Source organism: Miniopterus schreibersii (genome assembly GCF_964146895.1).
Source record: "Miniopterus schreibersii genome assembly, chromosome: 14".
In the NCBI taxonomy this organism is placed as follows: domain Eukaryota; kingdom Metazoa; phylum Chordata; class Mammalia; order Chiroptera; family Miniopteridae; genus Miniopterus; species Miniopterus schreibersii.
In genome coordinates, this window is record NC_138114.1 from 19,493,417 (window position 1) to 19,635,058 (window position 141,642).

General features: G+C 52.0%; 1 protein-coding gene and 1 pseudogene across 2 annotated transcripts; one reads left to right on the forward strand and one right to left on the reverse strand.

Moving 5' to 3' along the window:
• Window positions 1-14,571: 14,571 nt before the first annotated feature.
• On the reverse strand, window positions 14,572-94,107 carry COL13A1 (collagen type XIII alpha 1 chain). The gene is made up of 38 exons (XM_081158381.1): window positions 94,103-94,107; window positions 91,000-91,026; window positions 88,143-88,178; window positions 85,166-85,192; window positions 83,932-83,982; window positions 78,174-78,209; window positions 77,356-77,382; window positions 76,450-76,476; window positions 71,924-71,950; window positions 71,801-71,827; window positions 70,886-70,912; window positions 67,857-67,922; window positions 64,360-64,467; window positions 61,982-62,008; window positions 61,204-61,239; window positions 51,857-51,901; window positions 50,996-51,028; window positions 50,107-50,133; window positions 47,535-47,588; window positions 46,618-46,704; window positions 45,287-45,340; window positions 44,080-44,124; window positions 43,652-43,720; window positions 40,838-40,900; window positions 39,784-39,828; window positions 39,290-39,442; window positions 38,605-38,703; window positions 37,192-37,236; window positions 34,696-34,737; window positions 33,846-33,872; window positions 32,513-32,593; window positions 30,000-30,035; window positions 27,192-27,245; window positions 26,608-26,661; window positions 25,146-25,181; window positions 20,136-20,222; window positions 16,284-16,322; window positions 14,572-14,702 (listed from the first exon to the last, which is right to left on the reverse strand). Exons 3-38 carry the CDS (start codon window positions 88,155-88,157, stop codon window positions 14,700-14,702), a joined length of 1,779 nt encoding a protein of 592 aa, XP_081014507.1. The 5' UTR covers window positions 88,158-88,178; window positions 91,000-91,026; window positions 94,103-94,107; the 3' UTR covers window positions 14,572-14,699.
• A 29,961-nt stretch (window positions 94,108-124,068) lies between these two features.
• Window positions 124,069-127,211, forward strand: LOC308567309 (large ribosomal subunit protein eL15 pseudogene; annotated as a pseudogene). The gene is made up of 3 exons: window positions 124,069-124,129; window positions 125,328-125,874; window positions 127,129-127,211. The product of its transcript is annotated as a large ribosomal subunit protein eL15 pseudogene (transcript).
• Window positions 127,212-141,642: the final 14,431 nt, after the last annotated feature.

Genomic DNA, 141,642 nt, shown 5'->3' on the forward strand with positions numbered 1-141,642 from the left:
TGTTGAACCAGATTTGCATCCAAGAGCTCATAGAAGTTGGTGGTGGTAGGAGAGGACAGTGGGACAGAAAATGTCAGGAAACAGAAAACAGAAGAGGTTCTTTATATGCTTCACTCCAATGCCAGCATTTCAGAGCAGGAAGGGCTGGTGGTCACAGTTCATGGCAGACCCAGACCTGGAACCCATATTTTCTGGTTTGCAAGTCTGCCTTTTTCTTCAGAAAAAGAGGAGAGGTAGAAGAAGCCTTAAGTTTTTAGAAGGCCCCTGTCTTGAGCAAGGGAGCATCCCCGAAAGCAGTCCCTGAAACACTTTTGTGCCTTTGCACAGTGCCACAGGGGAGACCTCCCCAACAAGCCAACAGAGTCACAAGCAGGTTGCACACAGAGAAGGGCAGCTTACAGGATAGAATTGAACAGAGTGAGTGTGGGACGCGAAGTCCCAGTCACCGGCAGCATCCACAGGTGGAGAGGTAGGTGTCCGTCTCAGGCCAGGTGCTACAGTGGTGGCACCCATCGGTGGAGTGGAAGTCCAGCAGGAATTTGAGAGTGACCCGTGGTACAGTCAAGCTCAAGAACTGGGTGATCGGAGCTCTGAGTTCTTATAGCCCGGAAAGGGTGGAGGTCCCACTCATATCGGCCTCTGGATGGAGTCTTTATCCAAGTGTCCAGACTTGTGGTTTGGGCCATTCCTGGCCCCTCCTAAGGGCGTTCCCATTGCACCCCATTACCTCACTCTCGACAAAGCACTTGACATAACTGTCATGGGTGACAGTGACTCCAGATTGGATTGTCAAAGGTGTCCAAGGAGTTCACTCTTCTCTAGCTCTAGCTCTATATGCCCCCACTCAGACCCCTAAACTGTACGCTGCAATGAGTGTATTTGCGATGCCTTAAACTGAAGACAGAAGGCCATAGGTGACTGAAGATGAATGCGGCAAGTTCCCTTTTGCCTGCCCCCCACGTGCACCGTCCTGAACAGCAGGAAGAGTGGGAGGCACGAGAGCTCCAGAGGAGGGCCTGTGGGTGAAGGGCCCTCCCTTACTCCCTGTTTTTCTCATGAGCTGGAGGAAACATGATATTGAGTGACCTTGGGTGAGTCACAGAAGTTCTCAGTCTCTTCTACACAGGATGACGGGGGTCACAGATGATCTTAAGGCTTGTTTCTATTCAGACATGGTAGGAAGGAAGTCGAGCCTTTTGGCCTATTGAAGTGGGAAGCGATCTGCTATTCATAGTGGCTTTCTTCTGAATTATATAACCCCAGTTTGGTCATCCACAAGGGTACTGTGGCACTGTGTAGTGTGATGGAGTTAAGTGCAGAATTCTCCTGGCTTCACAGTAGAGTATGCGTGGGACATTCTTCGGGGTTTCTGCCCACTTTAGCTGGATTTTCAATTCCACGTCTTTTGATTATATTTCTGGCCTGGTAAAAATCTTCTTCATGGGATGTTAGACACAAATGAAGACTTTTAGTGTCTAACCAAGATCGTATTCAAAGTTTGAATATTTTGTTAAAAATTCTTGAAACTTATTTCTTTTCTAAATGCTCTTAAAACTAATAAAGTAATTATGGTTATTAATCATAGATCTTATAAGTACTAACAGGAAAAGTTAACTTCATACTCAATTTCTTTTCATTTTGTCTCAAAATAGAACTCAAACAAAATACAATCTCCCTTATATAAAAAGGTCCATCTTCCAATGAAATGACATAATGAAAATTAAGATTAAGTAATTCCATGCCTTTGAGTACAGTTTTTTTTTTTTCTTTTACTTTCAAAGTATTTTGCAGCTGTTACCTTTTGGATTTTAAAACAACTGTGACAGCTGTTTTCATTTTTAGATGAAGCTCCAAGAGGTTAAGTGACTTAGTCAGTCCCACATCTGTTAATGAAAGAGTCAGAACTAAAGCCCACTCCCCTGACCCCTAATCTTTTCCTCTTTATACGGCACCATCTTACTTCCATTAGTTAGGAATGAGGGTTCCCTTTAATCATGAAACTCTCCTTCCCTTCTGAAAGATATTAAAGTAAAGGTATATAATTTCTAAAAAAACAAACCCAAGAAACTCCAAAAACCAAGATGTAGATGATTTGTAATTTATTACTTAGATCAACTTCCATTTTAGAAAAGACAGAAACAAAATATATAATTCATATTTACATTATTTACATAGGAAAGTATTTACACCATAGATAATAAGTACAAAATAGCATATAAAACTCTAGGACAACACAGACAGTAAGGACCACAATTTCAGCAGAGAATGTTCTGGTTACATTTCCCCTTACACGTCAAAGTGCATTAGGCCAACCGTTACGTAACCATTTTGCTAATTGAGCCAGTTGCTCTTTCATCTTTTTTAGCTTGATGGTCTCTCCTAAAGAGCCCTTGTTTAGCGTAATTAGTAATTAATCTTTCCACGCCACTCTCTTGGGTTCACCTCTGATCCTTAGGATACCTATTCCATCACTGTGGTTCAGGCCCACGGCCCTCGTGGGTTTCCAGACCTCAGGGCCTTAGATCTACTTAAAGGAGCAGTTGTACTTGTTTGCTAAAATCCTCCCCATTTGGGAGTAGCGAAGCTACACTTGAAGGAATAGGCTGATTTGTTCAGCTACACTGATACAGAATATTCAAGTTGTAAAGAATACCTAGCGCTGCCTTTTCCAGTGCCAAGGCCCAGAAAGGGTTGACATTTAGTGCACCGGTAGCAGAACTGAGGCTGGGACCTGGGTCTTCTGAACCCCACACAGGGCCCTTACCCTGGTGTCACGCTGGCTGGGATGGAGTTGCTCAGAATTGCAGGTTGCAGGCTACCTGGATGCATCGAGGAGGGAGGCAAGAAGTTTCAAAGAGATGTGGGAACGGGTTAGCCGGGGGCTCTGCTCTCTGCTTCAAAAACACTTGCCACTTGTGAAGCCATCTGGTCACAGGTCCTTAGGCAAATCCCAACCACCTGGGATGTTTTCCCTGTGGTTCACTTTTAGCCCGGAAGTCAATGAAATGAAACAAGGCCCTGCCATTAAGGGAAAAAAAGCTATCTTTGGCCTGGTATGTTCAGGCACTGGCAAACTGAGTCATGGGTAATTAAAAGTCAAAGTCAGAAATGGGAAGGACAGAATAATCCAACAGAAAAACAAGTTTTGTTGAAGTAGCACCTGATAATGGGGAGAAAGCATATAGGTAGCATTGAAAAGGACCCATCTTTTAACGTCAGTCTCTACCAAAGACCTTGCTCACTGCTTAAGCAAAGCACTTTCTTGTAATTACTTAAGTAACTAACATCCTTCCAAAATATCAAAGGTGATTAGGAAAATAAATCGAATGCACCAAAAAAATATCCAAAATTAAGAATGATAGAATAATAGTGACAATGGTCACAATAAAAAAGAGACAGTACTTAAAACACCCACATAAAAGGTATTTACACATATGAAGTTAGCAACTATAAAATGGGTGTGTAAGGTTTAAACATTTCTGAAATTACCTGAAGGCTACGAGAAGCAAGAGAAACTGTTCCATCATCAAATTCATCACGGAAATAAAATACTGTGCATTTAAACATTGTACACCAAATGCACCAAATACCAAGAAAAAAAGCTTAAATGAAAGTGTAAAGGTAACAAATGCATGAAATCCAATCACTTCAATAAACTGGCTGGAAAACTCAACTGGAATTGCCATGGAAGTTTGTAAAGTACAGCTGGGCAGAAGGCAAGTGTTGGGAATCAGGGAATCAGGTACCTTGCCCCTAGTGTTGTTTTTCTGATACTATGGCATTTTACTGAATCACTGAAATATGATATGGGATTCTATAATCTTTCTTATAAAGGTTGCTCTCAGACTTAGAGAGTCATTCAAATCCTTAGGAGCCCTTCTTTAGATCATTCATGGGAGGCCACAGTGCTCAATGGAGTCTGAGGTAACAGGGTTTTCAGACAAGAACCATGGTCTAAGGCACAGGGATTCTGTCCAGAAGGGGTCTCTTTGGTCAGAAGTGAGAGACGGAGGTTGAGGGTGGGACCCCGGGAAGCCTACAACAGCCATCACGCTCTTGAGTCACATCAGAAGTGGAATGCCTTTCTGAGGCTGGTGGTAGAAGCTCAAGAGGCCCCAGGTCTCCAGCTGCCCCAGAAAGGCTTTTCCCTGCCATGGCCAGTAGTCTGGAGTGGACAGGCTGAGAGCTGTGAGCTCTGATGGTCAGAGCCACACGCATTTTGAAGAAGCCGATGTGAGTGCTTCAGGACTTGGGGAAGGACACTCACAGGAGTGGCTATTTCAGAAAAGAAAACTTAAACAAACTTCAACTGGAGACACCAGACTTCCTTCAGGGCCCCCTTCCAAAGTGGGACATCTCGGTTTACGATCAGGTTCATGTTTAGACTGGGGGTCAGAAGGCTGCACCCCAACATGGAACCTGCCAGTTCCTCTGAGTCTGTGTGCCAGGTGAAAGCATGTTTCTTGGCCAGTTGGTACAGTGCAATGTTGCTCTGTTCTCCTCTATGCATGACACATGTTTTTATATAGTTCATGAGCAGTCATAGTCCCAGAGACAACACCGCCTCCTGGTGAACCTGTGGTAACGCCTTCCAGTAGCACATACACTGCAGGTGTTGATTTTCTCTTCAACACAGTTATTATAAACCCTTTTGGCCACATGTCAGCAACAGAACCACTTAGATCCTTTACAAGTGATCATTCCTAGAGCGCACACACTGAGCTCTAAAGGCCATAGTGGCAGGAACCCCGCAGACCTCTGCTCATTCATGGGAAACACTGGGCGTCTTCCATGGGGGTCTTGGATGGCCAGGGAACTGGCTTGCTTGATTTTTGGCTATGCCATTAAGCAAAGAGTTGGTTTTTAAGAAAAAGATTAGTTCCTCTACTTTATGCCACAAATACCTGGCACTGGGTTTCTCTGAAGGTCTCATCTCATGTTAGAGACCTCATCCCAGATACCAAGGATCCATGAACAGAGCGAAACTGAGCAGATTTCCAAAGGAAAAGGAAAGAACCAGCACAGGAAATTTAGCTCTTCCTTGCTCACTGCAACTTTTCATCAGGTTTGGTGGGGAGGGGCCTTTATCAGCTCAGGCCTGAGCCAGCACACATCTTTAAATTAGAACAAAATAGTTACCTGTGCGGTTAAAAACAAAACAAACAAATCCCTGGTAGGCATAAGGAAAAGTGCACTTGACCTATGAAAATCAACAAAGAAGTTATCAAATGATAGAATCACAAAATATCACACTTAGTCTCACTCTTTCATTTTAAAGATACTCTTTGCTCTACAGCCCCCGCCTTCCTCCGAGATGGAGCATTTCACGGGCTCTGCACTGAGAAGTTCGCTGAGGCAGATTGAACTTAAAACCAGTAGGAAGCCCTGGAGACTTTGCTTATGACCCTGAAACCAAAACACGAAGAAAACAAAGCATTTCTTCACCAATAGGTCTTCATAACAATGTTTTATCAGGCTGAGAATAGAAACAAAAAGAAAAGTGGCTATTTCTCTTCTTACGGGGAACATAATAAGATAAGTGATACATCCTAAGACTCTATTTAAACGCAAGTCACCAGGAGTGTTTGGTAGGGAAACAAAACTATCACACAAGTTGACAAGACTGCAGACCTTTCTCCCCAGGGGACTCGTTTTGGGGAGGTGAGCTGTAACCATGCTCAGTGGGAGAAATGGGGAGGGACAAAGACAGAGGAGGGAGCCAAGTGGTCTGAGGGTGAGAAGTGAATGGAGAGAGAGCACTGAAAAATAAATAAATAAAAAACACAACAAGGGCAGATGCAAGAGAAGGAGGTGCGAAATCCTCAGGGGGAGCCAAAGGAAGAGGGGAGGGAGCTGGGAAAAGGGGTGGCCAGGGAGGCCATCTGAGCTCCTGGGCTGGGGGCTCATCCCTCTGGAGTTAGAGATGGCTCAGTGGCTTTGGGAACCATTTGGTAAAGCGCCAAACGGCAAGAAGGTAGACACCTTCCAGACTCTCCATCTGCTTGATACGGCGGGAGATGGAAGGATGAGGCCCCCTGGAGACCAGTGACTATAGCCCAGGAGAGGTCCTGGGTTGAAAAATGACCTCTTTTTGGTACCAGGGTGAAAGAGGTTCTGGAGGGGGTCAGGATGGGACAGCCATGCACGTTGCTGGGGACACCTGGGGTGAAGAGGCGGGGCTTAGCACCAGGTTGCCTTCACGGGAGGCACTTTTCATCCAAAGGAGAGCTCAAGGGAAATAACTTTTTAAAAGTCATAGGAAAAATATAACAGTAAAAAGAAGACGTCTTGTATAACATGAAAACAGAAATGATAGAAAAACTTAAACCAATAGCAAACTCTATGCAGGTAAATGTTTTCTTCCCCATAAAAGACCCACTGCCTGCAGTATGGACAGGTCCTAACCAGAAATAATTACCACAAGGGGAAAAAGTAATTAATTAGTGCTTTTATCATCTAGGGATTACTCTGGGAAACTCTTTTCCTACTACCTAGTCTATACAATCAGATCAGATGAGCTGTTGACCTTCCTTAGGCAATTCTGAAAATTAGGTTCTGACTTACTTTTAAAAAATACCTTTAAACCTCAATGAACTGCACTGAAGTTTCCTGCAAGACACAGTGAAACAGGACTTTTTTTATTGAGGTCATGATGGTTAAACTTAAGATGAAATGGTGACCGCAAGGGGAGTCTTGCCCAAATGTCTGAGAGGGCACAGGTGGGGAGTATAAGGAAGGCAGGAGGCTGCTGGGGGGATGGAAGCAGGCCCAGGGTACCCCCCATCTCGTGCTGGAGCCAAAACGGGAAAATCCTCATTCAGCCAGAAATGTGGGTAACTGGAATTTTAAAGCAAGATTTTAAAAATTATTGATTTTTCTCTTTTAGGGAAAAGAAAAAAAAAAAGCTCCTACAAATGTTTTTGGAATTTAGTTTTAAAAAGCAATTTCCCAAGGCCGTCCTCATGTATCCGCATGTCCCACCCCAGGCCGGCCACCACTGCCACTTCTTTATTCAGGGTCCACAATGTTTGTCAACAAGACCCTCTGTGTGGACACAAGAGAGCCTCCTTTGAACCTAATTTTGCCAGAAATTTTAATGAACTGTTTTTCAAGTTACTCCAGCTAATTGAGGTTTCACTGTGAAAAGCAAGTTTGTTTTTCAGACCAGTGCACACTAACCCTCACATTGTCCAGCCTCTGTGCAGTTCTCTCCCGAGTGCCAAGTCATGTCACTGAGATGGTGTCCCATCACCTGTGGACAGGCAGAACCTGCCCCAGGCTGCAGAGGGGGGAATGGAGGCTTCGAGCTCCGGAGGCCTTGCCCCGGGTTGCTCAGCAGGGAGGGGCACCAGGGTCCGTGTGCAGGCCTCCTTCCTCCAGGCCAGAGCGCTTTCCCACTGGCCGAGGGCATTGCAGGAACATTTATTTTGGCCAACATTTGCAATAAAACACTTTGTCTTTGGAATGAGTGGAGTGCAAGAAAAATGTCTTTGTAGCAGGCGGTGTCACTGTATTTCTTACAGGGAAGTGAGCCCAGGGACCGGCAGTATGCTCTCTCAGAAGGGGGCTGTGATGGGTCTGTCTTCCTCTATGGCTGTTGGTCCAGAGCGGGTGGCTTGCTGGCAGGTGATGAAAACCGTTTGACTGTATACATATGTCCAGGATTCTGTGAGTCATTGAAAGTCCTCAAATCCATTCATTTGTGTGTCATGTCATATAAGGATGTTTTTTAATTTCTCCCCTGCCCCGGGGATGGTAAGGAGAGTTGGGCAGCTGGTTAATTTGGCTGTAAAAAGCCCAGTGGTACCCACTGAGCCCCACCTCATGTCTGGATCGCCATCTGGGTCCATTAGCTATGACTTTTGCTATATCCAGTTATGCACATGTGCCCTTGGCCCCAAAGGGGGCTGAGATGGACCCATGCCATTCATCCGCAACCCTGGATGAGCCACTCCTACTCAGGTAAAGAGGCTGCTGTTCCTACTTACAATACACATCCAAGGAGGGAAAGAGGCGGAGTTGCCAGGGAAGGTGGGGCTGTGATGGACAAGCTTTGTCAATGGGAGAAATAATAAACTTGTTCTAGCGCATTTTCTGTAACCTACAGGGCTGAGGAAAGATGTTACGGATTTAAAGTGAGAAGGTGGGCCCTGGTGATCCAGCCTCTCCAGCTTGGAATCCTCTTGGAGAGGAATTCCTCTGAGATGTCAGTTCATTCAACACCCTGCTTTGCTCTGAACACCCGCTTCCCTGCGTTTCTGCCTCCTCTGGCCTACCTTCCCTTTTGATGCAGGTGTCAATGGAGTTCTGATCTTAACTCCCCATCAATGTGATTGGAGGTGAGAACAGGGGGTTTTACCTTTGTTGCCCAACAGTGTCTACCTGGCCCTGACTTCTCAGGCCCTTGGTAAATGGTTGTAGCTCTAAGGAGGTGTTGAGTCATTGCCGGAGCTTGACCTGGGGGCTGGGGGTGACTGATGTGTTGGGTCATGGTTAGTGTGACCCCACCTCCTGGTTTGCCAGGTTGACTTCTGTTGTCAGAACATAATTATTAATAGTGCCTTCTTCACTTGCAAAGTGTCCTGGGCTGAACAAGAGAATATGGCCACCCTATGGAAGAAGCAGGCAGTAGGGTGGGTGATCTGCCTATGGTGACCACGGAGAAGGCAGGCAGTGGGCAGCTAATTCCCAGGCACTGTCCCTTTAACAGTCTTGCTAAAGGAAGACGGCTTATTCCAGATCCTCTTGAGAGTATGTAGCTTGCTGCCCCTCTCCATCACTGGGTGCTCGGTACTGGCTGGGGCATCTCCGGGTGCCTTGGATGCATGAGGCCCTTGGCTCTGAGGACCAGCCCAGGGTCCAGCCTCATCACCCAGGCATGGGCTTCTTTCCTCTACAACGTTGTTGTCTCTTCCTCTCAAAGACAGATGTCTGCGTTGCCAGCTCGGTACACACGTCAGTTTATGACATTTGAAAAACCCCAGGAAGTCAAGGGTTAATGGTGGCGGCACCAAAGGGAGTGAAAGGAAAGCTGTTGAGAAGGAGCTGGGAAAGGTGGCAAGTTTCTAGCCACAGTCCCCTGGGAGACTTTCCAAGGTCAGGATGTGACATGCTGGCAGCCCTTTCTGCAGAGAGGTTGCTCAAAGAAATGCAATTTTCCAGGAGAAAGGGGCATCCCAGAGCCCTGGAAACTGCAGCAGCAGCAGCGGAAGACCCCAGCGGTGGGTGGGGCAGAATCCCCAGCGGAGAGCTGGGGGAGACAGGTGCGCAGCTTTGCTCTTCTAGCTGGGCTCTGGCTCTTGGTGAGAGCAGACAGCCGTGCTCTCTGGTGGTCACCCTCTGATCACCTCCTAGAGCCAGGCCCCCGGGAAAGGTTCAGCCTGTGACCCTCTGTCCAAGGGCAGCTCCGTCTTCTCACTCCTCCAGGGAAAGGCACTTTCCCCAAGGCTCTGGGCTGGCTGGCTTCACTTCTTGGCGACTAACCATGGACTCTGGCCCTTGAGGAGGTATAAAGAAGGGGATGTTTAAGACAGAACCCCGTGGGCGATTGGCACAACGGGGTGCCTCCTGGACCGGGTGATCCCACAGAATCAGCTGACCTTGGCAGAAGTCCAAAGCCCTCCCAGTTTGGACCTGCCCTCTCTGCCCCCTTCCTTCCAACACAATTCCATTTGCCATCCCCTGATTCAAGAAGCGAGTGTGGCCCAGGATTATGCTCCCTGGAAGATTCTGTCAGGGAAAGGAGAATGCGGCAAAGGGGGGGACTGCCTGTGTGATTCAGCCAGCTCCTCCCTCTGGGCCGACTGGGTTCTCTCTTCATTCCTGCCATGCTGGCCACCACAGTGTCCTCATTAAGCACATAGTCCTCGCACTGCTCGGCATCCCTGTTAGCTCCTGTGCCTTACAGTCCTTAGTAGCCCACCCCTCCCTTCCCACTGCCTGTGCATAGTAGTTGCTCAATAAAGTGGGTTGATAATTCATCAGGTCATAGATGTTTACGAGCCCGGACCTTTGGCCGGGGTGGGGGGGAGACCTGAGCTAGGCCCATAGGGAGCCTAATGAATAAAAAAGTCCCTCCCCTCTAGGAGTTCACTGTCTCATATGGAAGACCGACTTTCCCACTCTACTGGACGGTGGAGGGAGCAAAGAACACAGAGTTCCTGCTTGTTCCAAGAAGGGCACTCATCTAACTGAGGAGCCCAGAAAAGTCTCCCCAGGGCCATAGTGTCTAAGCGGGGCCTTGAAAGAAGGGTAGACTTTTGACAGGTGAGAAAAAAGGGCATTCCAGGCTAAGGCCAGGCATGGGCATGGGTGTGGGGATGGGAAAGCAGAGGAAGCATGTAGGGGCCAGTGAGTGGACCCTGGGACGCCCCTGGGAAAGGCCCAGCCTGTGCTAAAGCCTGTTCCCAGCTCAGTTCTGCCTCTGTCTATGCTATGTCAACAGATCTTGGCTATTCTTCAGGGGCTGGGCTTTTCTAAGAACCAGAGGATCCCTTCGTGTGGAGAATTCTGACTTAGTGTGGAAAACCCAGCTCCCTTCTCTGCCCCCCTCTGCCTACTGCCACCGGAACGAGGAGCCTGCTGCTTCAAAGGAGCTCCATGCTTGACAATTCTCCTTGGAGAAATGAGCAGCAGGTCCCCACCCCTGCCTGCCTTCCTGCTCTCCATCTCCATGAGTGTCTCCTCCTTTCTGATCCACACACCAGCAGCCTGTTCTCCTCTCCTTTTCTAGGATGTGGAGTCTTATGTGCTCGATGTCTCAAGTTGCCTGAAAATGTGCCCAGGTGCAGGGCAGGGGGAAGCCAACCTGTGGAGTGTGGGGTGGCGATGGGGAGGGGTGCAGAGAGCCTGAGATGAGGGAGGCTGGGAGAACGGACCAAGCAGCAGTGTCCCTGACACTGGTAGGGCTTTGGGGACCCCTTGCAAGCCAGGTGGTTAGACCTATAGTAGAGCTCAGTCTGATGAATTCAGCAGCCAGACACCAATGTGAGAAGCACCCTCTGCCACCATGCCTGCCCTGGGGGAGCTGACCCTGTCACTTCCTCCTGTGTGGCCAGGTCCCTTTGGGATGCTGCTGTTCAGAGTTACGAAGCACACGCATGCCACACAGTTTTGCAATGCCAGCTCCATGCATAATACCAACACAGCCAGGTGCTCTAGGTGGAGGGGTGGGGCATGCTCCAGCACCCCGATGCTCCCAGGAGCTGACCGTCAGTGGAATCAAAAGGTTTCGGTGAGTCAGAGGTCATTAGAGATAACTTCCTTATTGGACACTCAGGAGTGTGACACCTGGAGGAAGTTGCCCTGCTCCAGGTAGTGGAGAAAGGACTAGAAGCTGAGCCTCTTAACTACTGTCCCACCTTTTTCATGGTCTAGCCTGACCCTCCCAATGTCCGTGGCACGATATTCTGCCACGTGAAGTCAGAACCCCGGGAACGGAGGCCAGTGTGGGCCTGGCAGAGAGGAAGCACAGAGGGGCTGAGATAGTGTGCGAGTGTGTGAGTGTGTGTGTGTGCAGGGGCCATCTCTTCCTTTGGCTCACATGACTGCAGAGGTACAAGTTGCCAACCTTGGTAAGAGTCATTATTCGGGCCCAGATCACGCTGTTACACTGTCACCTACGGGGCACTGGCTCAGTCTTTGTCAAGCCAGGTGTTTGCAAGTCTCCAGGTAGAGAGTGCCGGGCAACAACATGTCCCCTGTGCCAGAGCACCGAGCCCAGGACCAGGGAAAGAACCAGAGAAGGCAGTGCTCTCAAGACCAGGGCCTTCCAGTTCACAGAGAACGGTCACCAACAGGGCCGTAAGTTGGTAATTTGTCCCACCAGGCAGGGCTGGGCGCATTGCTCACTCCTGGGCTGGCAGTTCTCAACGGGGGGTGCTGCAAGTCCCCAGGAGGGCCTGAGGGTCTTTCCCCTCTGTGAGCCCTCTCTGGCCACCAGCCCCTCGAGGTGCCCGTCCCTGCTGCCTGCCCCCTGCCCCCCACCTGCGCCTCCCCTCCCAGCGCTGGATGATCCCTTATCCAGGGGGCTGCCGGCTGGGTTCTGAGCCCCAGCCTCTCCGCCAACTTCCTGACGTTTGTTTCCCTATTTCTAATCTCCTCGCACCGCACTGGATGCAGAGTTGAGTTGAGGTTCCAGTGGAGAGGCCCAGGGGTCCCCGGGGGCAGGAGGGTGGGGATGGGGGCTGCTGCTTGCGCCTGTGACAGGAGGTCCCGGATGAGGGTGCAGGAGGCCCCGGGCTACTCGGGGAGACAATGTGCTTGCACACGCGGGGCCAAACCTCTGGGAACTGCCACCTTCCTCAGGAGGGCAGCGTGGGCGCTGAGACCAGATCAATGGTTTCATTTTTTCTCTGAGCACCGGGCAGATAAATGGTTTCATTTTTTCTCTGAGCACCGGGCAGCTTGCAGTGAACTGTGCCGAGGCCCTTTCGCTGATTATCTGGGGCTCTCCTGCCACCTCCTCTGTACTTATTTTCCTTGACTGAATTTTCAACTTTTCTTTGCACATATTTCTATTTTATTATCTATATTATTGTGAGGGACTTCAGGCCCTCGTAGGATTAGCTGAGGTGTAATAAGCAAATGGATTACAGTGGGACTGAAACACAATAAGAGGTTTCTGTTGGCCGCAGTTACCCAGGGCATGCAGCTAACACACAATCTCAGCTTCCGGAGCCTTCCAGTGGATGCTGGGCTCTATTTCCAGATCATCAGTGGGTTCTGATCCCTCCAACGAGAGCCTCAAAGGAAATGAGGCGGTGGGCCTAAAAGAGCCAGGTTACGCTCTGCCTCCGCAGGATCTCAGATGGGGTGGGGAAGCAAGGGAAGTGGCGAGGGGGGTGCTGTTGGAGGTGGAGTTAGTTGGCAGAGCCCGGTGGGGGCCAGGGGAAAGCACATCTCAGGCAGCAGAGGACGTGGGCAGGGCCTCTGTAGGCTCCTGCCATAAAATAGAGAAGAAATTATATTTTATGACTGCTGCTCTGCTAGAAAGGTGAATCTAACCCTGCCTGAATTCATGATGATATATTTTTTCTTCTGAATTTAAAAGAAATGAAAATAAAATATTTTCTTAGCTCCCGAAAATACTTGGGCCTGGGCTGTGCTACTGGAGAGGCTGGCCCTGGACGGGGTGGCGGGAGCTGGCTCGGGATCGCTGGGAAAGCGCAGCCTCCTGGAACTGTCCCTCGGTAGGAAAGCAGCTTATGCCAGCTGGCGGCTTGGGCCTGGGTCCCTGACTTGGGGAGGGGGTGGATGAGCTCCATTCGGTGACCGTGGAGGTCAGCTCTAGTTCAAGTGCTCCACTTTTCAAAGGAGGAAGCCAAGACTCAGAGGGGGACGATGTCTATTTCCAAAATATCTGAGTGGACATTTAGAGTAAGGACGCTGGCATGGCCCCCGGGGCTTTGGGCAGCACTGGCACAAGAGTTCATGAGTGAGACCTCGCCCTGCAGCGTGGCAGGGGGCTCAGGAGGTGAAGCCCATGAATTCAGCGTTCCTGGGACTGTTTGTGGACAGAGTCTGAGTGAAGTTTGCCTGTACTGCCTGCCAAGGAGGGTACAGAAAGAAAAATGAAATGTAGGCAAAGGGAGGAGGGCGTTTGAACTCAAGTAGTTGTTATTGTCAAGACCTTTAGAAGCACCGATTTATGTTGTAAAGTATCTAACAATGAACTTGTGTGCTACACCATAGTTAATTCTTTCGTCTTTAAAACAGGTTTCCTGAGACCTCTACTAAGCAGGGTACTGTGAAGAGACAGCAGCAAAACTCTATTTCTTAAAAAACAAAAGTAGCTTCAGGTTGACCCAGTCTGGCCCAGATTCCTGACTGTTTTCTGACTGTTCTTTGTTGGAGTGAAATGGCAGGTGAGGCAAACTTTTCAACTGCTAGTTGTGAGTGGACCTTGCAAATCTATATCAAATGACAGCCACCAACAGCAATAGCTGACACTAGTGGCTGTGGCTCAAAGGAAGAAAAACAAAAAAGTACCAAAAAAACCAAAGCAGTAGCAAAGAGCCCTTTGTAAGTCTAGGGGCTGCAGCGGGCGGGCGTTCAGCACAACTTAACCCTAAGTGCTCAAAGGACGCCGTAATGAACTTGGAATATGTCACCGCAGACTTTGCTTAACGTAGCCCCTCCCTCCTTCTGTTGGACTTAACATTTCAAAACATTACACTTCAGAGAACTCTGTCCGGGACTTCCTGCTTTCACAAGAAATAATGTGTTTAATTTAATGATTAATCAGGATCATGAACTGCTATGTTTCACTTTTTTTAATAATGAGATCCATCAGAGTTTAAAATATTCTTAGACACACCTGGTTTGGCAAACACCACAGATCTTCATGTTTTTGTGGATTCACACACAGCCTAGCCAGCACCTTCGTGCTGGTTGGCTCCCTTTGGCACCACAACACAATAATTTATTAAGCTTCAATACTTAATAAGTGTGCACAAATATCATGCAAACATATGACCGTATCAGAAACAAAAAGTGTATTAGAGTCACAGACTTATACAAAACATCTTGTAAACAAAAGAGGAGAGGTTGGTATTTTCTGTACAAAATATGCAGGTTTTTACTTTTTTAATAATCTGTAAGATGCATCATACTTCGGGCATTTTCAAAAAGTAAAAACTGTATAAAAATAAATATTCTATGTACAAACACACACACAGGCCAATCCCAGGTTAGAGGCATCACTGCAAAACAAAAACAAACACAAAACAACATGGAGTTAATGTCAGTGGGTCTCTGGATGTTCATTGCCCTTGTGTGAAAGGAGGCAGATCTTGTCCTGGGTTGGATGGGAGTTCTGGATGGGATGACGGTCTGCACCCTGAGCGTGGGAAACCATTTTCTCCTTCCAGTCACTCCCTTTCCTGGCCACTAGAGGGCACTTTCTGTCTATGGTGCCTCTGGAGGCATGGCCGTTGAATTACTGAGCATCCTAGACTGGATTTATGGTAGGAACCAACAGGCGTGAGGCTCTCTAGTGCTTCTCCAAGACACCGTAGCTCTAGATAGTGGCTGTTCTTCCCCTGCAAAGCACAATCATGTCTATTCCCTGACCATCAGCAACCTTGAAGAAGAAAATCTTGTTCTTAGAGGGCAAGGGGTCTCATTCGACACTCCTCTTACCTGCCTCTGTAGAGCTTTAACTTGCCAGATGGCGAGGCACAGCTGGAGGGATAGATTCTTGGGGAGGCATCTGCCTTGGGTGCTGAGCTCTCCTTTCTCTGGCGAGGGGTGCCTTAGGTACCTGGGCAAGTAGGTGCTCCAAGAGCCTGGGGTCTTGGTGGTTTCACTACTTTTACACAACCCCAGGAACTAATAAGATTCTGGGCATTTAGCCTATTATCTATAGGAGTATATTCATCTCATTGGCGGTATGACCCTGCTGTCACTGGGGCAGGACCGGCTTAGCTAAGCACAAACTCTGGGACAGGTTGGGGTCTCCAGCCCTGTTATGAGGAAAAGTCTTTGATCGGGGGGGCAGGGTGGAGGCAGGCTGTGGTGGGACAGCATGGCAGTTGTTACCTTGGCCGGGGACCTCGCTGGGCTTCTGGATTAGCAAACCGATGGCCCAGGTCAGGCTGGGGAGCCCTGTGTGTTGGGGGCTGTGGCTGAGTGGGGTGGTTGTGTGCAGGGGCACAGCCCTGTGGGGTCAGATGTCTTGGATGATGGCAAATACCAAGGCAAGTGTGAATAAATGAAAGCTTATTGTTAGGAATTCTGGGCTGCAGGTAGCATGTGTGGAAGCATGAAGCTCTGACAGCTTACATTCAAGGGAAGGGTGGAGCAGTGAGCTGGCCAGTCTCTATGTGGAGGGATAGGAGCCATGTGGATTTATAGTTTAAGAAATTTAGATTTCTTGCATCTGGATAAATGTCATCATACGGATTAAATGACCTCAGATGAACACTATGAGAATAGCTAATGACTATTAATTTTAAAACAAGGTCTAGAGCTCCTTGGAAGAAAGGTACTGTATAGAATCACACAAAGCACACAGATGTCATCTGTGTGGCTACATGGAAATTCCATACACTGGGTTTGCTGATGCCTTAAAAAGCATTTTTAAACATTCTCCAAGTGTGTACAGTGCGTGGGATGTTTAATGGGCGCCTTGCCTTTGGGATCTTTCCTTTTTCGACCCACGTCTTACTGCTTCATCTGCAGAAAGGCCCAGGATGGAAACTGCATGCTTATCACACTGTTGAGAACAGAGCCCTAAGGACACCTGCGCCCCTGAGGCACAGCAAGCCACTGGGAAGCCTTACCTTGTTCCAGCAGCCCTGGACTGGTAAGCCATCTTCCCCCTGCAGCGAGGAAGGAAAGCACATGGTAGCTGGTCAGGACGTGCCCACCTGCTATTGGCTATTTCTTTTCTATTTCTATTCCTTTCAGGTCAGGGCCTTGGAAGGATGCAGGAAGCAAGTCCATCTGTCTTCCCATTGGCTTAGGTCACATCAAGTTACAGTGCGAGGCCAAGAGGAGCTGTCCCAGTCTGCTGGGTTGGCGAGCAGAGGCGACCTGAGTGCCATGGAAGAATGGCCTGGTCCCTGCTCTAACTATACTGGGAGCTGTGTGCTCAGGGGCAAGTCACTCAGCACCTGGCAGCCTCAGTTTCCTCCTCTGCAAAACCTGGGGAAGGCGTGGCTGTATGAAATGACTGCTCAGGTGCCCCCCAATTCTCCCATTCTCTTATAGTTTTCTCTTCCTTAGCAGTGGAAGGAGGAGATCTAGGCAGTTCCCACCTGGTGATCAATAGGAAGGAGCAGGTGTGCAAAAGGACATGGCCCTGAGGCGCCTTTAGCTTGGTGACAAGGGCGTGCTGGGAATTTGGGAAGATGCAGTGGCAGGATGGGAATGAACTGTGTGCTATTGTCCCCTTTACTGGTGGCATCCACAGAGCACCTGCAGCCTTGGGATGTCCCACCTTTTGGGGCCCTGATGGCCTGCCTCGCTGGCACACCCTGGGGGAACCTGGGGACCTCTGAGAGACACGGTGGGAGGGGGAGGCTGAGCTAGGGCAAAGATCGGGCTCTCAGTCCACATCTGCTAGAACTGAAACCCAGATTCTAGAATTCCAGGCTCCAGGGCAGAGGGAGAGATGGACACGAGGTTCCAGGGAACCAGAGCAAGTAGTCAGCCCCAAGGAGATTGAATGGGAGCCCTCTGTGCCCAGGCCAATTTCATCCACCCACGAAAGTGCCTAAACCTCTCACCTGGCATTCAGCAGGCAGCCAACCCGCATGGAGGGCCGAAGAAGCCTAGTTATCTTGTATTAAGAACCATGATCAATAGCACCCGCTGCCCCCACGCCCACGGTAACACAATGCAGGACCCGGGGTAAACGGCAACGAGAGATAAGGGGAAGTTAGGTGCACTTCACAGCAAAATTAATAGGCAACCGACATGTCAATATGGAATGTTACTGGGTAATATGCTGGTTTGCATTAAGGGGCAAATAAACATGACCTTCATTGTCCCCTCTGGGTGAGGGAGGGTCTGCAGGGGGAAGTGGTACATTCCAGGGCTTCATGAAGATCTTGTGCCCCCTTCCCCAGCCCGCCACAGAGCGCATTTCACACGGACTCTGGAAGGGAGAGGAGCCTCCGCTAGCCACAGTGGCATTTCCATTGGCACATGGAGGGTGGCAGGGGGGACAGAGCAGGATGGGGCAGGTGAGGAGGATGGCAGTGTGTGAGCGGAGCAGGGATGCCAGGGCTGCAGCTGACAGAACTCAAGGTGTCAGGCTGTGGATGGGATGTGGCGGAGGGGACACCTGGCTGTTTGGAGGGATGGAAATTCCGCAGCTGAGAGAGGTGCCGTGGGTGCTGCAGGCCAGGTCGGGGAAGGGGGCAAGCAAGGGTGTGAGAAGTGAGGGCCAGGCGGCAGGCCGCAGTGCGTGCCTGTTTTGTTCTGCTTCATCGCTGGTCTTAAAAAGCCCCGAGAAAGCCCCTCGAAGGGGCTCTATGGTCATCTCTCTGGGTCACACACCTTAATTTTAAAATAACTTTTTCTCTTCTGTTTAAAGATAATTCCTGTGTGACCCCAGGGTGGGGGTGTGGGGCCAGGAGCTCTCATCTGTCACAAGTATGAAAATAGCTCCATGAACTCCAACCCTCTTGGGGAATTTAGGAGAGCAGGAAGCCAGTTGCCCTGGCGTGAAGAGCCATCTTCTGCCCTTGGCAGGAAGCGGAAAGGGCTGCCGCGGAGGTCTAGCATGTCCCCGCCTGGGGCCTGGGCCTGGCGGGAACAGAGCTGCGGCCCTAGTCTGGGACACGCTTGGGAGGCGGGTCCTGAGTGTCTCCGCTCCTCCCTGCCTGCCCGGCTCTCCTCTTCTCTTTCTAAACTACGTTCTCAATCTTTCTGCGCTCTTTCAGACTTTTCAGCTGTGAACCAGCTAGACGAAAGGAAGGGAAATCAGGGAGGGTCTTGTAGTGTCTTTTGGGACTTAAGCCAAAAGGACGAACCCTTTAGCGCCTAAAATCCTGACGCTGGACCATCCCCCAGACCAGGCAGAGTCACCCCCGCAGCCTAACAGAATGGCCAGGGTGGCCTCCTTGTCTACCTTGGTTCTAGGACTTCTCAGTGTACCCCGTGTTTATAAGTGTGCCATCTGTTCCCGGCCAAATCGTGGGATACTGGAGTGGGGGGCTGTGGGGCTGACGGTCATCTGATTCAAATGCTGTGCCAGTGCCCAGCCAGTGCTTGCCGAACTGACTGCAGTGTGTGAGGGAAGAGAAGTCCCAGTTCCTAAGAACCTTCCAGAGAATCCACTCTCCTAGTTTTCTCTCTGGTGGCACATTTGTCTAAAAGCAGTTGTGGAAAGAGGACCAGGTGCAGCCAGTGCTGGCTTCGGGTGGGCAGGTGGTGTGCTTTCGAGGCAGCTGCAGGATGAAGCCAAGAAAACATCCCGGCAAACTTTGCATGCAAGAGGTGGGTGCCGTGGGAGCCCCTGAGGACCAGACAGGCAGGGAGACCCTTGGTGTCTACGGAGAAGAGGCAGGAAGTGGAGACTAGATGGGTGGAGCAGGCGGAGGTAGAGGGTGGTTGGAGAGGCACTCAGGCACAAACCACACATGTGGGGGAGCCCAAACTGGCCATGCAGGCAAGGAAGGGTGATGCCATACCAATGGGCACGGGGCATCCAGTCCGTCCAGCCCTGGTAACCCCGGCTCCCCTTTTTCTCCTTTAAAACCTCGGTGTCCCTGTTCATGAAACCAACCACGACGATTATTTAGGTCAAGGCTGGCCAGCTCCGACTGTGGAGTGGAGAGGCCCAGTCCTACCCTGGCCAGGATGCAGGACCCGTGAGGCATCCGTAAGTAGGGCCGCAATCACAGTCGATGCTCATGTCCTAAATTCAACCTTTACACTGTCTTTGGCTTCCAGAAGAGTTTAGTTTTGAAACGTGTACAGCAGCCCCCTCTCCCTTTGCAGACTCATTTAGAGTGAACACAGATGAATTTCAGCGTCAGTGCGTCATAGTTTTCAGAACCTTCGAATGGACGGGGAAGGCACTTAAGAAGCCCGGCCGACGTCCATGAGTCATTCCTTACTGGCTCGTTTGGGAAGTCTTCCTGGGGGTGTTTGCTTACTGATTTTGGTCTGCAGGTTTTAAGTTGGGAGACTGTATATTAAAAGCCCCTTTCTGGCCTTGTTTTGCCCGGCTAGGGCACAGGTGGCCCTCTGCAGACGCTAACCTGGGGGTCCTGCATCCTGATCGAGGGAGGATTCCAACAGCTTGGACTGCTGGCTACAGAGGTGGCCATGAAACAAAGAAGGCAAACGCATGGCTCACAAAGGCTGCACTGGCTTCCAAAGCCATCCTGGAGCTAAGAGCTGAGGCTGTCTCCAAAATCCCTTTCCTCGGGTCTTTCCACGTCCACCCATCAATTGCTCTGCATCTTCAAAGGAAAGGGATTTCCTTTGAACGGTTTGCAGCTGTGGTTTTAAGGCAAAACCAACAGCAGGCGAGCATCTCACAGGCCAAAGCACAGGTAGATTTGGTAGCATCAGTGTCGTCATTCGGATCTCCTCTTAGTTCATTTGCCTTCTTTGTTTCCGGCTTGCAAACTTCAAGGAGAAAACCAGTACAAGGCAAGTGATAAATGAAAACATACCAACGGACAGGGGGCATCTAATCCAGGCGCTCCTTGGTCTCCCTTATCCCCTTTAGGCCCTCTAGAGCCTTTCTTTCCCCTCTCCCCCTGTAAATAATAGTTTAGTCCGAGAAAAAAAACACATCATCAAAACTTTAGGATCATTCATGTGTTAAGGTTAGAGATAGAAAAAGAAAAAATTAAAGAGGAGAAAAGTAGCTTCTCTCAATTAGGATAGTCTCTCCATTAGGATTTGGGGCAGGACTCATGGCCTGAGGATTTGGCTGAGGCAGGGGAGGAGAGCAAGGCTTGGGAGCAGCAGGCAGCAGGGCTCAGAGGTGGAGGTGGAGGGAAATGCACATGGAAGACACCGGTGGACAGTTCTGCTGATGCTGAGCCCAGAAGGGGTCTGTGGTAAACAGGGATTCACTTCCTTCTATTTGAGAATCCAGTTTTGAAAGACTTTGGCTTGACAACTTTTGTCCTAATTGGTTTTTATCCCTTTGATATTCTATTAAGAGGCAAGGTGATTTTTGTTTAGAGCCGTGGTGTGTGTGTGTGTGTGTGAATACAGCATGTATGAATGTGTGCATGTATATAGTTGTGCACATGCATGCATGAATGTGTGGGTGTGTGCTTGTGCATGTGTGTGTATGCATGTGCACACACAATTGTGTGTGAATATGTGCTTGGTGATGTGTATACAAGTGTGTGCATGTATGAGTGTGTGCTTGTGTGTACAAGTACACATGCATACATGTGTGTTCAGGGCTCATGGGTGGCCCCTGGTTCTCAGCTGGGTCCTTCCATTCTGTGTGTCTTGTCCATCTTGGTCTGAAGCCATAGGCAGCTATTTGCATATGGACAAGTTGGTTCAAGGAATTCATTTGTTTCTGAAAAGCTTCAGTAAACACTGCCTTTCTAAATTGATCCCTATTTTGCATGTGTCAGTCACTCTCCATTTAAAGAAAGGCTGTGGGAATTCTTTGTAATGAATTTGAATTTGATTTTCACAGGTTGGGTTTCCTTATAAAGGGGCAAGAGTGCCTCTGGGAAGTCCTCCTGAAAACTCCTGTCCTCTACAGAAGGCCGATTGTCTACTGCTCCACAGCGTTACTCCAGGGCCACAGACCTCAAAGGAGGGCAGCCTACTGATCAGAGCAGAGGCTTAGAGCCAAAGCAGGTTCTGCCTGTTATCAGCAGTGTGACTTTTGGGAAGTTACTTAACCTCTCTGAGCTTCAGTTTCTTCACCTGTAAAATGTGGATAATAACGCCTGCCTCAAAACTTTGTTTGAGGTCTTTGTGTACATTAGGTGCTTAATACTGGCACATAGTATGTGCTCAGTAAATGACAGCTGCTTCATAATGCTAACAACAATAATTATTGTTTCTTGTTAGCTAGTATAAGGGCCAAGGCTGCCATCAGTTATGGCCTCATCGTGTCTACTGTGTTCCCGAATCGGAAGGCTAAGGGTTTGTTAGAGGGAGGCAAAGGATAAGAGTGTTTTTGATGTTTCCGAGGATCTTTGGAAATTACTCGAATCTCCTGATTCCCGAGGTTCCCTGTAATTGCCAATGCATTGTCCTTAGCGAGTTTTCTAAAGAGCAAATGCTTAGAAAGTGATACGTGTTTAAGGGGGAACATGTGTGGGCATAATCCCATTGGCTCTGAGATACTCCAACCAATGAAAACATCGTGGTGTGGACAATCCCTGAACAGTGGACAAGCAAAACCACTCGCTGTTGGATGGGAAGCCCCACGGTAAACTTTCTCAGGAGTGTGGCCCCTCATTCCCCTTGGGCCGGGCGGGTATAAAAGCCAGCACAGTTTCCAGAGTTCAGAGGGTGGGCAAAGCTCAAGGACTGAGGGTTTCAGGTCCTGGATGATTGGCCTATGGTAACGGAGGGTCAGCCTGCTTTTCAGGATGGGTGACTTGCATTATGTGGCTTCACGTTCTAAGGGCACAGGAAATGGCTTTACATTGGGTGCCCTTTGGAGACATTAGGGTAGTAGCTTTGCCTAATCCTTCCTGCTCCCAAAGAGGCCCCGACAAAGAGAGAAACCCAGCCAGTACAGGGAAAGGGGCAGATAAAGCCGAGCTGCAGAAGCTTCCTTAAACAAAGTAAATACATGTATAAAAATTGATTTTAGAGGAAATAAATTGAAGCTGGGGGAGTGAAAGGGATAGGATGAGGGATAGGGGATTGTTATAATGTACTGAACAACATAGGGGGAGAAATACTGGAGTAAAGGAAGGAAGAGGCAGGCCCAGGCCATTGCAGGTAGCAGAGGAAGGACTGGAAAGGGGGCAAGGGCGCCTGGGGAAGCAGGACACTTGTGCACGCACACATGCATGTTTGCATACACACATACACATGTGCACATACACAGGCACAACCCCCCCCCCCCGCCCCGATGCTGCTTCTGGGAGAGTGACAGTAGCCGCAGTGCATGTGCGCAGACCTTCCAGTTGGCTCCAGCTTGCAGGCAGCTGCGCCTTCACACCCAATTTTCCTGACCCCCGAATTGCCAAATTCACACCCCCCTTTATCCTTTGAAGGACATTTTTATCCTAAAACTGACTCTTGGGCCAAATTCACAGGGCTGTGAAGGGACAAGAAGAGCATCCATAGTGACAAGGACAGAATGTTCTTTGCACGGCCATGTGCATGTCCTCAGAAAACTGCCCATTTGGGGCTCTGAGCCTTTCCCACTGCTACGAGGACCTTCCTCCTTCCACGAGCAGGAAAGAGGCTACAAGACCATCCTCGGGTGGCACACGGAGGAGCAACGTTTTAAGACTGTGTCTCAGGTCACTGCAGGATAGAACAACAGGCTCGCGGTGCGCCCGCCGGGCCCTCTGATGGGGTCCCGGCATGAGGCGTGGTAGAGTTTGGGAGCGGCCCTACAGCCACCCTCCGCACCTGGAGGGGCGGGAGTTTAGAGCATCTCCAGCTTCACCTTCACAGGCAACAACGACACTTCTAACCAGACTGTCATCTAAGCCCTTCTGGCCTCTTACCTTGACCAAAGTGTCAATATTCTGAGTTCCAAGCATCAGAAAAAAAGCTGTCCATAGCAAAGTGCTGACTCTATTTGGAACTTCCTTTGTTCTGGAGGCTTTGTTTCCAAGTCCTCACATCTCCCTGCAAAGTCCTCATAGGCTGGTGGTATAAAGAGGTCTGAGTGAGGAGGTGAGGTGTAGGGAGGACCCTTCCAGAACATTCCTGAGAGTCCATTCCCTTGGAGGGAGAGAATAGCTGTTCCCTGACTCGGTAACCTGCTCTGTGGAATAAGTCAGTTGTTTTTTTGCCACACTCAAAAGAAGGTTCATGCAACTTGACTGCTTTCTGGACTCTCCTGAGTGACATACTGCTATTTATATATGGGATGGGGGAGAGTGTGTAAAACCTTAGAAGGGGAAAGTGGAGAAGAAATATTTTCCCACTGATTCCTTATTGGCTCGTTCGATGGCCTTGGTTCCTTAAACATCAGCACCTCCAGCCTCCACCTCTCCTCCATCTGTGACAAGGGTGTCTGCCTGCCCCGCCTCCACCTCTAGAGCCTCACAGTCCCCACTTGGACTGGTTTTGCAGCCCTCAAATGACTCAGTGCCTCAAGCCAACTGAAATGTCTTGAGAAATTGGTTTAAAAAGTATTAATTGAATATAATAAAGAAAACCAGAACACTTTAGAAATAAATTAGAAAGGAGGTTAGTATGCCAACTAGAAGGTGGAATGATCAATTTTTTTAGTGGCCTAAATTCTTTGATGCCACAGTAATGAGGGTGGGCTTCCCAGACTGCCCTACCAGGCCTGCGCATTTCTGGAAGGAGGCCTGTATTCCTGTGGTTTCTGGACTTGGTCTTCCCATGGACAGTCTGGTGTGGGCAGCTCTTCCTGCTCCCTCTTGTGAGTAAAACATGTGGAACGAATCGAGCTGCTTTTGACCAGCTGCCAGAAAGGAGAATTTAGGGATATAGACGTGCTCAATAAATACATCCTAAATTGAAGAGACTGGAATCAGTGTTAGATTTAAGCATATGGATTCTGGCACTTTCTGTTCATGATCGTGGTCATCAGTGTTCAAAGATCAGCTGGAAGATTTGGGTTCTGGAGCCCACCTGCTCTGCCTTCAGCTCTCTGGGAACTCGGTACATTTTATCATTGTCTGGGCTTGTTTCTCTGTCTGTTCTTCCCACTCCTCTTCTACTTCTAGGATCCTTGGATCTTTTGACCCACTACTAGAAGATGCCCTGGGCCATTAGGGGGCACGGTTCACAGTGTGAGAATCACTGTGGTGAAGGGGCAGGTGAGATATTCTAGAAAGGAACCCAAAGGTCATCTCTTGGTCAGATGGAATTAAATGGTCCCTGCTGGGACCAACTATGTCATGTGTCATATACCAGGCACGTGCCATATACCATGACATGTCTATGGGTGCTGTGGACATTTAATAATTGTGTCCTGGTGAAGATGGCCGAAACCAAAGGGAGAGCAAAGGGCCTCTGAAGGCGCGAGTCGTTTCACAGTCCTGCTGACGCTTTCCAAGAGAAATACTGGTTGTGCAAGGGCTCGCCGCTTACAATAGCTGCCTGCTTGTTTTCAGAACTGGAATTTATTTTCTTTCTCACCAGTGGCCTGGGATGCCTGGCAAATGAAGTTTCAGAGGCTAGGACTAGGCAACGATGGATTTAAAAATGTCATTTAGGGGCCCATTATCAGGGCACCAGAGAGAGAGAGCTGGGCACGTGACTCCCATCACTGAATGGTAATGCTAATCTGATGGCCACCGTGGGATTCCATCTCCCCCTGTCAGGCGGAAAAATACATGCTTCAATTTCAGGATCAGGGCCCAGGCTCTCTGCGTGCCACAGATTAAGCCCCCAACGAGAAAGCCTTTTAATTTGCAATGATTTATCAGGAAAAACTGTATTTGCCATGTTGGGTCAGGAATCCCCAATTGGTCATTCCACCACATCATGAAGACATTAGTAACCAGAGCCAAAATGTGAGGGGTCAGACTCACCCGGTTTCCTTTGTCTCCGGGTGGTCCATGTAAACCCTGCAATAAATCAGAGAAATGGAAACACATTAATGAGAAAACACAGGATGGCTGTACAGTGCTTCCTTCCAGGCTCATAAAGTTCTTCTCTGATGCCTAATTTACCCAAGACAGATTTAATTATCCCCATTTTACAGAAGGGGGATAAAGGGGCTCAAGGAACTTAACCTAGGGACAAATCAGGAATTATGGGCAAAGCCAAGAGCGTGGTTCTGGTTTCCTTGCTCCCCAGCCAACATCCTGCTGTGTTCTTCATGATCACTCAAGCTGAGGAGTGGTGTGTGCTGAGGACAGTCTGGGTAGAGAACTCTCGTGGCAGGGGAGGTGTTTGCATGACTCTCCGGACAGGTTCTGGCTAGAAAAACGGCTGCAAAGCTCCTCAGACCCTCTTTGCGAGGTGCATGCGGCTCTTCATGTCTTCAGCAAGGGGAATGAACATAAGCTAAGGCTGGCGGAGGCTGCCAACTTAGCCAGAGCAAAGCCGCCTGGGCAGCCAAGCATGGAACCCGTGCACAGATGCATAACCTTCAGGTGGGTGGGAAACAAAATTCTGGTTCTATCAAATTCTGGTTCAATCAACTTTTTTTAAATAATACAATGGGAAAATCTTCTCTGATTAGGAAGCCATCCCTTGGGAAGGCTGCCCCTTTCCTTCTCCCCCTGCCATTGATCCCCTCCACCCCACATCCACCCCATCCCCAGGCCTTCCCCATACTATTGTCTGAGTCCATGGATTATGCATATATGCATATAAGTTCTTTGATTAATCTCTTCTCGCCCACTCCCCAACCCCCACCTTCCCTCTGAGATCCCTCCGTCTGTGCCATGCTTCCATGCCTCTGGACCTATTTTGTTCATCAGTTTATTTTGTTCATTAGAATCCACATATGAGTGAGATCATGTGATACTTGTCTTTCTCTGACTGGCTTATTTCGCTTGGCATAATAGTCTCCAGCTCCCTCCATGCTGTCGCAAAGGGCAAGGGACCCTTCTTTTTTTACAGCTGCATAGTATTCCATGGTGTAAATGTCCCACAGCTTTTTTATCCACTCATCTGCTGATTGCCCCTCTCTTTCTTGCATGATAGTGATTTGGATTTGATTCTGGCCTCCCTTGAGGGCAAGGGCCACGGCACATTCATCTGTGAGACCCCGCTGCATTGGACAGGGAAGCTTGCGGTTGAAGGGGCCTGTGATGTGTTTGCTACATCCCATCAGATGGTCCATGTGGCTGAGGACCTAGTCCCCCAGCAGGGATATTCCAGTGCATTGACCAGTTGGCTGTTGGCAGCTTCCTGTGTCACAGAAATGAGAATTCTCACTTGGCTCTAAATTTTTTGCTGCGGGCTCTGAGGATTCTGTTTTGACAGTGTCCCTGGTGGTGCACAGGGGTGGGTGAAGAGACCCTCTGACCCCAGGAGACTTACAGGAAGCCCAGCTGCTCCCGTTGGTCCTGTCATCCCAGGGTCGCCCTTGCTGCCCTGAAAGAAGAGAAAGCAGCCCATGAGCCCTCTGGACGTAGTAAAAACCTTCCATCAACTGTTTGCTGTTTTACACCTGACGCCGCTCCAGTCCCCTCAACAGCCGTCTAGGAAGCAAGGTCTGAGCGGAGGGTTGGGGCTACTCGTGTGGACTCTGTGGCAGGAGGTGGTTGGGGGGCCCCTCACCCTCACTCCAGCAGAGCCTATTCCCCAAGGTCCCCTGGAAGGACTGAGCAGTGTCCTGGGGCCCTGGCTGGCCAGAGGGGGGGGGGGGAGGGCGTAATTGAGGAAACGGAGTCACCATGAGGCAGGGAAAAGAAAACAGGAGAGAGAGCGGTTTCTCCTTTGAAGTTGTGTCACCCCTCAGCAACCACCTGGCTGCGGGATGGCACTTGTTCCATCTAGGGGGGTGGGTAAGGGCTGAGACTGCGGGGTTGACATGGTGACCCTGTGGGCCACACACAGGTGCCAGGGCTGAGGACCCGAGGCTGAGGAAGGTCCCCCAGGGCCCCAGCTCGCAGAACACTCACCCTCTCACCCTTTGGTCCCGCTGGGCCTGGAACTCCAATTGGTCCTGGGGTACCCTGGGGGGGGCGAAAGGAGGCAGAGGTGAAGGTTCTGGTGCTGAGGGAGCCCTGGGCACCCCGCCCGACGCCTGGAGAGCAGCAAGGTCCAGTGGCCAGTTTTCAGGGTTGGCGAGGCCAGGCTCGTTCAGGGCAGTCATTCGACTGAGCCGTGTTCCTGTTTGGGTTTGGGGGCGTCAGGGAGAGAGAGCCTCCCCTGCCTCAGAGCCAGATTCCAGGACGAAAACCCTTTCACTTCACAGCCAAGCTTGCCAAGGCTGAAAACGGTAGGAAAACGGTTGCTTAGTTTGTTCCCAGAAGCGCTTGGGAGGGAGTTGACACCATCCCAGGGGTGGGGGGCCGGAGGTGGCACCCCTTTGCTGTCACAGCTCCACATGCAGCGGGAGGGTCTTCATGCCACAGAGAGCGATGCAGACGCACACACAGAGGCAGGCGTGGGGGGGTCAGTCAGCCAACGCCACCCACCCGCCCCACTGCGGGCCTGGCCCGGCCCAGCCTTTGGCCGGACCTCTGTCCCCACACCCAGGCCAGGGGGACAGACTGGGTTGGAGAGTGAATTAGTGTGTCTCGATGTCTGCTGACACTGGTGGGAAGGGAGGTGTGTCAGAAGCGCTCCTCACCCAGGGCTGGGGGGGAGTCGGGCAGCTGGAGCGATGGGAGCCCGTTGCTTGGAGACGGAGCTGGGCTTGAGATGGAATAATTAAACATCCCCCCAGGTTCCCCACTGCGGCTCGGCTAGGTGGGGCCTCTATTTCAGAGCTTCCCATCGCTCTGCCTGTGACTGTGCTTCCTGCTCAGACATGAGGGTGTGGGCTGGGCCTGTGGCCAGTCCCCAGTGTCTCAGGTGTAGCTGTGAAAGGGGGGGCGGGAGCAAGTGGGGAAATGCTGATTTACATTACGTGGGGGGGGGGCGACAAAAAGATATTCTCGGGGCTCCCTTTGCAGCTGCGAGGGAAGAAGGAAAGCTGTGGGCGTGGGTGACAAGAGCACGTCAAAAGTGAAAGAGGCCAGATCAGAGTAAAGAGGTCAGAACAGGACTCCAGAGTCACTGGCTGGCTTCCAGTTCTGCTTGAAGGCTTTTAACTCTGCGATATTGCAGGAGTTTCTTGGCCTCTCTGAGGGTCAGTTTTCCTACCTGTATAATGGGGAATGAGAACATGAGTGACTGCCTCTCAAGCTGCTGCTGGGCTAAAATGGATGAACACATGCCACACATTTGGTGCCCAATAAATGTCAGTATTGGCAGGGCAAGATTATTTTTCCCATAAAAATTTTCCTTTAGGATTGTGGTATCGATTTTATGAAAAAATAAACCCTCAGGTCCAAGGGGACAGAACATGTGACTTTGCACTGCTCCCCTCTGTCCAACATGAATGGAAAAAGCAGTTGAGAGAGAAATCTCGGTTTCTCTGATTCCAGCCACAGATCGTCTCCCCAGCTCTGACTGGTCACCTAGGAAACGTGCGCAAGGTGCGAGGAGGCTGGAAATGGAGGGACTGTGGTGGAGCAGCAAAGCCGTAATGATGCTTAGAAAATGGGTATGTTCTCCATTTATGACAGTCTACAGTATCAACCCCATAAACACATAGTGGGGAGAGGCCCCAGCAAGGCCTCCTGCAGGTGTGACTTGACATTTCCCTCTACCCTGGCTGCATGTCCTCCCCTCCACAAGCGAGCCCTGCAAGCTCTCTTCTTCCCCCGAGTGTCACTCCAGCCAGCTCCTTAGAACCTTGTCTTCTGGGCAGACCAAGCACCTATGGCCTCAAAGTGTCCTGCAAGGGCAGAGCTGAGATCACTGGCTGGAAGGGGCTTGGCGCACATACAGCTCTGGTTACAGCTGCCCCAGAGAGGGAAGTCCAGCCTTCTGGCTCTTGATGGCCAGTGGTCCCAACACCTTGGGAAGGGACAGGCTTTAGTTGGGAGTGTCGCTGCCCCGAAGACCTTTTGGGGTGCTCTGGGAGGAGGACTGGAAGGTGGAGAGGAGGGACTTTTTTCTGACGCTTCAGTTGTTTGTTAAAAAAGAGAAGGTTCAGGTGCTTTCTAGTCATGAGTAGGTGATGTGTGTTTTCTAGAATCAGGAAGAACACAGAAAGAGGGGACCCAAGTGTCGGTCAATTAGCTCTGTATAAACCCCTGACGGGATGGATGACTATGCTGCAACAGGCAGTGAAGGGTGCGGTTGTTACATGCCCCCAGAACACTGAGCTGGGACTGGCCTGTGTGCTCCTAAATGCTACACCTGCTCTCACCCATCCACGCTGTCCCCACCCCCTATGCATTAGACTGTGGCTATGCAGGACTAGGAAGCCTGTGTGGGCAGACATGGGATGGACAGAGCTCACAGCATGAAGACAACACAGCATGACGGGCACATACAGACACTGTTGTTTGGTGGGGATGAGTCATAGCCCAGATCCTCAGGGCTGGGCTCCCAGCCTGAACTCAGCATTTATTTAGGGAGAGTCTGTGCTGCTGGAGTGGTACTCCCACTGCATGTCCAGAGGTCTGGAAACACAGATTTGAGGATGCTGGGTGCATACCATGAGCAGGGAAATTTAGATGAAGGCCAGCCATCTTTGGTCAAGAGGCCAGGATAACACTTCTGAACAGAGCACAGATGGTACCTTTCTAGTGTCAGTCGTGGGGTAAGGCAAGACTCGCTGGGAAAACAAGGCCACAGTGGGACAGACAAGAGGGATCACAGGCCGGGGTGGGGTGGGGTGGGCTGAAGGGTAATGGAGAAGTGACACTCACCGGTGGCCCAGGCCTGCCGTCCAAACCTGAAGCTCCCTGGACGAGGGGAACAGTTTGACCAAAAGAAGGGTAAGGGAGAAACGGGAGGGAGAAAAAGGGACCAGGGAGGGAAGAGATGAGTGAAGCAGTGACTCTGGACAGACACAAATGCTGGTAATCAAACAAAACGGGAGAAGTAAGCTTGGGAGGACAGGTAATGGTATTCACATGGAAACCAACAAAACATGGAGACACTGAATGCAGTGTGGTCGACCGCTGAGCAGGCTGGATGGAGATCAGTGCAGATGACTGTTCTGATCCTCTGTGTCCCCAGCTCCCCTCTCTCCTTTTAGCCCCTCTCAGAAATCCCTCTCCCAAAGGGTTGCAGCCCTCTGGGGAAAGGGGTATGGAGAGCAGATTCATGGGGCGGCGTCCAGAACCTGAGCTAGTGCTTCCTTCCCAAGGCCAGTCTCACTGGGGAGAGACAAGATACTTAGAGGATGGGGACCTGGCGAGGGTGGCCTTCCCAGCCTATTTTGCAAACCTGTTGAGACTAGGCCACATGGGGGGACCCTGAAAGGCTTGTCACTGAATTACAGCACCTGGCTTTGAAACCTGAGTTGGTCCTTAAATGATAATACTAATGATGCCAATGTTGAGAAGTCAATGGGACATGCTTGGAAAAACATGCTGCTAGTATATGGAATAAAATATTGAGGGAAAGCCTAAAAACAAAATATTAGCTAAATATCCACAAACTTTGTCTGTTTATATTAATACTGAGTTACCTTGAGAGGTCTGGAGTACAAGGTATGAACTGGAGGTTTTCAGGCCCCATGTGGGCCACTGACATATTTTGTATGGTCAGTCATATTGCAAGTAATTTTGATTTAATGTAAGAAAATAGGGAGGTTTCAAAGAAAATCCCAGATGTCCAGCTTCCTTTTAGAAGATTCAAAAATACTGGACCCTCATTCTCCCAAGGCAACAGTCAGCTGAACTGAGAAGGGGCTTATCTCCTCAAGAAGGGACACATGGTCTGTGGGTGCCACAGTCCCTGCCACTCCCTATTATCTCTCTGAAATCCATATTAATTGCCATTTATGAATATGCTTGCTCTGCTGTTTTCTTAAGCTAGCAGAAGTATTTCTCCATACCCATGTCTCTATCAAAAGTAGAGAAGTTAAAGACAGACTGGGTACTTTGTCTTTCCTCTGGCATTTTCTTCGTTGATATTACTTGTTTGGTCTCTGTGCCATTTGCTTTTCACTAAGGTAGGTGGGGCCATGTTCACTAAGGTAGGTGGGGCCATGACGGTGGACAAGGAGAGATTCGTGGTTGAGTGGGGCCAGGAGGCTCTCTAATAGGAAGGAGTACTTAATCATTCCAGACTCAGCTTAAGACACGGGAAAATGTCTGCTAAAGTCATCAGTTTTCTGCAGTCTGTCCAGCGAATCAGCTCTTTAAATGTTCCTACATTTGATGCACTAACAAGGGTGCAGTTGTATCTTTTGCTCCTGCTTTTTGGTTGCTGTGATTATATTAAACAGACCTCCAAGTTCTGCCAAGCTTGGGTAATTGGTCTTCCCATTGTTCCCCTGCTCTTTAAGGCTTCCTGGAATGGGAACTGGCCTGGTGCCTGGGACAGAGGAAGCCCCAGTGGCTGGAAAGAGCCCCTTGCAAGGCTGTGGCCTCAGTGGAGGAGCAGCCTCTGGCCTGGCCACTGAATTAATATGTGACCTCAAGTGAGTCACTTTCTTCTCTGGACTCATCAGTGAAATGATCAGATGGGTCACTGAAACCCCTTCCAACTCTTGAAAAACAAACCGAATGGAGTGCTAGCCTCACTGGGGTGTGAAGAACTTTGGGGCCCAGGGTAGAGGGATCTACTCTCCCTGCCAAGGTGACCAGGCCATCAGCCCACTGAAGCTTGGGACAGAACGACTTGCCCAGGCCAGGCCCCACACCTGGAAAGGCCTTCTGAGTAAGTCAGCTGCCCTGCCCTGGGGCCTACAGCTCTGGGCAGGCTGAGATCAGAGATCTCAGGGAACTGGGATGTAAGTGGCCTTAGCCTGGGGACAGGAGAATCTTACTTTTTATAAGCTTTTCTGCTGTGGCTAGTGCTTAAGAACAGAGATCAGGGGTGCTCTTGGGGCCCCTCTGGGGAAAATAGAAGAGTGATGGAGCAGACTCCAACTGTCCTGTTGCTCCCAAGTTCTCCAGTGTGGCCTCTGTGAAGGCAAACTTTTCTTGCCTCGAATCAGGCATGTGTAGGGCCTGAGGCTGTGCTCAAGCCACCTCTAGCTCTCTAGCCAGGTGCTCTTTGAGGTAGGGGGCCCTGTCTCATTCAGCTTCACATTCTCCCCACACCGAGGCCAGGGCCTGGCCCAGAGGAGGCCTCAGTAAGAGAATCAGAGCCTATGGTCTTGCCCAGGTGGGAAAGCAAAACCACACTGAGCTCTGGATGCCCAGCACCTGTCAGGACCACCCGGCTGGGCTCCTCACAACAGTCTTGCTGGGTCCACGATACTTACGGGTAATCCCAGAGGACCTCGGTCTCCTTTCTCTCCCTGGACACCCTTCTCTCCTTTTGCTCCATCTAGTCCTGCTTCCCCCTGAAGGAAAGGGAGATGGGGGAGATCACAGAGGGGCTTGTCTCAGACAATTCATCTTGAATTCTGAGGTCCTGGGGATGGGAGAGGGTGTGGGGGGCAGGTAGGGTAGAAGAGGTGAATGTGACTGGCCCAGGGATGGCAGGCTGGGGCCTCCAAGGATCCCTGATTTAGCCTGTCTCTGCCTCAGCTGGAGTCCCCTGTACCCCTGTAGTAACTTTGAGGTCCCCCAAAGGGAAAAGAGATGGAGTGGACGCAAGCCCACAGGGAAGTCACAGGTCAGGCTTTGGCATAGGTGACTCTTTGCATGGCAGGAAAAGGGGGACCCTGCAGAGACTGGCTGGCAGAGGTCTAAAATGCCACCACTGGAGCTCCGAGGCTTCCAAACTAATTGGGAGAAAAACTGCCCAATAGTCCCCTGAAAAATGTTAAGGCAGGAGACCAGGGCTGTTGTGACGCCAGCAGGCTCCAGCTCTGCTTATCCATTTGAAATGCTTCCAGGGGGTGATTGGGAGCCTGAGGCCAGAGTGCAGTGGGCTTGGTTCCTGGGAGGAGTCCCACGCCATGTGGCTCTCTGTCTCCAAGGGTCTGGGGCAGACGACATGGGAAAAGGATTTCATTATTTGCCAAGTGCCAAACTTGCCATTCTATAGGGTCGATTAATGGGTGGGAAAATTTTAAAGCTGAAGCCTTCCCGGTGTCCATGATGGATGTTAAACACCTTGCTGACTGGTCACGAGTATACTTGTGTTTCCGTGACTGAATGTTGCTGACTGGTCACGAGTTAACTCATGTCTGCATTTACATTAATTTAAGTAATTTTAAGGCCTGAAGGCAATGTCGAGTTTTAAAAGAGCACTCTAGACTGTTTTCTTAGTTATCTTTGTTTAGGCTCAGATTATAAGAGGTGCAAGATATGAGCTCTTCACTGCTCAGCACTTATTTTGGCCATTCCTATAAATATAAGATACGACAAAATAAAGTACATTTAAACTTAATCAGATGCTTTCATTTAATATTCAAGTGTGGAAAAGTAGCTGGCCCCATGGGTGAGTTCAGGCTCGAAATAGCTGGTGAGCAAGTTAAAAGGACAGCAGGACTTCATTGTGTCCTGATCATGTGTCACATGATTCCATTAGGGAAGGGGTCAGCTGGGCCGCCCACCTCTGAGCTCTTTCCCTCTTTTCTGCCCTCGATGACCAAGTCCCCTTCCCTCACCCCCTCACCTAGCACCTGTCACATGACCTGTGCTTACCTTTGGTCCAGGAATGCCTTGGAGCCCCTGCATTTGGAATCAAAACAAGGCGCCTCAGAACTGCATTTCTAGTTAAGTCCAAAAATCCTTGCCCACAAGTTGGACACAAAAGTGCAAGGGCTTAGGGTGCAGAGCCTGGCCTGGGTCCCTCCAGGGGAGGCAAAAGGGGGTGCTAAGGGGGTTGTGCTTGGGGCTCCCTAGGGTGGGGTCTGAGCCAGGGTTCCCCAGCCAGGGATGAGAGAGGACCTTTCTGTGTCCCCCACAGCTGACAGGGAGTCTAATGAAAGGAAGACCGAGAGGAAACACGGCACAAGATGAATCAAGTAATATATGCAAAGTGCTCAGAGCCGTATCTGGCACACAGTAAGTTACAGTAAATGTTGGCTACTATCATTATTACTGCTACTACTTCTACCAATGACAGTGGGTGACAGTGCCACAGGAACATGAGCCCCACAGAGGTAAGAACTAGCACCTGTTGGTTTGGGGTGCTTGGGGGCCCTCTAGGTGCAATGCAAAGGGATCTTTTTAAAGGCCTTGTCTTATCTGTAACCATGGAAAGGCCCACCCAGTGGGGCTGGCATTAAGTGGGACTAGGCCTCAGGGCTGCCGTGCCAGTCGGCTCTTTCCAAGAAACCAGGGAATGCCCCAGCTCCTTAGTAGCACTGGAATGGTGCCTGTTTAACATGGGCGGGAAAAAGGGGGATCTGTGGATGAGAAAACCCCCACCCTGGGAGGAGGCGGTGACAGTGACCTAGTGTTGAGGCTGAGCCCAGTGACTACCATGGGGAGGGGACATTAGGGACCCAATCACCATGGACTGAAACACTGATGAGCCCTCCAAACTTACCGGAGGTCCAGGAGGCCCCTCCGGCCCTGGTGGCCCAGGAACCTAGAAGTCAGAGGAAGATGGTTAGCTCACCCTTGTTATGCTCTAAGTGGTCCTGCTTTCTCACATGGCCTGGGGTCCGGCTGGAGACTGCAAAGCTGAAGACAGAACTGCCCAGCACACAGTCTCCCAAAAGAAGGCTTAGAACATGTCACAAACTCATGGCAGCTCTTTAGCCTTTACAATGTTGCAAACAAACAAACAAACAAACATACAACAAAAAACGATTGCTGGCAAATGTCCTTGAAACATCTAACCTCCCAGATTTTTAAAAAAAACAAACAAACCAGAAAATCTGGTAGCACTAAGCTCTTGTTCATGTGTGGCAACAAATGCCTGGAGCTGAATGAGGGCTTTCCCCTCCAGGTGGGTCATAAGATCTTTGGGTTGCTCCAGTCCCCACTACTCCCTATTGTATTTAACCTATAACCTATAACTTTGTGTTTGTTTGTTGCATGCCTGGTCCTTGTAGGCATTTGAATTTGAGACCTTTGGCTTAGAGGAGCAGAGATTGGTTATCTGGAATGGGGGAGACTGAGACATTCCTGAAGAATATTCCTCAAGTCCCCCCCAAATTTGTAACAGAGACTGCTGGTCTCAGTTTCCCTTGAGGGGAGGTTGAAGTAGAAGAGATTTGAACTGGACAGTGAAGATGGGGAACCCAGGGCAGTCTTCCTCTCTATGGAGGGTGGTATTTATTGCAGGTTCAGTCTCTGATGAAGATGGACACCCATTTGCCTACAGCAGCCACCAAGAGGTGGAAGGAGATCTGCCTGCTCCTCTCTGAGCTGGTCACCCCACTTCAGCTTTGGGGCTCTTCTCACCTTCCCAGGGATGGAATCCCATGGGTTTGGGGACTAGGGTGGGGGGACCCTTTGCCAGGCCACTGTAGAGAGAGCCCATGCACTGTGCAGATGGAGACCTCTAACTTCTCTTGGACCTATGGACGATTCGGCTCCATAACACAGAGTCTCCTTGCAGGGAACTCAGTCTTTGGAAACTTTACTTAAGCAATAATTACTACTTTTTTTCTTATTATAAATAAGTAATTCATGTATTCTGACTGTGGTTATACAAATCAATGCATGTATTAAAATTCACAGAAGTGTACACACACTCCCCCAAAAGTCAATTTTACTACATAATGATTAAAATATAAAAAAATAAAGTAATACAGACCCATTACAATATTTGAAAAATTAAAAAGAATTGAAAGGAGAAAAAGTAATGAATATCTGAGTACTGCTAATACTTTGCTTTATTTCCTTCCACTCTTTTTTGATGCATAAAAATATTTGAATATATGTGCACACTTATGATATTTCAATTTGATCCTCTGCTCTTTTTCATTTAACACCGAACCCATTTTCCATGTTTTGTATGTTGCCCACCAGCCTCCTTCGTATGTCAATATGCTATTCATTGAGTGCAAGGAAAATGAGTTCCTACTGAGCCAGGGCTCGGGGCAGCGCTTGGCTCGAGGAATGCTCTCCAACATGAGGACTATTATTACCACCAGTATTATTACCAGAAGTTATTTAATCATTTCCTTCTTGTTAGAAATGCAGGCTGTTTCCAATTTTTACTTTAAATACATCTGGAAGGAACATTTTTTGTATAATGCTTTTCCTGAGTTTCAGAGCATTTCTTTAGGAAGCTATCCATCTCCAAATAAGTAACATGTTATATAATCAGGTCTGTTTCACTAAATGCAGATGGGGCTTGGTGACACTGAGGGTGACAGGAGGCAGGGGACTTCTTCAGGGACTGAGAAGGCTTGGTGGTCTCTCCCTTAGTTCTGTGGTGGTGTCTGGGTGGCTCAGGTCTTCCCACCAAACACTCTCTCCCTCATGTATCCTTGACCCCTTCTTTCCTGGCTCTTTCCCTTGAACCTACAAATACGCCAATTCCCTCCCATTTTAGGTGAACCTGGCTCCTATCCTGACTACCTCTTACTCCACTGTTCCCTCTTCTTTCCTTCACCACCACACCTCTCAGAGAACAATGCCTCTCTCTCTGGAAAGCCCAGTTCTGGAGCTTCTAGGCAAACTCCTACAGAGTCTTCAAAACTCTGCTCAAATGACCCAACTTTGGGATGCTCACCCCGACTCCCTAGGCTGCGGCCATTCTAGTACCCATTACTGGGGACTGTTTGCTGCACAGGGACAGTCTGTTTATTTTCTTATCTCCAGGCTCTAGGCCCAGGAATGAAATATGGTGGGTGCTCGGTGAAATGTCATTGAGGGACTTGATTAATGGGGAGACTGTGGAGCAGACAGGGGGCTCCATGACTAGCCACTGCGGTGCTTGGTGAATGTTCACCTTCTTGCCGAATCGGGCAGTTGTGAGTTTCGTTTTAGATCATGGAAATTCTATGCACACTGGAGAGACTGTGGTGTGACGAGGTCCCTGTCAATTAACCCCTGTGACACAAAAGGCAGAGCAGGCACCACCTACCTCTACTCCTGGGTCACCCTTTTCCCCAGGTTCTCCTTTCTCTCCCTGTGGGCACAAAACACCATGGCGTGGATGCCAGCACTCAGGGGAGCCTGGGCAGACACACCCTCAAATCTGTGACAAACCAGACTGGAAGTAGACTAGGCCTAGGTGTTGGCAGGGAACACCTCAGAGGCTACGGGGTGGTCAGCCTGACGGACAGAGATAGGGCAGGAGGCATGTGATCACTGCTTTTAAGAATCGGAGTTTTCAGCATGTGGGAGGAGAGGCTGACATTTCATATGGATCCTGCAGGGCTCAGGCCCTAGGGACCAACAGAATATGGTCTATGGCGAAGGAGATGGAATGTCATTAGGTGATTATGTGATGAGCTTATGTTACAAACTACAACAAACTTGTAGTATACAAGCGATAACATGACATGTTAAGATTGTCACAAATAAGTTACACACACACACACACACGCACACGCACACACACAGCTCTGTCTTGCTAGCATGAAGGGCGAAGGCGGGGCGGTGGCCTGTGATCACGGCCTTTAAGAATCCGAGAGACTGCCACTGGCCTTGGCGTTGAAGAAGTAGCTGCTGTAACGTGACCTGCCCGCTGTGGGGGAGGCGTGGGGCCGGGAACTCTGGGAGCCTCTAGGAGCTAAGGGACTCAGTCCTGCTACAGCAAGGAACTGAACGACGCCGCCTGCAGGGAGCTTGGGAGAGGACCCAGCTCCAGATGAGAATGCAGCCGGCCCACACCCTGACTGTAGCCTCGAGAGGCCCTGGGCAGAGGACCGGGCTGAGACGGGCCTGGACTCCTGACCCACAGAAACTGTGACATCGTAAGTGTGTGCTGTTTTAAGCTGCTAAATTTGTGGTGGTTTCTTAAGCAGTTACAGAAATGACTAAGGCTCCAGAGGCAGAGCGAGGGCCAAGGGGGGTGGGAGGTGTTGACGAGGGAGCTTGCGCGCCACACCCGGGAGTGCTCCCTCCTGCTTGGAGCTGCTCCACCAAGAAGGGGACCTGTCAGAGGTGGCAAGCTGCCTCCTGTCCTAGCTGAGCGAGGCAATCACAGTCACAGGTGGGACTGGCTGACCTCTGAGGTTCTTCCCACTCATACGTAAGAGGAGAATTCTGAGTGTAAGATCCTGGCATCTTTGCACTATGTTGGTGCCTGAGACAGAGGCCACCATGCTGTGAGTTGAGGAAGCTGGCACCCTTGTTTATACTCAACTGCCCCTCAGAGAGTATCTGTTCATCAAGAGGACCCCCCTCCCCAGGCAGGCTGGGGGTTAGGGTGGCCTCACCGCAGTGCCAAGCACCCGCTAGGCTGCCGACTGCAGTGAGAGGTGCCCCTGCTCATGTGCCCTTGTCCACAACTGTCTGCTGACAACCTGGATACCCAGCCCTCTGGCCTTACTGTAAATCCCGGGAGCCCAATTGGGCCAGGCAATCCTGTCGATCCGGGTCTCCCTTGGCCACCTGGTTCTCCTTTCTCCCCAGTTGGGCCATCTAGACCCTAAGGACCGACAAAGATCTCTGTTAGTCAAGCGCAAGGCGTCACGCTGAGCATCTGTGACCAAATGTGGCATGCACTCATGGCTCCCTTCCTCCAAGGGCAGGTGTCTCGGATGGTGACCATTCACAGACGGGAACCACTGATGCCAGAGAAGGCTCCCAAGTCAAGGCAGCGGCCCAGATGGAGTGGGCTAAGGCTCCTTTTTTCTGTACAAGCAAGCACTCCAGGGCAGAGGGTTCCTGCATACTTTCCCAAGAGGTGTTTTAGGGCCATGACTTCATCACTTTTCCAACAACCTGGTGAGGTGTCCAGGGAAGGCATTATTACCCCCACCTTAGAGATGAGGGAACTGCCAGGCTCAGTGGCTCTCATGAGGATACACACAGAAGACAGAACAGAACCCAGGTCTCTTGCAGTGGGACACTGGCCCTCGTAAAGTAGGTGGCTAGAGGGAAACCCGGTGAATCCCCTGCCCCCGACTCCTGGCTCCAGGTTCGCAGCCCAGGCGGCAGGGTGCGGGGCAGTGTCATGCTGGGGGTGGCGCATGCGGAAGGGCAGAGCAGGTCCAGCCAGTCCCAGCACTCACCGGTGGGCCCGCCTGCCCTGTCTCCCCTTTCTCTCCCTTCTCTCCTGGGCTCCCCGGCTGTCCGTCTTCTCCCTTGATTCCTACAGGCCCAGGCTTTCCTGGGGGGCCTTGGGGACCAGGAGGGCCCATGTCTCCTGGTTTGCCTCGAGGTCCCTTTAGAAAATATCAACAATACTTATTAGATACACTAGTGGAGAAAACAGGAGAGAGAACACGAAAGGATGGGTGGCCTGAAAGACTTGGCTGTTCTGTGCAGCTCCCTGTGGGAATCGAGGAGGCCTCAGCCACCAGCCCCTGCCCGTCCCAGGGTGGCTCTGCTGGCTTCTCCGAGGCTAGCAGTGTGGGCTCAGCAGGGCCTCTGCAGGGGGGGCCTCCCCTCCCGTCCCCTTCTCCCTTCCCCACAAGGCCCACACTTTGGTGTCTTCCAGAGCCTCTGCCCCATCACCCCCCGTGGCAAGGACCATCTTCAGAGGTTTGGGAGTGTCTCTTTTTACCTTTTCTCCATCGTGTCCTGGAGGGCCTGGCAGTCCAATCTCCCCCTGTGGCCAGAACAACTAAAGGTTACCCTCAGAGCGGAGGAGAATGATAGCTGTCACTGACGCAGTGTTTCCTGTGTGCCAGGAGTCCCCAGGAGGCATGGGCTTGCACTGTCTCCGCTCTACAGGTGAGACCCCCAGTGCCAAGTGTATGCTCAGGCCTGCAGTTGGTGAAGGGTGGAGCCAGGATCTGAGTATGAGCACCCTGGATCCGCATCCACGTTTTAGCCTGACTTCGCACAATGCCACCAAGGACCCTGGGCACTCACTCCATGGCTCCGTGGGCGGGGTGCCTGCCTCCCTGTGCCCTTCAAACCTGCCCCTCCTCTCCTGGCTGCCCCACAGGGAGCTCCTTTCATCTTCACATCAACCCAAGCCCCTTCTTCAGTTCAGAGAGGGAAGTAAGGAGGCGTGGCCTCTGTCTTTGAGGTCAGGTGACAGACAACCAGCTGCACCACCAAGGTAAAATGATGTAGGTGCTATGAGCGGAGCAGAGAGGAAAGGGCAGCGAATTCTGTGATAGGTCAGGGGAGGCTTCAAGGAGGAGGCAGACTTTAAAAGGTAGGGAAGAGGGGAAGGGATTTCAGGATAGGGGGCTTCATGAGAAGAGGGCAGAAGAGCAAACATACAAGGCCTTCTGGGAAAAATCACAATGGTTTGGGGCAGAGTATAAAAGGGAGCCAAGGCAGGGAGCGAGGGAGGAGTGAGATTGGAGGTGGGCTCAGGGGCCATGCTCCCTGATGGCAGGCTGGGGTCGCTGCTGTGGGTTTGGCTGGGGCAGGGTCTGGTGGGCAGGCCCAGCCACATCAGAGGGGCAGAGCCCAGGGTAGGAGGAGGATGGCAGCTGTGATGTGGGTGGTGCCTGGGTGCCTCGGGAGGAATTATAGGCCAGAGAGAGGTGGTGGCTCTGGGAAGATGAGAGGGTCATGGATGAGGGGCAGCCACAGGGTCCCATGCTCAGAGTCACATGCAGGGCCTCTGCAGGGGCTGCATCCCCTTGAAAAGATGTTACCTTCTGGCCTGGGATGCCTGGAGGTCCAGGTGGGCCGGTTTGCCCGGGAAGACCAGGGGGCCCCTAGGAAAGAAAAGAAAGACTCGAGGAAGACCGTTCTGACTGAGCAGGAGTGACCTGTCACCAGAGGGGTGTATACAGAGGCTGGTGCATAGAGATCAGGCATTTTCAAACATTCCATCGGTGGCAGGAACACTTTTTTTGCAAAGGAAATAATACGGGGACTCCACAGTGTACAGCAGATAGGCACTGAGTGTGTCTGAGTTAAAGGGGGCTGTGGGGATCTAGAGCCATGTCCAGTCCAGTAGCCTCTCTCTCCTCTTTCTTCTAAGGCACCTCAGGGGGCTCCTGGGCTCCAAGGAGACAAGTCTGACCTTCCCTGACAGTGACTTAAAAATGTCTCCAGGAAACAACCCAAGTATCCAGCACCGGGTGAAGGTCTGGTCCATCAATACAATGGAATGTGAGCCAATACAATGGTAAGAGAACCAAGGACTGGTACCTGCCACGGCAAGGATGGAACCCAGATGCAGGGTGCTGAGCAAAGAAGCCAGATGCAGACAACTACATGCTGTGTGAGTCCATTCACAGGAAACTCTAGAGAAGACACATCTAACCCATGGTGACAGAAAGCCGATCAGTGGTGGCTCAGGGCTGGGGTAGGTATGGGACTGACTCCTCCGGCCCATGGAGGAACTTTCCGGAGTGACTGGGGCTGTGGCTACATGTGTATGGATACTTTTGTCAAAACTCAGGAAACTCTGCACCTAAAAGGGGTACATTTTATTGTATGTAAATTATACCTCCAGGCTGATTTTAAAAGAAAAAAAAAGTGTTTCCAGGAAAGTTTTGCTTCCAAAAGCTATTTTAAATAATGTGTTGTAATGTTTCCAAGTGAAGCTCATTGATTCCAGAATCCTGTGGTTAACACTAGTTCCTGGGACTGGGGCATCCTATGATTGGTGCTTGATTCTGGGTCTTTGTCACCCCTAAGTGTGTCTGTGGCACATGGTCCCTAAAAATATTAAGTGAAACAAAACACCAGTAGTTTGAGAAGTTCGTGCCTTCCCCTCTCCCCTCCACCTGGTGGTAGTGTTTTAACTACAAGAATTCACCGAAGGCTGTCACTGGCAGGCGTGCCTGCAAAGCCGAGGCTTGGAATTCACTAGGTTTCCAGGTGCAGGTAATGAAATTGATTTCTGGGAAATGCGGAGGGTCACTACTAATTTTTTAGGATTATGCACTTTATCAGCTGAAGGTTGAGAAAAAGGAGAAACATAAAAATATCCCCCTTTATACCTCTATTTCCTTGACAGAGTTGTAATGAGAACCTAGCCTTTGCACTGTGACGAGTATGCTCTGCCTGCTAGATCAGGGAAGGCTTCAAGGAGGAGGTGCACAGCTGAATCAGTGAAGAGCCACTCCAGCAGTCAGCCATGCCTCAGGGCAGGGGCAGCTCCTGAGACCCCTGTTCAGGCTTAGGTCACCGTCTGCCCCAGCACTGCAAGGTCAGCATTAACCCAGAAAGCCCAGCATCTGCCTTCTCTAGGCAAGACCTCCAGTCCTTGCTTCCAGGCTGCCCTCCCCTCGGCCTCGGCCTGGTGCCCGGGGAAAATGAGAGAAGAGGAAGACTTACGATCAAGGTCAGTGTCAGGATCTCCTAAAAAACCAACACCGTGCAACCAGGTGAAGAGCCACCTGTCGGGTCCCCTCGGCCCAGTCAAGGAACATGGGAGCTGAGCTCCTCTAAGGAGTGGGCTCTGTGCCTCCCAGCTCCACTGCACCCCCACCTCTCCCAGAGGCTTATAATCACTGGGCAGGGAACACCCCACATCTCACTGAATACTGCTCTGAGGCTGTCCTACTATGGGCTCAGACAAGCCCACAAATGGCCTGTGACCTTTCCTTCACTTTGCCAAAGAGGAAGGAAGCAACATCCCTTATTCTGTCTAGTCGCTGACTGGGAGCTCCCTTGCTTTTCCCTCTTGTCCCAGTACCTAGATTTCAAATTTGGATGTACTGCCCTTTAAACAAACAGATGCAGCATGGCAAAATAAGGAATCACTAAAAAAATAATTAGACGGACAATTGTTGGCATTAAAAAAGAATTACACACCTCATAAATGGATTCGCATAGTTAGAAATTTCCTTTAAAGGAGTGGTTCTCAACCTGGGGCAACTTTGCCCCTAGGGGACATGTGGCGATGTCTGGAGACACATTTTGGTTGTCATAACTGGGGTGGGGTTCTCCTGGCATCTGGTGGGTGGAGACCAGGCATACCGCTGAACATCCTACAACCCACAGGACAGCCTTCCTCCACAATCCACACCAGAGATGACCCAGCCCCAGCTGTCAACAGTGCCACGGCTGAGAAGCTGCTTTCAAGGGTGTGTACATGTGAACTTGAAATATAACATTGACACAAAAGGAGATGTGTTCCAGGAAGACATGTGAAAGGGGAGTGTGTGGGCTGAAGAAATGGGGCCCCCAAGCCCTGGATGGGCCAGCATCCTGCAGGGTGCCAGGATGCTCCAGGTGTCCCCTCAGTTACCCAGCTCCAGGATAACGGGCCAGATGAGCCCAGATGGAGAGCCTGGCCACCTGGATGCCAGATGCGGGGGCCATTTGCCTGGAGGCTGCACAGTGGGAGGCCAAAGGAGGGAAAACAAGAGAGTGACTCTCCCGGAAGCCATACTCAATGGCCTAATTGCAGGGACATTAATCTGGGTGTTGCGGTGCTCCCTTCTCAAGGCCTCAGTGCAGAGTGTGGGGGCCCCTCCAGATGTCTAGTCGCAGGGCCGGTGGCCACTCACCTGGAGCGCCTCGCTGATACTGGCATTGCAGTCCCCCATCTCTCCTTTCCCTGGTTCTCCCTTGGAGCCCTATGAGACAAAAAAGATCTCAACCCCAGGCCTGGGCCAGCAGGGGCCCGAGGACAACTGCTGCCTGCTGTCTATCAAACGGGACCATGGCCAACCCTGGCTGCGCCTGGCTGCACACAGGTGGATCCAGAGCAGCAAGAGGGGAGCCTACCAGGGGACCCCAAGCACTCTCAGGGGATGCCTGGGAGACTGACCTGGAGAAGATGGAGTCCAGTCATGGCTGCAATACCAGACCTCCTATCAGGGGCCAGCAAGCTCTTCCCCCTCTCCCTCTTAAGACCCAGGGACAAGCCACTTCACTCTGTGACCCCAGGGAGGTGATATGTTGTGCTGTGACTCTGGGTGAGAGGTGCACGTACCTTGGGGCCAGCTGGTCCCTGTTCTCCAGGCGCTCCAGAGTCCCCCTATTGCACGACAAAACTGGAGTGAAATGGGGATAAAGCTAGGTACAGAGAACCTGATGTCTCCAGGTGGGCCACGCGCTAGGGGCCAGGGAGGGGCCAGGCGGCTCAGCCTAGCGCAGGCCATGAGGACGCAGAGCTCCCTGTACACTGAGGTGCAGGCTCCCCTCTATCAGGAGGCATCTGCCTCCTCTCTGCTCTCCTTCCGAGCTCCCCTCAGCTTTCGCTGAAAGATATTCTTTCTGTCCTGCATTAGTTGTTACTGACTCCACCTGTGTCTGTCTGGCCACCTCTCCCCAGCACCCTGTCAGCCACCTCCTTGGGAGCAGAGACAGGCCCTTTGGTTTTCTCTTCATTTCCATTCTGCTCAGGAAGCAAGGGCTCAGGAACTTTCTGCCAATTGCCTGGGTCAATATTTGCCATGAAAAGCCCATGCGGTTATATTAGGGGCCCCTCTGTTTGTGAAAGACCCAAACTGCAGGATGAAACATGGGAGGGGGTGGGGAATGGACGGTATTAGGAACCCCCAGCCTCCAAGAGTGGGTGAAGTGAGGGGATTTTTTTCCTGTTGGAAACAGGACAGAATGATGGGGGATAAATGAGACAGTGGGGTGAATTGTGAAAACAAACCATAGTTTAGTTGTTCTGGGATAATGTTAACATTGAAGACAGATTTTAAAAATAAGATAGAAAGTAAAAATAAAGGAAAACTGAATCTTTTAATATAACTCAACTCCTGAGGAGACTGCAGTTGGCCAGCTCATGGGGCATCTAGCCACTGCCACCTCCAGGTCACCCGCCCCTCTACCTCCCTGCCCCATGGCATTTCCGTCACCGTGCACCTGTGAGGCACACAGCAGCACCCACCAGGCCCTTCCCCAGGGAGCAGCTGGGAGAAGTGGGAATCACCCTTCACCAGTGTTGGAAAGCTCACAGAGCAAGGGCTCTCCGTCACTCCCCAGCCCCAGCGAACTGTCCCTGGGCCAGCCTTTGCATGACTGCTGTCTCAGTGGACCGACAGAAGGCAGGAGTCATAGCCAGTCAGCCTGTGCCCTGGGGGGGGGGGGCCAGCTGCAGGGACGCCAAACTGCTAATCTCTGAGCTGGGGCTTGAACTCCCAAGATGACCCTCATCCTGCAGCTTTCAGATCTGGGGACCTCTGTACCTTGTCTCCCTGCTTTCCTGGAGGGCCAGCCTGGCCATGGACACCAGCTTCTCCCTGGGGAAGGAGAGAGATGGGGTGAAGGCATGCAGGGCAGCTTGGACAGCTGTTCAAGGGGGCAAAAGATGGTCCTGCTGTTAATGCCCTGGGTATTAAGTGTGTTTGGGCCAACATCTGTTAATCTGCTGGATTCTACTAACTCACCCCCTTCCACCTGTCTGTCTCCTACCCACACTTGGGCCCAGCCTGGGTCTCACCTCCTCCTGGCAGCCCTTTCATCTACTCCCTTCCTCCTCTGAGTTTCGTCCTGCACCACTTGCTGGCGTCTACCCCGCACCACTCGCCTGTCCCTCGCAGCCAAGCCCTCCTCAGTTCTCGGTTAACACATGTGCCCAGCTCTGTCTTGGCTCTACCTGAGGACTGCCAGCAGCCCTTGGCTGGTCATTTTTGAGCCTGAGACACTTGTGAAAGGCACCCCTCATCCTGCCTGGGAGATGAGGGGAGAGTGAAGGCCCTGGGCCTGTGTGTACGTGGGGGAAGGCAGGGGGGCCCAGGAAGCCTAGAACAGGAGTGGAAGGGGAGTAGGAGGAGGCCCATCCCAAATACGTCACTTATTAAACATTTGACTAGACTTGGAAAGAGGACATGATTTTGGGAACAGCCTTCTAGCTTTCCCTTTCTTTTGTCCCAGGGCGTGCCGACAACAGTGACCAGGTTTCTCTAACCCCAAATCAAGACCAAAAATGTGCCAGATATCCATGTCCTGTGGGGTCAGAGGGTCAAACTCCAAAACTTGGGATGTCTGGGAGCCTGGGCAGAGGGGCTACCTTTGGCAAAGCTGGAAAGACACCCCCTCATTTCTCTGTGCTGCTGAAATAACCAAGGAGCGTGTGCTTTGGGAAACCGGAATCATACCACTGCAGTTTCCACAAAGAGCAAGGAAAGTGAGGGCAGTCAGCTGTCTCCACTGCCACCACCCCTCCTCCCCAAAGTGTGCCAGCCCCAGGCAGGGCCAGCAGCTCACTGACCTGCGACCTATTCAGAGCCTAGGGGAGGGGCCTTTCATCAGTCCCTGACTCAGTTACTCGTTTGAATCAATGGGACCATCCATCTGTCCTGAGTGGACATCTCTCCTGGATGGTCACACAGTCACTGCTTCGAAGTAGGAGCTCATGCCAAATGACCTTTCCAGAGTCCACTGGAAAAACCGCACATCTGGAGCAGAAGACTAGAGAAGGCAAGGTGCCCAGGACACAGCGTCCCCAAGAATGGGCTGAGGACAGAGACTTCAGGCAAACATCTGCCTTGAGCACTCATGCCAGGGGAAGACTCACCTTTGGCCCTGGGGGCCCAGGGAGCCCTGGGGGGCCGGGCTCCCCTCTGCCTCCTCCAATGGAGTTGCCAGCATCGCCTTTCTCTCCCTGGGGGTGGAAGTAAGAGGTATCATCACCTGGCTCTGGAGGGAGGTGACTGATCCCTGTCTTTTTCCCTCGCAGTTCAGGTAAACCTGGTGGGGGTAGGGGTGGGGGTGGGCATCAGGGAGCCGTGGGCCCCAGGATGGCTGGGAACCGGAGGCCTTCAAAGCCTGGCCTGGTCTGACCTAGCCTCTGGTTTTGAGGAGAGAATGGAGCTGGCTACTGAAGGGGAGCAGGTTCAGGCTGAAACAAGAGACCCATCTGAACCTGGGTCTGGAGCAGTGTTTCTCAAAGTGTGTTCCACTGAACACTTCTTCGGGGGCTGGAAATATTTGAAATGTGAAAAAAAAAAGGGTCTGGTTGTCAAACAACATTAGGAAAGGCAGAATGAAATGAAGCTTTGCAGACTCTTTCACTGCAGCGTGCTCAGAGCTCTGACAGGCGATGGTGCCCTGTGACTTTCCAAGGGGGCCCACCTTACACAGCTCTCCCCATACTTACCTGACCTCTAGGCTTTTCTCAAATGGAATATTGTAGGGAGCTCATGTACCACTAAGCACATTTTCAGAGCCAGTGCAAAGAAATCTGACCAGGTCACATAGCTATTGAATTTTTTGAATTTGGGCATTTTTTGGCCAATCAGGGCCTCCCATGTGGTACCTCATACCCCCCTCCTCTGAAACAGAATCTGACTGTGTTCCGGCTGCTTTCCCCCAAATCTGGGAGTGACTCCTCGAATGCTGGGCCCATGTGAATGTGCAGGGCCGGGAATGTGGGTGGGGTGGGCATCCAGGCCCCCACACAGAACTCACCACTCAGAGCTCCTCAATACCCACCTTCTGCCCCAGGAGGCTGAGCAGCCCAGGGGGGCCAGTGGCACCCTTTTCACCCTGCAAAGGAAACGCAGACAGTGTGGAGTTAGAAGTGGTTTCTCCAGGATGCAGGGGAAGGTGTCACCCTGCCAGCGCTGGGCCTTGGCTTTCCTCTCACCCACCTCCCTGCCCCTCTGTGGGCTGTTTTCTGAAGGACTCCACTTCCTGAAGGGCCTCCACCTGGGCCCAACCCTTCCTTGGGCCACTTCACACGGGTGACAGCCTGCATCATTGTTTCCCTGTCCCCATGTGGGCTGGGCCCGCATCACTCACTCAGGGAGAGGAGCCAAGAGCAATTAGTCTCTCTTAGGGGTCTCCTGGGGAGAGGTGAGCAGTGTGGAATGCCAGTACTTGGGAAATCTCTTCCTTTTCGCCACTATGCTCTTTTCATGATCATAATGGCTAGCAGTTAGAGGCCCCTGGTCTCCGGGGAGAGCCTTCTGCCCACCTCCCCCCAGCCTCTAGAGAAGATAAGAACCATCTGACCAGAACTTCTCTTTGGAGGAATATTTTGAGGAGCTCGTCTCCTGTTATGGGTTCAATCATGTCCCCTTCACCCCTCCAAATTTATATGTTGAAGTCCTAACTCCGAGTATCTCAAAATGTATCCTTATTTGGAAACAGGGACATTGGAGGTGTGATTACATTGGAGGTGTAATGATCTATGTTATGAGGCCGTGCTGGAGTAAGGTGAGCCCCTACTCCAATATGACTGGTGTCCTTATAAAGAGGGGAACCTTGGACACACATGCACAAGGGGAGAACACAATGTAAGGATGAAGGGAGAGGTGGACTGATGCTCCTACAGGCCAAGGAACAGCGAGGATGGCAGCAAACCACCAGGAACCAGGAGACAGGCCTGGAATAGAGTCTCCCTCACAGCCCACAGAAGGAACCAGCCCTGCTGACACCGTCATCTCAGACTACTGGCCCCCAGAGTGCGGGACAATAAACGCCTGTGGTTTAAGCCACATAGTTTGTGGTCCTTTGTAGGTAGCCCTAGCTAATGAATGCCCCTCCACAAGCAGCTTCTTCCACTCCCGAAGACCTCTTTTCCCCCCTGACGTGAACCACAGAGCCCTCAGTGCAGATGAAGAGGCTCCGTGACTGTGAGCAGCCTTCTCTGCATCAGCGGCAGGGCTGGTCTTTCATGCAGGGCTCCTGGTGCTCCAGTTTCTAACCCACCAAGACTCCACTTCGAGTTCAATGTCTCACATCAGCAGACCCCTCCATCCCCAAGAGCACCCACCAGGTCAGCACGAGGAGCTCTGCTCTCCATAGTCTGACGGCTGGCGGTTCATGTAATAATATAAATCGAGGACCCTGGGTCATAATTTGCTCCCATGTCTCAATGACTTTTCCAGCTGGAGCCACAAAAGAAGCCACACCAAGTCACTGGGGGTCATCTCCTGTCCTGAATAACAAAGTGGCCTGAAGCTGGCCAAGGAAGGGGAGGAGGCTGGGTAAGGACCCAGGTGACGGGAGGACAGTAAGTCTTGGGAGCCCAGGAGGCCCTGCTTTGCCTGGCTGTGCCTGGGCTGTGCCTCAGCCGGGCGTGCCCTGAAACAGGCCAGGAAAGGATGCAGTGCTGCCTACAGCGGGCCTGGGGGAGTGGGGACGGAGGGAGGAAGGGCCTTCCTGCTGCTGGGCTTTCCTCCTAGGTAACCATGGCTTTGAAGGAGGGAGGGTTGCTCTCAAGTGGGGATTTTGGAAGCTTTGTAGGCCGTCCCAGCACTCCCCTCTTCCTGGGGGCACATGCACCCATAGCACATCAGCAAGCAGCACATCAGCCATGGGGGACAGGGAGTGGGAGGTCAGTGGGGGTCGAAATGAAGGGGGCGCACTCTCAAAGACACAATATCCTACCCTCTGCCCTCTCTTTCCCGGCAAACCTGGGGGCCCCGGCTTCCCTGATGCTCCTGGGTCTCCCTTTGGAGTAAGAAGAGAAAGTCACTCTTAAGAGGGTGGAGGGGGCTGTTGTGAGGGCTGTAATGGACATTAACCATAGACCAGTGTTTCCAGAATACTAATCCCATAAGATGCTCCTCTGAAAAAAAAGATACCCTGGTCAAAAAAGTTTGAAAATTCTTCACAAGATACTACCTTGTTACAGCTTTCCAATGCACTTTTAGCATATTTTAAAGGCTCTGAGAAGGCCTGCAGTGAAGAAACCAGCGTAGCATTTCTAATCCCATATTTCTCAAATGTATTTGACCATGGAAGCTTTTTTTCATGGTACATCTTTTAATGAGTTAGATGAGAGAGACAGAGCCCTGCAAGTGTAGGGGACAATAGCTCCTGCCTACGGGAGCAGGTGTGCAGGCAAACTGGCTGAGCTGTCCAGCCAAGATCCAGGGCGCAGGGAAGCATTTGCAGTGCAATCCTGACAAGCAGGCCCCTCCCTGGCAGAACTTCCTCTGTTCAGTCAGGTCCCCAACCCCGGGGCCAGCCTCAGGGGACCAAAAGCCAAACAGCAGCAGCCCCTCCCACTTCCACTGGAACCATGCAGCCCAGATCATTTCCTCTGTATCAGTACCTTGGCTCCTGGGGTCCCTGGTTCACCCTGTGTGGAATAAAAGAAGAGTCAGGTAAGGAAATAAGAGGGAGAGAGAGAGCGGGAGAGTGAGCAGGACAAATGAGCAAAGCTACTCTGGGGGTAGGTGAAGCACCTGGCCAGTCCTTGGCTTTCCTATGCTTAGACCTCAAGCCACAGGCCAAAAGAGGCCTCCTGGACTGCTCCTTACTCTCTCCCAAGGTGATGGGTGGCTGGAGTGGGTGTCAGTGAGGCAAACCAGGGAGAGGGAGAGGATTGGACATTTGCTTTCAACATGACGCCTCCTGTAAGGGGACCTGCCGGGAGAGCCACACTGAGTACTTGTACTGCTAGGTGTTTCCACCTATCTGCCTGCCAACCAGATGGGCTGTTAGGGTGGGGTTCAGGAGGAGGAATTCTGCTCTTTTCCAGAAGCTTTCCAAGCTTGTAACTGCTAAATTCCAGAGTGTGAAGGAAAACTCTGGCTCCACTGCACATCGCAGGAGGGTGATACCTGTGGCTGAGGCTGGTAACCCTTTGTTACTTCCTTGCAAGGCTTTTGTAGACATTGGTTTTTCCTGTTATGTGTGCATGCACCTGACATTGGCTGTTCCAGTTATGTGTGCAAGCAGCTGATACTGGCTGTTCCAGTTATGTGTGCAAGCATTTGACACTTGCTGTTTGAGTTATGAGTGCATGCATCTGACACTGGCTGTTCGAGTTATGTATGCATGCATCCAACATTGCATCTGGCAACAATGCTGCTTTAGGAGAAATGTTTCTCAACCCTGTCTGCCCCCTCCTTGGTTCAGAACCCCTGAAGCCCCAACTCTGTCCTCTCTCCATCTGTGCCCCCCTGCCCCTCAGTGTTGAGTTTCAGCGTTCCACTGACCTTCATTCCAGCCACGGCGATGCCAGGAGCCCCCTGGCAGAGAGAAGAAAAGGCATGGAGGTTTTCTGCAGTCAGGGGGGAGCACAGAGGAGGTGGCCAGCCTCTCAGCCTCCCCTTGGGGAGATACAAAGGTGGACTCCTCATGCCTGCCTGCAGCCCAGACCCACGGGAAAGGAGGAGTGCTGAGCTCGGCACAGGGAGGGTGGGCCCTGAGGGAGGGTGGGCCCTGAGGGAGGGTGGGCCCTGAGGCAGAGGCTCCGTGCAGCACGGCTGGGTTCCCAGGCTTCCCACCCACCTGCTCAGCACCCAGGCTGTGCTGGGGGACACGGCAGGCACCAGGGCAGGATGCCCACAGGTGGGCTAGATGGAGGCATCCCTGGGGTGAAGGGGGGGGGGGCTTCATTGGGATAAGAGAGGAGGAGGAGGGGGGAGAGGAAGAAGGGAGAACCTTGGGGAAGGGGAGAAGAGTAGATGGCGATGTCACCATGTATGGTGCCCCCCAGAGTGTGTCAGCAGCTTCTCCTCACAGGAAGCTCTCTGGACTTATGTCCTCATGGACTGGGGAGCAGTGGTGGTGAGCCCCGTTTCATATCAGCACAAGACCACCTAGTTTTGAAGTGAAGAGGCTTCAGAGCACACTGCTTAGTAAATCCAAAATAGAGGTGATTTCTACATGGGCCTTAGGACTGCTGCCAGAGCTGGGGTTACCTGAGAAGTTTTTATGATCCAAAGATGCCCAGAAGGACACCAGTGAATGACGCAGCCCTGCCTGGAGAGGGCCTGGGGGGGATACTGCGCCATCCTCACAGTGGGGTGTGGGGAGCAGCGTAGGAGAGAGGTGGGGCGCTGAGGGGCAGGTACCTTAGCTCCGTGTTTGCCCGGCATCCCTGGCATGCCTCGTTCTCCCTGAAGGAGGAAACAGAGAAACGATGAGAAGAGGACCAGACTCAGGGCCCCCAGGCCTCTGCCCTTGAAGCATGGCCTGCTCGACGTCACTAAAAATGGTTGGTCTGTTAGTTTGGGACAGTTGTCCTGCTCAAGATGAGCTTTGAGGACCTGCCCTCTTTGGCAGCCACCATGGGCCACTCCTCTCAGCTATGGGAACGTGTAGAGGGGTCCAAGTAATGGCTCACAGTGCGGGAAAGGCTCCCAGGGAAAGAGGCCCATCAGAGGAGCCTGAGTCCTGCAGGGATGGGAGGACAGGGGGAGCTGTTCAAGATCTACTGGGAGCCATGAGCCCGGCCAGCCTGGAGCTCAGTGCTATGGGGTAGAAGGGGCCCACTGGGCCACTTACCTACTGCACACCCTCCCTCCCATCCCCGCCCTGTACTTCTTGCCCCGTTTTCATTCCAGCAGCCTTGCTCTGGCGGTACCTGCTGCCTGAGCCAGACGGGCGCCCGCATTTCACCTTCCTCTGGGGCTCCTTTTCCTCCAGGTTCCTTGGGTCTAACTCTTCCCAGGGGCATGTGGGCCTTGGCCTGACTGATGTGGCAGGGGGTCTGCCTGTACTTTGGGTGGTAGGGGACTGGAGATGAATCAGGGCGTTGCCTGGAACCCGTCCAGAGGCACCAGGACAGCTGTCAGTTCCCTAGGACATCGTGGGTGTGCTCTACCATCTCAGCAGTGTCTTCAGCCTCTCGTACCTCTCCGGGAAAATGCCATATCTATGGGAGGGGCTGAGCTCAGGAAAAAGGAAGGGGACTGTACTCTTCCATCCTTGGAAGGACACACCAGGAGGAGATGACAGCCCGTGACAAATGGGCCTGAGAGTAGGTGAATAAAGACTAACCTGTTGTGTTGGGTGGGTGGGTGGGGGGAGGGAGCGACCAGGGGAGGAAGGCGGGCAGCTCCTTTCTCCACGAGTTGAACCCCAACCAAAGCTCCAGTCAGGGCCCAGAATGCTGTGCAACTACAGGTGACAACTGTCAGCCTGCTGCAGCTTCCTGCGTGCGAAAGCCAGCGCTGCGGATGGCAGTCAGAACCCTTACCCACCCAGCTCCTGGCCCAGCTCCCTCTCTCAGGCCTGATGGCCATGGCTTTACATCTTTCTTTTCAGTCTCCAAGCATCCACTCCAACGTGGGAGCGGATGTTATTCCTGTTTCACAGGTGATTAAACTGCAGCTCAGAGAGGCCAGGTACAATTGTCAAGGTCACGCAGAGTGGAGATTTGAACATAGGTCTTTTGTCTGTCAAAGCCCAGGTACCCATTTCTCCAGGCCAACCCCAGCCTCAGAGGGGCTGATGTCCCACTTGCTTCCGTTAAACACCTTCTGCAGGCTGAAAGCAGAGCAAAGGCCCCTCAGCAGGAGGTCCCTCGGGTCTGTGTCCCGTAGGCATGAAGGAGTCAGCCAGTGAGGGCAGCTCAGCTCAGCCCAGAGCCCAGGGGCTGGATCCTTTAACCATAGGCGCCCAGAGAAAAGAGCTGAGGGCCTTGCCTGCAAGCACAGTTCTGCTATGTGGCCAGCAGAGGGCGCTCTAGGACCTCATCAGAAGTCTGGCAATAGACTTCAAACCCCTTCCTTTAAAGGACCCCTTGTCACTCTTTCCTTTAAAGGAACAGGAGGCTCTGCTAACATGCCAACCAGCCTAACTGGGTTGACTCAGCCCCGAGGACAGCAGACAGAGTCCCCTTGGGTGGGGGTACAGGTGGGAGGTCAGTTTGGGGTTCCCTGACTATTTAGGGATTTCCCATTTGTCCTGCCCTTCCCTTCCCCTGTCTCTCCCTCAATGCCCCATTTTGGGGAGCTGACTGGGAGTCAGGAAAGGCTGGTTGTGTGACTCCAGGTAAGCCCCTTTCCTTCTCTGGGTCCAGGTCCCCGCCTGCAAAGTGAGATTAGACTAAATACCTTCTACCCACCCCTGCTCCTTCGTTTTTCTCCATCCACTCCCAGCCCTGCCTATGTGAGACCCTTAGGAGGGGAAGAGGCCACGGCAGGGGAGGAGACACTGGGACTGTTGGCAGCTCCAGGACAAGGCTCCCTGGTGGAGGGAGGTGAGCTCTGGGTAAACTGCAGCTCTAGGAGGGGTCTCGGCCTTCTCTTCCTCCTGCTCCCAAGAGGCAGACAGCTTCATGTGCTCAGCAGGGAGGGGGTTGGGCCCTGCCCGTCTTCTCTTGTCTCTGGGCTCTGCCTCCAGGCTCCACAGGAGCCACGCAGAGCAGAATCTGGGATTCAGGGTTTCTGGCTAATTGGGCTGGTCTTCAGCGACGTTGGTTTGTCTATAAAGACAATCATGCCCTCCAGGGAAATCTGGGCCCCTTGGAGCCTCCTAAGGAGGCAGCTCTCCTCATTAGTGTGGCCGACCTTTGCCTATTCCCTCCCTCTGGGGTCAAGTCTCTTAATTCTGCAAATGACTCAAGCTCCCTTGATCCCCACCTCAGGGCCTCCTTCACTTCCAGCCCCTTACTGGGCAGGAAGCAGGGGTGCCCTCTGCTGACCCACCCTGCAGGCTCAGTCCACTCTCATCAGTCTCCCTTCTCCAGGGCTTGTCTGCATGGGCTCACCCCAGCCTGACCTCTGAATTGCAGACTGTGCTGGATCTAACCAGAAAACACTAACTCCTGGAGGGTGGGCAAGGTGAAAGAAGGGTGAGAGTCATTGTCAAGGACTCCGGGGTGGCTGTGGGCAAGCACACTCATCTGTAGGGAGCAAGGGAGGTGTTTTTGGCAGCCAGTGCTAAGAGGCGGCCGATGCCGTTCACAGAGCTTTCCTGGTAGAACGTCTTTGTGAGAATGTATCTAGGGGCTCCTTTCCTGTTTTTCTTCCTAAAAGTGTTCCTGTTTAGAAGGTTTAAGTTTGGGATTATGCTGAATTCAGATCCACAAACTAATGTCTTCATCTTAGGTGGGGAAAGAGCTCTCATAGTCTATCAAAGCCCTTAGGATCCCAATTTATCCCCTCTATCTTTGCCTTCCCATGTCTTCCCTATGAGGACGGACCCCAGAGGCTCCCCCAGTGGTTCTCAGCCACTGGATCTGGGCCATCTAGCAGCTGGGGGAGTGGATGCCTGAGCATTACAAAGGGTCTTGCCCCAGGGGCATAGAACATGGATGGCACAGGCTTGTGACCCCCAGGCTGGGCTGACCCACCACCTGGGAGGCTGGCTCTTTAACTGTGGTGCAGAGAACCAATGCCTGATTCCTGGCCTGGAAGGGGTGGATTCCATTCCTCTTGGCTAAGAAAGCTCTGGGTGAGCACAGGTGGGTAGATAGGGGCTCCCCTGAGTGACCTTGAGAGCCCATCCCAGCCAGGACTTTTACAATGTCACTGACTCTCCATCTGGGCTCTGCATATGCTCACACTACAGCATCAATAGGTTCTCTATGCTGGTCCTTGCTTCCAGGTGTGAGGACCCATCCTTTACCCAGATGACAGGATGGAAGCCAGCTCCTTGGAACACAAGCTGGCCATGCTCCGTCTGGTGGGAGTGGCCTCTTAATTGGTGATTTACTGTTTGTGGAATAAGTGGGGCAAGGACTTGGCAAGAAGATGTAGTCTGGAGGGAGGTGGGGGGCTTCAAGGTCAGCTCCCCAGCCAAGCAAAGGTCAAGCCAGAGAAGTGCGGGGAGATGAATGGACCTCCCCAACGTGAGGCTCCTGCTGCAGCCCAGCGCTGGGTGGGGGCCTGGGCCAAGCAGCTCCACACACAGACTCTTTGTTCTCTGCGGGGAGGGGGAAGACCTGTCTGAGTGTGGGGAGTGGAGGGCTGGGTGGAGGCCGGCAGGCGGCTCAGGCCACAGGCCTGGACCAGGGCCCTTTCCTGGGCTGGGAAATCCGGGTGAGGAGGGCCAATGCCTTTTTGTCACTTAAAGAGTTCCCAGGACTCCCTTCCGGGAAAAAGGCAGCGCAGTCCCCTGCTCCTACCTAGCCAGCTCCGGACCAGAGAGGCTGGAACCACGGAAATGCCAGGCCCTCGGGTAATTGGGGCTGGCAGGAAGTGATCTGGGGAATTACCGGGGTCAGGCGCCCCACCGAAGGCCAGGGCTTTGGAAGGGCGGCTGGCTTGTAATCTCGATTTGAGATCGGGTGATTCTGTCGTTAGTTCCAAAAAGAAAAGTCAGCTCTAATTAATCTGTGGACTTTGGAGTGCAGGAGAAATGGGGCCCAGAGAGCACAGGCTGGGGGCTGGAAATCTGCAGAGTGGAAGTCCCTTCAGCCCCGACAGCCCCGATGAGGCCTCAGATCTGGAGCCCATGTCTCAGCTCCCTGATCTGCTTTAATTGAAATGGCCTGGCTGTCCTCACTGAGATCTCGCGGCTTTGAAAGTGTGCTGTCCCCATCCCAGAAGGCTCCTGTATCTATGGCTTCAGTCTGGATGAAGCACTCTGCACGTGAGCCCAAAAGAAGCCTGGAGTTGCTCAGGTCCCTGGGAGCCAGAGGGGTGCAGGGAGGTTCAGAATAGCTGTGGTGTTGGGCTGAGCCAAGCTGCCTTCTCCTGGCTCTAATGGAAGTCCCGGGACCATGCCAGCTCCTTGCAGGAACCATAGAGGTGAAATCAGTGCCAGTGGGAAAACACCACACTTCCTTGGTTCTTTGACTAAAATGCACCAAGCACCCTATGTTCTCTGCCTTAGACACTCCACATGCTGCTCACAGAGAGCCTGGGAGGCTCAGAGAAAGGAGGGAATCCAGCCACAGCCTTTTTCTCACAAGAAGGTAAACGGCTCAACACTCGCCTCCTTTCCTTCTGGTGGAGGGGGAACTGCCTACTGGAAATCATGGGGACCCCCAGGGCTCATAAGACCCAGGTAATAGTCATTCAAAGCAAGGTTTTGGAGTCGGACAGACCTTACTCCACTACTTCTCAGCTGTGGAACTTTCTGGGTTCACCTCTGTGAGCCTCAGTTTGCTCATCTGTCAATCGGGGAATAAGAATGAAACCTGCCTCACAGGGTTGTTATAAAGATCTAGTAAGATGATGCATGCAAAGTGCCTCACACAAACTGGCGTGTTGAAGAGGCCCCATGACTTAGCTCTAATAATGCCAATTACCATTCTACAGAAGTGTGTCCACCCACACGGCCCCTGGCTCCGACCAGCAGATCAGAACCAACACACCCTTTTGTAGAAGGACAGAGGAGGGGGAGGGGGAGGACTGGTGTGGCCAGAAAATGAGGACTGAGGTGGGCTGGGTGGGTGAGCTGCTGCTCCTTACACCTCACCCCAGTGCCCTCGCCACCCAACACAGGGCCCAAAGGACCTCCTCCCTTGGGAGTCACTGTTTCGGGGGTGCCCAGTAGCCTCCAGGAAGGGTGACTGCAGTTACCAGCTGCTCTGCCACGAGGTTTTACATCCTGCCTCCTCTGGTCTGAGAATGCACAGCCCATAGCCTGGAGGGAGTGTGTGCTCGGCCACAGTCCTGCATGCAAACCCGGGGGCTTAACACCCAGACTGCCACATGCGTCAAACGCACCCCCACGGCTGAGACAGACTGACCAGCTCTATGTGCTTAGAGATCAGCTCTCACCAGGTTTGTGATCCACATACAGTCTGACAATACTCGTCAATCCTCTCGAAAGAGAGCCAAGGTTGTAATGTTTTAAACACACTTCGAGTCTTGCAATATATTTAAAGTTGATCGGCGTCATAAATTTGGATCAAATAGGTACCACATGGGTACACAACAATGCTCGCAGTGTCCAGGCAGCGGGGCTGGCCCTGAGTGGGGCTGGGCAGCACAAGGCCCTCTGGCCACACTGGGCTTTGATCCTCAGGAGCCGGTGGAGCAGCCTGCCCGCTGGCCGGCCTGGCCTTTGGAGGCTGCCGGGTTGGGGCCAGTTGCTGGGTGGTGGTGGTAGATGGAGCTAATCATTAGCAAAGTTCATGGGCTGAGAAACATCTTTGCTGAGAGTTAAGTTCCATTCCATGCTAGGAGAAAGGCCCCCCGGCATGGGTGTCAAGTCCCTCGGTTACCCCGCAGGTCCCCCTCACGGCCTGGCCCGGCCCTGTGTTCCCACCTGCCAGCACTTGCTGCCCCCTGGGGTGCGGAGCAAACTCGTCTCAGCACCTGTAACCAGGCCACCTTCATGTCGGTGCCTCCTCACCATGCCTTCCTCCAAGCAGAGAGCAGGGAGGGGAGGAGAGAAAGGGAGAAATGATGGACAGAGGAAGGGTGCTTGGGGGAAGAATCCTCTACACCCCAGGAAACCACAGAGGACGGTGGTCTGTGCAGTTAGCTCAGCCTGGGTGAGCAGAAATTCACTTCAGCACCAGGGTGAGAAGACTGGCCTCTGAGCTTGGACTCCTGAGACCTAGCTTCCAATTCCAGAGAGTTGTTCTCCAGCTGTGCAACCTTGGGCAAAGCATTAACTTCTCTGAGCTCATCTGAACAGTGAGGATGCTGAGCTGGGCCATGGTGAGGACTGAGTGAGACAGGGAATGAATGATCTCTGGCTAAACCAGAGACGTGAAGTATTGCTGCCCTCGTCCTTGGGCACCGGTCTCTCCATCTCAGAGTTCTGACGGGAAGCAAGCTTCTGTCTGGGCGTGGCGACCACTGGAGTCAAGGTGCCCACTGCCCCAGTGGAAGAAGGGCCTTTTCGGTTCCCTGTGAGATCTAAACGCGGTGATGCTTGTGCCTGGCCAGGCGGCTCAGCTGGTTGGAGCATCACCCCGCACAGTGATTCCCGGTCAGGGCACACACTTAGGCTGTGGGGTTGAAACCCGGTCATGGCATGTACGGGAGGCAACCAATTGATATTTCTCTCTCACATCGATGTTTCTTCCTCTCTCCCTTCCCCTTTCTCTAAGGATCAATGAACATGTCCTCGTGTGAGGATAAAAAAAGTGGTGATGCTTGTGATAAGCCTGGTGAAGAAAGACCTGGACAAGAGCTCAAGGAGACCAAGGCTCCTTCCAAAGCCAGGACTGTTCTTCTCTAGGGGGTGTGGAGTCAATTCTGTCCCTAGGAAGCTGTAGCTTCCCTGAGCTGGAAGGGATTTTAGTACAGTCTCCCCTCTGATCTAGAAGCTTCTCAACACATGCTAGACCCATAGTGATCCAGCCTCTACTTGAACACCTCTGGTGACAGGGAGCTCCCTCCCTCTAAAGGTATCCAAATGTACCCATCAGCACTCGCTCTACCCCATTCATGCAGAAGAAGTGTGCTCCCCCTTCCATGCTAGAGCCTTTTCTAGCAGCCCGAGCCTCTCTCCCCAGAGCAGGCTTCCTGGGGGTCAGGAGCTGCCCCTCTGTCAGCAGGACCACACTAGTTTTCTCTGCAAATTCAATGCAGTCAAGGTTGAATGATCTGTCCCGCAGTCTGAGCCAAGGATTGCCACACTCATGGGACCAGGGCTTCTATCATCATGATGCTCCAGCTGAACTCCCTTAGAACAACAAACCCCCAAGCTTCTTTCTGGATGAACCAGACTTGCAGTTGGCAGGAGAATAGAGACACTGCCAAGGCATGGGTGCTAGCTGTGGGCATCGTCAGGGTCCCAGGGAAACCTCTGTAGGCCCTGCAGTTTCTTCACAACTTGAAAGAACTGGTGTGGCTGCTAATGGGAAAACCGACCCTGCTCTGCACCAGGAGGCAGTAAATTTTGTGAGTCTGTTTGAGTGGATGGAGGCAACCGCGGGGGCTATAATTTCCACTTCCTGACACAATACAAACTTCTCAGTTTATGCAGAACTAATTACAGAACTCTCAGGTCTCGCCATTCCACCCACCAAACACCCATAAAACAACCCGGATTACGGAGTGTGTGGAATGTGCTTCTCAGGAGTGATTCTTCTCTTTCCAAAACCCCTCCCACTCGGGGTCCTCCTTTCCTTCCTGCTTCATTTCTGCTCCTGGAAGGCTCCAGAGGCATCCCAGCCAGGGGCTGGAGGGCAGGATGGGCTCCATGTAGCAGGTGGAACCATGAGAAGGGCCCAGACCTGGACATGCCCTCCTGCTCTGCCACTTATGATCCAAGAGACTTTGGGCATGCCTCAGTTTCCTCATTTTTTAACTAGAAGAAGAATAGTACCAGCCTCATAGGGAGGTCTTAGGATCAGAAATAATGCAGGTCACGTTGAAGGACAGCATGGCAATATGGTAGGCATTCAGTAAGTGGTGACTTTTATTAAGATTATTTTTATGTTATTATAGTTACTGTAATGACCACCTCTGGGCCCTGGTTCAAATTGTTTTCCTGTCTAAAATCTCATTTTCCTTGAAATTTGCTGATTGAAAGACCACAGTGGTGGATTAAAAATGGCCACAAATGCTTTGCCACTCCTCCCACAAGAAGTGGAAGCTGAGTCCCCTCCCCCCCAGCCACAGGTCTTGGCCATTTGATTTGCTTTGACCAATAGGACATCAGAGAATGTGATAAATGTGCACTGGGACTTGCCCATTTTGAACCCTGCTCTGGGCCTTCCATGATGTAAGGAAACCCATCTAGCCCACCCAGGGCTGAGAGGCTGACTGGAGGAGAACTGGCACCCAGCCCACAGCCAGCACCAATCACCAAACGTGCAGATGTGGCCGTCTTGGCCCCTCTGGCCTTTCCATCCATCATTCAGTGTGACTGCATGAGTGAGCCCAGGGAGGCCAGCGGTACTCCCAGATGGCCAACTCACAGAATCATGAGAGATAAATCGTCATTTCAAGCCAGTACATTTGGCATGGTTTGTTACACAGCAATAGATAACTGATACACCTACCCATTCACCAGGACTGAGCTCATAGGCTGTCACCTCTCAGAAGACTTCCCAAACTCCTGACAACCTGGAATTAATCTCTCCACCCGCCTCCTGTATTCACTCAGCACTTTGTGATGGTAGCAGTCAGCACAGTCTGCCTTCACCAGGGTTATTTGTGCAGGAATCCCATCTCTCTGGCCTGTGAGCTGCCAGAGAGCAGGGTTGGGAACCTACCCCTACTTCCCCAACCATACTCAACGCGGAGCTCTGCCTGGAGAACCTGAGTTGCCTTGGTACAGATACAGCCACCCAGGCTGGAAGGGGAGACCCTTCTGGCTCAGAGTCCAGCTGGACCACTGACTTGTCCAAGGCCCTGCACCGCCTATCCTTTTGCTCCTCCAAGTGGAGACATGACCCCTGTCCAGTCAACCTCACAAGCGTTATGAAGCTCATGCTGGGTGAGTGTTTGTGCAAAATTATGCGTGTACCACCAAATCCGGACCCTGTACACTGTGTGTGGTGAGATCCCACTTGGGTTCGCACTGGGCCATGGGGGTCTTCCCCTCCCCCACTTCTTACCTTCCGGCCATGGTAGCCCTGGATCCCTGGGTCTCCCTGGGGGAACAAAGGGAAGATGATTAGAAGGGTTTTCGTAATGCCAAACTTCAGCTCCACTGTTCCCTCACATTCCCATCCCTCTTCCTCCCCATGTCTAACTCCTCCCGACCTCCACCCCCAGCCAACCCTGGAACAATAACAGAGGCTGTTCTGCTTCTCAGAACAAGTCAACTTGGCAGGAGACCTGAGTTTCAGTTTTGGTTCTACCACTGATTCTCTGTCGAAAACTTGGACCAGTCACTTTGCCCCAGGCCCTCAGCTTCTACATTTGTAAGATGGTTGGGCTTTGCAACCTCTCATCTCAGAGCCTGAGGTCCTCCAGCTTCAAAGGGAGAGTCTGTTTGACATCATGAGCTTCCAGATAGGGTTTCAGAAGAGACCAGATGACCCTGAAGGTCCCTTCCAGCCTGACCCCTTATGAAACGCTTTTACTGGGATGTTGCGACAGTGTCCCAAGCGTCAACCATGAGTTTCCAACTAGACTATAAGCTCCTTAGAGGTGGGACTGCACCTTCCATACCAGCCATAAGACTTGATCGGCTGAGCATACAAACATTCAATCCTTGTGAGGCCCAATCAGTTCCCAAGAGGGTAGTGTTTTGGAAGTGAGCCAAGCACGATGCATCTCTCAGCGAGCCCCCCTCACAGCTCCTTACTCAGTACCCTTGAGTGCTGCCTGCCCCTCCTCTTGCAGGGAGCTCTCCCACCCACTCAGTGGGTCACCCAGAAGGGCCCTCACCTTTGGTCCAGGAGGCCCAGGAAAGCCCTGTGGAAGCAAGAGAAAGGTGAGTGGAGGCAGATCCCACGGGTAAACAGCAGAGGTTAGTCATGTTTACAGGGGAGGCTGGGGGCAGAGCGGTGCTTGAATAGCGTAACAGGTTTTGTGCTAGAGGACAGACCAGAGGATCCTGGGACGGTGTCTGAAACCTGCTAAGGGCACGTGGGGACAACAGGCTCGCATCCCGCTCTGGAGCCATGTGGGCTCTGTGGGCATCTCCTCTGCGCTTATCCACTGGAAAATAGGTCAGTGGCATTATGTTAAATTGACAGTGTGGTTTGGTCCAGATTCCCACCCGCCCACCTCCTAATTGGGACCCCTCCCTGGGAAACCGACCTTGCCCAACAGAGTCATGATTTTGCCTTTGGCCCTGCCAGCCTGCGGGGGAGCCCTCTGTCTCCTTCCCCCAGGGTGCTGTGACCATAGCAGCCAGCAGTGAGGAGGTGGTGTGGGCCCGGGGTCTGCGGGAGCCCAAGGGAGAGGCGAGGAAGGCTGTCTCCACCGCGGTGGCGGGAGGGGGCCTGGATGGCAAACACGGGGTGCAGAAAACCATGATGCCTGAGTCTGGTCTGTTTCAGTTGGTTTAAAAACACACTTTCTGGTTTTTTTCTTTATTAAAAGAAACCTAACAAAGAAAACCATCTGGCTTGGGTTCAGTGAGTGGGAGCCCAATGTGTTTGGGGGAGGGCAGCCAGCAAAGAAGTGGATTTTGAGCACTTTTTTGGTTTTCTCAGCCTGGTTCGGTTCAATTCCCTAAATTTCACTTCCTTTCAGGTTTTCCGTTTTCCCATCTAGAAACCCATAAAAGTGAGACCAATCTCCTTCCCTGAGGTCCTGGAGAGAAATCACAGAAATAGTTAAATTCTGCTGTGGGGGTCAAGCTGGGCAGGAGAGCCAAGACCCCCAGCAAGCTAAGTTTTCACACCAATATGCCAACTTCGGGCCAAGCTGGGTGCTGGTCAGCCGGAGCTGTTGCCCAGCACAGAGGAACCCCACAGAGCCACATCATTGGCAGCTGGGGCAGCTGAGGGGCCCAGAGGTGAAGCCAAGTGACCTGGAACTCAGCTGTACTCATTGAGGGCTATTTGGCAGGGACATTGTAGCCCAGCGAATTCACCTTTGGGACTCTATCCCAGTGACAATCAGAGATGTGCAGATGTTCATGTTCAAGCATAAAGATCACAGAAGGGAGCTCATTCACTGCTTTCTCAATAGGCCCAGCAGCCCTAAGATCCATGTCACGGGAGACTCCTGACGTGGGAAAGGGCATGGTTCTTGATGGTAAGTAAGAAAGTAACAGGATACAAACTTATGTTATTCAGAACATTATCCACCTGGAAATGTCCAGGTGCAGGTATATCTAAGGAGGGAAATGGAGGGTTCCCTAAAATGTGAATGAAGGCGAACTCTGGATATGGGAAAACAGACAATTTAAAATATTTTCTTTGTCTACCTCCCAAATTGTTCATGATGAATGTACGATGTTTTAGTCGCAAGAAAGAAAACCAGGTTTTTTTGTTTTTTTAGCCACATAGGGAAAACATTATGAAACAGACTTTATCCTTAACCCTGTCCCTCCAGTGACATATGACATTAGTCTTAGCTCTGGGTAGAGAACCCATTTTCTCCAAAGAAGTCCAGATGCCTGCTGTGTTATTCTCCTGCCCTGGGGCTTTTTTGCACTAAATTGGGCTGAGAAAGAGTTGGGTCTTGGCCAGGGCTTGGAAATGGGTGACTTGGTGTCCACTGGGTTTGAATTGCCACCTGTGTGTGGTCTTGGCTGTAGGTGGGGTGCTTGTTGGCCTCCCTGAGCCCCTGCCAGTCCTCAGGCTTGATGCAGGGTCCCCCTGGCTGACCAGGCATCCAGCCGGTGGCTTAGGAGTGTGAGACCTGCACATACCAGGAAAGACATATTTGTAAGGGGTGCCAGCTGGTGGGACAACCCTTTGCTACCTCCATCAGAACTCACTGCCCCCAACTCAGGTTCTCCTATGCCCAGGGGTCAGGGAACAGCCATCAAAGGTGACCTGGAAACTTCTTTTCCTCTCTGCTGAGCTGAGGACAGCCTGTTAGTGATTTCCTCCTTATAAGGCAATGACTGGAGTTGAGGACATGGCCCCAGAAGGTGTGTTTTCAGAACTAGAGAGCAACAGGTGAGTGTGACAGGGATGGGCAGCTCCTTGTGTGGTCCACCCATCTTCAATGGCCTTGCAAAGGTGCTTTGGCCAGTCAGCTGGGACACAGATTCCTGTTGGTTATGCAAAGTTTGGATGCTTCCAGAGAATTCTCAGGACAAATCTTGGGAGAGGAAGCAGTGGAGAGAAGAAGGGGGTACTTACAGGTGGCCCCATGGGCCCTGGCAGTCCTGGATGCCCCAGAGGTCCACTTGGTCCAGGGGGGCCTGGTGGCCCTGGTGGGCCTTGGATACCAGCCTGGCCCTGTTCACCCTGAGGTTTGTGGGAAAAAGTGTTAGAAAGAGACTCCCAGGGCTGAAGAGCGATTCCCGCCCCAGTGCCATGCACCCGTGAAGGCCGTGTGGGGAGGCAGTGGTGGCGTGATGGTGATGCTGCTGCAGTGGTGACTACATGCAGGGACTGGTGGCAGCAAGGAGACGGCCAAGACATTGGACCCCCAGGAGGAGGGGCTTCCAGGGAGGACTTGCTGCACGAGCAGCTGGTCCCAGGGTGAGAGCCCTGCTGCAGGTGGCAGAGACAAAGGAGTGAGTGAGGTGACTCCTAGCTCGGAAGGTCTGCTGCCAGCCTGGTCAGAGCACCAGAGCCCGCCCAGGGGGTCTGAGGCCTGGGCCTGCCTCCGCTCCGCTTGTGTGGTGAGTCACATCCTCTCTCTGAGCCCTGGCCTCTCAGCCACCGAATGAGGCCAGCAGTTCTTCCTTTCCTAATGCACCTTTTTGCCATTTTTGAGGATCTGGCCCAGAGGATCAAATCAGACCCTTAGGTCAGAGGTCACAGAATTTTGTTTGGCTCACTAAACAGTTGGGCAAGAGATTTAAGTAAAAAATTTGGATTGATGGCTTCTGATGAAAAACTGGGAGCCCTGGAAGCTAAGCCCTCATTCCTGGGGGCAATCGTGGACTGGATTGGGGAGTAGCGCCCCCTTCAGGTGGGGCATGAGTTCTCCAGTTGCATCAGGGTGGATGGAGAGCGTGGGAGGCAGGGGCACCATCACGTTGCCTCAGGAGGAGAGAGCCTGGTCCATGTGATCCAGATCTTGGGGCTGGAGGTCAGTCAGAGTTATCCTAGATCTACACCCGATGCCATTATGTTATTTTCTAAGTGATCTCTCCAGGGATGATCTGGGCTCAGCTCTTGTGACAAGGGGCCCATCCCTGCAGACAGACTAATACAGAACAGCCTGGCAGGTGAGAGAGATCCAGACTGGGATGCGGGGGGATGCAGGCCCGCCCACCCTGCTCAGGGTGACCTCAGCAAGCCTGTATGACTCTTGCTTCCCTGTATAAAAAAGGGAGCTGTGCTGCTCCCTGAAAACTCTATAGAGGGAAATGATTATAAATAAAAGTGTACAACCTCAGAATGAGAACTGTAAGACTTCAGCAGCGCCTGCTTGAACCATGCCTTGGCTGGGAATCCTAGGGCAGATGGCACCCAACAGAGCTACTCTGGGCCCTGGGCTTCATCCTGCCACACCTTCTGAGAAGCTGTTTGAGGGACATGAGTGTCTCTCGTGAAGGAGGCAGGTGCAGAAATGGGTCACAAGTCCCATTTTACAGAAAAGAAAAGAGGCTCAGGGGAGTTGAGTTCCCTGACCAAGGTCACATGAGAATTCAGGGGGAGCCAGGACCCCATCTCAGAACTCCAGACTATTCCCATTCATTCCAGATAAGCCCCCAGCAAAAAATGCTCACCATCCAACTTGCTGCACTTTGGAAGTGACCCCCACACCATCTGCTAAGCACATCAAATCTCTTATAAAGTGTCCTGTTTCAACTAATATTAGGCCCAGTGTTTGAATACCTTACAGAGCCTGTAAAATCAATAATAGTTTATTGATAGGAAATGGACAAACCTTTTTATGTCCCAGGATGGCTGATAGCATAAAAATCTTATTCACTAGGCGGAAGCTGCAGAGGGCAGAATGGGGGCCCCTACGCTTCTCTCTCTGCTTTGGAAACCAGGTCAGGGCAGCAGAGAAAGTTCTGGCTCACCCACCCCTTGCTCTGGAAAAGGGCGGCAGTAACATCCCTGGGCCCCTCTCCCTTTTTTCATCTGTAAGGTGGAGGTCGCGATGGCACCTCCACTGCGGTGGCCGGTGGCCGGTGGCCGGTGGCCGGTGGCCGGTGTGGGATTACATGAGATAATCCATGTCGAATTCTTACAACAGTGTCGGGACCCAGCGAGGGCTTGATGAACAGCAACTAATGCAGCAAAGGCCAGGATGCGGCTGATGGGGCTGAGGCGAATGGCTGCTCTGAGAGCAAGGACTCAGCCCTTCTGAGTTGGGGTCTGGCACGGGTAGGGGTGGGTGACAGTGGGGCGAGCCTGGTGCTTCTCTGAGCTGCCAGCAGGCCCCCTGAATAGCCATGCTTGGGGTAAGCACTCAAAGCACATGGAGGCTCTCGAGGATTTGGCTGGTGTAATGGGATATGCAGGCTCGGGTAACACTTGAGTCACGTGTCCCTCTGTATTTTTAGCTGTTAATTGGAGTGATTTTTTTAGCCTTGCTCAATCAGGTGCCTGACATGCAGGCCTCTGGACTCCTGACTCCTGAGTCAGGCCAGATGGTGGCTGCAGGCCATGCTATCAGGCTTTTAGAGAGCATCTCAGAGCCCTGTCACTTCCAGCATCCCTGTGGCCTTGGGGGTAACCCCTGTGTAGTGTAAGGAAGGCTAGGGGCATGGCTGGCAGCCGCAGACTGCATGGCCTGGAATCGAGCTGCAGTGCCTTAGCCTGATCCCTGGGTCTGAGGTTTCTTGTTCTTTGTGAACAAGGTCCTATCCCAGCCTCCTTGGGTTAGTAAGGCAGGAAGAAGGAAGCAGTTGCTTACAATGATTACACCTGTTGGTTGTGGGCTACATTCCTTCTGCAAATTCCCTCACTCCTCAAACTCAGGTTACAAGTGATCAGATGCTAAGCAATCTGCATTTCTAAATATAAAGGGTGTAGGGCCAACTGAGAGAGCCCTGGATGGGGGGTCTGAAGACCTGGCTACCAATTCCCATTCTGCCGCTTGCTGTTTGTGTGATCTTGGGCATAAATTCACTTCTCTCTGAGTCTCAATTTAATTATAGCACTCAAACGGTGCTCAGAGCTAGTCTAAGTGCTCTGTATACACAACAACCCTATGAGGTAGGAACTGTTATTATCCTTATTTTACAAATGAGAAAGCTGAGCACAGAGAGGTTAAGTAACTTGCCCCAAATCACACAGCTAGTAAGAGGCAGAGAACTTGGGTGAGCTGTGATTTACTGTGTAACCTTGGGCAACTTACTTAAAGTCTCTGAACCTTGATTTCCTCATCTGTGAAATAAGGATGGTCACGCCTAATTCACAAAACTATTGAGAGAATTAAATGAAATCAGGACTGTGGAATATTTGACACATTGGTTGGCACCCAGTGATGGCTGTTGTTGGTGGCTCTTACGAGTATAATGGGCAGTGGAAGTTGGGGATCTCTTGGGCCTGGGTGTTGTGTATTTCCAGGTCTATGGCATTCATGGATCCCCTTTTGTCTAGTTTAATTTAACCGAAACAGAGTGAAGTTGTCTTCGTCTACAGCCCCAGCTGGCCTCTTAGGGTCCAGAGACTCCCCAAGCCCCTGGGGAGGCCACATGAGGTCTGGGCAAAGGGAAGGGATCTACCTGGAAGGTCCGCCTTTTTATGACTGGGGGTGGAGCCAGTCGCACTGAATTGAGGAGAGGCAGCAGCTGAGGAGAAAGATGAGTTGGAAGGCCAGAGGGCAAAGGCCAAAGGTCGCAGGTGTTCAGGAGGATGCCAAAAGTCACCAGGAAGGCAGGGCGGCCAAGAGGGAATGGAGGAGAGATAGAAAAAGGAGAGATTAGCGAGCATGAGGCACAGGGAGGGGAGGCGGGGATGGGGAACTCTCGAGGTTTGTGGGGGGAGGTGCTGAGCTTGCCTTTGGAGGGTACACTGTCCCTTGAAGAAGGAGTGGCCCTTGGGGTGTTGGCCAGCAGCATCCCCCAACTGGGAGAGTGGTCCTCCTTGGCTGGGCCTGCCCCCTGTGGCCACGCTGGGCCGAAAAGGCCGCCTGACACATGGCCCAACATTGCACTGCTGGCCCTACCCATTCCTGGTCGTGGACAAGGGCTGCTGGGCCGAAGGCAGAAGACTCAGAGGCTCTGGTTACACAGGGAGCCACAGGACCAGCGAAATTGGTACTTGAAGCCAGGCTGGTGTGTGGCGACCTCTGGGTTCTTTTTTTGGTTAAACGAGAAAGGCTGATGTCAGTGAATCTGGGGAGGTGGTAAAGGGCAGTGCCAAACCGGGTCCCAAGGGGCTGAGCCAACTGAGGGTGTGGCCAGTGTGGGCACAAGATAAGTGCTACTGAGGTCTCACCCTAGGGCTGAAAGGCTTGGAAAACAGTGGCTGGGCAAGGATGTTTCTGGCATGCCCAACCACTTGTTTGAGAGAAGCAACTTGCAATCACAGTATTGAATGTGAGTTTCATTTCTGGAAATTCTCGCTGCTTCCAATCTCTCTACCCATGAAGCTGAGCACCCCATGGCTCTAGGAAGTGGTTAGAACCCATGTTAAAGCAACGATGGCATATAATCAACCTCTTGTTTATGAAAGCATTTTAACTCACATGAGGTCCCTGGGATGAGTGTTAAGAACCAGAGGCCACCTGGGCTGAGAATGTGCCCAGCTGGGGACTTGGAGGCCCAAGCATGGCCTTTTTAGGTCATTGCTGCTTTCCTGGGCAGCTGCTGTACTGAGAGCCTTGCCCCTCCCTCTAGGGGTCCTGAGGATGTGCAATGTTGGGCTATGCATCCAGGGAGCCTCTCAGCTGAGCGGGGCTAGAGACCTTCCAGAACAGAACCTACAAACCTTCAGGGTAAGTATCTGGTTGGAGTGCAGAGCTGCTAGAGTGCTGCTTAGGTACTCCTGGTGCGGAAGGGGAATGGAGGTGGTGAGACAGAACAAAGGGGGAGGGTGAGTGCCAGAGCCACAGATACCAGCTCTCCTGGTCCTATCCCAGGGCACTCCATCCCACCCTCCTCTTCCTCTTCTCCCTCCCTCGCTGCAGGTGCTGCAGGCTGCAACAGAGGCAAGGACCAGCCTGGATTTCTCAGCATCTTGTGGACCTGGAGGCCTGCCACCCCACCATGCCCGCAAACCCCTCAGAAAGCCAATAGATCACTTGCCCAAGAAGTCCCCTGCTTTCCTACCCACTTCCAAATAAACGGCAGGTGCCAGTTGCCTTGCTGTGCCCACCAGCTGGGTCTCCAACCCCGCTCTCACCCCTGCCTGACTCATACCCCTCACTGCCATGGTCATAATGCCATATTTTGCTGCACCCTGTGGCCAAGGTGCTTCTGGAGCCTTCCCTCCATGGCCTCTCCCTCCTCTTATGCGGGGCTTAGGGGCACAGAGCCCTTTCGGCCCCTCACCCTCATGTGTTCGCTCAGGACTAATGACACACTGCCAAAGCGTCCGCAGTTGTGTTGTCTTTTGTGCTGGAGGAAGCTGTCTTTCTTTTGGTCAACATAACAATCCTGTGAGCCCATCGTTTCAAATAAACACAGCTGACCTTCTATTATTGTATCGGGATCAGGCTGGCCGGAACACCAGGGCCCTTGCATCCCTGGAGCACATGCCACTGACAGGCTGGCTCTGTCTACGCTGCTGCCAGCTTGTGCCCCTGCCCGGGCCCAGCCCAGTTTTGGCCTCAATGCCAATCCGGCTACTCGTGTTCAAGGCTCCCCAAAGCCTCTCCCTGGTCCAGGAACCCAGGAGTAAGAGTCTAGCAGGACCCTGCTAGCAAGGCCCTCCTCGTGGCCCTGCAGAACCTGGTGGATTCAGCCTGGCTTGTGCTTGTCTCCACTCCCTCAGACCCTGCCTGGCAGGGGTGGGCAGCCAGCGAGCCACACCATGTGTGCGTTTCTGGGCACAGTGAGGCCCATGACAGGGGAATGGGCACCTAAAGATGCCTGCCCTCCTACCTCTACTGCTCAGGTCTGAGAGTGGCAAGGCTGATCCACAAAATGAGGGGCGTTTTCCAGGTCTGGCTCCCTGGGCCTTTCACTGGAGGAAGCAGTGCACACCTGAGCCCTCCCTGACTCAAGAATGGCTCTGCGGTCGGTGCAGTCTGCAGCTTCCTAATAGGGTGATAGCAGGCTTTGGGCTGGGCACCCTGGGGTAGAGCCAGGGAGACCATCTTAGCCCTGAAATCCCCCACCCTGCTTGAAAAGAGTGTCCTCTGTTCTTCAAGAGGCAAAGCGGAGACTTTACCCCTGAATTGACACAATCTGCCCCTAGTTATCTTTAACCACTGCGGTTGGGTCATCTGAAACAATGACTAACCCAAAAGTCCCTCTGATTTGGCCTGGGAAGGCAGCCAGACATGCACAACAGTCACACACACACACTGGGGAGGGATTCAGACACAGACTCGCACAAGTCACACAGCCTCACAGAGAAGGGGATGTGCGGAGGAGAAGCCCGCACTCTTAGTTATAGATACACACCTGCTGGGAGACTCGACTCGCAGCCCAGCCAGCACAGGGCAGGCACAGAGACACGCACGGGCCGGGGAACACGCGGCCCCCCACGGCCCCCCTCTGGCTGCTGATGGCAGAGGGCACCGTCTGCGCCTATTCCCAAGCTCTGTAGGTGCTGGGGCCTGGATCAGTTTTAGGGGTTCACTTACCCGGTGCGGGTATTCTCCACACTGACCCTGGGGAGAGAGGGAAGGAAAGGAGGGTGTTAGGCACCTGGTGGCTGTCCATCAGAGACACCCTCAGGCCTTGTGGACACACCACCCACACTCATCACCCACTAGCCCCCTTCTGGTCCTGGACTGAGCTTTCTGAGACGGGAGAACAAATTCTGCCCCCCCCCCCCCCCAGCTGGCAGCATGGAAGAAACCCCTGGGGCCTGCCTGGATGTGGTTCTGTGGAGCCTGGGGCAAGACTCCACTGCCATGCACCATTTGCCATGACCATACAGTCAGGAGTCATGCTCCACGCCTGCCTGGAGGGATCTTCCAGAAAGGTTGACCCTGTGGGTAAGCCCACCCAACGTTCCTGAACAGGAGCCCCTGGATCGCAAAAGCAGATGGTGAGGCAGGTTGTGGGCCACCAGGCCCTCAGAGATGCCTTCTCTGAGCTGGCGTGTTAAGTCCCTGTGCCATCTGCCTGGGGCAAGCCCAGCAGAATCTCCAAGGGAAATTCAGAGAGACAGAGAGTGTAGGAGGCCAGGAAGGGGCCAGGTTGGTGGTTTACACACTGACACCTCAAAATCCTAGAGGCTTAGGAAGGCGGGTCAGGAGCTTTGTGGGGGTGGCAGGTGGGAGGGACTGAGAAAGAGGCTGAAGAGGGCAACTTCAGGGTGTTTAACCCCGATCCCCCCATCCCAAGAACATAACATAAGCCAGAGCAGCTTCCCTTTTCTCTCTTCTATACCCTGGCACCACGGGGGACTCCCTGATTCTGTTGATAAAAACTAAAGTTGAAAAATAACCTTTCTGGGCCCTTTTCTACCTGTTTTTGTTTGTTTGTTTATTTGTTTGTTTGTTTTTTATGTGCCTGAGATGAGAATTCTAGAAAATCTCCGCCGGGCTTACCTTTTCTCCTTTTTCCCCTGGAGGTCCCTATAAAGAGATGGAAAGGAGAGCGTTAGAAACTAAAGCTAAAAACACAGTGGCCCAAAGCCTCTCTGCTGGGGAACACTGGGGTGAGGTACCAACCGGTTGTCCTCGGGGACCCATCAGGCCCTGTGGGGAGGAAACACACACAGGTCAGTGGGCTCACAGAAGGCAGAAAGGTCCAAGACATAGGCCTAGGTGTGACTGTGCTAGAAGCCAGGCTCCCAGGTGCTTTTCAGATGCCCTGAGTCGCAAAGGCTGGGCTCCGCCACTCACGCCTGGTTTTCCTGTGCCTGATGCTCCAGGGGTTGTGGCCTGTACACCACACCTTAGCTCTCTCATCTGTCAATAGGTGTCACTAGCTGTGCCCTGTTTCCATGTGCATGACTGTGATAAAGCCATCCTTCATTCATTCCTTCACCCACCACCATCTCAAGGGCCCCCGGGTAGTAAGGAGGCTGTATTTACATGTCAGGGGGGCCCACCACTGTGGATGGTCTGCCTCACTCATGCCATCTGTCTCCCCATGGCTTTGGGGACACCTTTGGCAAAAGAGATGAAGCAGGAAGTTGACGACTTAAGCCATGTCCTGAGCCCATTGGAGAAATAATAAGAGACCTTGGAGTTTCCTTCCAGAACGTCTTGTGAAATTTACAGGGCTGAGAAAGGAGCCTGGGTTCAGGGTGGACCCATGTTCTCTGAGGACACAGCGTCTCGCTGGCTCTCTCAGGAGCCTGAGCTGAGGCCCGTGTAGAGGAGGCTTTATGGGAGGTATGGAGAGACTGGGGGAAGACAGGCACTTGTTGTTTTGAGGACCCACTCAGAGGCTGGCTTGCAGTATGTGCTGAGCTCACACCCGCACTGGCCCGTGAGAAAGGTGCTCACGTCAGCACCATTTCTCAGACGAGGTGAGGGTGACGAGGCTCAGCAAGGGGTGGCATTTGGATGTGAGCCCAAGTTTGTCTGACTATCAGAGTCCAGCTGTTTCCACTCTACCACGCTCTCTGAACTGGGCTGGACTGAGGGCGGCAGGGCTTGGGCTTCTAGACTTGGCTAGAGCCACAGGCAGTGCCCCAACTGCTGGGGCCTGAGGTCCCTTCCAGCCACCATCTTGAGGGCCTGTGGGACCCACCTGCTGGACCAGTCTCTTTGGGGCTTGAAGAACTCAGGATCCCCAAGATAATCCTTTTGGGTGGGAGATGAGCCTTCTCTTGCCCCTGACTGGCCAGCTGGCTCCACCACCCAACTGGGAAAGTCCAAGGAGGTTCATAAGAGGAGACAAGTGTGGCCTTTGGGACAATCCATGTGGCACCCCAGCCCATGTGGCTAACCAAGTGTTTAGTACCAAGTTCAGCAGAATATGATGCATCTGGTAGGAACCAGATTGCAGGTGACCAGACCACCTTCTCTCAAGCCAGAGAGAGGAGCTAGATGAAAGAGGGAGGGCCCAGGACCAAGAAATAAACAAAGGTTCAGGATTACGCAGACATGTCGGAGTGAGTCCAGACATCCCAAATGGTGGCCCATGGGGCAATTGTGGTCCTCGGAGGTATTTGGTTGATCCTACACAACTTTAATTCATTGCCAACATTTAAGAGCAAGGAGAACACAACAAAAAAACCCTGGATTTCAAGTTTCTTTTAAATATTTCAAGGTTCAATAGCACATGGCATCAATTAGCTCTCACTGAAAAGCAGCTGCCCCTTTAGGGCAGGTCATGGGTGATGTGCCGGTTACAGTACTTGTCGTGCTTCCTGTGTGCCAGGCACTGTTCTAAGCACTTGGTGTGATTAAACTCTTCCCACCCTTAGGACAGCCCTGTAAGTGGCGGGATAAGTTGTGAAATCAAAGTCTTAGCTCTCATTTTACAGCACTTGTGGGGCCCCGATCCTGTCTACACCTTACATCAAGTTCTCGGGACTCTGATCCTGTCTACACCTTACATCAAGTTCTCGGGCCCCTGATCCTGTCTACACCTTACATCAAGTTCTCGGGGCTACTGTGAGGTGGATGGGGCAGAGGTAATCCCCTTTTAACAGGTGAGGACATGGGTTAAGCACGTGGGGGTGAGCCCCAGCCCCCCATGTTGGATGCCCAGCAGAGGGAAAACCATGTGGGGAGGAAGGTGAGTAGAAGACAGACAGATGATAAGCACGCCAAGATAATTACACCAGACAGAGTGTTGAATTAATAGCTCGGGGTCCCCGTGCCAAGTCAAACAGGAGTCTAATAGCTCTGTGGCCTGTCGGATTTTGATGGATGACTATGAGGCAGATAGGAAATCTATCACACTGGCATGGGTTCATGAGAAATGGGACGGCCCCGCCCTTACCCTGAATTAGCTCTGACCCCTGACCAGACAGGTTAAATGGGGTAGGGTAGAGGGTTGGCAGGAAGAGGAGCCCCATAGAAGGGTCCTTTCCTTCAAGACAAAGGCCCCTGGTAGCAGAAAAGAGGTATGGTAAAGGGGTAAGATCTCACCACGTGGGTCTTAATCTCAGCTCTGTTACTTAGGAGCTGTGTGTCCTTGGGCAATATACTCAACCACTCTGTGCCTTGAACTCCATTTTTGTAGAGTGGGAATAATAATTCATTATCAGAGTTACAGAACAGTGGTAGTTGATGACCATCATTACTACTTCTGGGATGCCAAGACTATGTATGGTAGCATCAGGCCACCAGGAAGGAGATGCCCCAAACTCCTGGCACCTAAACCCTTTATGTTTCTACTACAATGGTAACATGGAAGTTTATTCCTGCCTTGGTCTCCACTACTTCAGGCATGTGAGCAACATACTTAGGAACAAGAAATGCATTTGCAGTGGAGATGACTGGGATGGAGAGGAAAGCTGGCTGGGGGACCTGGATTCCAACACCAGCTCTTCCACCCATCACCTCCAGTGTCTCACTGCCCTTCTTCCGGTTTTGTGGATATTTTAAGGACTTTTCGGCCTCAGGGCCTTTGCACAAGCTGTCCTCCCATGTATGTCCCATCTTATTTTCTCTTAGTTAAATCCTCATTCCTTAGGCCCTAGTTCAAGTTTCATTCTCAGGAACGCCTTTCTGACCCTCAACCTGGGTGAGGTGCTCAGGGTAACAGGTATTGCCTTTTCATAGCACTGATTACCAAGGCAATTTGTCAATTATGACAATGGTTATTTATTTACTTTTTATTTATTTTAAAATATATCTTTATTGATTTCATAGAGAGGAAGGGAGAGGGAGAGAGAGAGTTGAAACATCAGTGATGAGAGAGTCATTGATCGGCTGCCTCCTGCAAGCCCCTGACTGGGGTTCAAGCCTGCAACCTGGGCATACGCCCTGACCAGGAATCGAACCTCGGTCTCCTACATGCTAGGTCGATGCTCAACTGTTGAGCCACAACCAGCCGGGCCAGTGGTTATTTAAATGTATGTCTCCCCCGACGCACTGGGAGCTACAGACTGGCAAGGACAGTGTCCTCCTTACTTCTGTCTGTATCCCTAGCACCTGGCACAGTGCCCAGCATATTGTAGACACTCAATAAAAATGTGTTAAAGGAAGGAAGGAGGCAGGGAGACAGGGAAGGAGAGAGGGAAATAAGGAGAAAGGCAATAAAATGTGGAGGGAAGGAATTTGAGAACTGGTTTGGATCCTGTTTTGGACGCTCTCTAGCTGTGAGACTTAAGGCAAATAACTTAGTCTCTCTGAGCTTCAACTTCCACAGTTGTCAATGGGGATGCCGACAGGACCTGGAGCACAGGGTCATGCTGAGGGTTAAGTGAGATAATATATGTACAGTACTTAGCTCCATGCCCACCACACAGAAAACCCTAAATAAACGTTAGCTGAGTCTGAGGAAAGCGGACAAGCTGAGGTCCAGAGGGAGCTGAGTTGCCAGGTGTCCCCTGGCAAGTCAGGGAGTGCTGGGGCTAAAGTCCAGGCCTCCCAGCCCACATTCCTCCATCTTCTTTTCTATCTATGAGGCTACCTGCCTCCCTCAGTGGGCAGGGTTCAGGCCTTCCATGCCCTGGCAGTGCCCCAGACATGGATGGAGAGTGTCCTCACCTATTGCTTGGAGCAAGGCACCAGCCTAAGGCCACTGGACAGGGAGACAGGAGCCTGCCACGTTGCTCTCAGACCTGGCACAAAGCCCAGGCCTGCTCGCAGAAGCTGGCTGCTCACAGTGTAGATGTGACCAACCTGGGAGGCAGGTTCTGCCCCATCAGTCCCTCTGAGAACTGGCCCCTCCCCTAGAGCAGACAGGCCGGGCAGCCCAGAGGAGGGCGGGCATGAGGAAACTGAAGTGCTGGATGAACTGCCTGCGCCCCCCAGTGTGAGTGCTGAATGTAAGCTCATTTCCGAGGGGCGCATTAGCCTCGAACTCTGTGTGACATTGGCCGAGCATGGATTCTCTCTGGACCACTCTTTCCTCATTTTTCACGTGGAGAAGCCCCCTGCCCACCTCTCCTCCCTTCACTGATGTGAGGACCTAGGGGATGCATTGTACACAACAGGGGAGTGGCTGTGGGGGCAGCCACTTCCACTGTTCCTGCTGGCCCTGTTTGCCAGGCAGTGCTTGGCTATGGCCCGTAGGTCCAGGCTGATCCCCCACCCCTTGAGGGAAGCCAGGAAAGCTGGGGTCTTACCATCTCTCCTTTCGGTCCGGGGTAGCCCTAGAAGGAAAGAGCATGAGTGCCAGGCACATTGTTGCAGCCCAGGAACCCCCCTGCTCTGCCACATGTGGCTCCTCCCTCCATCTCCAAGTCCTGGGAGATGAGTGGACATGATCACCACAGCCAACTTGCTGAGCTTAGCTCTGGTCTGCAGAGGGGCGTGACCAGGCGGGAAGCCAGGCCCTCATTTGAGAGGATGCCAGCTACTTAGGAGAGAGGAGAGTGGGAAGAACCTGGCTCAGTACTTACCACCTTCGGTTGTTGAGGGGTATCCTGAGGGAACTGGAAGGTTGAGCTCTCCCCCAGCTCACTCCTTCCTGAGAATAGGGAGGGGTCTCCTTTCCCCCATGGACATTTGTGTCTGGGGCCAAGTCAAAAGGATAGAAATGAACAAAGAGAGGAGTTCAGGATGGGGAAGCAGCCTCCTTCTGGACTTGGACATGTGTGTGGGGTCTCAACCAGGATGGGAGACCCCAGGAGAATGGGAGATGCAGGAGGCGCCCTGGCGGTGCTGGAAAGCAACAGTGTAAGTGAGTTTCCAGGCTCCTTTAAGAATTCGTTGTTGAGCCCTCCCTACCCAGTCGCCTTCCAGAAGTACCCAGCATCACCACATTCTAGGGTGGCTCTTGCTCCAGACACTGAAGGCCCATCTTGGTGGCTGTGGACTTGTGCCCTGCAAAGGCCCACTGGGGTCAGGGGCAACCCAATCTAATGGCCCCTCCTCCCTTCCCACTGGGAACGACTTTCTGCCCCAGGAACGGTCATTCTATCTAAAGCTTCTTCCAAGGAGTTGGGGTCTTGCAGAAAGACTGAGACCTCAGGTTAGTGATCTGGACCAAGTGAGGGGAAGGAGCCTGAAGCCCAAGAGGGTCTACTCACCGGTTTGCCGTCTAGCCCAATGGGACCCTGAAAGCAGAAAGAAGACAGATGTAAAGACCGAGCGCTCCAGGTCCCCTGCCAAAGTGGCAGCCTGGGGCAGTGAGTAAGACCCCACCAGCTAGGGTTCGAGTTTCTGCTTGGCCACTTACTGGTTTTGTGGCTATGGGTAAGCTAGTTTCCCATCCTCAAATGAGGATGAGACTAATAGACTTTCTACAAAAGGTCCTTGTGAGGAGTGAGTGAGATGAGATGTCAACAAGATGCCCTGCACGAGGAGGTCCCGATGGGGCTGTCACCATTGCTACTGCAGGCCTCTGCCTCACCAAGGTGGAGGGTGGAGAGTGTGTCCCTGGAAAGTCAGGGCTGGCCAGCATCAAGGCTTGCGGAAAAGACAACTAGCTGTTCCTCTGCTCTCCCTCTTCGGACCTGTCTTGGGCTCCCAGGCAGTGGTCTTAAGACATTCAGATGGCCACCTGACTGCCTCCTCCAGGCAGTCCCCCTCAAAGCCAGGATGGAGGCTGCCTGCTTGCAGTGCATCATCTGTGTCACACTCCAGTGTTCTGTGGGTTATCCAGCCTGTGACTTCACTCACTGCTCCTGCCCCGCTGTCCCTTTATTTCCATGCTGATTTCCCTGTCCTCAAGTGCATTATGAGCTCCTCTCCTCAGTTGCTCTCCATGAAAGGCTGTAGGAGGGGACCCTTATTGACCAGGGTTTGGAAGGGCAGGAGCAGCCCCAGAGCTGGCCCTGCATGAAGTTTAACCTGCCAGGTTCAGGGGTCGAGGGAGCCACAGCTAACCTCAGCTCTCCCCACTTACCGGAAACCCAGGAAAACCTCGCGTGCCCGGCTGGCCCTGAAAAGAATGGAGAGGAGTGAGGGTGGTAAGGAGATGAAACTAATCCTTAGTCCCCCGGTTTGCCTTTGTCCCCAGAGGGACCTGGGATCCCACTCCTCTGTGATCATCCAGGGAAGACACTCACCAACCACCATGAGCTGGCTGTGAGGGGGGATAAAGGTGGAAGTGGGACATAGGACTTCTCCTGCCAGGACTGGGTGGGGAGGGCGAACGGAGGTGGCCAGCATCCTTTGGGTCTTTCTGAGAAGTAGGCCCTGGGAGCTCTTCGCTGTCGTGGACACTCTGTACCTTGGCATATAAACAGGTGATGGAGAGCGAGGACATCGGGGACTCAGCCTGCAGCACACTGAACTCCTGACCTGTGGTTTCCTAAGTCCCTTTTATTTACAGTCATTACTCATGGCCACTTATCTAAGGACAGTTTGGATATCAGTGGGTATCGAAACCTAACCTTCGAGATGTGTGTTTTCAGGCCGGACTAGGTGAGCTTGCTCACATTCCTCTCAGCAGGCCTCTCCTAGTTGGGCAATTTTTGGATCCCCCCACCTTTGTGGGACGCAGGTCAATCCATGCCCATTTTCCTGGAGGTGCAGAGGGCCACATAGATAGGCATTCGGATTGGAGACTACAAGTAGGTTCACTGGTTTATGGTCAATATTCAGGACAAAAGATGTGACAAGGTTAGAAGTAGTATGAAGCTGTGCAGGGCTCGGGAGGGCTGAGCAGGTCAAGGGTAACGGAGAGCTAAGAAGCACAAGTCCTGTTGCTCTCCTTCGCAAGGACCAGTAATGGCTCTCTTCCACTCACTCACGCCACTCATGGTCATCCCCAGCCTCACCCCGATCTGCCATTTCAGGTCCTTTCCTGCCTCATATTCCATCGACTCTGCTCAGCGCACTGGCTCACCCGCCTTCCCCCAGACACACTGCATCTTTCACCCGCTTAGCTCTCAGCTTGAAGTCCCCCCTTGACGGAGATGGCCCCCGTCTCTTCCCCAGCTTGGGCCTCTGCATCTGGCTGCCTCCACCAACAATGGCTGTGTGACTCTGAGCAAGTTGTCTAACCTATCTCTGCCTCAAGTACTTCATCTAGAGAACGGGGACAACAGTACAACTCATAGGGTCATTGAATTACATTCAATTATGTTTGCAAGGCTCTTCAAAATGGTAGCTGCCATCATCGGCTGTCTGCTGGGTTGAACTGAACCTAGAAACACCAACACAAAGTAAGGTCGCTTTTGAGCCCAATATGTCTTAGGACCCAGACAAGGAGGCTTGTCCTTGCCAAACAATAGTTTCAGAATCAGATCCTATCCAGAGGAAGATTTCTCTGGATCCATCTGCTGTGGACCTGAAACGTCTCTAGGCTGCTTTGGTTTTTCTTGAAACTGTGGACACGAGTGCCCAGAAGCCTCCGCTCAGGAGACACGGCTGGTGGGAGTGGACCCTGACATCGGCGTGGGTGCCCTGGCCAGGTGGGGAGTACGCTGCAGGCTCAGGATGGGCTTGTGGCAGGCATCCAGAAAGGCAAGCGGGACGAGATGCCACTCATGTATCAGAAGGGCCCCAGGCTTCTCTCCTCTCAAGGATAAGTGATGCTAAGAATAGCACCAAACAGAAGACCTGGAAACCGTGCAAAGTAACCTTCGAAACCTCTCACTGTAAACTTTCGACTCCTTTCAACGCTGAGAGGCCTGAAGGAAAGGTCAGGAGGAGAGGATTCCAAGAAGCATCTTCAAGTCCTCCTCGGGCTGGTGTTTACACGGTAGGGATAATCACATGGTTTGCTAATTACAGAGCCTGCCCTGGTAGCAGGAGGCATCTCTCCAACCCGAAGCCAAATCCAGGGCTAACCAAGGCTTTTTTAGGGACCTTGGGAAGGATGCTGTCATTGACCGAGTGGAAACTGGGACTCCGCTTCCTGGAGAGGTTGGGCCTGGGTAAGACACTTGGAGAAGCTTGGAACTGGATTTTAATTTACAACAAATTCTATGCTGAGGTTGGACATCTCTTCCGATGTTTATCGCTGGCCTGTTTATTTGTGAACAGCCTGTTTGTATTCTTTACCAATATTTCCTACTAGGCTGTTTGTGCTTTTTCTATTGATTTGAGTAAAGCTTTTTGTCAAGCACAGTAACTCTTTGATGATCATATGTGTTACAAATATTGTTTCCAATTGGCATTTGTCTTTTTAATGAACTATTTTGTGCCATATGGAAATTTTACATTTATGTTGACAAACTTATCAATCTTTTCTGGTGGCTTCTGGGTTTTATGTTGTGTTTTGAAGGGCCTTCCCAAGTTAAAAATGATAAAATATCTGCTCATGCTTTGTCCTTGCATTTTAGGGTTTCATGTTTTACATCTAAGTATTTTATTCATTTGAATTTTATTCTGATATAACAAGTGAGGTAGACAATCAGGTTTTTCGATTTGTTTTACAGGCTTTTTTTCTAAATAGGTTGTCAGTTGTCCCAGCGTCATTTCCTAAACAACCTATTTTTCTGTTTCTATTATGAAATCAAGCCTTTATCACAGACAGATTTCCCAGATGCATTTGGCTTTATTTCTGGTCTCCCAATTCTGTTTTATGTGCTGTTATAATTGCTCCATTTTTATGACACATTTTGATATCTAGTAGAACAGCTAATCTTCTCTTCACTATTTTCCTTACTCTATTTTTCAGAATTTTTCTGACATCCTCATAAGCTTATTTTCCCAAATGAGTTGAATATTATTCTGTTGACCTCTCAACCCCATAAAAAATTCACTTGAATTAAGATCATATGAAAGTTATGGATTATAGATTTGTAGATTACTTTATGGATTAATATTATATCTGTCTAGACAAGGACAAGAGAAATGACCTTTACGTTGCTCTCTGAAATCTCTTACCTTAACCTGAGGCCAGGGTGGAGCGGGAGCCACCTGGATCCCCACTGCTGGGAAGTGGACCCTATCTCTGTCTGTTCTTGTCTACCTTCCCCCTGCCTGCAACGTGCATGGGATAAAGCAACATGGACAGACAGAATGTTCTGGTTGGAAAGAGCTACCAGAAGCTCTCCCTTGTCTTCTATCTGACTCCTGAAAGAGGCTCAGTCGTGTATCTGCTCAGAGCCTGCCTCATTTTACCCCTCTCTCTCCAAGTCAGTGCTGTCTTTCAAATAAGACTGTGCTGCTAAGTGCTTAATCACTGGCTGCAGTGGGGGTGAGTGGAGAAGATTGTACAGCATTTGCCAATTTCTGTAGTGTAAATACTCCAACATGGCCAATTTCAAGCTATCAATGTGATATCACTGAACTGGGAGGCATGTGAAAGACTGGCCTCTATGAGCCAGTGTGAACCAGCTCAGTACATCACACTCTCAGGACTCCAGTGACAAATGGAGGGCCACTCCCCTTCAATGTTACAAGGACATCTCAAGTTCATCACGTTCACATTAAACTCATCTCTCCCAGAAAAATGTGCTCTTCCCTCTGGGGAAGGCACCCCCATCTACTCTGCTACCAAGTCAGAAACATGAGATCATCTTGGACTCCTTCTCCCTCAATCCCCATTTTTATCAGCACTACGTTCTGTCAATTCCTCCTCCAAAATATCTCAACAGTCCAGCACTCCCACCAGCCCCAGTGACTGTGCTCCAGTCCAGGTCTTGATTATTGCAAGTGCCTTCCAGTCAGGCCTCCACCTGCGGCCTCTTCTAAACATTCCCCACGCTGGAGCAGGGGGCATCAGATCTTTTTAAACTGCAAATCCGACCTTGTCCCTCCTCAGTTGAACACAACCCAAGGGCTCTCCACTGCCCTCAGGAGAAAGTCCCGACTCCTGGACATTGTGTCCAGGTCCTTCATGATCGGAACCTTGCTCTCCTCAACCTTGCTTTGCTCTGAAAAGAACTTCTCCATTTTTCCAGGAGTTTATAGGAAGTTCTCCTGCTTTGGGGACTCAGTGCTCCTCTCCAGCCTGGTACCTGAGTAACCTCTGTTCATCTTTGATCACAATTTAATTATCCCTTCCTCCTGGAAGCCTTCTCTGCCTGCTCCCACCCCAAGTCAGGTGCCTCTTCCATTTCCCCACAGCTCCCTAACCGCCCCAGCAATGGCTGTTGGAATTGTAAACACCATGGGATTGCTGGTCTCTTTAGAAAAGGGACAATCGGGCTGCAGTCAGGTTTTTCTTGCTTACCCACTACCTAGCATGCAGGAGGTACCTAACAAATATTAATGGAATAAATACTAATATTAATGGAATAAACCAAGAAACACTCAACACGTGCATCCACCTGACCGGGGTGTCTCCTTGTGAACAACAGCCTGCCCCATGGGTGAAGCTGCTGAAAATGGAGGGTGGGGATAGCCTGTCTGACCTTCCCATCTCTAAGCAGCCTGATTGGCTCCTCCTCTCAGCTCCCAGCTCTCACCATGGCCCCTCCCTGGCTGCCAAGCTCATCACAACTCCCTCCCTTGGACTTAACTTAGCAATTTGTTCTCTGACCCTTCTCCTTAGGCTGTGGGTAGAAGAGACTCCTACTTCCCATTGGCTCCCTCCATGGAAGGCAGGAGAATGGGCAGGCTGAGCTTCATCCATCCACTGGGCTAGCCTCAGACTCCCAGAAGTCGTTACCTGAAAAGAAGGCATTGCTCCCCTCACCCTTTCATTGTAAATAGCAGGTCAGGAAAAGCACATAGCAGAACATGGAGATGGTGGCCTGTTGCTGTGGTGGAGCACTGGATGCAAGGGGTCCTGGGTTCTAATCCTGCACTAACCTCTATGTGTGGGACCCTGGCCAAGCCCCTCCCTCTCTCTGGACTTGTTTCCCCTTTCCAGAGGGCTGTGCTAGACCATTGCTGAGGTCCCTTCCACCCTGATATTTGGTGACTTTTTTTATTTTAAAGAGAGAGGAAGGGAGAGGGAGAGAGAGAGAAACATCAATCGGTTGCCTTCCGTATGTGCCCCAACCTGAGACTGAACCCAAAACCTAGGTATATGCCCTGATCAAGAATCGAACCTGTGACCCTTCGGTGCATGGATGACACTCCAACCAACTAAGCCACACTGGCCATAGCAACAGTTGGTGATTTTATTGAAGCCCCGTGGTTCAGGCACTCTTTGAGAAAAACAGCCAGTCTTTCTTCCCACGGTCACGATCTCTTCCCGCATCATCACCCACGTCACCCTTGTGGTCCCTAAGGAAGCCTATCTGAAGGGTATCATCTCTGGTTTTCCCAAGCCCCCAGCCACTGGGTGGAGGGACTAAGACACAGGTTCCAGGCTAAGAACAAAAGGAGCCGTTTGTGGGCGAGCAGTGGATCGGGTGGGCCTCTGCCAGGACCAGGAGTGGGTGTCAGAGGAGGGAATCTGCACTTGGGTATTTGCTCCATGGGTTTCCAGAAACATAATTTGCCCCCTGGAAACTGGAGCACCCCTCCAGATGGTAGTGGGCACTTTCTCCCCTCTGCCTATAAACAGCAAGGCCACCTCACAGCTGCTGCAGTTTCGTGGCTAGAGGGGAGGCCCTTGCAAACCTTCCCAAGAGGTTGTAATTTAGGTATATTTAGTCAGGCCACCCTTGCTAACATCAACAGCAGCACCGAGGCCTGGCCTGGCAACTGCGTCACATGTGGTGTCTGCCACACCCAGAGGCAACGCCTCCACCCCAAGCCCTTTTCATTAACTCACCCATCCTGCCCACCCCCCAAGAAAAGCAAAAACCACTTACAGGGGGGCCGCGGGGACCGATGATGGACATCCCAGCATCTCCTGGGGCCCCCTACGGAAGAGAGAAAGGGGAGAGGGAGAGGGAGCCGGGGCAGGGGCAGGAGGGGAAAAGGGTGGGAAAAGAAGAGTCAGAGGGAGGGCTGGCAGGTGGTGGAGGGAGAGCATGCAAGGGTGGAGGGTCCGCGGAGGAGGAGGCCAGGGGGGCCAGAGGATGCATCCGAGGAGCGGGGAGGAGACACAGAGGGGATGGATGAAGCATCCAGGAAGGATTGAGGAGAGCAGTGGGGAGCAGGAGGAACAGAGCAAGAAGAGATGTAGCAAGAGCACAAGATGTGGGGCCCAGGGAAAGAGGGCCGTAGGACCCCAGGCCAGAAAGCGGGGAAAAGAGATTCGGGCGCAGTGATGGGCAGAGAGCAGCACGGGAAGGAGGGAGGGAGGGAAGTCGGGGACAGCTCAGCCATGGCTGCTCAGGCCCCAGAGGCCTCACCCACGGCCCTGCTCAGGACATTCTCCGACCTGCCCCGGCCCCGCCAAAGTCTCAAACCCCCAGATCTTTCTCACCCCCACCCCTAAATGCCCATGTGGCTGCGCACCCCGCAACAGGTGAACAGCAGCCTGCCCCATGGATGGAGCCGCTGAAAACAGAGGGTGGGGACCAGACACGCTGGCTGGCTGCGTGGGCCCAGCAGCCCTGAGCCTGGGGCTGGAGCTGCCTGGAACTTCCCAGTCCTAGTTTCACAGGGACACAGAGGGGGCCGCTTGGGCCAGAACTGGGTGGGGCGGGGCAGCAGGAGGATGGGGGGTGAATGGAACACACATGGGGTGAGAGGTGAAGCTCCGACCAAAGGACCCAGACAGCGGCCTGCAGGGAGGAGGGCGGGATGCTGGGGCCCATTCAAAACAGCGGCTGTGTGCGCCTTGCCCCCGGGCGGGGTGACTGCCTAAGGCCCAGAATCAGAGCTCCGAGGCCATGGGCAGCCTCAGCAGGCTTGGGCAACCCCCAGCCAGAGAGGCTGGGGCCTTAGCCCAGGAATCCCAGGACTCCTACCTGATGGTGTGGAAGGTGTTAGGAAACAGGGCCGTGAGAGGCAGAGGGCAGAGCAGGCCCGGCTGGCAGCTCTGCCTCGCCTGCATGCCAGCAGGAGGGCTTAGGGGGCCTCTGAAAGCCCCCTAAGAGTCCACGGGGTGGAAGCAAAGGCTGGGGTGGGAGGGCAGAGGGGAAAGTGTGGACTCACCTTCTCGCCTGGTTGGCCCTTTACTCCCTGGGGCAGCCACATGCAACGCAGGGTGCAGGGGAGAGAGAGGGAGGGAGAGAAAAAAGAAGATGAGAGAGGCACACACACAAGAATGTGTTAATGGCACAACAACCAAGCAAAAGAAATCGCCGTGAAATAAGAAACAAAACAAAACACAGATGCTGACACATGACCGGTACCATATCCAACAAGTACAGTGTGTGCACGGCTGTTGCCTCACCCCTTGGTCTGGCCCCAGCCAGCCCTTCCATATAACTGAGGGAGACAGTGGCAGGGGCCTTAAGGGGCCCTCGGTGTGTGTGTGTGTGTGTGTGTGTGTGAGAGAGAGAGAGAGAGAGAGAGAGAGACAGACAGACAGACACACACACACACACACACACACACACACACGTAGAGAGAAACAGAGAGGCAGAGAGAGGCAGAGGGAGAGAGACAGAGAGTAGGAAAACCCACCCAGGTCAGCCAATCTGCCTGAGAAGCCATGGCCCCAGCTGGGTGCCATCTAAGGTGGGGGTGGGCATGGGGAGACTTTCCCAAGGACCGAGTTGTAAGGTAGAATTTCATTGGATGAAGGTCTAACTGAGCACCAAGCACAAGAGACACAGCCGGAGTCCTCGGGGCTTGCCAGGATAGATGGCAGAGAGGGGTAGGAGGAACATAGGGGGACAGATAGCAGGACACGTATATCTGGGAGGATGGATGATGATCTGGGATGCAGAGGAAACTGAGTAACGGCCCAGGGTCCCTATAACCATAGTAGCCAGTGGATAGATAGCCCCAGTTGACCCTAATCCATAGAAGCCAGTTGTGCCACCATGAACCACGGGAACAGCTCAGGCATTTCACACCCACTGGCACCCCAGTTCTTATCAGTTGGCTAATGCCAGGACCACTACTGGGCAGCCAAATGGGTCCATTGTCACATTTAAAATAGCACAAGCAGCATGAAGCCCCCAGCTTGATAATAGCTTTGTGTGGAAGGAAATGGGAAGGCCTCCTGTGGCTCTCCCTCCTATCCCACCACTGTGGGCCAGAACTAGGCTCAGAGGGATGCTTTCTGGGGGAACATGTCCACGGGGCCCAAGAAGGAGGGCAGAAGGGGCAGCAGGAGGGGGCAGGCCTGGAAGGGCAGCAGGAGGGGCTGCTTTGCATTTTGCAATCTGCCCTGCAGTCTGGTAGCTACACTCAGAGTAGTTTCCTGAATCTTACCTGTTAGGAGCAAAGAGTTTGGAGTCTAACAAAATCCAATTCCACCCCCAATCCTGGGTTGACTGAGTCTCAACATGTCCATCAATAAAGTGGGATCTTGGAGGGCTACCGGGGAGAATGTGCCTGCCTCAGGCCCACCCACAGCAAGCCTTGGCGGAAGGCTGGCTAAATGTCATTTCCCTGCTCTCCACAGAGAAGGACCCAGTGACAGCTTGGGGGAATCAGTGCTTGTAGTCAGAGAACCGAAGGAAAGAGACAGGGTCAGGCAGGAATTCCTGGGGCAAGAATTGCTGTAGCCTGGGGAGTGGTGGGAGGGCCCTTGGGTGGGCCCTGGGGAGCACAAAGCTCTGTGACACGGAACACTTGTCCTGAACCTCTGATGTGTCCCAGGTCCTAGGCCTAGGTACTGTGGCTTCACCCTAGGGACCAGAACCTCCTCAGAGCTGTGATGCCAATGTTGGGGAGGGGGAGTAGCACTGCCAGGGTCAAGGGCACAGGTCTAGGTCAGGCTGCCTGGATTAAAGTCGTTGATCAGCCACTTCCTGATCATGTGACCTTGGGAGAGACACTTAACATCTGAGCCTCAATTTTCTCATCTGAAAACTGAGGTGGAAACTGTGCCTACCTCTTGCAGCTCTTGCGAGGACTGAGTGAGCTGATGTAGTAAGACTCTTAGCACAATGCCCGCATGCAGTTAGCACTTTCAAGTGTTAGGTGTGGTGTGGATGCCTTTTCTTGAGCACCAGGCTCACACCAGCAAGCAAACAAACTCACACAAGGATGCTCTATCCAGGCCTAAAGCCAACCAGCCCGGGAGGTGAAGTCGTGAGAAAAAGTATGAGTGACATGGAAGGATGCATAGGGGTAATCAAGGAGCCAGGGTAAAGGTTGAGGTTGATGGCAGGAGGGGACTTAGGGTCAGACAGGGTGGTAGTGAGGCTGGCAAGGCCATCACTGCCTTAGGCTGCCAGCCCGTGTCTGTCCTGCCCTTTCTAGCCTGTTGGAGGCTGGAAGCCACCAGGAAAATGCCTAGCACCGAGACCTCAAGGCCTAGCATCAGCCTTCCCATCCCTGAGATATACTCTCCCAGTCAAACATTCTTGTTTCCCTTTCGCCATCTAATTTTCAGCAGGAAACGTTAAATGTTTTGACTCCCAGCCTCCTGGTGAGGATTTGGAAGCACTGCCTGGAGCAAGGCCCGCCTTCACCGTCTTTTAGTCTCTGTCTAGGGAAGATGCATCCAGAAGCAGCTCCACTGGGCTTCCAGAGAGCATTTGGAGGCTGCCTTTCTCACCAGCTTTTGCTGCCTTGCCTGGGTGGGGGCTGGGGGTGAGGGTGGTGGTGGATGCAGGAGCCGCTATAAATCTGAGGGTGGGTTGCCAGCTTTGGGGGTGGCGTGGGTGGGAGTCCTCCCAATGTCAAGAGGGCCTTGGGCCTCACCCTGTTCTCCCACGAGATGATGGGCAAAGAGCTTGACTCTTGCTCTTTCTTGGATTTTCCCTTTGCCATGGCAGCTCTCTGGAGAGTGAAGCCATATTGCAAGATCTGAAGGGTTAAAATAAAACTTCTGCCCTTCTCCTGGCCTGGCCCTCTCTGAAGCTGACTTGGGTGGGGGAAGGGAGAGGTCCAAATCCCCCGCCCCTCTTCCTCTGGCTGGGGTAGGCACACCTTGTCATGGTTTGGAGGACAGCCCAGTGTGGAGAAGCAAGCAATGGCCACCCGAGCAGGTAAAAATGCCCCAACTCACCACACGTCCAGGCATCCCAATGGCACCTTTGTCCCCCTGATGAAGGAGGCAGAGACAATTAGATGTGGCTGGAGCTGGGCCAGCATGTGAAGGGCCCCATGGGAGCTGTGCACCCGAGACCTGGTTTGCATGGGCAGTGGGGCCAGTGCCCAGGCATCTCGTGAGTGAACTTGCCCATTCAGCCCCCACGACTGCTCAGCAAACTGCCACCCCTTTCGCTATTTGCACTCAGGCATGGTGCTGTGGTAAGAGCACTAATGTAGGAGTCCGGTCCCCGGCCTAGGCCTCAGTTTCTCTAGTGTTCCATTAGGGGTCCAAGGCTCTTCCCTTAGACTTCAGTTGTCATAATACGTTCCAGCTATGGCCGAATGCACCACATCCTTGTCACACTCAACTTCAAGACACAGAGCAGGGTGAGTGGCAGCTCCCATGTGACAGATACGTGAATTGCTCTCCTAGGTCTGTCTTTGCCGAAGCTGGGGAGCAGTGCCCACGCTCCCCAGCTCCTCCCCAGGCCCTCTGCCTGAGAAGGCTACGGACAGAGTCTGTCCACACCCCCTCTGCTCGACCACCTCCAGCACCAACAGGAAGGAACGTGAGCCATGTGAATGCAGCTTCATCATGAGTTTCAGCTGCTCAGAGGGAAATGCTTTGTTTTGTAGCCAGGGTTACATCTTCTCACTCTGGAAATCTGCTTATTAAGTTTTGTTCCTCCCCCTTTTGGTAGAAAACATTTTTTTGCAATTATACGTGTGCAGAGCAGACATCATAAATTCTGGGGTGGGCCTGGGGTTGCTAGGAGCCTGGAAAGATGAAAAGCAATGGGGGCCAAAAATCAGGTGGTGTCTGTCCTGCTGGGCAGGTGAGAGCTGGGTTTGTGGATGTCCCAAAGGCTGTGGGCATTTCTGGGGTGGTTCTGTGTTTGCTGACCCTTCTGAGGCAAAATGCCTGGAAGGACATTTAGCATCCCAAGATGTATGTGGACTCACCAGAGAGTAGCATTTGGCTCTGAAATTAGACTCTTGTGACACATACCTTGTTAAGACCAAGGGCATCTTTAGTAAAACACTCAGCCTTTGCTGTGTGGCAGGGCAGCGGTGTTGGTTATGAGCATGGATCTGTTTCCTTAGCCTCCCTGAGCATCTGCACCTCTCTCATGGGGCTGCTGGGAGGCTGCCGTGAGATGAGTCTCTGGAAAGCTCACTCCCAGTGCCTGGCACCTGGTGAGTGTTGTGTAAATGGCATCTACAGGGAGTAAGCCCAGTGGGCAAGTGGATTTTATAGGCATGTTTGTACTTCCCACATTTTGCATTTCACAACAAGGGGCCAGCATCAGCAAATCTTTTGTGGGTCACTCCCAGGTCATTTCATGCAGAAGCATGAACAGGACTATGACCTGTGGCTCAGTGGTCCTCTCTGCTGAGGACACCAGGCCCACTGACCTTCGGGTATGACATCCCCATGGCCCACTTACTCTTGGGCTTTTGAATGATATTGCAGGATGTGTGTTTTGGTTTCTTTTCATTTCTTTTTTAAAACTAATGTTCTTTGCAGTCCTGGCCATAAAACGCTCGGGTTCGGGACAGGCGTGGAATGGCCAGAGACTGGAAACTATGCGCAGCGAGCCCCTGCTCTGTGAATTGCCCCCAAATGCTTTTTAAAGGTGGACGTCGTCAGAAAAAACAAAGTCTGCCCACGTTCCCCCAGTCATCTGATTTTTCCCCTCCTTGGGTTTCATGGGACCGATTCACCCGTCCTCCTCTGCTTCGGGGCTCAGACTTACTGGGAGGGTTTCCATTTTCAAGGCTAAATATTCTCCCACATGCATTTCATTAAGAAAGTAACTGCTGGACATGAGTTCTAGAAGCTGTTGGATTAGTCACAAGGTTTCGGTATAATTCATGTCAAAAGAGGAATAACTGGGATAAGAGGGATGCACATAGAGCCTAGAATTCAATGGATGTGGCCTTCAGAGCAGGGAGAGAGGGCAACCTGGGGCCAGCTCTGGGTCACACACCACACCTCACCTCAGCCCTCTGGCTGCCTACAGCATCTTGCCTGAGTCCCTCCCACCCCAGGGCCCACAGTATCCAGTACTCAGTGCATATATGCCCCAGGCTATACCCCACAGATCAATGTCTTTGAAGACTTTAAAGATGGTTCTCAGACTGGGAGCATGGACCACAGGAAACGACAGTATGGAATGGTGTATGATAACATGAGGTTTACAACTGAAGCTTAGACAATTGGCCAAGGTATGTCACCTCCCTGCATCTCAGTTTCCTCATCTATAAAATGGGCATAATAACCATTTCACTGAGCTGTTGAACAAATCAAATGTATGAACAAATCAAATGAGTGATTGGCATAGTGCCTGGCAGGTATTAAGTCTCAATAAGAGGCAGCTATTAGTATTATTTTTACTTTTATTCCAAAGCCCCCATGGTTACTTGGCACAGCCTCTCTAGCTTCCAGACATGGTACCTGGGTGAAAATGAAGTTTTTGGGTCTACTCTCACCAGAGGGCATAGGGCAAAGCAGGGACAGTGGTCTAAATCCAAGTTGGTGTGCAGGAGGATGCCCCTCCTGGGCTTCCATTATAGGGCCATCAGTGTGGAAGTCAGGTCCTGTGTTGGAGGGCTGCATGCTGTCACCTGCCTGTCTGGGGACCGGGGAGGTACCAAGGATCTTCACCCTCAGCTATGGGCCAGAGAAGCTGGAGAGAGGCCATTCACCCAGCTACAGCTGAAGGAAAGCAGCCACCCAACCTCACCAGTGACAGAACCTCGCCAGTGTTTGGGCTGAGAAAGAGCATGTGAGGCAGATGCAGAAGAAAAGAGCCATGAAAGCTACTTACCGGGAAGCCAGGTCTTCCAACAGGACCCTGAAATAAAGGGGGAAGAGTGAAGTTTCCGAAGGTAAGGGTATTGTAATACTGATGGTTCCACCCTACCCTACCAACTATGTGACCTTGGAGTCACTTGAGCTCTACAAGCCTCTGCTATTTTATGAACAAAATGAAGGGAGGGCCTTGATCACATTCAAGGATCACATTCAACCAGGGCTGACAGCTGGACATCATATATTTCCCTGTATTCCTCCAGAGAAAGAGGCATCCCTACTTCCCTTAGTCATCTGTTTCAGTCTCACACTTCCCATAATTAAGAAATTCTCTCTTAAATCTAGTGCAGGCATGGCCAACAGATGTCAGCGTGAGTGCGGACCTCAATGGGTTGAATTAAGCACTATGTTTAAAAACCTGCTAATTGATTAGCAATGTCTGCCACGGCCATAAGGTTGGGGCAGCGGTGGTCACAAATTTTGAACCACTTAAAAGATTCCTGCTGCTACTAAAAGCCATCATTCTGTGGTTGTGTTTTCCAGGCACTGGTGGTCCTCGTGCCCACAGGAACCTAGCTAGGTCTCCCAACTGGAGTACAGAGCACCCCAGAAGGGGCCCCTGACATACAACCAGAGGGCAGCAGATGGGCATTGTGACCAGCTGCTATCTCCCCATCTCTCACCTCTGGCCAACAGCAATATTTCTTTGCAGAAGCCGAGGGAACAGGGCTAGGAGGTGATTCCCACCCTGGCCAGCTTCCCATTTCCTCATCTTGCCTGCGGTTTCAGTCCCAGTTGAAAGATTCAGGACTCCTCTGTGTCAGGCTGAGAATGTGGGACAGCTACTTGGGCTCCTCCCCTTCACTTGATGGCTCTGGTGGTGGCCAGGTGGGCAGGGATTATAGGGAGAGACTTGGATGCAACCCTTCTCATTTGCTCCTGTACTGCAAAGCCCATGGCACTGGCAGTGCCCTCTCTGGCTGGGAACAGAAGCTCTCAGAACAACCATTCCTGGTGACGCCAGGCCCTCCAGTCACTCGGGGACCCAGAGCTGAACTGCAGGGTTAGCTCAGCGGCCTGGCTGTGGGGAGAAGTGTATGGGGGAGGCCCCAGGAGTGGGGGAGGTGAGGACTCTTTTTGGCTTTGTCAAAAAAGAAGGGGGAAAGCAGCCCATTTCCAGCAGGTGGTCTGTCGAGGTTTCCTATGGCAGAGTTTATTTTGGAAGATTGATGACAGGAATTGAGATCTGACATCCAAGACTCGCCGTGATCAATCATCCCCCTCCTTTCAGGGAATGACAGGGTTTTCCTCCCTCCCTGGAACTCAGAGGCGGGGAGCGGGGTGTCAGCGTCAGCGCGGGTTCAATGCACCGCGCAGGACGCACGTGGAAGAATAAATAATGTTTTATTACAGACTGCGCTGGCTGCTCTCGCAGGTACCGGTCAAGAGGGAAAAAAACGATGGAAATGCCTTCTCTGAGGGACAGATGAAACCCGGCTGCTTTCAGTAACCTTGAGAAAGATCTGATGCCGAGGGCTGGGCCCTTTCAACTTCAGTCTCCAGCCGCCCCCGCGACCTCTGGGTCTTTTGTTGGGGTATCAAATGCTATCCTTAAGAAGACACGCTCCTGTTCTCTGGACCTATTACTTCGGGGGCGAGTCTCCTTGAACACTTCTCAGGTTCTCTGGAAGTGACTTGGCTCCCCGCCCTGCCCTGGGCCTGTGACGATGCCAGGGGAAGGAGCTTGCGGTGCTGTCTATAATTTGTGTTGTCTCCGAATCTAACTGCTGACCCTGCTCTCCTAACAACCACCACCACCACCTGCCCAAAGTGACGTGGCTATAATGGAGCTGCCCACACAGCTGGGTGAACATCACATCCTTGGGACCAGTCCACACTTACAGCCACTCACTGACCTGTTTACTGAATGAGCAGGAGACCCCCAAGGACTGAAACTGAATAGAGATGATCTCTTTCTTCTTTTTAATACCTGGTGCTTCTTTGAGTCCGGTTCTTTGGTGGACAAAGGAGCTGGCTAACAAAGGGGCATGCCAGCCTTTCAGATTGAAATTGGGACCTGCTCTAGGGGCGGCCGTTGTCTGGCCCTGGAGGGGTGCAGAGGTGCACCGAAAGCAAAGTGGTGGCCCTCTTCCCTGTGTCAATGTGCTGGAGGTGAGATAGGCCAGTAAACCAGGGCAAGTAGAACAGGGAAACTGAGACAGCTGAGCAAACTGGCCGAGCAATTTACAGCTAGGTGAAGAAGGTCACCTTCCTAGAGATAACATCTAGGCCTCAGTTGAATTTCAGCTCCAGGCTCAGAAAAGCAGCAAAAGCAGGTGGGCAATGCCAGGACAAGCTGCAATGACTAAGGAACCCCTGCCCTGGCGCTGACCAATCAGTATATGACCCTGAAAAAGCACACCTGGAAAACTGATGAATATTCTGCTGAAACTCTCCCCTGAGACCTCCCCTAAGATTCCTGCCTGCAAGAGAGATATAACCCTCAAGACAAAGAGCTCAGTGTGTGCTCTCCCTCTGGGGAGCATGCCTGCACCATTTCCCTTCCCCTCCTCTTCCCCACAGGCATGCATCTCCTAAACTCTAAGGGACCCCATAAAACTTGCAACTAGGGGAGCAATGGGCAGCCACAGTTCGTCCTGGGCTAACCCCCTGCACCTGTCCCCAAGGTCTTCTTTTCTCTGGCTTCCCAGAGAGCTAAAGTAGCCCCACCTCCACTCATTTCTTTCCTATAACATTTTTAGAGAACCAAAGCAGCCCTGCCTAGGCTCTCCTATTGCTTCTTCTACGCTGAGCCCTTCCTTGTTTCACTGTCCCCAGCTTTAATAAATGTACCCTAATAGTCACCTGGACTTGCATTGTGAAATTTTTCCTGCATGAAGCCAAGAACCCACACACTACCGGCTGGCCCTAGGCAGACCCTCCTGGGGCCAGGTCCCTTATTTGGTAACAGAGGGAAACTGCAGACTTCTCTGGAGAGTGTAGGGGCTCCCCTGGAAGACAGCAGGCCAGCTGTCAGTCCCCCCACCCAGGACCCAGTTACCAGCAGGGAGCAAGGCCTTTCGGATGTGTGAGACCAGGCCGCAGCTGGAGTTACTTACAGGAGGTCCTGAAAGAGAGAGAAAATGCCAGGGTCAGTGTCGCTGATGAAAGTGTGGGGAGGGCTGCCTTAGAAGCAGCGTCCAAGAATTCTTCAGCGGAGGGGTTTCCATCTGGTCTTCGATGTTTGTATTTTCCTGGCCCACTTTCACCAATATAATCGCTTCTCCCTTTATTTCATCTCCAAATTTTCATAATTGGATGAGAAATTCAGAGGTCTGGACCCCAGGCACAGCCCTGCTAGGCCCTAACTTCCTGCCTCAGCTTCCCACCCTATAAAATGGGCTACTTGGGATGTACCTCAGCTCTTGTATACAGTTGTTTTGTGGCACACAGGGTGGTGGGGACCAAGGCCCATTGCAAAAGGTCAAAAGTATAACGGAACCCAAAGAGATTATGATTATCAGCATTGCTATTGTCCTCTGCAGGCTTCCATGAAACGCAACAGAAACACCCAGGAAGCAGCAGGGTGGAAGGAGGCTTTTCATTCGGTTCCCTGCCTGAGGTCTATCGGCCTGTCCTGGTTTCTGTTCAGCTGTGAGTCAGGCGGTTCTGCCCTCCTGGGTCTACTGCCCACTGCTTCTTTCTCACCTCCCACCTCTGCTCCAGCTCCACGCCCCCCTCTTTCCCCTTCCCTTTTCCTTTCCTTTCCCTTCCTTTCCTGTCCTTTCCTTCTAGTTGTGTCCACTTGCCTGCCTCCCTCCCACAGGCCTCAGCAGTAGCCCTATCTCATTACTGACAATGGCCAAGAATTACAAATTCAAACGCTCTGCAAAAAGGGGCAGGAGGATGGGAGGGGAGGGAAGGGAGAGCAAAGCATCCGAGGGAAGATAGTGAACTAGAAGGTATTTCTGCAGAACATGAGTCATGAAACCCCCAGGGCCTGTGGGATTCCCAGCTGGCCCTGGTGCCTCTGCCCAGCCCCTGGCGACCTGGCCACTTTAACACAGCTGCTACTCCAGTTGCTTCTTTTATGCTTAGCCAATAAAGGCTCCTTGTGTTTCCCCTCGCTCCTCACGTTCCCAAAGCCGGCTTCCTTCTCTCCACCTTCGTCTGCCAGCTTCTCTGTCCTGGTCCCCATCCAGAAAGAAACATCCTCTTTGTTGCTGGCCTCTGTCAAGCCATCATGTTAAGGGGGAACAAAATGTTTTAAATTAAAAAATAAAAAGTCAAGAGGTGTAGTGACTGGGTGAGGGGGCCCCAGGCAGCCCTGCAGGCCAGCGCAGGCTTTCACAGCCGCAGTGGGGAGGGAGGCTGAGGGAGGAGGGCAGCATCTGGGACCTATTAGGCTGAGGGGCAGGGGAATGTCACCCAGAATCTGAAAATATCCCCCGAGTACAGCTTGCTAGAGGGGCCAGCACAGCTGGAAAGTCCTTGCCTCCTGGCTGGGGGAAGTATCCTCATGAGAAGCAGGCTGGTGACAAAGTTCGGCCCACAGCAATTTTTGGATGGTCCCATGACCTCCGGGCCTGCCAGTGCCCTGGCTCTCAGTGCTGCAGGCTGCAAGGGAGTCCCTGGTGATGCAGCAGGACTCTGGCGATGGCCCTGCCCGTTAGCAGTCTCGGCTGCGTGGGTACCACCAGATGTAGCCGGGTAGCTAATATGGGATTTGGCACTCTGCCGGGTCCCAGAAGAGCCATTTGCTAGTCTGCCCTAAGTGATTTCAATTATCTGGAAGATTTCAAGTGTTTTCGTATCCACCACAACCATCACTGCACATACCTCTGGTCCTTACTCCGTGCCAGGCACGATTCTGAGCGTTTTCCTTTTGGGAGAAGGTTCTATTACCCTCAGCTTGCAGATGAAGAAACAGAGGCATGGAAATGCTGAGTTACTCCCCCATAGTCCTTCGCTACAGTACCTCTATCCATGTCTCTCAGTCAAAAAGCTACTCACCCCACCCAGAATTGCACGTAGAGCGGCTCCCTCTCCACACCTCTCCCCTCCTCTCCTCTCTCCACACCCAGCCCTCCCAGCTCTTTCCCGGATCCTTTTTCTGATGCAGGAGAGTGTGGCTCTGCCCCTCCAGGCTAGCATCCTCCCACCCGTCCTTACACCAACTTCAGCAGCGGGAAAGCACCTACAGTATTTGTCAGTTACTTCTGTACCTTAGGAAGGGGAAGGGAGACAGGAGAGTTATTGAAAAGGCTTCTGCTATCACAAACACCCCTCCCTCGTCAATGACAATCCTGAAGGGTTCCCCTAGAAAATTTTTAGCCCCTTGGGAAAACTGAACTGCTGACCTGCCCCTGCAGCTTTCATCAGACTTCTAGGTTTCAGAGCAAACGCTGCACCTGACGCTGTGTTCAATGCCCTGCAGCACCAAGGTGCCTGGGGAGACAGTGGCTCTGTGAAATCCAGCAATGCCTTGACGTCACTGGTTGGTCTTCTGTGTGAGCCACTTGCTCAGTAACATGGCTATTGACTGACCTGTCTCCCTGGCCATGCATCAAGGATATGATTGTCCCAAGCATCGTCAAGTCCCCATTGTATAGATGGAGAAACAGAGGCCCAGGGAGGGTAGTGACCATGCAGGGTCACTGTGTGGCTGGGTGACTGGAATGGGAGAGAACCAGGTCTCCTGACTCCCTAGTCATGGGTCTCCCTAACAAAGCACACTGTCTCTTATGCCTGTGTAGTTGACCCTGCAGAGGCACAGCCACACCACCACATCCTGAGGGAGGAGGACCCCACCCACACCTACTGCAGCAGGGCGAATCATGAAGACTGTCCCAGTTCCCCTCCCAGTTCCCCGGGGGGAGCAGAGCAGCCTGCCGCAGGCCCCCAGGGAAGGGTCCCCAGCAGCTGCCAGGGTGCGGCAGTTCTGCCCAAGATCTTCCTCTGTCACCCACTGTCATGGTGAGGACACGGCTGTCCTTCCCAGGGTTTGGCTGACCTCCTAGTAAGCAGTAATGTCCCTCCTACATTACACGTAGGAATGGTTTCCTAGGGAGAATCCTGGGGTAGTATTCTGGGTCATGGCTTTCTTTGGCCACTTTTTATATATTCATTCATTCATTCATTCATTCACTCAAGAAACTTTTTAAAAAAAATATCTTTATTGATTTCAGAGAGAGGAAGGGGGAGAGAGAGATAGAAACATCAATGATGAGAGAGTCATTGATCGGCTGCCTCCTGCACGCCCCCTTCTGGGGATCGAGCCCACAACCCAGGCATGTGCCCTGACCGGGAATCGAGCCACTATCTCCTGGATCCTAGGTCGATGCTCAATTGCTGAGCCACGCCCGGCCGGGCTCAACAAACACTTAATGATCACCTACCATGTCAGTTTTTGTGCTGGGCTATGACTCCACAGAGATGAATAAAGCACAGTCATTGCCCTCTGCGGAAGGAAAACTTCATTTTTTAAGCACCGAATGTCTTCCAGGCCTGATGCTACGCTCTAGTGATACGGAGATGAATAACGCATTTTCTCCTGCTGAGAAGTCAACAGTTTCCTATGTTAGAAAGCTGGAGAAAGTCCAGAGAAGAGGCCTAAGACTAACAAAAGGATTTAGGAGAAAGGTTTGCTGCAGAAGGATTCATTCTTTCAGTCAACAGCTTTCACTGAGTGCCCATTACGTGCAGGTGTAATGCTGAGTATGGTCATTATAACAGGACATTTAATCCTTGCAGCAGCCAGGCGAGGCTGGCATTGCCATCTTCGTATCATAGACGAGCAACCTAAGGCTCAGAGGTAAGCAACCTGCCTAAGGTGGTCTTCTTGTTTTAAGTGGCAGTGTGTGAGGTTTTTCTTTTTCTCTTTTTAGGTTCAATTTCCATATAGCAGAGCCTGAATTTGAACCAGCTCTCTCTTACCAGGAGCCTGTGCTCTCCATCTAGAGGTCATGAAGGTCATCAGGGGTGGGATGACCTTCCAGGTAAACTCTCACCCCCTCCCCAAGGGCTTGGCCTTGCCCAGACCCTGGCTCCAGTCCTGGTCCTGGTTAGGAAAGGAAAGAGTGATAGGATGTGCCCAGGGTCAACGTCGTATGAGTTGTGATCTGACCCTGCTTGACTGCTGGGCTCCCAGCAGATGGGGTCCTAGCCCTGACCCATGCCTGCTGGTGCTTGTTGCCAGGCTGCCTGAAGCTGACCACCTGCCATTTGGCTCTGCCACGTGCCGGCCCACTCATTCTGCCAGGACAAATGCTCTGCCTCCAGGGCCCTCCTTTGAGCTGGGTGACTAACAGTGCCTGTCACGCTCTGTCTGTTGGAGCAGGGATTCTCAACCGGAGGGGATTTTGTCCCCCAGGGGATAGTTGGCAATATTTGGAGTGATTTTTGATTGTTACAACTACCTGCTCTGGCCTCTAGTGGGTAGAGGCCAGGTGTGCTGCTAAACATCCTACAATGCCCAGGCAGTTTCCTACAACAAAGCATTATCTGGCCCCAAATGTTAATTGAGAAGCCTGCACTGGACTAATGGGACTAGTGCTGCTTCCAGGCTCCTTGTGTGCCTATGGTTCTGCCGATGCCCCTGGGTTGGGGCGCTAGCCCTCACTCCATCCTGTGGTTTGCCAACTCTTAGGATCCCATTATTCTATAGGTTGGCCTTTTCTACCTCAAGACCTTGTTAGGACAAATAATAATTCATTTATTGAGCATTTATTCTGTGCCTGACACTATGCAAAGAACTTTATGTACCTTATTTCACCCAGTCTGCTCAACAACCCAGTAAAGTAGCTATTATTATTATTCCCGTTCCATAGATGAAAAAGCTGAGGCCCAGAGAGTTCAAGGTATGTGTTCACGGTCGCAGAGCTCACACATGGCCCTAGAACCCAGATCTGCCTGACACCAAGGAAGGGCGAGCACAGCTTGGCACAGCCTCCTAGGACCATGGGGTCCTGAAGCTTGAAGGAGGCACACATAGGAGAAATAAGAGAGTAACCTCTGCCTTAGGGAGAGGTGAAGGAGGGAAACACTTGCAGCTTCAAAAACCATCGAGAGAAATTCATCAGTGACAGGCATGATGGCAGGTTAAGGGAAACTGAATGAGCTTGGAGGCAGCCTCTGTCCTTTGAGGTTGACATCAAAGAGAAAAAGCCCTTTTCTCTTATAGCCCTGCGGCAGGAATATTGACTTTATAGGGAGGTCTGACTACGATTTCAGGGCAGACTGTCTGGATCTGGTGCCCCAGGAACATGTCTGACAAGTCATGCTTTTGACCGACAGAGCCCTTCCTCATAGCTTCGCTCACTGAGATTCACCACAATCCAACCCCCATTTTATAGATGAGGACACTGAGGCTCAGAAGGGACAAAACTGGCTTATGTGATCCTGACAAGTGATCCTGAATCCTAATCTGGAGCTCTTCCCAGAGCTTCAAGGGAAGACGGGAGGCTTTACATTTCTTAGAAGAAATCTACAGCTACTTGGACGGTGGTGTGCTGGAGCCATCTCATCATGCAGAGGGACTGGGAGGTGTGAACATGGAAGGGACAGGAGCCAGCAAGATCCCTCCAGTTTATTTCATTCCCTGGCCCCAAGAAGTCCCTGGTTGGCCTACTGCTGCCACATCTGGAGCCAGTGGAGGGCAACTCCAGTGGCCACCTTCCTGCAGATACCATGGAAGCCGCTCTCCAGCCTGTTGGGGCCTTGGGCCAGCTCCAGGGGTTTCTGGACCACTCTGCCCTTGGCAAACTCCTCCCTTCAACCCAAAGGCTGTCCCCTTTATGTCCTGGCTCCCCATCTTATTTGGTGAATGCCTGGAGATAGGAGGGAGTGGTGGGATGGGGGAGGCTCAGATGCCTTGCCTGTCATTTCTGGATACGGAGGGCGTGCCTGGGTAGCACTGTCTTGGTTGCCTCCCCAGCACCTGTTTTCCCTTCCTCCTTCCTAACAGAACCCTGATTTTATTCTGGTCTCTACCAAATCTTCACATAGTCCATGTCTGCAGGGAAGAAGATCCTAGGCCTAGCGAGGACGGGATGAGGGTAAGTGCTTGGGGCCAGGAACCCTTGTGCAGAAGGCTCTGGTGAGGTTGGTTTTAGAAGGCAAAGGGGGAACATCCACGGACAGCTGAGGACGCTGAAGGACAGGAGATCCCATTCTAATGCCTACAGTTCCCACCAACCCAGATTCCCACGCACCCTGTAACGGGGGGGGGGGGGGGGGGGGGGGGGGGGGGGGGGGAGCAGCCCTGAGGCTCTGGGAGTGGCTGCGAGGGCTACTGGGCTGGAGGGCTGGAGACCACAGACAAGGGGGAGGAGACTGGGTCTAGGGACCTGGCCATGTGGGGACCTGGCTACAGGGGCCCTGCCCAGGGGACAGGGGGCAACGCTCAGCCCCTGGCTGGATGGACAACATATCAGGCTAAAGAATGGCCACAGGCCACGCCTATGTCCCCTCTCCAACACCACGACAGCGGTAACCCTAGGGGGAGAAGAGAGAAGGGAATGGTGTCCTGAACCGGCGGAGCAGTGGCTGCTACTCTGGGCCCTCTTTCCCGCCCTTCAGCAGAGGCAGGGGCTGGGAAGCAAAGCCGAGCACAGTCAGGAGGGTGAAGACAATTGCTCCTTAGTGCACGTGCTGCGTCCCTGTCATGCTCACTTCATAATATGTATTATCAAGAACATCTGCTCAGTGCCAGCCTTGTGTGGGTTGCCGTGCTAGAGGCTGTCAAAGACAGACACTGTCCCTGTTCTTGGGGGCTTCCTCCCCAGCTCAGGAGATGCCACCCCTGCGTGTCACATATCACATGTCACTCCTCAGGTGACACCCCTGACACTGTCCAGAGGCTTGAGCTTCTGGCCGGCTTCTCCCTCGAGCGAGGCTCATCTGCTGGTCACCCTTCCTACTGTCTCCCACAGACCTCCACACTGAGGCCAGGAGCCCCAGAGTCAGGCTCCGGCCCCCAGGCTACAGGGCCAGTTAAACAGGAAGAGGCGGGGTTACTCTGGTTATTTTTCTCACCCTTCAGGCATCCAGATTAGAGCTGGGTTTGCTGCAGCTCTTGGAAAGATGCCGTCCTTTCTCCCTCAGGGCCTCCACCCACCTGGGTCCCCACTCCCAGTGAGCTCCTGCCTGCGGTGCTATGTGGCTGGATGGGCCCGCTCTATTCACGTCCAGCCTTTCTGCCTTTTCTAGGCTGTTTTAACTTTCCTCATTCCACCCACAAAAAACCCTGAAGGGCTGTGTAGGTATCGGCAGTCCCGTTTTACGGGTGAGGGACCAAGATACAGGCAGGGGAAGTGGTACCCCGAACCTCCCAGGGGATGCCCAGCCGACTCCAGTCTCCTCTTCCCACTCCCACCCTCTGACCAGTTCCCTGCTTGCAGAACTGGTCCCAGTGACCAGTGACTATACTGCAAGAGGCAAGTGGCCTTAGCAAGACCCTTGACTGTCACTCCCAGCACTCCAGCCCTGAGCCAGAGTTTGCTTTCTTCCCTTGGTGTCACATGGGTTCCTGCAGGACAGGCCTCTGAGGCACCACACCTCTGACCCTGGACTGTCCTCCTGATGCCAGATCTGGCCACTGTAGCTGATGTTCCTGGGAAGGCCCTGCTTGGGGAGGCTCAGGCGTCACAGCTCTGCTGGCAGGACCCCACCCCTTGACTGCTGGGAGCAGAGAGGCCGGGTCGCGGCCCTAGTCAGATCCACACAGGACGCTACCTCTCAGAGGCCTGGCAGAAGCCGCAGGCTTCGCAGGTAGATGTCCTGTGCTTCCCAAGGAAGGGCTTTTTTATTTTAGAGTAATATTTTTGGACAACCCATCATGGGGCTGGCATCCAGAGTCTTTGTCTCATCATTGCTATAAACACTAAGGTTTACTGAGCACTCACCAGCCACCACCAAGAGCTGAACATGTTATACATGAACTCATTTACTCTCCACAAGAGTCCTATAAGGTAACTGCACTATCACTGACCACTAACAGATGAGAAAACTGAGGCAGAGGTGAAGTTACTGGCCTATGGTTGTACAGCTAGAACCCAGGCATATCCTTAGCCCCAAACTACGCAGTATCTCACTGAGTAGCCACAACAACCCTGACAGGCAGGTCAGTGCTATTATTGTTCCATTTTTCAGATGGGGCTCGAGGCACAGAGAAGTTAAGTAATTTGTCTAAGGTCACACAGCCGGCGAGTGGCAGAGCCGGGACCTGGAACCAGATGCACTCTAACACTTTCCTTTCTATCCCTTTACATCGATCGCTTCAGCTGGGAAAGCAAGTAGGAGTCAGCAAAATTTAGGTGGTGGGGTGACAGGGTCAGTCAGACTGCTGAGAAAGAAAATCTGCGGTGAGTCCTTTTTAGTCTCTTTGAGGACTGCACGGCTTTATCCAAGGGCCAACTTCAGGCCATTCCCATCTCTTTCTTAAAGGGGGGTCCCCGAGCGCCCCCAATGAGGGTTAATGGCTAATGCCATCCAGACACTGCCTGTCTGAGCAAGAACCATAACTTGCCACATGCACACATGGTCTCACTGCTCCTCCCTTTACTTAGAAGGAATGGAATAGAAACCTGACTTGACAACTTGGACCTTCTGTTTATTAAATTGAGCTCCAGCCCAGAATCACAGGTAAGAGCATGGGCTTTGGAACCAAACAGCCACAGTCAAATCCTGACTTTGCTACTTACAAGCTGTGTGACCTTGGACAAGTTGTTTAACCTCTTTGAGTTCCAGTGTCCTTTTCTGTAAGATGAGAGAAATGACATATCTACCTCGTTGGAGTTTGAGGAGTAAATGAGAGAATACTGGTAAAGGGGTGAATACTGTTCCTGGCTTAAGTAAGCACTCAATAAACTATTGCTAGGATAACTCCTGTGGTTATGAAGTTGGAAACGATGATGTCCTACCCCTGAAGGGTATGATACCTTCCTCTGTGTTCTAACAGAAGAACAGCTAATACCTAAAGAGCTCTTTCCATGTGCCAAGCACCATTCTTAATGTTATATGCATATGACCAAATTCAATCCCTACAAGCCTTATAAGATGGATCCCTTTGTTACCCTGCTTTCACAGATGAGAAAACTAAGGCACAGAGAGGTGGAGTCTCCTGCTTAGGGTCCCAGGCTGGTGAGGGACAGGCTGATTCCAGGGTCCAGGCTGTTAGTCCCCCTGCTGCACTGCATTCAGATGAGCCCCCGAAACCCTGGAAACCATGGAAAACAAACAGGCAGGGCCAGGGTGAGCTGAGATAAGCAGAGCAGGATGGATGGGGCTGGGTGACCACTGAATAAAATAGTACAGATGGAAGTCACCAGGTTTGAACTGACGGAACAAATTACGCATTTTCTTGCTTCCTTGGGCCCCTGACACTTCCAGGGGGAGGTCAGCATCAGAAGTCCTGAGTGAGGAAATCTCAGAGGTAGGTCTTGCCGGTGGAGATTATGGGCCCAATTCTGCAGATTCAGGCCAAGGGCAAGCATTGTTCTCTGGCCTCCAGTTTCCTGGAGCAGCCTCCAGCACAGGACAGAGGGGCAGGGCTGCTGCGCAGATGGCAAAAGTGGGCCTGGGGAATGCGGAGAGGCTCTGTCCGGCTGCCCCTGTGTGCTCAAGGTGGAAATCAATCAGGACCTCCACTCTGTTCTGATAAGGATCTGGAGTCTCACTTGAACCCCTCACCCTTGACTGAATCTTCAAGAAGCAGTGAGATGCTCCTATTTGCCCTGGAGTTATCTCCCAAGGAGAGTTACTTCCTGCCCCACCCCCACCCCTCACCGGGGCCTTCCCAGGAAATCAGCAGTTGAGCAAGTGATGCTCCCTTGTCACATCCAAAAGGCACAAACAGTTCTCAGCAAAAGTCTCAGCATGTGCTCTGCCATTCCTTACCACCTCCTCCAGGCACTTGGCTTTGACTTATGGCAACCTCCATATGGTACCATGCTCAGTTCTCTCCAAGTCTCCAAATATTGTTAGTTATCATTCTCATTTCTATGTGTAGATGCCAATTCCATGTTTTCTACCTGGCTTTTCTGTTAGATTGCAAGATTTCTATTGGGTGTGGTCATTTATTCTTTAGTCACTACTCCAAGAGGAGCTGAGAGAGATTAGATGCTGCAAACTCTGGTGCCTACAAGGAGCCAGGCAAGTAACATAAGCAAATGAAGCAGGCAGGTGTAATGCGATAGGGAGTGGTAGAGACTGTGGCAAAGTGCTAAGGGCTTGCTTGTGTTTCTAAAATGGAGTTACCACCCATCAACTCTAACCAAGTCCTGCCGGGTGGGGATGAAGACCCATTATTGTCAGATCTTGAAAATATTCAAGAAAAGCCCCAAATTGGATATTTTATGTAAAATCTTCTGATTTCTAAATATTGTTACTAATTTAAGAAAATTTAAAACCAAGTCTTACAAGCTATATTTGGACCTCAAGCCGCTAATTCACAATACACAATCTCTGGGGACCTTCCAGGCCTGATCTGTTCCAATTCCACAGCCCAGAACTGCTGGCCCAGAATATGTGCTCAGAAAATCTCTGCTGAATACACGGATGAGTGCAGGGGTGGGCCCACCGGCTATTACCTAAATGAAGGAACTATGAAGAAACAATGTCACGACAGTGTTTGGACAATGAGCTTGTGTTTGCGGGCTAGCTTTTACTACGTGTGGAATTGTTTGGTTATGCCACCTTCAAGCAGATTTACACTCTTCTCTTTTTGCCTCTCTCCTTCCACTGGACGTGGAAGCCCAGAGGTAAAGATGCGCACTGAACAGGGCCCAGGCCTCAGGAAGTCAGCCGAGTTAGAAGCTGAATTTTACTCAGGCCTGGAGCTAAGGCAGGGTTATGCTAATGCTTGGTCATAATACAGAGTGTTTTAATTTATAATAGCATAACCAAGTGAAAAATGTGCTTATCTCTGTCTCTGAATTAATCATGTCTCAAGCAGCTATGTTATTTGCCCACAAGGCCAAGGTTAAGGCATGCACATATAACTGTGGGCCAGGGAACCACAAATAAATATATAGCCTCATGGACAGCAGCCTAGTGACTCCACATGGGCCTTCTTCTATGCCACCTGCCTGAATTGCACCACCAAGCCTCACTGTGGCCAGAGTAACAGCTACCACTTGTCAGGCAGTAGACTGGACGCTTTCTAGTCACTATTTCTAATCTTCATAACACAGCTTATCTGCAAGTATTCTAATTTACAGATGAGAACTCCAAGGCTCAATGAGGTTAAATAGATTGTCCAAGGTCAAACGGCTAATAAATGATGGAGCCGAGATTCTCAGCTGGGTCCATCAGACTGCAAAGTCCACCCTCTCCCCACACCAGCATGCTGCCTGGAGAACTGGGCGCATCCACCCTTCCTTACACAGGACGAAGTTGCACAGTACCCAAGATTCTCCAAGGAAGCACTGGCAGGGCTGAGATGAAAGCCTGGATGTCAGAGCCCTGCTTTTAGAACCAGACTACTCTAGGATCGCAAATACCTGAGACACGTACCGCTGCTCCTATATCCAGGGCCTGTGGCATACATGACTAATCTATTTCAGTGCTGCTGCTTGCACACTTTTGGAAGCCACAACAAATCAATCAGAGCTGGCACCTCTGAGGAAACATATTTGCCATCCTTGGCCAGGGTCTCAGCACAACCGCAGGTCAAACTGAGGATGCAGAAATTCTAGTCAGAGTCTGGTGGCAAGCAGAGCGATGCAAACCACTATCTTCTGAACAGAGAGGGCCTTAAACATGGAACAGGAGGACTAGCAGAAGGAAAAGGAAAGGACAACCTTAGGCTCTGCAGTTTAAACAGCAGCCCAGACAGGCTGGGGGTAGGGCCCGACTCGCATGGCTAGGGTGTGACCTCATGCGGACGTGTTGGGGCTGTGGGGTCCTGGGGTGAACAAGGAGCCAAGGAACTGGATACATCTGAGCTGAGAACAGTGAAAACACTCTGGATCTTATATTTGGCTTTGCTTTCGAAAAAGAGTTTGTTTTTCTGACATTTATTTATTGTTAAAACAGCTCTTTAAGAACATTAAAGGACATTTTGGGAAAGAAAATCATCATCCCTAATCCTCCAGCCCCCTGCTCTCACACAACTGTTTCCATTTCTCTTCTTTCCTCTGATCCTGGGCCACATGCATACCCACGTTTGCAGAGCTGACACCAGCGTGCATTCGTGCAGCCTTCCAAGTGACATTTTTTAAATGGCTGAGCAATATACCACGTTTTCCCTACTTGTTGGTTACTAGATCTGGAAGTTTGCATGGTTTTTGTATTTTATGCTGCAGTGACTATCTTTGTGCAATTAGCACTTTTCTTTTGATAAATTATTTTCTTAGGCCAAGAAGTGGGACTATTGAGTCAACATGAAACCTTTGGGAAGATGGTTATGACTTTTTGCACTTGTTTCTGACCTCACATGAGTAAACTCTGGAGAGTTTTTAGAGAACTGTACTTGAGCTTGGAGGTTAAGAAGGTTGCTCCAGGTCACCCAGCAAAGAGGCCTCCTTAGAACCAGCACTTGTGTTCCAGGCTCCTCGTCCAAAGCACCTTCCTCCTATAAGTGGGGTTTAGAGGTGAGGATGGGGGGCTGCACACTGGGAGGGGGTGGATGCAGATCCCACAGGAAATGGGACAGCAGCATCAAGACGGGGTGAAGCCTCTGCTAGCGACCCCTCTTCAAGGAATGTCCCTTTCCCACAGGAGGCCCTGCTTGACTTTTTAATTAAGAGAAGATGCTGTTTAGAGGGGCGGGCGCCCTGGGGAGACCAGGCTGTGTTATCAGGTGCTGATTCCGAAAGAGCCTACAGCTATCCCACTGCAACTCAGCACAGAGCCCCTCCACCCACTGCCTCCAGCTGGACAGCCCAAGGCAGCGCAGGGGGTGTGAGAACTCTCCACAGAGGAAGAGGCTGGGTGGTCTCCAAAACTCTGGTCCCTTTCTGCCTGGAGCGCCAGGAAAGCACAATAAACACAAGCATAGCAGCCTCTGTCCCTGATTCAGCCCCATCCCAGACCCAGCCTCAGCCCTAGCCCAGCTCCAGCTCCAGCCCCAGGCCAGCCCCTGCCCCTGTCCCAGCCCAGCTTCTGTCCAGCTCCAGCCCTAGCCCAGCTTTCCTCCCAGGCCAGCTCCAGCTCCAGCTCCAGCCCCAACCCCAGCCCAGCCTTAGCCTCAGCCCCAGCCCCAGCCCCAGCCCCAGCCCCAGCCCCAGCCCCAGCCTCAGCCCCAGCTCCAACCCAGTCCCAGCCTAGTCCCAGCCCCAATCCAGCTTTAGTCCCAGCCCTAGTCCATTCCCAGTCCAGCCCCAGTCCAGCCCCAGCCTTGGCTGTGGATCGCATACCTTGGCCTAGAACACCACTTCACTGCCCAGGAGAAAGGTTTGTCAGTTTAGCCCGGTCAGGCCCACTTCTCTCCCTCACGTAGCCCACTGGGGTCTCCCAGGATCAGGTGGGTATGACTACAGGCCACACTGAATCACTACCAGCCCTGTCCCCAGCCCACCATTCCAGCCTGGGGTTCCACAGAACAGTAAGGCTAGTTCTCAACCCAGGACTGGAGGCCTTCCTGGGCCCACACCAGCTCAGCTTCCGCACCTGGGCCTACACCTAGCGAAGTCCTGGGTGGTCAGTGGTTACTTAGGGAGCCCTGGCTTTATGTGTCTGGCACTGTAAGTTGGAGCTGGGGCTACAGAGGTGAAAATGGCAGAGTCAGTGCTGATGTGTGACCTTGGGCAAGTAAACCTCTGAGCTTCAGTGCCCTCGTCTGTAAAGGGAGCATAAAACAGTACTTCCCTCATAGGGCTGTTGTGAGAATTAAATGAGATAATAGTGTGAAGTGCTTAAATTGGTACCTGACACATAGTGTTATTTAAATATTAGCTTTTCATTATTATTCTTCTTCCTAGTTGTAGGCAATAAACAATAAACAGAAATAAATAAGTGAGGAAAATTCAGGCATTGATAAATATAATTAAAATATAATGTAAAAATCTAAAGAAGGGGGGCTGAAATTTGGGAAAATGCAAAAATGCTCTGGCTTAGGTGGTAGAGGAAGGTCTTTCTGAGGAGATGTTGGAGTCAGAACTTAGAGCATGAGAAAGAGCCAGTGTGAGAGGATCCCAGGGACCATCATTCTTTTTTTTTTTTTTTTAAATATATCTTTATTGATTTCAGAGAGAGGAAACGAGAGGGAGAAAGAGAGATAGAAACATCAATGATGAGAGAGTCATTGATCAAGCCTGCATCCGAGCATGTGCCCTGACTGGGAATCGAACCCCGATCACCTGGATCCTAGGTCGACGCTCAACCGCTGAGCCACGCCCGGTCAGGCACCATCATTCTTAATAAGCAACAGCAAGCGCAAAGGCCCTGTGGTAGGAACAAGCTTGGGTGTGTGGGAAACAGAAAAAAGGCCTATGTGGCTGGAGCTGTGATGTCTAATGCCACTAGCTACTAGGCTACTTACAATTAAATGTAAGCTACATAAGAAATTCAATTCCTCAGTCTCACTAACCACATTTCAACCTACTAGAACCACATGTGGCTCATGGCTTCTGAATTGTACAGCACAGGTATAAAATATTTTCGTAACTGTAGAAAGTTCTCTTAAGCAGCTGTGCCCTAGAGCTTTGGGATAAAAGAAGGGATTGACACGAGATGAGACAGGAAAGGCAGGCAGGGGCCAGACCTCAAAGGATCTTGAAGGCCAGAGCCAGGAGCTTGGCATCTGTCCTAAGTGCACTGGGACACCTTTGGAGTGTCCAGACTTCGGCAAAATCATTTGGCTCAGAGGTAGGAGAATACTCCTTCTGTGATTTGCCCACTCTCTGGGCCTGAAGAATCCTCAGCTGTCAGAGCTGAAGGAGAACAGATGCAAGTCCTGAGTATGACAAGCCTACAAGGTCGGAAGAGTATACAGAAATGCCACAGAAACTCCCAGGGACGTAGCATTTTACCGAGGGACATATGGTTCACTCAGTGAACGCAGAGGTGGCGCTGCTGGCCCATGCGTTGGCACCCTGGTGGTGGGCACTGTGCTCTGCCCACCAGAGTCCCCTTTCAAAAGATGAAGGACTTAATCCCCCAGATGCTGAAAGTGCTGCTGACACAATGCCCTCACTGTCCGTTCTCATCAGGAATTGCCTTGAAGGGAACCACCTCCTCCAAGGGCCCTCTTAGTGGTCAGGCCCCCACACCCAACTTGGGACAGGTCTGAAGGGCCATTTCAGCTCCAGAGCCACCTGTATGGCCGGTCAGCCGAGGCCTTCCTTGAAACTGCATCACAGCTCAACTTCTCCCTTGGCCCAATCCTGCTTTCTTCCCATCCCACACTTCAAAGTCACCTTCCCAGGGCACCCAGTCTGCATCAGGCCCTCAGCAACACAGAACAGCCTGTCCTTTTGATCATTCATAGGAGTTGGGGATAAAGTAGTAGCCATGGTCCTGGCCCGGTGGCTCAGTTGGTTAGAGCATTGTCCCAGTACACTAAGGTTGGGGATTTGATCTTTAGTCAAGACACATAAAAGAATCAACCAATGAATGCATAAATAAGTGGGACAGCAAATCAGTGTTTCTCTCTCTCTCTCTCTCTCTCAAACCAATTAAAAAAAAAAGTAGTCACCATGATGATAGCATTAAGTCAAGCACCACCCTGACCAGCAGGCAGCCTCCTCTGAGTGGGGGTGGCAGCTGGAATGTCCCCAAAGGGCCCTCACATTGGACATGCCCCATAGGGTAAGAAATCATAGTTACTGAACATGCCCCTTCTGACTCAGTTTGTACATGTGGCCATAGGTTCCCTCACCAGGTCTTTGGAAACAAGACTATAATCTTCATTCTACTGGACGCAAAGCCCAGTTTTTGAGAAAGCCCGTGACGATCCCAATTTCTCACAGCTCCCTGAAGCTGAAACTGGGATCTGAACCCAGTTCTTACTGATTCTGGAACCCATTCCTTTTGCCTGTACTGTGCTGTGCAGCCTAAACTCACAGAATTCCAAACTAGAGAATTTCACTAGTCAATGCACAAATTTATTTTAAGGACTGTGGACATTTGGATCTCATCTTGCCTTTGCTGTAGTCAAGAACCAAAGTGACACGCTCGGCCCTCCACCCACCCTCTCACCCAATGGGGCCTTTACGGTGTAGCTACAGCCACCATCTAACGTCTGTCATAGTCACTCCTTTTCCAGGCTCTACAAATACTGCTTTCATGTGCTAACAACCCTAATGGAGACCAGGATGGTCAACCCAAGCTATTCTCCTGACCCGTCACTCACTCAGGAGCTGGCTGGGGGACCACTGCATCTCCCAGACACTGCTATGGGACAATTCAAGGAATCTGAAATCCCCTGGGCAGCTCACAGTGGGTAAGGCCTGGAAAGAGGCCAGGAACACTGTGGACTCAGCAGATGGGAAAAAACACCCATAAAAGCGTCACTTGGGGATGACAATGGTGACCTGCCCTGGGGACAGGTTGAGGCAGCCTGGGAAGATGCCAGGAGATACCATTCTTGCAGCCAGCCCCTGAATACTACCTAAGGCTACACAGTTGGCTTCTGAAGACACAGCTCCCATAGGCTACTAAGATCAGAAAGTCCTGCAGAATTGAGGTTGGGAGAGGGCTGGGGTCAAGATTAAAAGGAGATGTTAAAAAAAAAAAGAGAAACAACATTCTCTCCTCTTATGAAAAATAAGTGAGAATAGAAACTTGCCACCATGAGGGACTAATCTTGCCACCCTCCCCAGTGGCAGAGTGAAGGGCTGCTGCGCTGGGTCTGACTGTGGGCCCCAGTGGCGGGGTGGAGGGAAACAAGGGGTGTGGCATTGCTGTCTGAGGCCTCAGGAGCAAGCCTCTGGCAGGGACCCTGCTGCCTCTGGGGGGGAAGTGGGGAAGGGATCTGCGGAGAGGTTGGTGAGACCAGAGAATGGGGCTGAGACCTGGAAGTGCCTCTCCATCAGTTTAGAATCTGACTCTTGTTCTTTGTAAGCACTGTGAGTTAAGAATGTTTTACAACTTTAAGACATCTTAAAAATGGTTTTGGTAGTCTTCTTTGTTTTTGCTAAAATTGTTAAGTCAGTTCCAGTCCATTTGATCTGGAGGGGCAGGAACACGGAGATGAAATGAACAGCTTAGGCAGAGAAGGGAGTCAAGGGACCATCAGTTATGGGTGACAGTGGTAATCACAGGAAATCCCATGGAGACAGTGGCACAAGAGCAAGTGGCAGCCCCTGGCTGTACAAATGTCCATACTGCCTGTGACGGGTACAGAGAAGGTGAGCTGTCAAAGGGGGATGACCAGGGTGATGGCATAGCATTGCTTATCCGAAATCCCCACCCTAGTGCCAGTGTTTCCTCTCTGCAAGACGCTTCGTTCTGTTTTCACAAGGGGAGGATCCTTTTCTGGCCCAATGAAACGACCCTGTCCATCTGTCTCCAGAAAGACACAACAGAAGTCTGGGGTGGGAAGACCAGTGAATCAGATGCCATCCAGAGAGATAGACACTCTGTCCACGCCCCTGGGTCTTTCTGAGTGGGGCTGGTTTACACTCCGAGCATCACTTACAACTCTGAATTGGAGGTTTTCTCAAAGGTAACACTGTACATGAGCTTTGGAGCCAAACAGAGCTGGGTTCAAATCCCAGTGACTCTCAGTATCTACGGCGCCCCCAGCAAGTCTCTTTTACTTTCTTGGAGGCTCACCCTCCTTATTTATATAACAGAATCAATAGTACCAGCTGGCAAGATTGCTGTGAGGGTAGGATATATGGATGTAAGGCTCTCACATGAAAAAGCACTCAGTAAGTGGTAGTTTTGCTTTTTGTTACTAAGCCTGGTATCATGTAGGTTTAGGATATTGGCTACAGGTGACTTTAATTTTCATTTCAGGCCATAGTTTGCTCACACTGTGTCAGCAACCTCAGCTGTCTGGCCTTATGACACTTATGTGGCCATCTGATTCATCTTCTTGGCAACTTCCTCGTTTGTCCTACCCCCTCCCCTTGAGAGTCTCAGCTGGTCCCACCTCTGTGACCTAGAAGAATTGAGAAAATGACCTTAGAATCCTTGGGCCCAGACATCCCCAATCTAGAACCCAGGCAAGCTGGGAAGGGGAGGGAGAGTGGAACCAGGGGGCAAGAAGGCTGTGCTTCATGCCCCTTCAAAGCACCCTGGGTGTCAGAAGGCATTTTCATTCCTTGGGGGCAAGATCCAGCCCTCTGCAGGGAGAGGGCCCCCTCCTGCCCTCCCAGTGGGCCAGTGCCAGCCCTCTGAGGACCTTGATGGAAAGAACCTATTGAACTTTCTTTAAGTTTCTTGGCTGATTTTGTGGGGCTTGCCTGATTGCTTTTTTGGGTCACAGATGGGGGAGGGTAAAGAGAGAGTGATTAAGTCCCTGCCTGCCCCCCCTGCTTTGGCGGGAGGCTCCTGTCCCTCTCTCCCAGGGCTCCTAATCCCTGCAAACGCCTGTCCTCACGGGCTGAGATGCTGCAGAGCCAGAGGTTTATACACAGACCCATTATTTATTGGGAGGCTTAGGGCCAGGATGAGTCTGGGCCACATTCCCTTCTGTCCTGGCTCTTCTCACCTGGGCTGTAAGCAGGGAGGGAAGGAGAAAGGGGAGAGAGAGATGAGGGGAGGGGACAGAGGGAGGGCCACTTGTGCTGAGGGCCTACTCTGTGCCTGGTCTTGGATGATGTGTTTACGGGAGCGACTTCATTGGACAGATTGCAGCAGGTCACCTGTGTCTAATGTGTATACATGTGTGAGCAGTGTGGACATGCATGTTTCAGAGATAGGACAGCACAGTGGTCAACAGCATGGCTCTAGAGTCAGCGCTGGGTCCAAACTCCAGCCCTGACTTTTATGGGATGACCTTATATACACAGACATGCTCCTCCACTTCTCAGAGCTTTAGCTTCTCGTCTGTGAAATGGGGATAAGAATTTCTGCTTCCTGGGGTTCTAGAGGAGCTGGATAAAGCCCCAAGCATGGTGCCTGGCACACTGTAAAGCATGCACTAGATGGTGGCTGTTACGGGGAGAAGGGAGAGGAAGAGGGAGGGCAGGAGGGGGAGACTAAAAAAGGGGGGCATAGAAAAGATGAGAAAATGAGCAGTGAATAAAGAGCAGTGAGCAAGAGAACTCCTCTGCTTGTCTCCACCTGGGGTGTGACCACTCTATTTTTCTAGCAGCACCCTGAGGGTGAGCACCTAGTGGCCTCTGCTCCCACTAAGGAAGCCCCAGCTAAGAGCGATGGAGAGAAAACCAGAGGGTTGCAAGCAGCAGACTACAGCTGGTGCAGCGCCCCAAATGCCTGCACACTGGCTCTCCCAGCAGCCACTGCACAGAGGCGGGATCTCCAGGGCATTTGGACCCTCTGGGGCTTCTTGCTGAGAATCAAAAAAATGCCCTGTGTCTTTAAGGAGGCGCCTGTTGGGAGCCCAGGAGGGAGGAAGGTTAAGATGATTAGCTGGTGCTAACAAATTTAGGATGTGGAAGAAGTCTTTTCTTGGCTGTCCATCAAAGGAAGGATTGAATGTCCCTGAGCTTGGAGAGAGCTGAAGGAGGGGAGGAGAGGGCTGGGGGAGGGGAGCAGGAGGTGTTATGTGCTTCCCAGCTGAGCCTTCTCCCTGGACAGGCCTTCCCTGGGCACTGGGGTGTGAGTGTGTGTGTGGGTTGGGGGGGGGCAGTTAGGCAGGCTTGCAGGGCCTGTGGCTGTCTGTCCTGACTCTGGCCTCCACATCAGCCTGTCTGTCTGGTGTCGCCCCTCCCCCACTCCCCCAACCCCAGCTCAGGTTATGTCCAAGCAGCTGGGCTGAAAAGTGATCCTGGAGGAAGAAGGCCCTTCCTGTTGATTAGGAACCAGGACACTCTCCCTCAATCCCCTCCAGCCCAACCAGACCCCCACCTCAGCCAGGCTCCCATGTCCTGGGGCCACCTCCTGCCCCTTGTCACCAAGGGCTGAGCCACTCTTCATCTAGGTTTCCCCTGTAACCAAGGGAAACATTCATGGCCTCCCAGAGAGATCACAAACCACTCGCAAAAGCCTTCATAAAAGGTTATTTCCGGCACGGGCTGGAGGGAGGGGGGCATGGGAACTGCGCCACGTCCAGGAATGGTTCATTCAGAACTGTCTGGGCACCGGCTCTGTGCCAGGCCCTGTGCCGGGCACTGCGGAAACACAGCAAGGCTGCTCCTGTGCCTGCCCCAGTACCTGCCCTCGGAAATGCACTGTCCAGTTGGGGAACGAGAAAGGAACAAAAGGACGAGCTAAGACATGTAGCTGTGGCTTTCAGAACGCAATGGGCGAAAGGATGACTTGGGAGGCTTATTTAAATGCAGATTGCTAGGCCGCATCCTTGGAGATTCTGGTGCTGTGGGTCTGGTGAGGGGACCAGGAATTAGCATTTTTAAGCAGAGACGATGGTTCCGATGCTAGTGGATGTCAGAGCTGATTTGGAGGAAGGCTGACGGAAGTGTAGGGAGCAGGGGTAGTGCCAAGTGGGGTACAGGGATGGGTGCAGGAGGCAGAAGGTTTCCAGAGGGAGTGACCTGAAGCTGATTCCTGCTGGGGGGGGCAGCAGGTAGAGGGAGAGGAAGGGGTGAAGTTGGGGACTGCCTTTGTTGGTGTGGCTGGAACGTAGAAAAAAACCAGGGTGAGCAAGAAATGAGATCTTGGAAGCATCCAGGGGGAGTTTGATGTCTTTAGCAAGAGAGGTCTGGGTTGGGTTTGCAATTTTGAGAGACCCTCTAGCTGCAAAGCGGAGAATGGGTGGAGGGAACCCGACTGGAGCAAGGGCCAGTCATTAGGAGGCTGTGGCAAGATGAGGGCTGACAGTGGGAGTAAGACAGTGGTGGGAGGTGGGGAGGAGGGGACAGACATGGGATATGCTGAGCAGGCTGAGTCTGCAGGACATGGTGCCTGGTGGACTGAGGAGCGAGGGAGGGGGAGGAAGTGCTAATGATTCTCAGGTTTCTAGTCTTGGTAGTGCGCTGAGGGCTGCTTCTCCCCAGGCTGGGATACAAGAGAAAGGAGCTGGTTCAAGAGGAAAGTGGGCATTTAGTTCTGGACCTAGTAACCTGGAGTTCCTAGTTGTGGGCCATCCTAGTAGAGATGGGCAGTGGGCAGCTGAACTTGAAGATCTGGGGCACAGGGAAGAAAAATGGACTGAAGATGCAGATTTGGGGGATGGCCCAACCCAAGTCTATCGCTTTCAAATTTTTGACTGATCTAGTATTAGAATGACAACTGGAAACACACAGAAACAAAAAGCTTCATGAAACAATAGTTCCCTTACTACGTGCAACACACTTGATATTTTCTACTTCATTTTTCTTTACTTGATTTCATTCAATTTAAAACGAGTGCTGGTCACAGCCCACTAAATTGATTTCACTGATAGGTTGTGACCTGCAATTTGAAAAACACTGACTCCATGGAAACGGAAGTCATTGGAGTGAATGAGATTCTTGGGGAGAGGGTTTAGGATGCAAATGTAGGTTCCCCAGCACTGAAAGGACTGATGGGAGATGAGAAAGAGGCTAAGACAGCTCTGAAGGAAGGAACCAGAAACCTAAAAGAGACAGTGTCTTGAAGAGAGGAGAACATTTGGAGAAGAAAGGAGGGTAGCAGAGAAATGTCAAGTAGCATGAGGTTTGAAGAGCACCCAGGACCCAGCAGGGCATGTCCCTCTGGTCAAAGGACCACCCTGACCCTGGATCAGACTAGGGAAGGTCAGCACAAGAAGAGGCCTCAGAGGTACCCTGGGGCATAATACAGGTAGGGAAACTGAGTCCTGCAGAAGGTTGGGGACTTGCCCAAGGAGACCTGGGACTCTCCTTCCTATCTCAGCTCCCTCACCCCTGGCCTGCGAGGGGCTGCTAGCCTACCTTTTTGTTACCCCCATCTCCATAAAGCACACGTGGCCTCTCGGGATGTTCCCTCACCCTCGCTCATGCTCGAGGTCTGCTTGGAGCTGAGTAGGACACGTGTGCTAAGGATCAAGGGTCTCTGTTACCTCAGCTGAGTCATCATATGCTGAAGGCCTACTATGTACCAGGCACTATGCTGGGCCTAGAACCTTGGGGTTCCTAACCTAGCCTGGGGTGGGGTTAGAGACAGTTCTCCTTGGATGGGAGGTATCCACTAAGACCTGAAGAGTGTGTAGAAGAGACTGTTAGGAGACTGGGAAGCAGTTTTACCACCCACTTTCCACAGATCCTCTGGGATTGAGTGGGTCATTGTCCTGGGCTCTGAATGTTGGACAGGTGTGGGGAGCTGGATACTGGAGGTGCTTGGTGGCTCACAGGCTGCCAGAGCCCCAAAGACCTGGGCAACAGTCCCTTTTGCACAGGCCATATCCTTCCCATCTCAGGCCTAGAGGGTGCCCCTTCTGTACTTCTCTATCCCCTCCATGCCTATGCATCAATGGGTACAAAAATTGTGGACAGCTGGGGAGAGCTTGTGGTCTGCCCCAGGCTGGCACCTTCCAGGAAAGGACCTCCAAAGAAATCCTAAGCCTTCCATGGAACAAACCAGAGATGCTTCTCAGAGAGGACCTTGGGAGCCATCTAAGCAATGTCCCATTTTGCAAATAAGGAAACTACAGGACAGAGAATCATATAACTAATTAGGCATAAGACCGTAACATAATATAGTTCTTTTGTAGGCCTCTCCAGTAAACTCCTACTCATCTCTCTAGATCCACTTTCCTTGGAATTCCCAGAATGGAGCCCAGGCCCTCAAGAGCCAAACTACTATAGACAGTCAACTCAGAAGCTAAAGCTTAATTCCATTTACCCCCACCCAGCACTGCTGTCATTGATAATCTGGGCACCCCTCCCTCCAGTTTGTATTTACCGGCATATGTACTTTGTGGTTTCAAACATCCTATAAGGTAGGTAAGGCTTGGTTGGCCATGACCTCAGTGAACATCAGTTGAGTCCTCTGATATTTTGTGCAGCATGACTGATCTGTCTGAGACTCAGGGGCCCCCTCTCCTGCAGTGACAGTGGGCAGTGGAGGAGATGATCCATCAGCTCGATTTCTTTGCAGGAGGCCTTTGGTCACAGGCTCTGCAGCTGGAGAACATAAACAGTTTACTCTCGCTGCATTTCTGCAGCTCAAGCAATGGGGAAGATTTAACCTTGCTTGGTCCAGCTCACATATGTGCAAGGAACATAGGGCCACTGCTCTGCTGTACATGCTCCTGCCTAGCCACTGCTGCACCCCTGTCTGAAACCCTCACACAGCAGGGCCCAGCAGGCTTGTCAGGGAGCTGCGCTCTTTCCTCCCCAAAGGGTTAAACCCTGAGTGAAGCAGACACTGGCCCCCTGGCAGCACACTGCGGTCAGTATCCTCCGGGCACCCACAGCCTGTCCTGGCTGCAGGAGACGGGTGTAAAGAAGACTGTGGCCTTATGGAAAGCCAGCATTCGGAGTAGGGATAATGTTAGTGCCCAAATAAGCATAAGCAGATGGGTGCTTGAGGCAGGGAGTGGACAACGGAAGCATGTTCCTTAGAGAGATGCAGCAACCTGAAGGGGTAGCTACTGAATATGGACATCACACGGTGACTCAGTGTGAGGACTGGTTCTGGTTCTTGATACTGACAGAAGCCAGTGAGCTTTTCACGACACCAGACTGACCAGGTCATGGCTCTGCTCGATACCCTTTGGTGGTTTCGCATTGTTTTCAAGACAAAGAGGAAAACCTTAACATAGTCTGCAAAGCCCCACATGTTCCAGTTCCTGCTGACCTTCTGAACCTGGTCCTGTACCACTCTCTCCCCGAAGCTACCCGCTCTGGCCACGCTACTCTTCCTTCCGTCCCCCATTCTTGCCACACTCCTTCCCACCTCAGAGTCCTCGCACATGCTGTTCCCTTTGCCTGAAATGCTCTCCCTCCCTTTTTGCCTGGTCAATGTGCACTCCTTAAGGATCACTTCCTCAGTGGAGCCCTTCCTGGACCGCCCTGGCTCTCATGATTTTTTCTAGTTTTTCATGGGACTCTGTGTTTATTTTCCTCTGGTAGGGCTGGTCCCCACTGCAATGTTACATTTGCCCCCATGATCGGTGGGGGTCCTCTCCCTTGCTAAACTGTCAGTTTTGCGAGGAAGAGGGTTGTGCCTTGCTCACCCTCGCTTAGAATGGGTGCTCAACAACACACGTTGAATGCAGGCATAAATGAATGAGTAAAAGGACGCTATTGTGATTTTGTGCTAGGCAATTCTGTCCTCTGGGCCTGACACCTTACATGATGCTTTGCAGAGTGTCTCCTCCACGCCAGGTGCTGGAGATGGCACAGAGCTGGCTGACTAGAGGGGGGCAGGTATGTGAAGAAGCCAGGATAGCACAGCAGGAAAAGGTGAAGCTTGGAGGACAAGCCAGCTATAAGGGAGCTGTCAGCAGAGGCATTTGGTGGGTTGGGACTGGGGCTGGGGCTGGGAGGAGTTCTCTGAGAGTGCAACTAAAGCCCCATCCAAAGGGTAAGTGAGAGTTAACAGGCAGAGGTGGAGATAGGGTGTCCTGGCAGAGGGCAGGGCAGGGCAGGTGCAGCAGGGAGGGAGTCCTAGGAAAGCTGTGCTGTAGTGAGGCCAGGAGCTGCGCCCCGGGGGAGCGGGAAGAGGCGGCCAGATGGGCCCAGTTGGACTTTATTGTGAAGGCGCCACTATGGGGTTTCAGACAGAGGAGCGACAGAGGCATGTCCCTCTGGGTAAAAGGAGAGTCTGGGACCCCTCCAGCTCAGGCGCCTGGGAGTATGGAACCCATGGGACAGAGGAACATGGGGTAGTTAGGAAGGTTCCAGACTCTTGCCAGCAGAAGCCTCAAGGGACTATTTTCCTTCCTGACGTCAACTTAAAGGTCACACCGATCCCAGGTTTGCTCTCAGGAGCCATTTAGGGCTCCGCATTTTATGCTCTTACTCAGATCCCTTTGGGATCCAATGACATTCCTGGGCTGGACCACTTTGTGGGTACCAGTCCTCTGAGCCCCAGAGGTACTGTAAGAAGCAGGACTTCCTTGAATTTGTCCTAAACTTACCTTGCTCAAGTTTCAGAAAGGAGGCATCATCTTGGTATTTCAGGAGCGAGAAGGGAGGGAATGCACTAGGAGCTGCCGAAGCGGGCAGGGGAACTCAGGACATCCTTGACTCTGGGGCTGCTGCATCTCATCAGCTCACCATTTGTATTCCCACCACAGCTGCACAGACAGGCTGTCCATTCCTCCCCCCAAACCCAGGTCCCTCTCTGTGCCTGACTAGGATAGGCATGAGCTGATGAGCGAGAAGTGAAACTAGGCCATTCAATTGACTGCTCACTCTAGCAAACAGATACCACAGCTGGGGTGTGTGTAAATTACATGTAAGTTACAGGACCCCCTAAGTAACCAGGCTCCTTCAGTGCCACTGACTGTCCCTCCAGGCTCTTCTTTCAGCCTTGCCTCCATCCCACCAGGAAACCTGCCCCAGCCAACACCTTGGGTTGGAGCCATTCTCTAGCTCCAGCCCCTTCAGAGCCCAGACCAGGCGAGGGCTCCAGTTAAAACGCTCTAAGTCCTACTTGGCTTCTGTCCGTCTCTCGCCCCCACAAGCAGTTCATCAGCAATGTCCGCCAACTTCACTTCCAAAACACACCCCAAGCCTGTCACCATCGCCCCTCACCTGGACACCCACCACAGGCTCTTTTCTCCCTGCACCTCTGCCCCACCCGGCCCCAGCCGGATAATCCATCCTCAGCCAGCACCAAGAGAAATGTAAAATGTAATCTGAGCATGTGACTCCCTCTTAAAACCCTTCAGTAGCTTCCTGGTTCACTGAGGGCAAAATTTACAAACCCCACAGGCCAGAGTCCTGCGAGGCACCACAGGGCTGGCCCCACGACCTCTTTCTTCTCTCCCTTCCCCTCATTCCATCGGGCCACTCAGACCTCCTTTCTCTTCTTCAGACACCCCAAGCTCATTTCCACCTCGGGGCCTTTGCACCCTCTCGCTGGAATGCTCATTCTCCATCCTCTGTTTTAATTATTTAATTAATTTACTTAATAGACACTTTACAAAGCTTTATTGTATGCCAGGCTTAACTTTTCAAGTTCTAAATAATTTAACTCTTCACATGGTTGGCTCACTCAATGAGGCTGCCATAGCCTCATTTTACAGATGTGGGAGCTGAGGCCCAGAAAGTGAGGGCCACAAAGTGTGCATAAGAGCAAGGGCTCACCATCACCTTCCAGGGCAGTTGTGAAGCCTTTACAAAGGCCTATATCCAACCGAGTGCCAGTGCTCTGTACAACGACATCACTTAATTGATAGGTTCTTGGAACTTCGGTGAAATGACGTATTACGAAACCAGCTGAGGTTCAGAGAGGTTAATAAGCCACTTGCCCATTGTAACACAGTTGGATCCTGAGACTCAGCCAGCAGACAATCCTGCCACTCGTTAGTAGAGACACTTCCAGAAATGGCTAGGTAACCCTGAAAGAGCCTCTTTTCGTCCCTGCATCTTAGACTCCGTCTGTAAAGCCCAGGTTCTCACTAGATCCTGGCTAGGCCTGTCTGGCTCTGACACAAGTGGGGGAGGGAAGAGAGCAGATGTGTGGCTGCTGCTCTCTCCTGTGGCCCCTTGCAACATGAGGAAGGGGCTGCCTGGATGCCTTGGAGCAAAGGCAGACCCCCTACTGCTCCGGGCACCATGGATGGAGTGTAACCAATCCAGGGGTACTCAAACCACAGGGCCCTGGCCTCCTGCGCTGGCTGGATGACCAAGAACAGGGTTGCATGGGAATAAGGAAAGGCTGGAGTTTCCCAAGGCCAGGAAAATGAGTCACATCCACAGGGGACTTTAAGGTGGGCAAGTGTTATGAGTAACATCCATCCCCACTGCAGAGCTACTAAAATGAACATCAGAAATGGGTTTCCAGCCTGAGTTTCCTTTGGGTAATAGAATCTGGTTCTTTCTCTGTATGCCCATTTCTTTTTCTTTTTAGCAGAATCTTTGAGGCTGTTGTTCTACAGAAACATAATCCTACTGTGTAGGTGTCCGTTCCACAAGGGGGATGGGCACAGAGGATGGAGGAGAAGTGAGAGTCAAGGCCAACTTCTAACTCCCAGGGGACCCCCCCCCCCCCCAGGGAGTAAGGAGAGGGAGAAGCTCGAAGGGAGAAGCAGAGAAGACCAGGTCTGACTTCATCCCTGGATGTAACTGTGTGGTGAGTGGTGGCTGCAGGGGCCAGTCAGCTTCAAGGATGTGGCGGTATCTTTGTTCTCAGGAAGAACCGGCTGTCTCAGGGACAGATGAACCTAGAACCACTCGCCCAGCCTGGTCCAAGCTCTTGGCCTTGCAGAGGCATCAGGGCTGTGGCATTGGCCACCACTGGCCACTGGGCTGTTTCACACCCCTCTGTCTTGCCCCAGTTTCCATAAAACTCCTGCCTCCCTGTGACCACAGTAGTGACTCTGGGGCCCATTCTGGGGACAAGACATAGTGGAAAGAGCCCTGCCATTCCCCATCTGGCTGTGCAGCTTGGAGCATGTTCCTTTTTTCCTCTTAGGGCCTCGTTTTCCCCAACAGCAAAACGAACAGATTGGGTAACACCAGAGGATTTTACGTCTTGCTCCTAGAGTTCTGAGGCACCTAGAGGGGGACACCAATGGGATACACCCTGGGTGTATCCCCCTCTCCAATCCCACATGAGAGCTCAGCTCTTACTTTTGCATGAGGCATGTGTTGGGCTGCATGGAAGATCCCCTTCAAAGAAAGGATTTGCGGCTGCCCCACATTGCTCAAGATGACCTCTGCCATCCCTTCCGTGTTGCATTCTGGATTTGGGAGCTGAAAGGAGGGGCTTTATGCCCCCTCCATCCCTACAGGACGGGCTGGGGAGGCAGAAGCTCCCCCCTCATTTCTGGTCAGGACCAGATTAGGCCACCATCTCCCCTCAGCTTACAGGCTCCTCACTCGTCCTCTCTGTGCCTGGCTGGCTCCTCCCCCTCCTTCCTCAGCTAAGGAACTCTTGGCAGACACCAGCACTATAATTGTCAGGAATGGGAGCTGGATTCTTCTAGAGTTGGAGAGACTTTCCAAAATCAAGTTCTGTCTCATGCTTGGTGGAGAAGAAACAAAGGGCCAAGAAATGAATGGTCTGTATCTGCAAAAAATTAGGCACGGTGGGCACCATAGATCATAACACTTCCATCAGGCAAAAGGAGCCTCTTTAATCCAGAACCACATTTTAGGAGAAAGAGGCACATAACTGCAAAAGAGTAACATAACAGAGATTTTAAAATCTTCCACTGTCATTTCTCAGGGCCAGTGCACATTCAGTCCAATGACATGTCCATCCCTTTGTCATCCCTGTTCTCTGGGGTAGAAGCAGAACACCGGGTACAGGTCAGTGCCTCTGAGGGCCAACAAATGACGAATGCAGCCAGGGTGCTGTTGTCAAGTGTTTGGAACTAGAGGGATGCACAGACCCACCAATCAGAACCCACACGGCTGTGAGTAGTGTGTCAGGCCACCGTGGAATGTGGATGTGGCCACGATGTGGGGACCCAGGAGCACCACAAGACAAAGGCACCAGGTCCTAAGCTGAAAGGGAACTGAAAAGGACATTAAGGCTGCCAAAGCCCTTGGGGCCTGGGTGTTCTGGAGCCTGGAGGCGGAGCCTGAAGAGCCCTCTGTGCCGGCACGTGTGCAGGGCTGGGAGCACCTGTCCACTCTGCCCTCAGTTGGTCTGGGACCGGCACCCCCTCCCCGTTCGCCTGTCACTGTGTGCTAGGCCCCCTGTGACAGACTGAATAACTATGTGGGGAGCTGGCGTCCACTTAAAACCAGCCATCTGCGGGGCATGTCCTGCTGCTCCATGCCAGGCTGGCTCATGGCACTTCCTCCCCACTGGGGCCGATGGAAGTGGCAGGCAGCACCGCTGGAGGCCTCTGCCCAGGCTCAACCCTCAATCTAGCCCCTAGGAGCCTCCCCAGGTTTCCACTGGATGGAGGAGCTGGCTTGCCCAGCCATCTCTGTCTCCTTTTGTCACACTCCTGCCCTGTTGGAGGCATTCCTGCAACACCTTGCCTGCCATACCCGCCACACACAGACAGATGGCAAAGACGGGGTGTGCGTGGCAGGGTGGGGGGATGCGGGGAGAGGAAGCATCATACTGAAATGAATTTGTGAAGTGAGCCAAAAAGAATGACAGGCAGGCCCTGGGATAGCCCTGCTGCCACTCAGCTACTGGTGGGTCTGACTTCTGTAGTGCTCTCACCCTCCTCTGCCTGCCCTGCCCTGCCCCACCAATCTTTGCCAACCCCCCCCCCCCCATGCAGAACTACTGCCTCTGTGCTGGGGGCCTCTTCACCTCTCTGACCCCCAGAGCTGGTGCCTTCAGTACAAATGCCAGCTGTGTAGGCCACTATCAATAGTATGGTTCTCGGCTGCTGTCCCCATCTTGGTCCCCGCTTTGACTGTAGCCCACCTCACAGGAGTTGGGATCCCAGGGCTTGGGGGACCAGGACTGTACCTGGACTGCCCTGTGCAAGGCACCCACCTGCCACCACCTGCAGTCTTGCCCCAACCTGAGCCCTCGGTCTCTGCTGTAGCCACTGCTTTACCTATGGATCCCTTTACCAGACTATGAGCTCCTCCTAGTTTCCTGAGGACAGGGCATGGCACAGAGGTGGCATTTGAGAACTGTTTGTTGGGTCGGTAAGTTAGTGAAAGAGACAGAGACAGGAAGGCAGAAGGAGGGAGAGCAAGTCTACATTCGGATATGGCTCTGGTTTGCTCCGAGTCAGACTACTCGGGTTGAAATAATTCTGGCTCCAGCACCCACTGGCTCTGTGACCTTGGCCACATTACATAACCTCTTTGGGCCTCAGTCTTCCCACAGGTAAAACGAAGATAATAATAATAGTGCCTGTGACATAAGGTAATTATAAGGCTTAAATGACATAATGCACTAACGTGCTTATCACAGTGCCTGGCACAGAGTAAGCCCTTAATATATGTTGTTGTTATTATCACTATTAATTAAGGTCCTCCAGGCTTTTTTGACACCACCTCCCCAGACAAGCATTATGGCCATTGCCAAGTCCTCCCCCTCGGAGCTCCGGGGCGGCACTCCCGTTAATGTGGGCTGTACAGTGTAGGATGCTCATCAGAAGGGCGGATTTCCTAATGCATCTGCTGATGTCTCAGAGCTGGTTTTCAGTCCCAACCCTGCCATTTCCTAACCCTGTGTCCTGAGTGAAGGACTCTGAGAATCAGGATTCTCGCCTAGAAAATGCAGTAGCGTGAGTCTTAACCTCAGAGAGATGTTGCGAGGATGAGATGAGGTCTGCAAGGTGCAAAGTAGGCAATCACGCCAGCTGCTGTCAGACACCATCCCAGCTGTCTGCATGGTGGAACAGGAATCTACCAGGGAGTAACTGAGGTGAGAGGCTGGCTGGGCTGTGACAAGGAGTGGAGCAGCCAGTGAGGGAGTGGGTGGCTGCGGTGACTCCAGGAGGAGCTGAGAGCTGTGTCTGTGTGCCCAGTATGCTTCACCTTCCAGTCCCTTATAAGGGTCATATGCCATTCCTATTTACTGCCCCCTTCCTCCAAGTAGCACCTGGCATTTCTTTTATCAAGGTGGTAGAATTTTCTTTTGGGACTTTCTTTCAGGGTAGAGTGGGTAGAGACTAGATCAGGGGATCCTCCACTGAGTCTAGAGCAGGGAGCCCCTCTACCCTCAGCAACCTGGGCCAAGCCCGTAGCTCCACAATGCATATGGGACCACATCTCACCTTGGGAGAGGTGGGTGCAGAGCCTCCAACCTGGGTGCCTCCAGCAGGCTTTCCAGCAAGATGCCTCCCTGCCTTCTCTCTGCCCTGAGCCTGTGAGCTCAGCAGCCAGTCAGCTCCAGGTAAGGCCTTTCTTCTCTAGGCCACAGTGTCAGAGTTTCCCTCTCCCCACTCATCCTTTCAGGGCCCTCAGCACTTCCACAGGGACATCCTGTAACCCCACCCACCCAACCCCCAACTTTTCCAAAGTAGAGCCCTGCATCCTTCCTCTCCACCCTACTCTCATCTGCTCCGTCCCTGAGGGCAAAGGTGTTGGCACTCAGTGCCTTGGGCTTGCGTCCTGGCTCTGGCTCTTAGCCATGGACTGTGGGAGATTCATGAACATCTTAAGTCTCAGTTTCCTCATCTTTGAAATGGGGATAATCACAGCCCTAGATCACAGAATGCTTGATATATAAGCAATACTGTATGTAAAGCACGAGGATGATGCCATCTCTTAATATAAATATGAACTGTGATCATCCCTTTCTGTTCAGCCCCAGCCCTCAGGTAAGCCAAGCTGGGCACTTACAAGTATATCCAGGAGCTACGGAGGAAGAAGCAGTCTGATTTAATGCAGTTTCTTCTCAGGGTGCGCTGCTGGCGGTAACACCAGCTCTCTGCTCTCCACAGGGCCTCTGTCCCACCTGGCCTGATAAAGCGTGCAGGCTGGGATACAAAGCCAAGCAAGCTTATGTCATATATCAGATTCATGTGCACCTCAGTGGTGGCAAACCCCCAATTCTTAAGGTTGTGACCTATGGCAAGCCTGTCCATCATGGTGGTAACCAGCTAAAGTTTGCTGGAAGCCTTCAGTGTGCTGCCGAGGAGTGAGCTGGATGGGGCTCTGAGAGTCCTGAATTCTTCCTGGGCTGGTGAAATTCAATGTACAAATTCTCTGAGATTATCTGCATCAATCCAGTCCATAAAGTCATCAGACGGAACCCGGACACACAACGGATCACCAAACCAGTCCACAAGCACAGGGAGATGGGAGGGATGACTTCTGCAGGCTATAAAAGCTGTGGCCTGGAAAGGGCCACACGTCCCAGCACACTACTGGTGGTTCTTGCCATGCAGCTTGGAGAAGGGCAATCTTCTCCAGCCCCACCATTACCACTAATATCATGTTTGTAAAATTCTTACCTAATAAACAATTTAGGGCAGACACGACTGCTTAAAAAAAATACATGCCACTATCATGGTTGCTCCCCTGGGCTCACAGGCCCACCACTGCCTTGCCTCCTCCCTTGTCCACACTTGCCAGGTGGCCAACACTTGCCAGCTTTACCTCTGCGATCATCCCACTCCCTCAGCCCCTTCCACATGCTGCTCTGTGTCTCCTCTCAGTAGAACCATTGCTGCTGTCTCTTCCTGGCTCCTCTAAGTGACCTTAATTTGTCTTCTGCACTGCAGTGCGCACAGCTGGATGCCGTCTCATCCGTCCTGAGAAACCTTCCATGGCATCTTCAGGGTGGTGTTCAACTCTTTTCATGGTCTGTTTCCCCCACCCCTAACTTTTCATCCCAGACTTCTCTCTGCCAGCATCCCTCCAGTGAGCTTGTTATAGCCATTCTAGATTATTTCTTCTTTCCCAGAGTGGAAAGGAGTAAGAAAGCACATTCCTTAGGTCTCTATACTTTTATCACACTGTCCCCCTTGCTTACAATGTCCTTGTGTAAGTATTCAGTTCCTGACCTCTTACTTGTCTTTCAAGGTCTGCTTCAAATGCCACTTCTTCCATGACGCTTTCCTGATTCCTCCCTTCTGAAGTGATCACTCCTTCTCTTACACATTTTCCAAACATGGTGCTTCTGCTTCTGCTTAGCTCTTACTTAGCCCTGCATTGAAGGGACTGTGTCTGACTGACCTTGTACCCCTATGGCACTGAGCCTGGACCTGGAGCTGCTGTTAACCCATGGTGGGCCCAGGTCACATGTCAACACAGCTTATAGGCAGCCTGGAGCCCTGAAGAGCATACAGCCAGCCCAGAGTCTGGCCACTGGTCCCTGGCCTGCCTCTGCTGGGTTGGGATAAAGGGGGTGGGAGGTGGGGGTTCACTTTGGCCATAGTTTCTGCCCTCACAGGGCAGGTTCTAAGGAAAAGTCTCTGGCAGGTAAGCATGATACAAATGTGTGGAACCATCGCAAGAGTAGCCAATCCTCCCGGGACCTGGGGAGTCTGCTTTCCTCTGGTCTCCTCTGCTGGCTTCTCTGAGGCTAGAAGCTGGACTGACAGGGTAAAATGAATGCACAGCCAGTGCTGCTGTCTACTGCGAGTCCACCCAGACAGACAGCTGTCCCTTGTTGACTGCAGTTCCTACAAAATTCAGAGTCGCCCCCAACCCCACCAACAGCTGCTGCAAACATGGCTCCTCCCCCTCTCAGGATACAGAGTAAGGCTGGTTGCCTGTTGTCATATGGACAAAGGGCACAAACACAACCTTTAAGAAAATCCCCACTGCCCAGTGGTTCCGGCTCCAGGTTGTGGCTGGAGAGAGTGGAGTGCAGGGAGGGAGAGTCTTTCTTTATAAAGCAGCTTCCAAAGCCCTCTGACGCTAAGCATCAGTAGTGATCTCAAACATCCCACCTCCCGGCCATTGCCTCACTTGTAATTAACACTCCCCTCTCCACGGTCCATGGTCCTGTACTTATATGGCACAGCACTCAACACAGCCTACCCTCTATTATATAACTGGACTGTGGGCAAGTCCAATTCCTCTCCTTCTACTAGCTTTCAATTGTATAGCTCCTCACAGTTGACCAAGAACTTTTGCAATAACCCTGTAAGATAGTTGTTTATACGTAAGAGCTGAGCTCATGGAAACTCAAGAGAGGTTAAGTGGCTTCTCCAGTGTTGAAAGCCACACATAGAGAGCTGGGATTCCGGCTTTGAGGGCAGGCACGCATCTCATCCATTTTGCATCTCCTGCAGGGCATTGCAGAGTGTCCTGAAAGTAGAGGCATCCCAAATTTTTCATGGAGTTGGAATGACTTAGCCTCCAACAGGGCAGAGAGGGAGGTGAGAGTAAGCCAACACCCTCTACAACACAAGCTACATTTCCCCATGGCATTGGGTGGCAGGACATGGCACCTCTTCAGGATCTCACATGGCTGGATGCAACTGAGTAAAGGCTATAACTTCTCCTCACAACTCCACCTCACCAGAAGCTCCTCTCCACTCACCAAAATCATCATCCTTATGGCAACTAACAAATCATTTTGAGTCAAGTATGTGTCAGGTCCAATAAGGTGGGTACTGTTATTGTCCCTCATTTTACATGAGGTCAGGAGAGTAAGCCATCCACAGTCCCATGACTAATAAGGAGTAGAATGGGATTCCTGGGAAGGGCCACCAGCCATACCCGAGAGTCATGGAAGACATTACAGAGGTGGCAACACTGAGCAGGGCAGAGGAGGGGAAAGGAGGCAACAGAGAGTCAGGAGGGGGTTGGGTGCTGGAGTCTAGCTGAGCAGGGTGGGTCTCCTTCTGGGTCCTGGTAGGGCTGGCACTACTGCTGACAGCCCAGAGGTGGCTGAAGGCCCCACACATGGAATCTAAGCTCCAAGCGATGACACATCCTTGTTGGTCGGAAGTGCCGATAAGGTAGTATAGGGTCAGGCCCGACAGGCTGTTTCAACATACTCTAATCCAACAGCATCCTCTAACCAACTTCATAATTAAAAAATGTTTTATCTTGAAATATTTTAGACATTCAAAGAGGTACAATGTGTATATATAATAATATAATGTATTATTCGGCAATAAAAAAGAATGAAGTACTGGCACATGCTACAACATGGGTGAACCTAAAAACATTACATAAATCCATAGAAAGATCAGTGGCTGCCTGGGCTGGGGGGGTTGGGGAAATGGAGGATGACTGCTAAAGGGTCTGGATTGCTTTTGGGGGTGGTGAAATGCTCTGATTTCGATGATGGTTGCACAACTTGGAATATACTAGAAATCATCAAATTGTATACTTTAAGTGGATGAATTGTATATGAAATTATATCTCAATAAAGTTGTTACAAAAAAAAATAATGAATTCGGCATACCCATCATCCAGCCTAATAGCTAGCAATATAGCCAAACCCTCAGGGACCCCAATCTCTGCTCCCACCGAATCTGGTGTTTATCACTCCCATGCATTTCTTTATATACTCATTGCTTATGCATATATTCCCTGAACAATGTATCATGTTGTTTTATATGTTTCTAACTTTGTGTAAATGAATTGTACTGTGAACAGTCTTTGTAACTTGCTTTTTTTCTCTAGGATGAGATTCACCCAAAACACAGCTTGGTCTGCAGGTCAAGTTCACGCGCTGACGGGGTATAGTATTTCATTGATGGAAATATCTCAATTTAATATCCACCTGTCTCTGCTCTTCTACTGACAAACCTTTGGGTTTTCTTTTCCTTTCTTCAGTAGCACACACAGAGCCCAGGGAGCACGCTTCCTCCCCACGCACATGTGTTTCTCTAGGGTGTGCCCAGGAGGGGTGGCTTCATTGGGGCCATCCCACTCTTTACCAGATCTTTCCGCATTGTTCTTTAAAGTCACTTCTGTTTACACGTGAGAAATCAGAGGCCCAGAGAGAGGACAGTGACCTGCTCAGAGCCCCTGGGGTCCGGGAGCCATCCCAGTCCAGGGCTTCTGGCCCCGGCCCCTGCCTTTCCGGAACTCTCCGTTTCCTTATTTTCATTTCTCTACAAATCCCAGTGACCACCCGGGCGGGTGTTATCAGAGCTGATCTAGGAGAAACACATTATCAGCAACGCCCAGGAGGGCTGGGGATCTGGAAGTGCTTACGGGAGGAAATGGGGAAGAAATGATTAACTTTAGAGAATTCCCCAGGAGGCTGTGAAGTGCAGAGCGCAGGGCCCCGAGGGAAGAGGCGCTGCCCGGGGCAGGCGGGGACGTTTGGGGGCAGCTGTGCGTCTCTGCAGCCCTCCTCACAGGGGCTCCTGACCCTCCTCCCCACAGGGCTGGGTGCTTCCTTGTGTCCAGGGCCCCCTCCAATGTGACAGCCAGCCCCCCTTCTGGGGCAGGCAGGTTGCCTGAAATAGGACCACAAAAGGCCACAGGACGTGTCTTCATTTGGAGCCCAGGGTCCGAGCTTTTGACTGCCGTCTGCTTTCTAAAGCACACCATCCCCACTCTGGTCTGGCTATGGCTCCCTTTCCCTATAGCCTCTCTGCTCCAAATACTGTCACCAGCACACAGGTGTCACCAGGCCAGCACAGGTGTCACTTTGCACACAGAAGGGATAATACCTGGTGGCGGGGAGGTCTGAAGGGTCACTGGGCCACATTGGGGACTGGAACCTTTATCCTAATCAGTCGGTGATTGATGGGATATGAGAGCAAAGGCAGTGTCCAGGCTGTTGCCCAGGTTCCAGCCCAGGTGCTGGGCCCATGTGGTGATGGTGCCATTCCCCAGGACAGGGAATGTTGGAAAAGGGCCAGGTGTGGGAGAAAGATGCTGGCTCCAGAGTGTGCTCTTTGAGGACGGGTGGCCTGTGACAGGGCCAGGAGGAGACATCAAGGAGGCTGCCCAATGTGGTTTGTAGGTGGGGAAGGGTCTCCCTGGCTGGAAACCCACAAAAGACCCTCTCTGTGTAAGAGCCTCACCCTGAGTTTTGCTGTCAAGAGCCTATATAATTGAAATCAAATGGTTTATGATTGTGGTCAGGAAGAAACCTTCGCAGGTGTGTATGCATTTTGGTCTGTTTTCACTTCTCATTTGAAGACTGATTACTTGTCCCAGTAGGTGGTTTTGCCTGGATTATACATTGAACACACACCAGGCATCATGTTAACATAGCAAGTGAACTGCAGAGCTAATGAAAAAGGCTATGGGAGAACAGAAGGATGGAAGGAGCTGCAGGGCCTAGAGTAGGCCTGGGATGGGGACAAAAGGTTCATCGGGTAGAAACAGAGAGCAAACGTGCACAGGTGAGACACCAGCGTATGGGCAGGGCTGGTGAGTGGCCCAATTTTACTGAAAGAAAAGGAGTACAACAAAGTGGGAGACTGGTCAGAGACTAGACTAGAGAGAAAAAAATGGGCTTATTATTGGAGTGGGGGTGTAGGAACACTAGGGAGCCATGGATGGTTTCTGAGCAGGGGAGTGGAATTGACAGGACCCAGCAACTGACATAGGGCAGTGGGTGAGGGAGAGGAAGGCACTGATGGGTTGGTGCCTGGGTGTCTGGGAGGTCAGATGGGCCATGAGTCAGGAGGAGGGGGGGTGGGAGAGGGAGAGTGAAGCTGACACAGCATGTGAAAGTCCATCCCTCCGGCTGAGGCAAAACAAGGGGGAGTCTGAATTGAACAGGAGGGTGTCTTCCCAGGCTGGCCCTTGGGAATGCATTTTAAGGATAACCAGGAAAGGCTCAGAATTACCCCAATGGTTATTTACATGTAGTTTCTGAGGTACCTGGAAACAGTATTTCTTTGGTTTAAACGTTCTCCCTAAAACAACCATTAGCTCTGCAATCTTCTCCTTTATGAATAACACCAGGGACACTGTTCTGCATGCTCCCTCTTCTGGGTTAGCTGAGTCTGAAACAAGGAGAGCCACAAAGGAAGGGAGGCTGTGGGTCTTCTCCGCTGCAGCCCAGGGGAGGAGGGGCCCAGCTGGGGACAGAAGCTCTGGCCATAGGCCCTGCCAGTGTAAATGCAATGAGGCTGCGGGGGCAAAAACTGGTGCCCGGGCAAACAGGGCAAGGCTAGACAAAGGCAGGGCTTCAGGATGTGTGGACACCAACTCTCCCCACCTATGGAAAACAACCAAGCCCTGAGAGGCAGTGCCAACGTGACCGTAAATAGAAACACATGAGAAAGCAGAGCCCTGTTCATAGAGTCTCAGACTTCTGTTGCTGGAAGGGGCTTTCCCCTGTTTAAGCCATCGTCCACATCACTGCTAGCTAAGGCCCTAGAATACAAAGTGGATCAGATCCCATCCCTACTCCCCGAGCCGTCTCTGATGCGACATCATCTCGGGTAGAGTGACGAAGCCAGGGCACAGGCATCGCTGCCCACCCCAGGCATCCGCGGCACATTGTTAAGCGGTTGCCGCACCTTCAGCTGCCCTTGGACGCAGCCTCGGAATGGGACTCAGCAGAGCGCTCCAGGCAGCCGTACCAGGCACCCTCGGGGGAAACCCTTCGAGGGCGAGATCCGAGCGGGAACTCCTCAGCCCGGGCCTTTGCTGCCTCTCCCGCCCTTGCTGCCCGTCACTGCCCTGCGCTCCGGCTTCCTCCACCTGCCTGCCGTTCCCACACAGGCCTGCCTTTTCTCACGCTCAGAGCCTCCGCCCACGCCGGTGCCTCACCTGGAGTGCCCTCCATGCGGACTCTTAGTTGTTCCTAGGGATCTGGTCTCCCACGTCCCAGAGTAATAAAGTTGTGTCCGGGCATACGGCCACCCAGCAGAAAACACTGCTTGGCCTCCCTGGGATCGGGGGAACCAGCGGCTAAGCGCTGGCCAATGGGACATGAGCAGAAGTGATGTGTTTTCTTCAAGTGTTGCTCTAGGGTTGGGGCACGTACTCTCCAGGGCCCCTTCTTTCTCCATGCCGGCCAGGGGATAGTGAAAATGAAGCAGCTGCTAGGAGCCCCGAGACGAAAGCCACTTGATGATGGCAGGGCCACCCTTCCAGCCCTGGACCAGCCTGCTAAGGAAGAGACCCCCCTTTTCCCTTATAGGAATGCCTGTATTTGGGGTCTGTTGTTATGGCGGCAGCTGTGTCTATACCCTAACTCTGTGTCCCCACCTGCTCCTCTGTTCCTTACCGCCAGCCTCCAGTGCTACCTCCTCCGGGAAGTTTTCCAGGAGGTTTAAGCTCTGGAATCCCTGGAACTTCATACGCACATCTCATTAGCACACCCTAAACCAAGGGATGGCCAAGGCCTCTTCCACTAGCCTGGCTGGAGGCACCTCCTCTCCCCTCATCCATCCTCTATGCCAGAGCTGGCGACGCTGCTAATGCACAGACCTGACCATGTCACCCCTTGCCCCACTACGGTTGTCCAGCCTTTTGGCCTGGGGGTCAGTGCGTGACTCTGACCTAGTCTTCCCCTTAAAGGCGAAGCCCAGACAGTGAAGGAGCCTGCTCCGGCAGCTCGGCTGGTCCTGGCTCCCTCCATGTGTAGGACCCTGTGGCATCCCTCACACTGCCAGCCCCACCCAGCCCCACCCAGCCCCGGCGTGGCGGGCCTGAAGTAGCTGCTTCCTTGCTGCCTGGAGCCTACATTGTCGTGCTCCTCATTTGTTACTAAGAACAGGGAAAGAGAATGGGAGAGTTTCCCTGATCTTTGTGTTCTTTTCAAGTGGCCTAGGAAGTCCCACGGTCTGTATATCTGTTCCCAGCGCCCTTCTCCTGTCCCTCCAGGCCATAGGCTTTGCAAAGGGTCCACACCTATTCCTCTGAACTTCTGGCAGCCGTGTCTCTCCTAAAAGGCCTGACCTTTGGCATCCCGTCCCAGGCCCACAGGCCCATCACTCCCCAGGCGAGAAGTACATGCAGCCCAGAAGCAGGATACAGCCAGATTTCAGCCAGTACGTGGCTATTTTGGGACAGGGAGGATCCTGGGAGGATGCTGGCAAGGTCAGAGTAGGAAGGGAAGGAGGTGGGTTTTCTGCCCATGATTATGTGTCCCAAGCTCTTTGGATGCTGCCCAGGGCCCAAGGCTGCCACAAGGAAGAACACACCCACCACAGGATGCCCACCTCAGCCCAGGGGCTGCAGAGGCAAACTGGGGGCAGGCACAGGGTTGGGGCTCTAGGCTCCAATCTTAGCTGCCACAGTGGGCAGGAAGAGTGTGTGTTTATTTGTTGTGTCCCAACAGCTGTGACTTCAGCATCAGGCAAGACTTAGAGCAGCCTCAAAGTGGGGGAGACATCAGAAACCAACCTGAGGGGAGATGGAGAGCACAAGAACGAATCCAATCATTCAGGGGTGATTCTTGATGGTCAGTTATGGAACATTCCTTGAGCATCTACAGTGTATGGGGCACAAGATGAGATGCTGGCAAGAGAAAATGGAATGATGCTTTGACTCTGTATGTGGCACTCACAACTGTCCAAGTTTATGAACAGTGGTTCATAAACGCTGACCCTAAGGAACTACTCGAAGATGCATGATTTAGGCGCATGAGTGAGCGTGGTGTTTTACTCATGAGTTTGGAGATTTGCAAACATCTCAGAATGTGAGAACTCCACTCTGCCTGTTTGGAGAAGTGCTCAGTATTGTGAAGTGCCCAGTACTGTGCCTAGCACATAGTAGATCCTCAGTTAGGGGCAGCAGCAATAACTACTATTACTCAAACCAGGTTGGCAGCCACTTGGCCTGCAGGCTTCAGTGTGAAGGAGGTAACTTTACTACAGGAAGCCTCAGGTTGGGCAGAGGGGCCAGGTCCAGGGACGCAGCAGGACCTAGCCCATCCTACTAGATGCATTCACCCCACATTTCTATTGTCCGTGCCGCCCCTGTGCAGCCCTTCCAGTCCTCTGCCAATTCCAAAAAGCTGGGAAAGCATCTTAGTCTCCTGCCTATTTTGCTTCAATTTGGGGTCTTCTCTTTAAATTCTCTAACTACCTGGCTCTGATCTATACTTCAGGCCAAACTGCCCTCTGGGGAATTCTCTAACACCCTGGCCACCCCTTCCAGAAGCCACTGCTCTCCCTCCTCCCGTCTCCTGGCTAACTTAGTCCCTGCTGGTGGCCCCTCCCACACAGGGCCTGCATCAAGCCCTTCCTTCTCCCCACTGTGTCCCTTCACTCCAATGTGCCCTCGTACCCGCCACCTGGGAGCTGCTCATGCTCCCTCACGACTTCTCCCCCCTATCCCAGAGCCCTGGGTCCCACACGGACTCCCAGAAGGTGAGGAGAGAGAAAGCACTTTTCCAAATCCCTCCTCCCTCCTGCCACAGCCTCCCCAGCTCCCAGCCTCCCAGGGCCACCAGAGCCAGACTCTCCCAAGCACAAAACTGACACCTATAGGCTAGGCACCCACTCGGACAGCGGGCGGGACATGTGATGCCCAATCAGGCAGGGAGGAGAGAAAGGTAAGCCTCTACCTTGCCCACACTGCCCCCAACATCAGGACATGGTGCTTGATAAGGATTTCTGAGCATCTTTAAAATGAAAGAGGAATTGAGGGAGGAGAGTAATTGTTTACTAGGAATCAGGAAAGGTGCTAAGTACTTCCCACAATTATCTCACTGCATCATATACCTGCGAAATGGGCTTTATCCCCATTTTTCACATGAGGCAACTAAGGCAGCGCGAGGTTAAATAATTCTCTGAAGGTCACACAGCTGGTAAATGTCAGAGCTGAAATTCAAACCCCTGTCTTCCATGGCTCCAAATCTCCTGCCTTTCACTAGTACTCTATACTTTGAGCAAACCCCCCCCTACAACTGCAACTGACCGAGTTATGGAGACAACAGACATGATTATTTGAAACACAGCTGCCTTAGAAACCCCGATGCTACCTACAGTGGCTCTGCCCAGGCCCCATCACCCCACCTTTGCCTTCATTTCATCTCATTAATCTTGGCATTTTTCTCCCAAAAGCTTTTCCAGATCCCAGGGCTCAATCTCCTGGGCCCCGAGGGAGGGAGGGAGCGAGCTTCCCAGGGCTTCTGGGCACCCTTTAATTAACCCAGATGACCCTCTTCCAACTGGGACCAGCTGAATCCCATCATGATGTCACCATCTCCTGTGGCAGCTCCCCTGAACTGTGACTCCGACCTCAGCCCACTCATGCTCCAGCAAATGCAGTCCCTCCATTTCCCATATGCTCAACATCTGTTGGCCTCTCTTCCCTGGCTTGGGGACCATGGGTGAGGGCTACTAGGGCCCCTCAGATCCTATGTCCATGGAGGGCCTGCCAGAGAGCCCAGTTAGTGTCCTGCCAATGCCACCTGTCCACAGCGGGCATCGAGGGGCTACGCTTTGAACTGGCAGAGGTCCAGAGCAGAGCAAAATCCTCTGCGATTACTCGATTATTTTCTGCCCCAGCTCTTTTTCGGAGCTTCCTTCCTCATTCCCCCAGAAGTACAGCCCATACCAGTTACCAAGGGAACAATGAAACTTGTGCACCTGTCATTCTCATGGCTTAATACTAATGGTCAGCAACCTGGAAATTACTTATCACTATTATTAACTGTGGACAATGAAACTGAACCCAACACGCAGCACGGTGCCCAGCACAGAGCAGGTCTCAGGACATAGCGGTGACCAGGTGGACAGAGCCGGTGAGGAGCAGGTCGTGCGATACAGAGGGAAGAGCGCTAGATGAGGCGCCCTTGGAGGTGAGCTGCGCACACAGGGCCAGTAAATGGCAGACTGGACCGGTTAACTCAGTTACACCGCGTCACCTTTCGACCTGGAGCTGTGTGCCAGGGTGCATTTGTGCAGGTAGTCTAGACACCATGCAGCACAAAGCACCTTAAGCCACCTAGTGAGGGCAGGGAGTTTTACAATTATGGGATAATTCATTCACTCCGGTAACAAACACTCTTGTACACCTACTGTGTGTCAGGAGCTGGAGGCACAGTAGTGACCATGATGAACCTGGTCCCTGCCCTCTTGGGCTTATCTTCTCTCAATGTTGCATAACACTTCAGAATTTGCAAAACACAGCCACACCCATTATCTTGTCTAATTTCACAACCTGGTGCATATAGTGAAAGCCCATAGAAGAGTTTATGAATGAATGAATGCTTGAATGAGTCATGATGGATAAGGAATGGGTGGGCCAATCAATGAGTAGATGAAAGGGGACATCACAGATATTGTCATTCCCATCTTTCAAATGAAAAGCTTTCAGTGGAAGCTGAGCAGGGTGTGGCCAGAGCACAACCACTGAGAGGGCCTCTGGTGTGTGTCCCTGTCGTCACCCGTTCGTACGGCTCCTTACCTGGCGGGCAGTAACACCCTGGAGATGTCTTCATGGCCTCCCGGCGTCTCCGAGAATGGAGCTTCCATTTCTGCACAAGGAGACAGAGGAGAGGAGTCACTGGGAGTCCTAACGGCCAAGGCCTGGGACTGATCTGTGGGCTGGCAGAGGTGGGAGGTATGGGAGAGGGGACGCTTAGAGGCTGGCAGGAAGACTGTTCCTGTATCAAAGACTGGCCCCTGGACGTCTGAGTAATAAGAAACAGACGGAGAAGTCCCATCTAGGTAATCCCAGTGTCTGATGTCTTCAGAGTGCTCTTAAAGAAATGAACCCCGATCACAGGACCCTGGAAACCAGTCGTGGCCTTCCTGCACTGCACTCATGGGCACAATGATCTGCTTTCCTCTGCTCTCTGCTGTTTGTTTCCTGGCTAGGTCTGGGCTCCTGTTGGATCCCAGGGTAGGAACAGTGACTTCTGTTCTTCTAGTGTCCCTCACAGAGCAGGCCCAGGCAGGCCTGGGCAGGAGTGGGGGCCTGAGGGCTGGGCAGGTCCTCTGCCTTCCATCAAACCTCTTCCTCACCAGACTGCAAATCATTGAGCCAATTTGGGAGGCCCCAAAGAGGTGGTAGCAAGTAGACTGGGGAACCTCCTGACCTCAAGGAGCTGCCATTCCCCTGGTGGTAAATGGACAAGTACGTGCCCAGAAGCACCAGTGCCTGGAGCACTACTGTCAAGCGTAGTGCACTGAGTGCCTCGGTAGAAAGGGCGCCCAATACGTGTTAGCTATTGCTGCACTCATGTTACAGGTGAGGAAGCTGAAGCACAAACAGGAGGCTGTAACCGGGCCAAGGTCAGGGGTGCAGAGGCTGGGATTGAGCCCACACTCTCCGAAACTAGTGCAGCAGTTAGAAGCTGGTAGCCTCGGGGCCAAACTGGCCCTTAGATGTGTTTTAATTGGTTCCCACAGATATTTTTTTCATTGAATTTGTTGCCAATATTTTGAAGAGGTTGATTTCACACGCACATCTGCATTTCTCATTTCTCTGGAAAAACTGGAAGATCTGGCCACAGGGGGCCGGTACTGTGGCCGACCCTGACTGACAACGTCCAGTAGTCCTTAACATGTGGACCAGTGAGGATGCCAGCTGGCCCCCATCCGCATTTCTCCAGCATTTAACTACTGTGTAGTTCTGCCACTCAGGGTGGGCCATAAGAGAAGTAAAAAAAAGTCGCTTGGGAGGTGTGGTAGGATGTGGTGTCACCTCTGGTTTGGTGGTGGAGAGGGATGGTCAGGATAGCTTCATGATGATTCGCATCAAACTAATGTCTGCTGAGCCCCGATCTGTATTGGCACTGATCTGGGTACTTTTATACAGAGAATCACATCTATTTTTCACAGTCTAACTCCAAGGTAAACCTAACAGTAAACTCATGTTTTACTTAAGGAAATGGAGACTTAAAGAGGCTGAGTGACTTGTCGAAGGTCACACAGCCAGTATGTGGTGGATCTGGGACAAGAACTCAGGCTTTTTGATGCAAAGTCCACTTCATTCTGCTGGAGAAAGGTGTGTACAAAATGCTCCTGGGAGAGGGAGCACAGCGACAGACAGGGTGGGGACTCTGAGAGCAGAAGGAGGCAGAGGGTCAAAGCAGACAGGAAGGGGAGGAAGGGAGGAAGTCCCAAAGGGGAGCCCCTCACTCAGAGAGGGAGGCTGGCACACAGGTGTCGTGCATGGATGTCAAGGCTAGGCCACAGGTGGATACAGAGTGGCCACTGGGCAAACAAGTGACCTCCCAGGACAAAGTCTATCTCTGAGTCCAGCTCACCAATGCCACTTTCATTGGGGACTGTACCTGTCTACTTCCCTTCCCACCAATAATCTTGGGCTCTTACGAGACTTATTTGTGGCTGTTCCTGGCACACAGTAGGTATGTGACAGAAGTCTGCTAAGTGACAAAGCCAGTGACTGACAAACCATGGCCAGCTGAGTTTGCAGCATTCTGGCTACAGGCTGCAACCATTTGGGTTGTCACTCATTTAACAACAGCAAGATGCCAAGCTCAGGTTGGGCCCTGGAGATGAAGGCCGGGGCAGAAGGTTGGAGGCTGAGGTTCGTCTCCAGAGGCTATCACAGTCATCAGTGCAACTGAGGGCCACTGGTGGTCTGCATTATGGCACAGCAGCAGGATGGAGAGGAGGAAGGGGAAGAATGACCGGGACACAGGATGGACTCAGTGGGGGAGAGGGTAGGGACCAGGCTCTGCTGTGGGCAGCCAACATGCCCCCGTGGGGACAGGGCAGGGCAAAAACAGGCTTGTGGAAAGATGACAAGCTAAATTTGAGGACTGTCTTTGTGGAGGAGTCCGGGTGGGTGGGCACGTGTTGTCCTGGAGCTCAAGAAAGAGGCCTGGGATTGAAAGAAGGATCTGGGAGCTAAGGGCACCCATCAAGAGGGGAAGGAGACACCTGACACAGATGGGAAACTGGCTAAACTCCGGGTGTGGGTGTTTTCTTGGCCTGCCCAGTGTTTATTTTTGAAAAGTATTAAATCCCAACATCACCGCACCCCTTCCAAAGTCTGGGCTTCAACCCTGCCCACTGACCCTCTTCTGCAGCTCACTCCTCCTAACACCTCCACCCCAGGGCTCCTTCCAGCCCGCAGGACCTAAGATCTGCGGGCGGTTCCACCCTTTCACTGTCCCCTGCCCACCATGTTTCACGTCCCTCCTTGCCCAGCTCAAATTCTGTGGTCAGTGATTATAATCACTCTCCTGGCTACAACCTGAGCTGCCATGATGCCCTTTCCCTTCAGCACATTCTCCTGGCTAGTCCCCAAACCTAGTAGATTGGACGTTTCCACTGACCCCACGCCAGCACCCACGTGGCAGAATGAAACTGGAGACAGCAGTGACCTTGTTGACTGGCTCCACTTTAATATGTGGTCATCATCTCAGATGAAAGCACAGCAAATGTGTTGTGATTTCCCACTTCCTTCATCTTCCTGTCCTAGTAATTCTCACACCTTCTCTCTCCAACCCCAACATGCTCTCCTCAACGTCACTGTCACCTGATGACCTTGAGAAAACAGAAGCAGGCAGAAGAGGCCTTCCAGAGGTTTGGCCACCACACACACCCACCTATCTGCGTCTGTGCCCGCACACTCTCCCTCCTCTCCTCTCCTCTCCTCTCGCGTGCCCTGTCTGTGCTCCCAGATAAGGTCAGCCCTCTACCTGCTCACCAGGTCTTCTCCCCCCTGCCTGCTCCAGGACATCTCGCAGCAAGCCTGACTCCCACCGGCATCATCTGCTGCCTCCCTCGGACTGGATCACTTGTACGAGTTTTCAGCAGCCGTTTCTGTAGAGGGCCAGCTAGTAAATATCAGGCCCTGGGAGCCATACAATCTCTGTCACAACCACTCAACTCCCTGTGTAGGCGAAAGGCAGCTACAGACAGCTCGAAAACAAAACAACATGGTTGTGTTTCCCATAAAAAATGTATTTACGGAAATAGGCTTTGAGTGGGATTAAGCTGTTCTTTGTAAAGGACTCCTGATGTAAATCATTATGCTGTTCCTCCCATCATAAAAAAAAGATAAGAAAAATCCTCTCTTGACCAAGCTATTTTTCTAGAATAACTCCTGGATGGACAGTGTACCCTCCTACTCTCTCCTGGAGCACTCCTATGGGCTCTCACCTCCCCCCGTCCCCAGGAGAATCTCCTTGTGGTCACTGATGACTTGCATGTGGCCACCGGTCACCTCCGCGCAGCTAAACCCAGTGGGCGGTCCTCCACCTCTTGTCAGCCTGTCACAGCATTTGCTGCTTCTCCTGGACACGCTCTGTTCCCTCGGCTCCCACTCTGTGCTCCTCTCAGTGCCCTTTGCTGGTTCCTTCTTACCTGCTTCACCTCGCAGGGATGGAGAGCCGCAGGGCCCAGTCTCACCTCTAGATCCTCAGCACGGGCTCCCTGGGGCTCTGGCTGGTCTTATGGCTTCAACACAATATGTGCGTGGCGATGCCCTGCTCTTTGCACCTCTAACCTGGACCTTCCTCCAGAACTCCAGATGCATTTATCCAGCTGCCCACTTGACATCTCCACTGATAGGCATCCCAAAATTAGCCCGGCAAAACTGAGCTCCTCATATTCTGTCCCCTCTCCCCGGGCCTGCCCCTCCCTGATCACAGCATCTGCCAGTCTTTCAAAACCTTGACATCATCGGTGATGCCTCTTTCTCTTTCACTCCACACCCATTCTGTCAGCAACTCCTGTTCTCTACCTTCCAGACAAGTCCAGGATCTGACCTCTTCTCACCACTCCTGCCACTACCTCCTGCTCCAAGCTTCATCAACTCTGGCCTGATGGCTGCCATAACCTTCTGATGAATCCCCTGCCTCTGCCCTTGCCCCACAGACCACTCAACGTGGCAGCCAAGGTGACACAGGTCCCCTTGATGTGCCTGCACATGCTAAGCTACCTCCTACCTCAGGGCCTTTGCACTTGCTGCCCTCTCTGCCTGGCATGTTCTCTTTCTAGGTAACCACCTGGTTCACTCTCAACGAGGCCTTCCTTGTCCCTAGTGCAATATACTTACTATCTTTCCTCCCATTTTATTTTCTTCTTAGAGTTTTCTTGTTGTTGCCTTAGTTATTTTACTTAATGCCTCCCTCCCCACTGGAAAGTAAGTACCACAAGAAGATGAACATCTTGGTCTGTTTTAGTCACTGCCATATCTCCAAGTGCCTAGAATACAGCCTGGAAGATGCTCAGTAAATACTGGCTGCTTACAAAACAGGAGATTTCATGTAAAGGTCTAGATTTCCAAACTCTTATACAATAGGAGGATCTAGCAACACTGGGCCATGGTAACAATCGGATGGTACTGAGTGACGGCTACCCCTTTCAAGTGGACATGTG

Coding starts and splice junctions, on each gene's coding strand:
- COL13A1 (XM_081158381.1), bottom strand. Junction 50,134..50,995: donor TCGCCGTGGCTGGAATGAAG/GTCAGTGGAACG, acceptor TATTCCACACAG/GGTGAACCAGGGACCCCAGG. Junction 32,594..33,845: donor AAGGCATTCCTGGACCAAAG/GTAAGCACAGGT, acceptor CCTTTCCTTCAG/GGGGAAGCAGGACTAGATGG.